Consider the following 144179-nt stretch of genomic DNA (forward strand, 5'->3'; position numbering starts at 1 on the left):
AACCATCATAGGCCGAAATACCTCCCACTGTACAGTAACCATCACGGCCTGACATACCTCCCACTGTACAGTAACCATCACACCCTTACATACCTCCCACTGTACAGTAACCATGACGGCCCGACATACCGTGCACTTTACAGTAACCATCACGGCCTGATATTCCTCGCACTGTACAGTAACCATCACGGCCCGACATACCCTCCACTGTACAGTAATCATCACGGCCCGACATACGTCCCACTGTACAGTAATCATCACGGCCCGACATACGTCCCACTGTACAGTAACCATCACACCCCGACATACCTCCCACTGTACGGTAACCATCATGGCCCAACATACCTCCCACTGTACAGTAACCATTATGGCCCGACATACCTCCCTCTGTGCAGTCACCATCACGGCCTGACCTACCCTCCACTGTACAGTAACCATCGTGGCCCGATATAACTGCCACTGTACAGTAACCATCACGGCCCGACATACCTCCCACTGTACAGTAACCATCACACCCTGACATACCTCCCACTGTACAGTAACCATCACACCCCGACATACCTCCCACTGTACAGTAACCATCACAGGCCGATATACATCCCACTGTACAGTAACCATCACGGCCTGACATACCTCCCACTGTACAGTAACCATCACGGCGGGGAATACCTCCCACTGTACAGTAACCATCACGGCCTGACATACTCCCACTGTACAGTAACCATCACACCCTGACATACCTCCCATTGTATAGTAACAATCGCACCTCGACATTCCACACACTGTACAGTCACCATCGCGGCCCGATATACCTCCCACTGTACAGTAACCATCACGGCCTGACATACCTCCCACTGTACAGTAACCATCACGGCCCGACATACCTACCACTGTACAGTAATCATCACACCCCGAAATACCTCCCACTGTACCTTAACCATCACGGCCCGACATACCTCGCACTGTACCATAACCATCACGGCTTGATATTCCTCCCACTGTCCAGAAACCATCATGGCCAGACATACCTCCCACTTTACATTAACCACCAAGGCCCGACATGCCTAGCACTGTACAGTAACCATCACGGCTTGACAAACCTCCCACTGTACAGTAACCATCACGGCCTGACATACCCCCCACTGTACAGTAACCATCACGGCTTGACATACCCCCCACTGTACAGTAACCATCACACCCCGACATACGTCCCACTGTACAGTAACAATCACGGCCCGACATATCACCCACTGTATAGTAACCATCATGGCCCCACATAGCTCCCACTGTACAGTAACCATCACGGCCCGACATACCTCCCATTGTACAGTAACCATCGCACCCCGACATTCCACACACTGTACAGTAACCATCGCGGCCCGATATACCTCCCACTGTACAGTAACCATCACGGCCTGACATACCTCCCACTGTACAGTAACCATCACGGCCCGAATAACCTACCACTGTACAGTAACCATCACACCCCGAAATACCTCCCACTGTACCGTAAGCATCACGGCCTGACATACCACTCATTGTACAACAACCATCACGCCCGACATACCTCCCACTGTACAGTATCAATCACACCCCGACATACCTCCCACTGTACAGCAACCATCACGGCCTGACATACCTCCCACTGAACAGTAACCATCACGGCCCGTCATACCTCTCACTGTACAGTAATCATCACAGTCTGACATATCTCCCACTGTACAATAAGCATCACAGACCCAAATATCTCTCACTGTACAAGAACCATCACGGCCTGATATACCCTCCACTGTACAGTAACCATCACAGCCTGACATACCTCCCACTGTGCAGTAACCATCACAGCCCGATATACCTCCCACTGTACAGTAACCATCACGGCCCGACATACCTCCCACTGTACAGTAACCGTCACGACCTGACATACCTCCCATTGTACAGTAACCATCATGGCCCGACATACCTCCCACTGTACAGTAACCACCAAGGCCCGACATACCTCGCATTGTTCAGTAACGATCACGGCTTGACATACCTCCCCCTGCACAGTAACTGCAAAGCCCGGCATACCTCCCACTATACTTTAACCATCACACCCCGACATACCTCCCATTGTACAGTAACCATCACACCCCGACATTCCTCACACTGTACAGTAAACATCACGGCCCGACATACCTCCCACGGTGCAGTAACCATCACGGCCTGACATACCCTCCACTGTACAGTAACTATCGCGGCCCGATATACCTCCCACTGTATAGTAACCATCACGGCCTGATATACCTCCCACTGTACAGTAACCATCACGACCCGAAATACCTACCACTGTACAGTAACCATCACGGCCCGACATACCTCCCACTATACTGTAACAATCACGGCCCGACATACCTCCAACTGTACAGTAACCATCACACCCCGACATACCTCCCACTGTACAGTAACCATCACGGTCTGACATAGATCCCACTATACAATAACCATCAAGGCCCGAAATTCCACACACTGTACAGTAACCATGACACCCTGACATTCCTCCCAGTGTACAGTAACCATCACACCCTGACATACCTCCTATTGTACAGTAACCATCATGGCCCGACATACCTCCCACTGTTCAGTAACCATCACGGCCTGACATACCCTCCACTGAATATTAACTATCGCGGCCCGTTATACCTCCCACTGTATAGTCACCATCACGGCCTGACGTACCTCCCACTGTACAGTAACCATCACGACCCGAAATACCTACCACTGTACAGTAACCATCACGGCCTGACATTCCTCCCATTGTACAAAAACCATCAGGGCCCGACATACCTACCACTGTACAGTATCAATCACACCCCGACATACCTCTCACTGTACAGAAACCACCACATTCTGACATACCTCCCACTGTACAATAACCATCACAGCCCCAAATATCTCTCACTGTACAATAACCATCATGGCCTGACATACCTCCCATTGTACAGTAACCATCACACTCTGACATACCTCCCACTGTAGAGTAACCATCACGTCCCGACATACCTCCCACATTACAGTAACCATCACGGTCTGACATAGATCCAACTATACAATAACCATCACGGCCCGAAATTCCTCACACTATACAGTAACCATCACAGTCCCAAATATCTCTCACTGTACAATGACCATCACACCCTGACATACCTCCCACTGTACCGTAACCGTCACGGCCTGACATACCTCCCACTGCACAGTAACCATCCCGGCCTGAATTAACTCCCATTGTACAGTAACCATCACGCCCGACATTCCTCACACTGTACAGTTACCATCACGGCCCGACATACCTCCCACTGTACAGTAACCATCACAGCCCGACATTCCTCCGATTGTACAGTAGCCATCACACCCCGACATACCTCCCACTGTACAGTAACCATCACGGCCTGACATACCTCCCACTGCACAGTAACCATGCCGGCCTGAATTACCTCACACTGTACAGTAACCATCACGGCCCGACATACCTCACACTGTACAGTTACCATCACGGACCGACATATCTCCCACTGTACAGTAACCATCACGGCCCGACATTTCTCACACTGTACAGTTACCATCACGGCCCGACATACCTCCCACTGTATATTAACCATCACGGCCGGACATACCTTATACTGTACAGTAACCATCACAGCCCCAAATATCTCACACTGTACAGTTACCATCACAGCCCCAAATATCTCTCACTGTACAATGACCAACACACCCTGACATACCTCCCACTGTACAGTAACCGTCACGGCCTGACATACCTCCCACTGCACAGTAACCATCCCGGCCTGAATTACCTCCCATTGTACAGTAACCATCACGCCCGACATTCCTTTCACTGTACAGTTACCATCACGGCCCGACATACCTCCCACTGTACAGTAACCATCACGGCCGGGCATACCTCCAAATGTACAGTAGCCATCACACCCCGACATACCTCCCACTGTACAGTAACCATCACGGCCTGACATACCTCCCACTGCACAGTAACCATCCCGGCCTGAATTACCTCACACTTTACAGTAACCATCACGGCCCGACATACCTCACACTGTACAGTTACCATCACGGACCGACATATCTCCCACTGTACAGTAACCATCACGGCCCGACATTTCTCACACTGTACAGTTACCATCACGGCCCGACATACCTCCCACTGTATATTAACCATCACGGCCGGACATACCTTATACTGTACAGTAACCATCACAGCCCCAAATATCTCTCACTGTACAATAACCATCACGGTCCGACATACCTCCCACTGTACAGTAACCATCACGGCCCGACAAACCTCCCACTGTACAGTAACCATCACGGCCCGACAAACCTCCCACTGTACAGTAACCATCACGGCCCGTTCTACCTCACACTGTGCAGTAACCATCACGGCCTGACCTACCCTCCACTGTACAGTAACCATCACGGCCCGATATACCTCCCACTGTCCAGTAACCATCACGGCCTGACATACCTCCTATTGTACAGTAACCATCATGGCCCGACATACCTACAACTGTACACTAACCATCACACCCCGACATACCTCCCATTGTACAGTAAACATCACGACCTTACATACCGCCCACTGTGCAGTAACCATCAGGGCCTGACATACCCTCCACTGTACAGTAACAATCACGGCCCGATATACCTCCCACTGTACAGTAACCATCACACCCCGACAAACCTCCCACTGTACAGTAACCATCACGGCCCGACATACCTCCCACTGTACAGTAACCATCACGGCCCGTACTACCTCCCATTGTACAGTAAACATCACGACCTTACATACCTCCCACTGTGCAGTAACCATCAGGGCCTGACATACCCTCCACTGTACAGTAACCATCACGGCCCGATATACCTCCCACTGTACAGTATCAATCACACCCCGACATACCTCCCACTGAACAGTAACCATCACGGCCCGACATACCTCTCACTCTACAGTAACCACCACATTCTGACATACCTCCCACTGTACAATAACCATCACAGCCCCAAATATCTCTCACTGTACAATTACCATCATGGCCTGACATACCCTCCTCTGTGCAGAAACAATCACGGCCCGACATAGCTCCCATTGTACAGTAACCATCACACTCTGACATACCTCCCACTGTAGAGTAACCATCACGTCCCGACATACCTCCCACATTACTGTAACCATCACGGTCTGACATAGATCCCACTATACAATAACCATCACGGCCCGAAATTCCTCACACTGTACAGTAACCATCACAGCCCCAAATATCTCTCACTGTACAATGACCATCACACCCTGACATACCTCCCACTGTACAGTAACCGTCACGACCTGACATACCTCCCACTGCACAGTAACCATCCCGGCCTGAATTACCTCCCACTGTACAGTAACCATCATGGCCCGATATACCTCCCACTGTACAGTAACCATCACGGCCTGACATACCTCCCACTGTACATTAACCATCACGGCTTGACAAACATCCCACTGCACAGTAACAATCAAATCCCGGCATACCTCCCACTGTACAGTAACCGTCATGGCTAGACTTACCTCCCACAGTACAGTAACCACAACACCCCGACATACCTCCCACTTTACAGTAACCATCACGGTTTGACATACCACCCACTGCACAGGAACCGTCAAAGCCCGGCATACCTCACACGGTACAGTAACCATCCCGGCCTGACATACCTCCCACTGTACAGTAACCATCACACCCCGACATATCTCCCACTGTACAGTAATCATCACGGCCCGACATACGTCCCACTGTACAGTAACCATCACACCCCGACATACCTCACACTGTACAGTAACCATCATGGCCCAACATACCTCCCACTGTACAGTAACCATTACGGCCCGACATACCCTCCACTGTACAGTAACCATCGCGGCCCGATATAACTCCCACAGTACAGTAACCATCACGGCCCGACATACCTCCCACTGTACAGTAACCATCACACCCTGACATACCTCCCACTGTACATTAACCATCACGGCTTGACAAACATCCCACTGCACAGTAACAGTCAAATCCTGGCATACCGCCCACTGTACAGTAACTGTCATGGCTAGACCTACCTCCCACAGTACAGTAACCACAACACCCCGACATACCTCCCACTTTACAGTAACCATCACGGTTTGACATACCACCCACTGCACAGTAACCGTCAAATCCCGGCATACCTCACATGGTACTGTAAACATCCCGGCCTGACATCCCTCGCACTGTACAGTCACCATCACGGCCTGATATTCCTCCCACTGTACAGTAACCATCACGGCCTGACATACCTCCCACTGTACAGTAACCACCAAGGCCAGACAGACCTCCCATTGTTCAGTAACGATCACGGCTTGACATACCTCCCCCTGCACAGTAACTGCAAAGCCCGGCATACCTCCCACTGTACAGTAACCATCACGGCCCGACATAACTCCTACTGTACAGAAACTGGCAAGGCCCGACATACCTCTCACTGCACAGTAATCATCACGGCCACACATACCAACCACTGTACAGTAACTATCACAACCCGTCATACCTCCAACTGTACCGTAACCATCACGGCCCGACATACCTCGCACTGTACCATAACCATCACGGCTTGATATTCCTCCCACTGTACAGAAACCATCATGGCCAGACATACCTCCCACTTTACATGAACCACCAAGGCCCGACATGCCTAGCACTGTACAGTAACCATCACGGCCTGACATACCTCCCACTGTACAGTAACCATCACGGCCCGACATACCTACCTATGTACAGTAATCATCACACCCCGAAATACCTCCCACTGTACCGTAACCATCACGGCCCGACATACCTCGCACTGTACCATAACCATCACGGCTTGATATTCCTCCCACTGTCCAGAAACCATCATGGCCAGACGTACCTCACACTTAACATTAACCACCAAGGCCCGACATGCCTAGCACTGTACAGTAACCATCACGGCTTGACAAACCTCACACTGTACAGTAACCATCACGGCCTGACATACCTCCCACTGTACAGTAACCATCACGGCTTGACATACCTCCCACTGTACAGTAACCATCACACCCCGACATACCTCCCACTGTACGTAACAATCACGGCCCGACATATGTCCCACTGTACAGTAACCATCACACCCCGACATACCTCCCACTGTACAGTAACCATCATGGCCCCTCATACCTCCCACTGTACAGTAACCATCACGGCCCGACATACCTCCAACTGTACAGTAACCATCACACCCCGACATTCCACACACTGTACAGTAACCATCGCGGCCCGATATACCTCCCACTGTACAGTAACCACCACGGCCTGACAAACCTCCCTCTGTACAGTAACCAACACACCCCGACATACCTCCCACTGTACCGTAAACTCATTGTACAACAACCATCACGCCCGACATACCTCCCACTGTACAGTATCAATCACACCCCGACATCCCTCCCACTGTACAGCAACCATCACGGCCTGACATACCTCCCACTGAACAGTAACCATCACGGCCCGTCATACCTCTCACTGTACAGTAATCATCACAGTCTGACATATCTCCCACTGTACAATAACCATCACAGACCCAAATATCTCTCACTGTCCAAGAACCATCATGGCCTGACATACCCTCCACTGTACAGTAACCATCACGGCCCGACATACCTCCCACTATACAGTAAACATCATGGCCCGACATACCTCCCATTGTACAGTAACAATCACGGCCCGACATACCTCCAACTGTACAGTAACCATCACACCCCGACATACCTCCCACTGTACAGTAACCATCACTGTCTGACATAAATCCCACTATACAATAACCATCAAGGCCCGAAATTCCTCACACTGTACAGTAACCATGACACCCTGACATTCCTACCAGTGTACAGTAACCATCACACCCTGACATACCTCCCATTGTACCATAACCATCATGGCCCAACATACCTCCCACTGTACAGTAACCACCAAGGCCCGACATACCTCGCATTGTTCAGTAACGATCACGGCTTGACATACCTCCCCCTGCACAGTAACTGCAAAGCCCGGCATACCTCCCACTGTACAGTAAACATCACACCCCGACATTCCTCACACTGTACAGGAACCATCACGGCCCGAAATACCTCCCACGGTGCAGTAACCATCACGGCCTGACATACCCTCCACTGTACAGTAACTATCGCGGCCCGATATACCTCCCACTGTATAGTAACCATCACGCCCTGACATACCTCCCACTGTACAGTAACCATCACTCCCGAAATACCTACCACTGTACAGTAACCATCACAGCCTGACATACCCTCCACTGTACAGTAACTATCGCGGCCCGATATACCTCCCACTGTATAGTAACCATCACGCCCTGACATACCTCCCACTGTACAGTAACCATCACGACCCGAAATACCTACCACTGTACAGTAACCATCACGGCCCGACATACCTCCCACTATACAGTAACCATCATGGCCCGACATACCTCCCACTGTACAGTAACAATCACGGCCCGACATACCTCCAACTGTACAGTAACCATCACACCCCGACATACCTCCCACTGTACAGTAACCATCACGATGTGACATAGATCCCACTATACAATAACCATCAAGGCCCGAAATTCCTCACACTGTACAGTAACCATGACACCCTGACATTCCTCCCAGTGTACAGTAACCATCACAAACTGACATACCTCCTATTGTACAGTAACCATCATGACCCGAAATACCTACCACTGTACAGTAACCATCACGGCCCGACATACCTCCCACTGTACAGTAACCATCACACCCCGACATACCTCCCACTGTACAGTAACCATCACGACCTGAAATACTTCCCACTGTACAGTAACTATCGCGGCCCTATATACCTCCCACTGTATAGTCACCATCACGACCCGAAATACCTACCACTGTACAGTAACCATCACACCCCGACATACCACCCACTGTACAGTAAACATCACGGCCTGACATTCCTCCCATTGTACAACAACCATCAGGGCCCGACATACCTACCACTGTACAGTATCAATCACACCCCGTCATACCTCCAACTGTACCGTAACCATCACGGCCCGACATACCTCGCATTGTACCATAACCATCACGGCTTTATATTCCTCCCACTGTACAGAAGCCATCATGGCCAGACATACCTCCCATTTTACATGAACCACCAAGGCCCGACATGCCTAGCACTGTACAGTAACCATCACGGCTTGACAAACCTCCCACTGTACATTAACCAACATGGCCTGACATAACTCCCACTGTACAGTAACCATCACGGCTTGACATACCTCCCACTGTACAGTAACCATTACAGCCCGAAATAACTCCCACTGTACAGTAACCATCACGGCCCGACATACCTCCCACTGTACAGTAACCATCACACCCCGACATACCTCCCACTGTACAGTAACCATCACACCCCGACATACCTCCCACTGTACAGTAACAATCACGGCCCGACATACGTCCCACTGTACAGTAACCATCACACCCCGACATACCTCCCACTGTACAGTAACCATCATGGCCCAACATACCTCCCATTGTACAGTAACCATCGCACCCCGACATTCCACACACTGTACAGTAACCATCACGGCCTGACATACCTCCCACTGTACAGTAACCATCACGGCCCGAATAACCTACCACTGTACAGTAACCATCACACCCCGAAATACCTCCCACTGTAACGTAAACATCACGGCCTGACATACCACTCATTGTACAACAACCATCACGCCCGACATACCTCCCACTCTACAGTATCAATCACACCCCGACATACCTCCCACTGTACAGCAACCATCACGGCCTGACATACCTCCCACTGAACAGTAACCATCACGGCCCGTCATACCTCTCACTGTACAGTAATCATCACAGTCTGACATATCTCCCACTGTACAATAACCATCACAGACCCAAATATCTATCACTGTACAAGAACCATCATGGCCTGACATACCCTCCACTGTAGAGTAACCATCACGGCCCGACATACCTCCCACTATACAGTAAACATCATGGCCCGACATACCTCCCACTGTACAGTAACAATCACGGCCCGACATACCTCCAACTGTACAGTAACCATCACACCCCGGCATACCTCCCACTGTACAGTAACCATCACTGTCTGACATAAATCCCACTATACAATAACCATCAAGGCCCGAAATTCCTCACACTGTACATTAACATCACACCCTGACATTCCTCCCAGTGTACAGTAACCATCACACCCTGACATACCTCCCATTGTACCGTAACCATCATGGCCCGACATACCTCCCACTGTACAGTAACCACCAAGGCCCGACATACCTCGCATTGTTCAGTAACGATTACGGCTTGACATACCTCCCCTGCACAGTAACTGCAAAGCCCGGCATACCTCCCACTGTACAGTAACCATCACACCCCGACATACCTCCCATTGTACAGTAACCATCACACCCCGACATTCCTCACACTGTACAGTAACCATCATGGCCCGACATACCTCCCATTGTACAGTAACCATCACACTCTGACATACCTCCCACTGTAGAGTAACCATCACGTCCCGACATACCTCCCACATTGCAGTAACCATCACGGTCTGACATAGATCCCACTATACAATAACCATCACGGCCCGAAATTCCTCACACTGTACAGTAACCATCACAGCGCCAAATATCTCTCACTGTACAATAACCATCACACCCTGACATACCTCCCACTGTACAGTAACCGTCACGGCCTGACATACCTCCCACTGCACAGTAACCATCCCGACCTGAATTACTTCCCATTGTACAGTAACCATCACGGCCCGACATGCCTCACACTGTACAGTTACCATCACGGCCGGACATACCTCCCACTGTACAGTAACCATCACGGCCGGGCATACCTCCCACTGTACAGTAACCATCACACCCCGACATTCCTCACACTGTACAGTTACCATCACGGCCCGACATACCTCCCACTGTACATTAACCATCACGGCCGGACATACCTCCCACTGTACAGTAACTATCACACCCCGACATACCTCCCACTTTACAGTAACCATCACGGTCCGACATACCTCCCACTGTACAGTAACCATCACGGCCCGACATACCTCCCACTGTACAGTAACCATCACGGCCCGACATACCTCCCACTGTACAGTAACCATCACGGCCCGTTCTACCTCCCAATGTGCAGTAACCATCACGGCCTGACCTACCCTCCACTGTACAGTAACCATCACGGCCCGACATACCTACCACTGTACATTAATCATCACACCCCGACATACCTCCCATTGTACAGTAAACATCACGACCTTACATACATCCCACTGTGCAGTAACCATCAGGGCCTGACATACCCTCCACTGTACAGTAACCATCACACCCCGACATACCTCCCACTGTACAGTAACCATCACTGCCCGACATACCTCCCAATGTACAGTAACCATCACGGCCCGACATACCTCCCAATGTACAGTAACCATCACGGCCGGACATACCTCGCACTGTACAGTCATCATCACGGCCTGATATTCCTCCCACTGTACAGTAACCATCACGGCCCGACATACCTCACACTGTACAGTAAACATCCTGGCCTGACATACCTCCCACTGTACAGTAACCACCAAGGCCAGACTGACCTCCCATTGTTCAGTAACGATCACCGCTTGACATACCTACCCCTGCACAGTAACTGCAAAGCCCGGCATACCTCCAACTGTACAGTAACCATCACGGCCCGACATAACACCTACTGTACAGAAACTGTCACGGTCTGACATACCTCCCACTGTACAGCATACATAACGGCCCGACATACCTCTCACTGTACAGTAATCATCACGGCCAGACATACCAACCACTGTACAGTAACTATCACAACCCGTCATACCTCCAACTGTACCGTAACCATCGCGGCCCGACATACCTCGCACTGTACCATAACCATCACGGCTTGATATTCCTCCCACTGTACAGAAACCATCATTGCCAGACATACCTCCCACTTTACATGAACCACCAAGGCCCGACATGCCTAGCACTGTACAGTAACCATCACGGCTTGACAAACCTCCCACTGTACAGTAACCAACACGGCCTGACATAACTCCCACTGTACAGTAACCATCACGGCTTGACATACATCCCACTGTACAGTAACCATCACACCCCGACATACCTCCCACTGTACAGTAATCATCACGGCCCGACATACGTCCCACTGTACAGTAACCATCACACCCCGACATACCTCCCACTGTACGGTAACCATCATGGCCCAACATACCTCCCACTGTACAGTAACCATTATGGCCCGACATACCTCCCTCTGTGCAGTCACCATCACGGCCTGACCTACCCTCCACTGTACAGTAACCATCGTGGCCCGATATAACTGCCACTGTACAGTAACCATCACGGCCCGACATACCTCCCACTGTACAGTAACCATCACACCCTGACATACCTCCCACTGTACAGTAACCATCACACCCCGACATACCTCCCACTGTACAGTAACCATCACAGGCCGATATACATCCCACTGTACAGTAACCATCACGGCCTGACATACCTCCCACTGTACAGTAACCATCACGGCGGGGAATACCTCCCACTGTACAGTAACCATCACGGCCTGACATACTCCCACTGTACAGTAACCATCACACCCTGACATACCTCCCATTGTATAGTAACAATCGCACCTCGACATTCCACACACTGTACAGTCACCATCGCGGCCCGATATACCTCCCACTGTACAGTAACCATCACGGCCTGACATACCTCCCACTGTACAGTAACCATCACGGCCCGACATACCTACCACTGTACAGTAATCATCACACCCCGAAATACCTCCCACTGTACCTTAACCATCACGGCCCGACATACCTCGCACTGTACCATAACCATCACGGCTTGATATTCCTCCCACTGTCCAGAAAACATCATGGCCAGACATACCTCCCACTTTACATTAACCAGCAAGGCCCGACATGCCTAGCACTGTACAGTAACCATCACGGCTTGACAAACCTCCCACTGTACAGTAACCATCACGGCCTGACATACCTCCCACTGTACAGTAACCATCACGGCTTGACATACCCCCCACTGTACAGTAACCATCACACCCCGACATACCTCCCACTGTACAGTAACAATCACGGCCCGACATACGTCCCACTGTACAGTAACCATCACACCCCGACATATCTCCCACTGTATAGTAACCATCACGCCCCGACATTCCTCACACTGTACAGTAACCATCACGGCCCGACATACCTCCCACGGTGCAGTACCCATCACGGCCTGACATACCCTCCACTGTACAGTAACTATCGCGGCCCGATATACCTCCCACTGTATAGTAACCATCACGGCCTGATATACCTCCCACTGTACAGTAACCATAACGACCCGAAATACCTACCACTGTACAGTAACCATCACGGCCCGACATACCTCCCACTATACTGTAACAATCACGGCCCGACATACCTCCAACTGTACAGTAACCATCACACCCCGACATACCACCCACTGTACAGTAACCATCACGGTCTGACATAGATCCCACTATACAATAACCATCAAGGCCCGAAATTCCACACACTGTACAGTAACCATGACACCCTGACATTCCTCCCAGTGTACAGTAACCATCACACCCTGACATACCTCCTATTGTACAGTAACCATCATGGCCCGACATACCTCCCACTGTTCAGTAACCATCACGGCCTGACATACCCTCCACTGAATAGTAACTATCGCGGCCCGATATACCTCCCACTGTATAGTCACCATCACGGCCTGACGTACCTCCCACTGTACAGTAACCATCACGAACCGAAATACCTACCACTGTACAGTAACCATCACGGCCTGACATTCCTCCCATTGTACAAAAACCATCAGGGCCCGACATACCTACCACTGTACAGTATCAATCACACCCCGACATACCTCTCACTGTACAGAAACCACCACATTCTGACATACCTCCCACTGTACAATAACCATCACAGCCCCAAATATCTCTCACTGTACAATAACCATCATGGCCTGACATACCTCCCATTGTACAGTAACCATCACACTCTGACATACCTCCCACTGTAGAGTAACCATCACGTCCCGACATACCTCCCACATTACAGTAACCATCACGGTCTGACATAGATCCAACTATACAATAACCATCACGGCCCGAAATTCCTCACACTGTACAGTAACCATCACAGTCCCAAATATCTCTCACTGTACAATGACCATCACACCCTGACATACCTCCCACTGTACAGTAACCGTCACGGCCTGACATACCTCCCACTGTACAGTAACCATCCCGGCCTGAATTAACTCCCATTGTACAGTAACCATCACGCCCGGCATTCCTCACACTGTACAGTTACCATCACGGCCCGACATACCTCCCACTGTACAGTAACCATCACAGCCCGACATTCCTCCGATTGTACAGTAGCCATCACACCCCGACATACCTCCCACTGTACAGTAACCATCACGGCCCGACATTTCTCACACTGTACAGTTACCATCACGGCCCGACATACCTCCCACTGTATATTAACCATCACGGCCGGACATACCTTATACTGTACAGTAACCATCACAGCCCCAAATATCTCTCACTGTACAATAACCATCACGGTCCGACATACCTCCCACTGTACAGTAACCATCACGGCCCGTTCTACCTCACACTGTGCAGTAACCATCACGGCCTGACCTACCCTCCACTGTACAGTAACCATCACGGCCCGATATACCTCCCACTGTCCAGTAACCATCACGGCCTGACATACCTCTTATTGTACAGTAACCATCATGGCCCGACATACCTACAACTGTACACTAACCATCACACCCCGACATACCTCCCATTGTACAGTAAACATCACGACCTTACATACCGCCCACTGTGCAGTAACCATCAGGGCCTGACATACCCTCCACTGTACAGTAACAATCACGGCCCGATATACCTCCCACTGTACAGTAACCATCACACCCCGACAATCCTCCCACTGTACAGTAACCATCACGGCCCGACATACCTCCCACTGTACAGTAACCATCACGGCCCGTACTACCTCCCATTGTACAGTAAACATCACGACCTTACATACCTCCCACTGTGCAGTAACCATCAGGGCCTGACATACCCTCCACTGTACAGTAACCATCACGGCCCGATATACCTCCCACTGTACAGTATCAATCACACCCCGACATACCTCCCACTGAACAGTAACCATCACGGCCCGACATACCTCTCACTCTACAGTAACCACCACATTCTGACATACCTCCCACTGTACAATAACCATCACAGCCCCAAATATCTCTCACTGTACAATTACCATCATGGCCTGACATACCCTCCACTGTGCAGTAACCATCACGGCCCGACATAGCTCCCATTGTACAGTAACCATCACACTCTGACATACCTCCCACTGTAGAGTAACCATCACGTCCCGACATACCTCCCACATTACTGTAACCATCACGGTCTGACATAGATCCCACTATACAATAACCATCACGGCCCGAAATTCCTCACACTGTACAGTAACCATCACAGCCCCAAATATCTCTCACTGTACAATGACCATCACACCCTGACATACCTCCCACTGTACAGTAACCGTCACGACCTGACATACCTCCCACTGCACAGTAACCATCCCGGCCTGAATTACCTCCCATTGTACAGTAACCATCACGCCCGACATTCCTCACACTGTACATTAACCATCACGGCCGGACATACCTCCCACTGTACAGTAACCATCACAGCCCGTCATTCCTCCGATTGTACAGTAGCCATCACACCCCGACATACCTCCCACTGAACAGTAGCCATCACACCCCGACATACCTCCCACTGAACAGTAACCATCATGCCCCGACATACCTCACACTGTACAGTAACCATCACACCCCGACATACCTCCCACTGTACAGTTACCATCACACCCCGACATACCTCCCACTGTACAGTAACCATCACACCCCGACATACCTCCCACTGTACAGTAACCATCACACCCCGACATACCTCCCACTGTACAGTAACCATCACGGACCGACATACCTCCCACTGTACAGTAACCATCATACCCCGACATATCTCCCACTGTACTGTAACCATCACGGCCCGACATTCCTCACACTGTACAGTTACCATCACGGCCCGACATACCTCCCACTGTACAATAACCATCACACCCCGACATACCTCCCACTATACATTAACCATCACGGCCGGGCATACCTCCCACTGTACAATAACCATCACACCCCGACATACCTCCCACTATACAGTAACCATCACGGTCCGACATACCTCCCACTGTACAGTAACCATCGCGGCCCGACATACCTCCCACTGTACAGTAACCATGACGGCCCGTACTACCTCCCACTGTGCAGTAACCATCACGGCCTGACCTACCCTCCACTGTACAGTAACCATCACGGCACGATATACCTCCCACTGTACAGTAACCATCATGGCCCGTTATACCTCCCACTGTACAGTAACCATCACGGCCTGACATACCTCCCACTGTACATTAACCATCACGGCTTGACAAACATCCCACTGCACAGTAACAATCAAATCCCGGCATACCTCCCACTGTACAGTAACCGTCATGGCTAGACTTACCTCCCACAGTACAGTAACCACAACACCCCGACATACCTCCCACTTTACAGTAACCATCACGGTTTGACATACCACCCACTGCACAGTAACCGTCAAAGCCCGGCATACCTCACACGGTACAGTAACCATCCCGGCCTGACATACCTCCCACTGTACAGTAACCATCACACCCCGACATATCTCCCACTGTACAGTAATCATCACGGCCCGACATACGTCCCACTGTACAGTAACCATCACACCCCGACATACCTCACACTGTACAGTAACCATCATGGCCCAACATACCTCCCACTGTACAGTAACCATTACGGCCCGACATACCCTCCACTGTACAGTAACCATCGCGGCCCGATATAACTCCCACAGTACAGTAACCATCACGGCCCGACATACCTCCCACTGTACAGTAACCATCACACCCTGACATACCTCCCACTGTACATTAACCATCACGGCTTGACAAACATCCCACTGCACAGTAACAGTCAAATCCCGGCATACCGCCCACTGTACAGTAACTGTCATGGCTAGACCTACCTCCCACAGTACAGTAACCACAACACTCCGACATACCTCCCACTTTACAGTAACCATCACGGTTTGACATACCACCCACTGCACAGTAACCGTCAAATCCCGGCATACCTCACATGGTACAGTAACCATCCCGGCCTGACATCCCTCGCACTGTACAGTCACCATCACGGCCTGATATTCCTCCCACTGTACAGTAACCATCACGGCCTGACATACCTCCCACTGTACAGTAACCACCAAGGCCAGACTGACCTCCCATTGTTCAGTAACGATCACGGCTTGACATACCTCCCCCTGCACAGTAACTGCAAAGCCCGGCATACCTCCCACTGTACAGTAACCATCACGGCCCGACATAACTCCTACTGTACAGAAACTGGCAAGGCCCGACATACCTCTCACTGCACAGTAATCATCACGGCCACACATACCAACCACTGTACAGTAACTATCACAACCCGTCATACCTCCAACTGTACCGTAACCATCACGGCCCGACATACCTCGCACTGTACCATAACCATCACGGCTTGATATTCCTCCCACTGTACAGAAACCATCATGGCCAGACATACCTCCCACTTTACATGAACCACCAAGGCCCGACATGCCTAGCACTGTACAGTAACCATCACGGCTTGACAAACCTCCCACTGTACAGTAACCATCACGGCTTGACAAAACTCCCACTGTACAGTAACCATCACGGCCTGACATACCTCCCACTGTACAGTAACCATCACGGCCTGACATACCTCCCACTGTACAGTAACCATCACGGCCCGACATACCTACCAATGTACAGTAATCATCACACCCCGAAATACCTCCCACTGTACCGTAACCATCACGGCCCGACATACCTCGCACTGTACCATAACCATCACGGCTTGATATTCCTCCCACTGTCCAGAAACCATCATGGCCAGACGTAACTCACACTTAACATTAACCACCAAGGCCCGACATGCCTAGCACTGTACAGTAACCATCACGGCTTGACAAACCTCCCACTGTACAGTAACCATCACGGCTTGACATACCTCCCACTGTACAGTAACAATGACGGCCCGACATATGTCCCACTGTACAGTAACCATCACACCCCGACATACCTCCCACTGTACAGTAACCATCATGGCCACTCATACCTCCCACTGTACAGTAACCATCACGGCCCGACCTACCTCCAACTGTACAGTAACCATCACACCCCGACATTCCACACACTGTACAGTAACCATCGCGGCCCGATATACCTCCCACTGTACAGTAACCATCACGGCCTGACAAACCTCCCTCTGTACAGTAACCATCACGGCACGAATAACCTACCACTGTACAGTAACCATCACATCCCGAAATACCTCCCACTGTACCGTAAACTCATTGTACAACAACCATCACGCCCGACATACCTCCCACTGTACAGTATCAATCACACCCCGACATCCCTCCCACTGTACAGCAACCATCACGGCCTGACATACCTCCCACTGAACAGTAACCATCACGGCCCATCATACCTCTCACTGTACAGTAATCATCACAGTCTGACATATCTCCCACTGTACAATAAGCATCACAGACCCAAATATCTCTCACTGTCCAAGAACCATCATGGCCTGACATACCCTCCACTGTAGAGTAACCATCACGGCCCGACATACCTCCCACTATACAGTAAACATCATGGCCCGACATACCTCCCACTGTACAGTAACAATCACGGCCCGACATACCTCCAACTGTACAGTAACCATCACACCCCGACATACCTCCCACTGTACAGTAACCATCACTGTCTGACATAAATCCCACTATACAATAACCATCAAGGCCCGAAATTCCTCACACTGTACAGTAACCATGACACCCTGACATTCCTCCCAGTGTACAGTAACCATCACACCCTGACATACCTCCCATTGTACCATAACCATCATGGCCCGACATACCTCCCACTGTACAGTAACCACCAAGGCCCGACATACCTCGCATTGTTCAGTAACGATCACGGCTTGACATACCTCCCCATGCACAGTAACTGCAAAGCCCGGCGTACCTCCCACTGTACAGTAAACATCACACCACGACATACCTCCCATTGTACAGTAACCATCACACCCCGACATTCCTCACACTGTACAGTAACCATCACGGCCCGAAATACCTCCCACGGTGCAGTAACCATCACGGCCTGACATACCCTCCACTGTACAGTAACTATCGCGGCCCGATATACCTCCCACTGTATAGTAACCATCACGCCCTGACATACCTCCCACTGTACAGTAACCATCACGACCCGAAATACCTCCCACTATACAGTAACCATCATGGCCCGACATACCTCCCACTGTACAGTAACAATCACGGCCCGACATACCTCCAACTGTACAGTAACCATCACACCCCGACATACCTCCCACTGTACAGTAACCATCACGGTGTGACATAGATCCCACTATACAATAACCATCAAGGCCCGAAATTCCTCACACTGTACAGTAACCATGACACCCTGACATTCCTCCCAGTGTACAGTAACCATCACACCATGACATACCTCGTATTGTACAGTAACCATCATGACCCGAAATACCTACCACTGTACAGTAACCATCACGGCCCGACATACCTCCCACTGTACAGTAACCATCACACCCCGACATACCTCCCACTGTACAGTAACCATCACGACCTGAAATACCTCCCACTGTACAGTAACTATCGCGGCCCTATATACCTCCCACTGTATAGTCACCATCACGGCCTGATATACCTCCCACTGTACAGTAACCATCACGACCCGAAATACCTACCACTGTACAGTAACCATCACACCCCGACATACCTCCCACTGTACAGTAAACATCACGGCCTGACATTCCTCCCATTGTACAACAACCATCAGGGCCCGACATACCTACCACTGTACAGTATCAATCACACACCGTCATACCTCCAACTGTACCGTAACCATCACGGCCCGACATACCTCGCATTGTACCATAACCATCACGGCTTGATATTCCTCCCACTGTACAGAAGCCATCATGGCCAGACATACCTCCCACTTTACATGAACCACCAAGGCCCGACATGCCTAGCACTGTACAGTAACCATCACGGCTTGACAAACCTCCCACTGTACATTAACCAACATGGCCTGACATAACTCCCACTGTACAGTAACCATCACGGCTTGACATACCTCCCACTGTACAGTAACCATCACGGCCCGACATACCTCCCACTGTACAGTAACCATCACACCCCGACATACCTCCCACTGTACAGTAACCATCACACCCCGACATACCTCCCACTGTACAGTAACAATCACGGCCCGACATACGTCCCACTGTACAGTAACCATCACACCCCGACATACCTCCCACTGTACAGTAACCATCATGGCCCAACATACCTCCCACTGTACAGTAACCATCACGGCCCGACATACCTCCCATTGTACAGTAACCATCGCACCCCGACATTCCACACACTGTACAGTAACCATCACGGCCTGACATACCTCCCACTGTACAGTAACCATCACGGCCCGAATAACCTACCACTGTACAGTAACCATCACACCCCGAAATACCTCCCACTGTAACGTAAACATCACGGCCTGACATACCACTCATTGTACAACAACCATCACGCCCGACATACCTCCCACTGTACAGTATCAATCACACCCCGACATACCTCCCACTGTACAGCAACCATCACGGCCTGACATACCTCCCACTGAACAGTAACCATCACGGCCCGTCATACCTCTCACTGTACAGTAATCATCACAGTCTGACATATCTCCCACTGTACAATAAGCATCACAGACCCAAATATCTCTCACTGTACAAGAACCATCACGGCCTGACATACCCTCCACTGTAGAGTAACCATCACGGCCCGACATACCTCCCACTATACAGTAAACATCATGGCCCGACATACCTCCCACTGTACAGTAACAATCACGGCCCGACATACCTCCAACTGTACAGTAACCATCACACCCCGGCATACCTCCCACTGTACAGTAACCATCACTGTCTGACATAAATCCCACTATACAATAACCATCAAGGCCCGAAATTCCTCACACTGTACATTAACATCACACCCTGACATTCCTCCCAGTGTACAGTAACCATCACACCCTGACATACCTCCCATTGTACCGTAACCATCATGGCCCGACATACCTCCCACTGTACAGTAACCACCAAGGCCCGACATACCTCGCATTGTTCAGTAACGATTACGGGTTGACATACCTCCCCTGCACAGTAACTGCAAAGCCCGGCATACCTCCCACTGTACAGTAACCATCACACCCCGACATACCTCCCATTGTACAGTAACCATCACACCCCGACATTCCTCACACTGTACAGTAACCATCATGGCCCGACATACCTCCCATTGTACAGTAACCATCACACTCTGACATACCTCCCACTGTAGAGTAACCATCACGTCCCGACATACCTCCCACATTGCAGTAACCATCACGGTCTGACATAGATCCCACTATACAATAACCATCACGGCCCGAAATTCCTCACACTGTACAGTAACCATCACAGCGCCAAATATCTCTCACTGTACAATAACCATCACACCCTGACATACCTCCCACTGTACAGTAACCGTCACGGCCTGACATACCTCCCACTGCACAGTAACCATCCCGACCTGAATTACTTCCCACTGTACAGTAACCATCACGGCCCGACATTCCTCACACTGTACAGTTACCATCACGGCCCGACATACCTCCCACTGTACATTAACCATCACGGCCGGACATACCTCCCACTGTACAGTAACTATCACACCCCGACATACCTCCCACTTTACAGTAACCATCACGGTCCGACATACCTCCCACTGTACAGTAACCATCACGGCCCGACATACCTCCCACTGTACAGTAGCCATCACGGCCCGACATACCTCCCACTGTACAGTAACCATCACGGCCCGTTCTACCTCCCAATGTGCAGTAACCATCACGGCCTGACCTACCCTCCACTGTACAGTAACCATCACGGCCCGACATACCTACCACTGTACACTAATCATCACACCCCGACATACCTCCCATTGTACAGTAAACATCACGACCTTACATACCTCCCACTGTGCAGTAACCATCAGGGCCTGACATACCCTCCACTGTACAGTAACCATCACACCCCGACATACCTCCCACTGTACCGTAACCATCACGGCCCGACATACCTCCCAATGTACAGTAACCATCACGGCCCGACATACCTCCCAATGTACAGTAACCATCACGGCCGGACATACCTCCCACTGTACAGTAACCATCACACCCCGACATACCTCCCACTGTACAGTAACCATCACGGTCCGACATACCTCCCACTGTACAGTAACCATCACGGCCCGACATACCCCCCACTGTATAGTAACCATGACGGCCCGTACTACCTCCCACTGTGCAGTAACCATCACGGCCTGACCTACCCTCCACTGTACAGTAACCATCACGGCACGATATACCTCCCACTGTACAGTAACCATCACGGCCCGATATACCTCCCACTGTACAGTAACCATCACGGCCTGACATACCTCGTATTGTACAGTAACCATCACGGCCCGACATACCTACCACTGTACACTAACCATCACACCCCGACATACCTCCCATTGTACAGTAAACATCACGACCTTACATACCTCCCACTGTGCAGTAACCATCAGGGCCTGACATTCCCTCCACTGTACAGTAACCATCACGGCCCGATACACCTCCCACTGTACAGTAACCATCACTGCTCAATATACCTCCCACTGTAAAGTAACCATCACGGCCTGACATACCTTCCACTGTACTGTAACCATCACGGACCGACATTCCTCCCACTGTAGAGTAACCATCATGGACCGACATACCTCCCACTCTACAGTTACCATCACGGCCTGACATAACTCCCACTGTACAGTAACCATCACGGACCGACATACCTCCCACTGTAGAGTAACCATCAAGGTCTGACATAGATCCCAGCATATAATAACCATCACGGCCAAAACTTCCTCACACTGTACAGTAACCATCACAGTCTGACATACCCTCCACTATACAGTAACCATCACGGCTTGAAATACCTCTCACTGTACAATATCCATCACGGTCAGACTTACCTCCCACTGTACAGTAACCACCAAGGCCCGACATATCTCCCACTGTACATTAACCATCACACCCCGACATACCTCCCACTGTACAGTAACCATCACGCCCGACATACCTCCCACTGTGCAGCAACCATCACGGCCCGACACACCTCTCACATTCCTGTAACCATCACAGCCCGACATCCCTCCCACTGTACTGTAACCATCCCAGCCAGACATACCTCACACTGTACAGTAACCATCACGGCCGGACATACCTCCCACTGTACAGTAACCATCACACCCCGACATACCTCCCACTGTACAGTAACCATCACGGTCAGACATACCTCCCACTGTACAGTAACCATCACGGCCCGACATACCTCCCACTGTACAGTAACCATCACGGCCCGACCTACCTCCCACTGTACAGTAACCATCACACCCCGACATACCTCCCACTGTACAGTAACCATCCCGGCCCGACATACCTCCCACTGTACAGTAACCATCACGGTCCGACATACCTCCCACTGTACAGTAACCATCACGGTCTGTCATACCTCCCACTGTACAGTAACCATCATGGCCCAGAATACCCCCCAAGGTACAGTCACCATCAAGAACTCAGTGCTTTGCACTGCTTTCTCACCTAAGCCCTAGATTCCATTCTGGCCTTGGGTGACTGTCTTTGTGGAGTTTTCACATTTACCCTGTGTCTGCGTGGATTTCATCCGGGTGCTCCTGTTTCCTCCAGACACAGTCCAAAGATGTGCAGGTCAGCTGAATTGGCCATTCTAAACTGCCCATTGTGTTTCATGCATTAGTCAGGGTTCAATATCGTGCAGGGGAATGGGTCTGGGTGGGTTCCTCTTCTGAGGGTTGAAGTAGACTGTTTGGGCTGAAGGGCCTATTTCCACACTGTAGGGAATCTAATCTAATCTCCAAGGTTCAAGTCAGGAATGTGATGGAATTAGCACTTGTCTGAATGAATGCAGCTTCAACAGTATTCTAGTATGGACTTACTTGCAACAGGCAACACAGTTTTGTGAGGAATATCCTGTCTTACAAACTTGATTATTTTGGGGAAGTGAGACAATTGATTGATGAGGGCATGGGGCTGGATGTTGGCCGTCTGGACCGTAGCAAGGCCTTTGATATGGTTCCTTATGGCAGGCTCATACAGAAGGTGAAGTGAAATGGGATCAGCGGTCAGTTAGTAAGATGGATAGAGAACCGCTTGGTCATAGAAGACAGAGTTGTGATGGAACAGTGTTTTTCTGACTGGAGATCTGTAAATAGATTGGTGGAGTTGCAGATTGTGAGGATGATTGCCAGAGAATACAGCAGGATATAGGTCAGCTGCAGACTTGGATAGAGAAAACACAGATATCATTTTATCTGGACAGTTGCAACGTGATGCGTTTTAGAAGGTCTAATGCAGGAGAGAAGTATAAAGTGGAACGAAAAACTAGTGATTGCATCAACATCCGAAAGGATCTAGGTGTACAGCTCCACAGTTCCCGGAAAGTGGTAACACGGGTGGAGAGGGTGATCAAGAAGACTGACGGTAAACTTGCAGACAGGCATCGGAGTATGCAGTATGAAAATTAGCAGGTCATATTGCAGCTGTAGAGAAACTTAGTTCATGCACATTTAGAATATTGTGTACAGTACTGGTTGGTACACCAGCAGAACGATGTGGAAGTGTTGGAGAGGGTATGGAAAAGGTTTACCAGGATATTGTCTGGTTTGGAGGGTATTAGCCAGAAGGAGAAATTGAACAAACATGGTTTGTGTGCAGCTGGACATCATTGGCTATGGGGCTACGTGATAGATATTTACACAATTATCAGAGACATAGAGAGAAGGACAGTTAAAGACTTTCCCAGAGTAGAAATATCAATTACTCAGGACCGTAGGTTTTAGGTAAAGGAGAAAGTTCAGGAGATATACTCGGCAAGTTTTTTTTTGCTTTTCCAGATCGAATGTGAAAGTGACTGGAATACACTGATAAGAGGGGAAGAAGCTAACATAGCAAAGTTTAAGAGGCATCTTGTCATAGAGAAGAGACAGCAACAAATAGAATTACATAGAATGTGTAGAAGCAAAAACCTACGTTTTAACTTTAGAAGGGCATCATGTGTCAGTGCGGGCTTGCTGGGCTGAAGGGCCTGTTCCTGTGCTGGACTGTTCGTTGAGTCAAGATTTGTATGCAGCAGTGGCGAGATGCTCAGTGAATGATTACTGATGATCAATAACCACACTATTGTTGATCTCTCGTCATCAATTTGCAGGTTCATGTCCTCCCTTCCACTGTCGGGAAACTCAATACGGAGAATTTGACGTGAAAGTCTGAGCTGGTAACTGGTAACTCCATCTCGCCCCTCGCTCCTACGGCCTTCTATCTTGGACACCAATGTCTCAGGGGACACTGCACTAACAGAAGCTGCACTTATGCCACATCCCCGTCGTTGGCATCTGTCACATGCCAGCCTCACCATGCCATCTCAGCACATCTCTGACCCACTGATAGTACACGTGTACTTCAATGCTGCAGTTCATGGTGCACTGACAACTCTCATTGCAATGCTGCTGCAAGGACACTGTGCTCATGGACACACACCCAGCTCATGGCCTGCCCCTCTGGGCCTGCTCACTCCGTGTTTGTACACAGTCATTGCTGCTGCAAGGACACTGTGCTCAGGGACACACCCCCAGCTCATGGGCTGCCCCTCTGGGCCTGCTCACTCCGTGTTTGTACACAGTCAATGCTGCTGCAATGACACTGTGCTCAGGGACACACCCCCAGCTCATGGGCTGCTCAGTTCTTGTTCGTACACATTCACTTTGAGCTGACTTGAATGCTCAAAGAATTATTGCCTTGCCTTACCCTGCCCTCAGCAGTGTTTCTCCTCAGCCAGAGCTACCAGGCTCAAACGCCTGCTGTATTGTCATGGTGTGTAGCACAGACACAAACCAGGAAGCTTGATATCATTGTCCACAGTCAGTAACGGTGCCCAGCACAGTGTGTCAGGGGAAGTCTCAGATCCCAGTGCGGGAGCTTGGACACGGTCAGTCAGCCTCTCGTGGTTGTTAGGGTCAGGATCCTTCCCCTGTGATGGGGTGAGGAGCTGAATGTTGGAGAGACCCTTAATCCTCTTGGCTCTTTCTCTCCTATTGTGGGATGGTTCCATCTGGAATGTGAAAATTAGCAAGAGGTATTAAGGGAGATGGAAAAGGTTGGTGCAGCTGTTAGTGCTGGGACAGCTGAGGGAAAGGTGGGGAGGTGTCCTGAGTGAGTGAGTGGGCAGCACAGACACGAGGCAGAGTTGGGGAGAGGGACTGAGAAGTGGTTAGAGAGAGACCGAGAGAAAGTACTGCATTTAGGGAGAGTGGAGAACATGCACCTTGGTGGGAGGTGGGTGCAGTAACAGAGAGAGAGAGTGAGGGAGAGGGCACGAAGTGCAGATGGTTGCACTTACCCTGGTGGAGGGGAGAAGGTCACTGACCTCCTTCCTACACTGCTGGGCATTCACCCAGAAGGCTGGCACCTCACTGACCCAGGGGTCAGCTTCGGACCAAGCAGGCAGGGTGTGGTGTCGTGGCCTCCCCTGCCAGTCCTGGAGGAAGATAATGTCCCTCTCCCGCACCATGCAACGCACCAGAACCTCAGGGGCTTGGCAACAAAGTGGTGCCCCAGGTTTACCATATCTGCCATGTCCAGGCCAGTTTTGGCTTGCCAATCTAAGATTGTACTGTCATTTTAATAATGGCCCCTGGAGCAGGAAGGCCGGTGCATTCTGGGATATCCAGGCAGTGCGCAGTTGTTATGATGAAGGGGAAAATCATCGTGTTCGTGTCAGTTGAGAAGATAACCACGTGTGCAGTGAGGGTAATTAATGAGGCAGATTGGGGATGGTATCATGAGAAAATGCACTTCACCTTGTGGAAAGAAACCCTCCATGAAACTGGACTAAAATGAGACTTGACCAAATCATAAGATGGTTCAGGCCTCTGTCTGTCTGAAACAAAATAGGGATGCAGTGTGAAATATTGGGAGCGACAAACTTGGAGCGGAGAATTTTACAGGAGATTCAAATCCTTAAAATGGGGTAACACCATGTTCCAGACTGTGAAAAGAAGCCGGAAAAATTTGCTTCCTTATAGTTACCCACATTATCCAATCCTCACTGGATGCAGGGATGGTGCCGGAGGACTGGAGAACGGCTAACATCTCAGCTTTGTTTAATGTGGAGCAAGGGACTGACTGAAAATATTGAGGCTGGAATTCTGAGACAGTGGGTAAATAGTCACTGAGGAAGTCCCAGGGACTCCAGGACAGTCGATCTGGATTTATTTAAGGAAGATCGTGTGTAATTAATCTGACTGTGTCGGTTTGAGGCACTAACCTGTAACTGCATGTGATTGACTTGGATTTAACGAGAGAGCCCATGGCAGGCTGCTTAAAAACAGAAAGTATGGGGTCCAGGTGAATGGAGCAAACAACCCAGAGAAGAGCAAGGCAAGGCATTTGGGGACATCAACAATAGAGAGGAATGTATAATAAAATTAGAATATGGTCAGTGTGGGCAGGTGAACGAAGGTAGCTGAAACATCAATAATATTGTTAATGTAGGAAATGACATTATTTTCTCTATCAGACAAAATAATGAACTTCAGAGCAGGAAGCTTATGCAGGAACTGTATAAGTAATGAGCTCAGTCACAGCTTGGGGACTGTGTGCAGTTCTAGTCACTCTATCACATGGAAGGATGGGATTGGACTGGAGAGGGTACAGAGGAGATTCTCCACCCTGTGACAGTGGAAGTGCAGTTATGAGGTAAGATTGGAACGGAGGATGCTGAGAGGAGATTTAATTGGGGTGCACATATTGTCAGGGACATGGGTAGAAAGGGAGACAACATCTTGTTGCTGTTAGAGAGCTCAATTACCAGCGATGAATCTTTAATGTAATTGGATGAAATATTAGAGAATTGGTGAGGAAAGTTGTTATTTCACCCAGAGCATGGTAGGGACCTGGGAGTCACACATGGAAGCGGAGTAGATGCAGAAATTCTCAAACCATTTTAAAAAGGTGCCGGGATCTGCACCTGAAGTCCTACACTGTCTGGGGAGACAGAACTAGGGCTTTAAAAAACATTACATCTTGTCCAATGCAGACAGTGGACAGAGTCATCTCCTCTATGCTGTGCTATTTTCTGAAGTTTTCAAAGATTACAAATATCTGATAGGATCAATACGCAGTGATGAGGGATGAGGACAGGGAGGAGCAGTGTGTGAATTGATTAGCATCACAATAATACTGATCCCATCCTTTATACATAATACTACTTCACTGTGTTGGCCTACTTATCCTTCCTGTAGAAATGGGGAAAACCTTTGATTATCCATTTCCCAGTCGTGGTCACACTGCAGCCACATCTCCACAATCCCAGCTCCATCTGATCTAGCCATTTAAAGCTACAATTTCACTGACCTTGTTGACAAGTTCCCAGCTTCATTCTTGCCTTATTGAAGGCTGCTCTCAGTCAACTAATGTTTCTCACTGTCAATTATTGCATACCATTCTCTACCATCATTCTGAAGTTTTCAAAAAAAAAATGATCGCTGCACCCCAAAACGTTCCCTACAGACACTGGATCAACTTGTCCCACCTCTTTTCCAAGGATCAGTTCCAACAGTACATGCTCTCTTGGGCTGGACACATACTCTTGAAGTGTGCTCTCCTCCATATAATCCAAGGATACTGGCCCCTCATGACCCTGCACCACCAATAACCCAGTCAATATCTGGATAAATTAAGTTTCTCAGTATAACTAATCGGTAGTATGATCATCACTCTCAAATGCCCCTGCATATTTATTCTCTCCACTCTTTCCAATGGTTGCTGGCTGATAGACTGTACCTCACAGTTTAATTGTACACTTTTTGTTCTGTAGCTCCAACCAAATTCATACTGTCCTTGGATGGATCCTCTTTCTTTTGGACTCCTTAACAAACACTAATCTCAACCAATTCTTCTACCTTCATCCTTTCTCTTCCCTTCTATCATTTTGGAATCCTTTATCCCCTGCAATATTTAACATCCAGTCCTGCTATTCCTTGAGCCAGCTCTCGGTGATCAGTACATCAGATTTCCACACACCAAACTGCATCTGGAACTCCCCACACTGAGTATTCATGTCCATGCAGAATACCTCAGATTAAGGCTTTCTTTCTCACTCCATCTTCCACTGATAAACTTGTTGTTGTAAATTAGTACCAACTGTATCTCCCATTATTTTGGGAATCCTGGTAATCTCCTCCACTATTCCTTTTTGGATCCCATACACACGCCAAGTTATTTTCAATTCCACCCACACATCCCAGAAGGAATTCAGTCCCAGCTCTGTCACGTTAGCCCATCCAGTTTGTAGAGTTGCTGCCTTCCCCCGAATCAGTCCCAATAACCCAGGAATCTGAAGCCTTTCCTGCTGCACCATCGTTCCAGTCACACTCTCATCTACCTAAAACTCCGAGTTCTGTTCTCACTTGGACACGGCCCTGGGACTATTCCAGGCATTGATACATTTGAGTTCCCATTTGCTAACCATCCACCTAGCTCCCTAAATTCTGATTCCCAGACCACTTCACTTTTCCTACCCATGCCATCCCTACTGACGTGGACATGATCTTTGACTGCTCATTGGCCACCAGACGATTGTCGTGCAGACACAGTAACATTCTTAACCCCACTATCCTGAAATTACAGACATACTTACACCTTCTTCACTTTCCTGACACCTCTGTGACTATTGCTCCTCCTTCCTTCTCCCTCCACTCCTATACAGTCAGGCTGCTTGTGGGGCCACAGACATGGCTCTGACTGCACCTTCATCAGCTTCTGAAAGGGGAAACTGAATTGGGAGGGAGACGTCAGGCTATACCTGGATTCCCTGGCTGTTTCTCTTCGATTGCCTAGACCTTATCCCTTACTTATACCAGGCTGTCATGTCTGCAGGGTGATCTGTTCTGTGTGTGTGCAATCCCCATAACTCTCAGCATGACAGAGTCTCTCGTCACTGTCTGAGCTCCACGACCCAGTGTTCATCGAGGACATGAGCAGGTGCTCTGACTTCCCAATGTAACAGAACACATTTTCCATTTGACAAACATGCCTTGCCATGTCTTAAAATGCAACATGTCTAGAGTAACTTACTTAATTACTTAGAATTAAGTTAACATCAGGGACATCATAATATGTTAAGTCCCTTATTACACTGTGGCTTACTGAGCGTAATTTATTATACTGGCTCAGAATTTCACATCCCCCTCATATATCTGAGATCAATCTTAACTTCAGAAGTTAAAAAATAAATTTGCTGACTTACAGCAATTAACTGACAGTCAGTAATAATGGTGTATTTATTAGCCAATGAACATACAGCCTTTTCTGTGATAGCTCTTGCACTTCATTCAAACTCGGTGCAGGCAGGTCCCAGCAGCAGAAGGTTTTCTCCATGACTCCCAGATACGTGCAATCCTCCAGCTCCCCCTCCAGTCTGCTCCCTCACAGGGTCACTGTTTCTGTGACTCCCAGGGATATGTAATCCTCCAGCTCCCACTACACTCTGCTCCCTCACAGGGTCACCATCTCTGTGACTCCCACGGATGTGTAAACCTCCAGCTCCCCCTCCAGTCTGCTCCCTCACAGGGTCACCATCTCTGTGACTGCCAGGGGCGTGCAATCCTCCAGCTCCCCCTCCACTCTGCTCCCTCACAGGGTCACCGTCTCTGTGACTCACAGGGACGTGTAATCCTCCAGCTCCCCCTCCAGTGTGCTCCCTCAAAGGGTCACCATCTCTGTGACTAACAGGGGCGTGCAATCCTCCAGCTCCCCCTCCAGTGTGCTCCCTCACAGGGTCACCGTCTCTGTGACTCACAGGGACGTGCAATCCTCCAGCTCCCCCTCCACTCTGCTCCCTCACAGGGTCACCGTCTCTGTGACTCACAGGGATGTGCAATCCTCCAGCTCCCCCTCCAGTGTGCTCCCTCACAGGGTCACCATCCCTGTGACTAACAGGGGCGTGCAATCCTCCAGCTCCCCCTCCAGTGTGCTCCCTCACAGGGTCACCGTCTCTGTGACTCACAGGGACGTGCAATCCTCCAGCTCCCCCTCCAGTCTGCTCCCTCACAGGGTCACCGTCTCTGTGACTAACTAGGGCGTGCAATCCTCCAGCTCCCCCTCCAGTCTGCTCCCTCACAGGGTCACCGTCTCTGTGACTCTCAGGGACGTGTAATCCTCCCGCTCCCACTACACTCTGCTCCCTCACAGGGTCACCGTCTCTGTGACCAACAGGGGCGTGCAATCCTCCAGCTCCAACTCTAGTCTGCTCCCTCACAGGGTCACCATCTCTGTGACTCCCAGGGATGTGTAATCCTTCCGCTCCCACGACACTCTGCTCCCTCACTGGGTCACCTTCTCTGTGAATCCCAGGCATGACTAGGCCTCGATCCTCAGTGCTGATTTATATCGTCCCATGTTGGTGCATTCACCTCCTAGACCTGAGTGAGCCTCAAGCTCCGGCTCCATGTTGTTCCCTCACATGGTCACTCCCTCTGTGACTCGGTGTTGATTTCAAGCCTCCTGCTCTGCTGTTTCTCCAACTCCAAGTCCCAGTCGGCCTTGATCCTCACTGCTGGTTAATATTCTACTGCTCGCTCTCAGGCTCTCTCCCCTTGTGACTCCGAGGTCATGGTAGGCCTCAAGCCTCAGCTGAGATTTATAACAGCCCGTTCCACACTGCTGTCTTACAGGATCGCTGTTGTGCCTGGAAGACAGTGGAAAAAAGGAGGATTAGACAGAGCAGAGGGTGTTACAGTGATTGAGCAAGCTGTATGGGATGGAACAGGTTATCGGGGAGCGAGGGAGACCTGCAGCAACTAAAGAGGTTTACTGGAATATAGTGTGAGAGTTGAAGACACAGAAGGCGGCAAAGGTAATAGAAAGATAGTGGCTTGTTCATGATGGAGCTTTGTAGAGTCTAAAGGGCTTTTTCTGAGCTGCTTACAGAGATGTGTAGACTTCAACAAATACAAATTGAGAGCCAGCAAGTGTTGTATGGTACTGGAGACTGTTGGATGTTACAGAGTTAGAAGACCCGCAGTAACCGGGCGGAATATAAACTTTCAAGCACTGGTGGTGTTCAAGGTCCCTCAGGACATGAGGAGGTGCAGAGAATGGAAGCATTCCAAATATGGGATTGTAGGGGCTGGAAGTCATGAGATGGATAAAGAGGACGAAAAGTGCCAATTTACCACACGCTACCATTGTAATTATAGAGATTTAGGAAGGGAATCTGTGCTGTCATTGATTACAGTTATATGGAGTGTTCCAGAAGCTGAAGGGGTGACACATTTTAAAAGGGAGAGATTTTAGGTGATCAGAATTTCCAACGACTGGTGAAGTGGCTCAGGAAGGCAGCTCACCACCTTCTCAGGAACAACACAAAATCAACAAGAACTGCTGACTCAGCCATCAAAGTTCATGTCCGTGAATGAATGGAGGAATAAAAGATCTACAAGTAGCACTGAGGTCACTCAGGAAGGCCCTTTCAACGGCACTTTACAAACCCGGAACCACTATACCCTGGAAAGACAGGAGCTCCAGGTGCACGGGAATAACAGCATTTCCAAGGTGCCCTCCAAGCCATGCTCCATCCTCCCAGCACTGTGTCTGTCCCTACACCCAAAGGACTGCAATGGGTCAGGAAGGCAGCTCCCCACCACCTTCTCCAGGGAATTACAGATGGGAAGGGAATGGTGAAACTCTGCTGTTTACAGCCAGACAGAAAAATAAATCCAGCAGTGGGTGTGAAATGAAATTTCCCTGTCACAACAACATGATTTGTCTGATTGGCACAAGGCAGAGAGTGTGAAGAAAGGGGCCTTTTTCACGATGGGAACTGGTGATGGGGGGAGCTCCGCAGGGGTCAGTGTTGGGACTACACTCTACACGTTATTCATTCAGAGTCTGAACAGAGGATGTGAAGGGGTACGAGAAATGGGTTTCCAAGAAAGATCTCAGGGATGAAATTCGTGTAATATGAGGAGCAGGTGAAGTCTCTGGGTCTGCACTTGATGAAGTTTCAGAGACAGAGGCAGAATATCATTCAAACTTATAGAATACTGAGGGGCCTGGATGGTGTGGGCAAGATGTTTCCACGAGCAGGAGAGACTAGTTGCCAAGGGCGCAGCTTCAGAGTGAAGGGAATACCCTTTAGAATAGCGATGTGGAGGAATTTATTCAGCCAGAGGGTGATGGATCCGTTGAACTCACTACCTCATGGTGCTGTGGGTGCTAAGTGATTGAACATATCTAACTCAGAGATAGCCAGGATCTTGATGAGTAAGGACATCAATGGTTACAGGGAGTAAGTGAGAGAATGGGGTTGTGAAACAATTCAGCCATAATCAAATAGTGGAATAGACCCGATGGACCGAATGGCCTAATTCTACTCCTATTAATGGACTTCGCTTTTTCCATAGGTTTTTAACTGTCCAGTTATCATTTCTGGCAGATCGTTTACCACACATTGCAACACTTTTCTGATTATTGCTGTCACCTCTTGGTTTCAGATCAACTGCAGAAAGCTACACCATGGAGTAACGTGGGAATCCTGGTGTATAAATCTCAGAAAGGTGGCAAACAGGGCCAGCAGGACATAGAGAAGGTAAATGGACTGCTGGCATTGATTCCAAAGGGAATGGAGAAATAAATTAGAAAGGCTTGTAAGAACTATAGAGGACTCCAATCAGCTCACACTGAGAATACTGTGAAGAGGTTTGGTCCCCTACCTGGAGGGAAAATGTCCTTCTGTCCAGAGAAAGTTCACCAGGCTGGTCTTCAAAATAGAGGGATATTGATGAGAAGAGGTGGAGAAGGTTGAACTTGCAGTTGTTAAATTTTAGAAAATGACGCAAATATATTTATACACCAAAGATTTTTGTATTCTTACAGATTAGGTACTGAGACATTTTCTCCTGAGCCTCTCTGTAACTGGAGATAAAGGGGAATACAGACACCAGAGAAGCTAACAGAGAAAAGCTGGGCTGTAGAGACTGGAGGATGTTACAGAGTTTGGGTGGTTTGACATCACTGTTGGTGGTTAAAGGTCAGGTAGGTTGTCATGCTGAAAGATGTCAGGGAGAGTTACAGGGTTATCAGTCCTGAAGGAGTTACAGAGATCAGGAGGAATATAGGGACTAGAGATTACACAGATGGGATGGTCATTGGAGCTACAGGAGATACAGAGAGGTGGGATTATCAGGTCTGGAGATTACAGAGATATTGGTGGTAGTTGGAGCTACAGGAGTTTATAGAGACTGGGAGGATTGGACAGACTGGAGATTACACAGATTTGAGTGGTCGTTGGAGCTGCAGGAGTTTATAGAGACCGGGAGGATTGTTGGTGCTGGGAATTACACTGACATGGACAATAGTTGGAGCTTCAGGAGTAAGATAGGGAGGGTTGAAGGAGTTGGTTCAGTTCACACGGCCAGGGAGAAGTGTAGGGATTGGAGGAGCCAGAGATGCTGAGGGTTCTCGGGCTGCAGTAGATAAGAGAGCTAGAGAGGACTGTCAAGGCAGGTTTTCAGCATTCCCATCAGTTACACAGAGATGTGGAGTGCTGCTGAAATCGACAGGGTTGCAGTTACTGGAAGATATTACAAAGACAGTGAGCTGTAGTATTTGAGGAGTTTACAGCAACAGGAAATATTGAGGAGTTGGAGGCTGTTACAGGTGTTAAACATGCTGCAAGGGATAAATAACCTTACATCGATCAGGGGGATTGGAAGCTCTGGATATACAGAATGAGAACTGCAGTAACTGAAGAATATCACAGAGATGGGGAGTAAAAGATGAGTTAGACGAGTTATAACATGAGATGAGCTGTATTCAATGGAGTCAGGAAAGATACAGGGAGATCTGAAGAGACTGCAGGTGATCACCGTGGGCGGCACGGTGGCACAGTGGTTAGCACTGCTGCCTCACAGCGCCTGAAACCCGGGTTCAATTCCCGCCTCAGGCGACTGACTGTGTGGAGTTTGCACGTTCTCCCCGTGTCTGCGTGGGTTTCCTCCGGGTGCTCCGGTTTCCTCCCACAGTCCAAAGATGTGCAGGTCAGGTGAATTGGCCATGCTAAATTGCCCATAGTGTTAGGTAAGGGGTAAATGTAGATGTAGGGGTATGGGTGGGTTACGCTTCGGCGGGGCGGTGTGGACTTGTTGGGCCGAAGGGCCTGTTTCCACACTGTAAGTAATCTAATCTAATCTAAAAGGACAGTGAGGCTTCACAGTGTAGGATTGGGGTAGTTTACACAGACAGGGAGTATTTTATGGAATGTTGCTATTTACAGAGATTATGAAGTTGTATGGAATTGAGGAACAAACAGATATGGAAGGCTGTAGTTAATTAAAACATTTGCTGATATCAGATGCTGAGGTTCTGGAAATTATATGTACCGAAAAGCTGGACAATCTGTCAGAGCTTACAGAGACAGGAACAGCAATACAGCCCGGAGACACTAACACAGATAGGGAGCATTGCAATCACTGCTTTAGGGATGGTAGTAAGGGAGTGTAACGTTTACACAGATAGGGGTGTACGAGCTGGAGAAGGTTATGGCGATGATTAGATTGATGGAGAGACTAGAGGAGCTTACGTTGACAGGGCTGGTGATAGCGACGGCAGAATGTTACATAGATAGTAAGTCTTGTAGAAACTGATCGGGAGAGTCACAAGCATTGGAGCTGGTTCCACAGATCGGGGTGTTGCAGGGACCTGAGAGGATTACGCAGTTAGGGAGGATTGTAGGATGCCCACCTTTTCAGAGTGTTTCAGGACTGGAAAAGGTTACACGGTTAAGGAGGGATGTTGGAGCTGTGGGAGTTCACAGAGACTTGGAGGTTTTAAGGGTTTGGGGCTGTTAATGGATAGAGGGATATATTTAGGGACAGTAAAATGGAACTCAGAGGGAGAGTTTAGATTAGATTCCTTACAGCATGGGAACAGGTACTTCGGCCCAACAAGGCCATACCAACCCTCCAAAGGGTAACACACCCAGACCCACTTCTCGCTGACAATGCACCTAACACTACGGGCAATTTAGAATAACCAATCCACCTGACCTGCACATCTTTGGACTGTGGGAAAAACCGGAGCACCCGGAGAAAACCCACGCAGACACGGGGAGAATGTGCAAACTCCACACAGTGAGTCACCCAATTCTGGAATCGAACCTGGGTTCCCTGGCGTGTAAGGCACCATTGCTCACCACTGTGCCACCGTGCTCCCCCAAATTGCAGAATTATATGAAGAGATATTGTTTGAGGTGCTGGGAGGGCTGTCGGGAGTGGAGGAGTGAACAGAGATGTGGAAAGTTGTTGCGGCTTGAAAAGGGTCTGGAGGTGTTAATACAGATAAGGAGGTCGGTAGGGATGGGAGAAGTTTACTGAGGTCGTGTGGTGCTATGGGCCAGGAGTGCTTTTGGGCCTGCAGAATGTTACAGTGATATCATGTTTTCTTGGGGATTAGGAAGGTACACAGGTGGGTATTTTGCTCCAGGCTGGAGGATTTTACAGTGACGGGGGCACTGTAAGTATTGTGCAAGATTACAGAAATTGGGATTATTATACAGAGATTAGTGAGATTGGGCATGTTATCGACACTGGAGCAATTTACACATAGGGAGAGTCGTCAGCATTGGAGTAGGTTTCAAATATACAGCGGGAATATGGGAGAGGCGGAGGTTACAGAAATAGGAAAATTTCTGGGAATAACAAGCATTCAAAACAACAAGTTAGACCAAAAGGCATTTTTCCATGCTGTATAACTGCATCACATGACAAGAGACAGTGTGAGAGAGGGAATATAGAACAGAAAGATCCCATGTTTCAATCCCATCTCATTGAGGGAAACCTGCTTTCCCCTGTTGAACTGATCCTCACTAAGACAGCACAGGCCTGGATTGATAACTTTCAACTTCCTATATTGTCAGAGGAAGGCTCAGTACAGCAGAGATGAAAATTAACAAGACGGTGGGGTTTGAGCCTGGGACCATCGTGCACTGTGTTCGTTCTTCAACGCTGTATCTATGTCATGTCTTCTAGACCAAAGTTGGATCCCTTAAATACACTCTGCTCTGTTCACTGTGAGTGATCTTACCTCACTGCAGGGTTTATTGAAGGCTTCAGATCTCTCTCTCAATCTCTCTGGCTGTCTGACTGTCTTCAATGTGGTGATGAAGGAAACACGAATGGGGAGTTCTGCTGAGTGAGGAGCATCCTGAGTACCTACAGGATACAGAGAAATGAACAGAATGGGAAATTAGACTGATGCAGTCAGGATTACACATGGAAAATGGCACTGAGTACCACAGAGATCTGGAATATTCTAGTCTCCATCCGTGGCTTGTGCTACCCGTCTCCCTGGAGTGGAGAATTCTGTTGCCTCAGGATCTGGAGTAGCTGCAAAAGGTACGGTCACCGGCAGCAATTAGACCCTCACGATGACAGATATCACATGGAGAGAGACTGCGTGATATCACCAGAACATCACCCTCTGCCCGCCTCCAACAGAGCACCCCGCCCACCCCCAAACCCTCCCTGTGAAACCATCTCCAATCCCCACACCCATCCCACTCTGGGCCATCTGTTTCAGATCAGGACATTGGTGTTTCTGTTACCTCTGGCACTTCGAGCAAATCTTCCTAATTGTGTCTATTCGTTCAGATCACATCCTCTTCAGCCTCCTGAAACTGCTTCCTGCCATTGTAACCCTCCCTGTTTAGAACACAGCACAGTTTCTCTTGTAAACACATCTTTCTGGTGACCAAATCTTATTTATCCCTGTGTCACAAGTTATTGCTGATACTTTGACAATTCCAAAAAAAACTGTAATGGACTTTTTCCCAGAAATTGCTGTCACAGCCTAATTCGCTAGTTTGCAGTTTTAGTTAAACTTTGACACTTTCCCGTTCCCTTCTGCTTGTATTCAGTCACATCCTTATGCTGTTCTGCTGCTTCACCTTTCTATTTGGATTTGGAAAGCTCCTTTCACCTGAACCCTGTCCCTGCATCCTCTCTGTCAGTTTAAAGCCCTGTCCATAAACCTACTGACATGTTTGGCCAGGACACTGCTCCCTGCAGTGTTGTTATTATTTCACTCGTGGGATGTTGCTATCTCTGGCTGGCCAGCATTTCATGTCTACCCCGAGCTTCCCTTGAGCTTAGTGGCTTGCAAATCATTCCAGTGGGCAGTTGAGTGTCAACCTCCTTGCTCTGGGTCTGGATTCATACGTAGCCCAGACCGGCAGCACATAACAGATTTCCTTACTTAAAAGGTATTAAGCAGTCAGATGGGTATCCCTGCTACAGGCATTAAATTCTGGATGAAGAGGCGAGTGAGAGTAACACTAGGCCATTGCCTAGCCCACTGATAGCTCCCTCATCCCTGAGTACTGCTCCCAGTGCACATTCTTCCTAACCGTGGTTTGATGTTGGATGAGTTTGGGGGTGGACAGGGTGCTCTGTTAGAAGCGGGCGGAGGGTGATGTTGGATGGGTTTTGGGGTGGGTGGGGTGGCAAGTGGAGGGTTGCGTTGGACGGTTTTGGAGGCGGGGCGGTGTGGGTCGGTGTTGGATGGATTTGGGGTTGGGGGTGAACTGTTGGAGTCGGGCGTAGGGTGAAATTGGATGGGTTTGGGGCGGGCGAGGTGCTCTGTTGGAGGTGGCAGAGGGTAGTGTTGGATGGGTTTGGGGTGGGGGGGTGCTCTGTTGGAGGTGGGCGGAGGGTGATGTCGGATGGGTTTGGGGTGGGGGGGTGCTCTGTTGGAGGTGGGCGGAGGGTGATGTTGGATGGGTTTGGGGTGGGGGGGTGCTCTGTTGGAGGTGGGCGGAGGGTGATGTTGGATGGGTTTGAGGTGGGCGGGGTGCTCTGTTGGAGGTGGCAGAGGGTAGTGTTGGATGGGTTTGGGGTGGGGGGTGCTCTGTTGGAGGCGGGCGGAGGGTGATGTTGGATGGGTTTGGGGTGGGGGGGTGCTCTGTTGGAGGTGGGCGGAGGGTGATGTCGGATGGGTTTGGGGTGGGGGGTTGCTCTGTTGGAGGTGGGCGGAGGGTGATGTTGGATGGGTTTGAGGTGGGCGGGGTGCTCTGTTGGAGGTGGGCGGAGGGTGATGTCGGATGGGTTTGGGAGCAGGCAGGGTGCTCTGTTGGAGGTGGGCGGAGGGTGATGTTGGATGGGTTTGAGGTTGGCGGGGTGCTCTGTTGGAGGTGGGCGGAGGGTGATGTTGGTTGGGTTTGAGGTGGGCGGGGTGCTCTGTTGGAGGTGGCAGAGGGTAGTGTTGGATGGGTTTGGGGCGGGGGGGTGCTCTGTTGGAGGCGGGCGGAGGGTGATGTCGGATGGGTTTGGGAGCAGGCAGGGTGCTCTGTTGGAGGTGGGCGGAGGGTGATGTTGGATGGGTTTGAGGTTGGCGGGGTGCTCTGTTGGAGGTGGGCGGAGGGTGATGTTGGATGGGTTTGAGGTGGGCGGGGTGCTCTGTTGGAGGTGGCAGAGGGTAGTGTTAGATGGATTTGGGGCGGGGGGGTGCTCTGTTGGAGGCGGGCGGAGGGTGATGTTGGATGGGTTTGGGGCGGGGGGGTGCTCTGTTGGAGGCGGGCAGACGGTGATGGTGGATGGGTTTAGGGGTGGGGTGACTGGCAAGTGGAGGGTGGCGTTGGATGGTTTTGGAGGCGGGGGGCGGCGTGGGTCGGTGTCGGATTGGTTTGGGTTAGGGGTGAACTGTTGGAGGCGGGCAGAGGGTGATGTTGGATGGGTTTGGGGTCGGGTTGGGTGGCAAGTGGAGGGTGGCGGTGGGCGGTTTTTGTGGCGGAGGGCTGGCGTGGGTTGGTGTTCGAAGGGTTTGAGAACGGGTGGGAGGCGATGTTGAGGTGTGGGTGGGGGCGGTGTTGGAAGGGTTTGGGGCTGAGCAGCGGGGTGTTTCCGGGGGTTGGCGGGGCATGAGGGCTCACACATGGTTTGTTGCTGCCTCGTCACCTCAACGGGGACTAAACATTACCAAAAATTCCGAGCCCCAGGGGAAAGGCATGGAATCAATTAATCGAATAACCAATTATCTGAATGTACTATTGCCCACCCATCTTGTTCAGATAATCAAGGTTCCTGTGTAAACAGCTGGATATTAACCTGGTGTGTGATTTTTACCTTCACCCAATCAACCCCTGCTCAATCCTTCTGAATGGCCCCAATGTTGGCTCTGTTCCAGTTTAAGACCTGAATCTATGGACCTGTCTGGTCTTTTTCCATAACTATGTTAAAAATAAGACAGTTGTGGTGACTGGATCCAAAGTGCTCTCTGACTGATACTTCAGTCACTTGCCTGACCTCGGGTTCTGAGGGGAGGTCCAGTGTTGCATCCACCTGAGTAGCATAGAGCCATCTACATCTTGATTTAGGAAACATTCTTACACATATTTGACAAATTCCACCCCGTACGGTCCTTTTATCCTCTGGGTGACCCAGTCAATCCTTGGGAAGCGAAAATCTCCATCCAATACTACTCTATTATTTTTATAGGTACCTGCAATCTGACTACACATTTTCTCCTTTTGTAACCGCTGGCTATTTGGGGGACTAGAACACCATCCCAGCAGACTGACCACCCCCTTTTTGTTTCTATATTTAAAAAATACGGCCTCATTTGATGACCACTTAACAATATTGTCTCTCAGCACTGTTTTTCTGTCCTCCCTAATCAAAGGGACAACTTCCCCTCCTCACTTACTTTTCCTTCAGTCACGCCTGTAGTTTCTGTATCCTGGAACACTGAGCTGTCAGTCCTGCCCTTCTCTCAGCCATGTTTCTGTTATGGCTATAATATCCCACTCCCCAGAGCTAATACATGGTCTGAACTTCTCTGCCTTACCAGTCAGACCTCGTGCACTGAAATTAATGCCTTTTAAACCAGAAGTCTTTTCCCTCCCTATACTGTGCCCCGGATATCCTGGATAGGAAATTTGCTCTCGATGGCTCATGTATTTTCCCCTGACTAGTTGATGGCCGCTGTCTTATTCAGAGTCTCAACTCCCTGCCAAGCTCGTTTAAATCCTGCTGGGTAACACTAGCAAATCTCTTCCCAGTGATACTGGTGCCTCTCTGCTTCCAGTGCAACCCATCCCCCTGGTACACGTCACCTCTACCCTAGAAGAGATCCCAATGACCTAAGAACTGAAAACCCTACCCCCATACCAGCGCCTCACCCACACATCCATCTGGCCGATCTTTCTAATTCTATCCTCACTGGCACGTGGCATGGGAGTAATCTGGAGATCATTAACCTCAATATCCTGTTTTTTAACTTCTTACCTAACTCCCTGTACTTATTTCACAGGGGCCTATCCCTTTGTCTACCTCTGTCACGTGGGCCGATGTACACAATGACCTCTGGATGTTCACCCTCTTCTTCAGAATGTTCAGTAACCACTCAGAGACATCCTTGACCCTGGTACCTGGGAGGCAGCACACCATCCTGGGGTCTCTTCTGCAGCCACACAGTCTCCTGTCTGTCCCCCTCACAACTGAGTCTCTGATCAGTATTGCGATCAGGAGAGAGGATCTGGCAAACAGAGACAGGAGGAACTCCCTGCAGTTGGGTTGATATTAGGAAGGTGGAGTATTTAAAAGTGATGCTGTGAACACTCGGGGCCAGTGTGCTCCTTGAAGAGTGAATAGTAAAGGCAGCAAGTCCAGGGAATACTGATCAAGCAATATCATGAGTTTGATAAAGAAAATCCAGTTCAATAAAATCGGGAGAAGCCATTCACAAGTATAGAGAGTGCAAGAGGATTGTAGAAAATGAGGGACAAACAATGGTCATGAAGTACATTTGGCAGATACAACTGAGGAAAAACCACAAGGTGTTTCATCACCATCGTTAGCATAAGAGGCTTCCCAGCGAAAGAGTGAGGTCTGTTAGAAACCAAAGGGACAATCTGTGCATGGGGCTAGAGGAAGTAGGTGAGGTCTTCAATGAATATGTCCCATCTGTATTCACACAGGAGAAAGGCATTGTAGCCGGGGATTTCAGTTGTGATGGTGAAGTGCTAGAACATGGTAAGATCAATAAGGAGGGGGTATTAAATGCTTTCACAAGCATAAATATGTGGAGAAATCCCCAGTGCCCACTGAAATGTAACCCACGCAGCTATGGGAGGTAAGGGAGGAGGTTGCTGGGGCCCTGGTGGATATATTTAATACTTTGCTGGCCACAGGTGAAGTGCTGCATGACTGGAGGATATCTAATGTGGGTCCTTTGTTCAAGAAGGGCAGCAGGGATAGGCCAGGTTATTACAGAGCAGATAGTCTGACAGCAGGGGGAGGGAAATTATTGGAAACAATTCTGAGGGACAGTTTGAATTCATAACTGGAAAGGCAGGGATTGATTAGGGTTAGTCAGCACGGATTTGATACAGGAAGATTTATCTGGTGAAATCAGTTCAGTTTTTTGAAATGGTGTCTGAAAATATTGATGAGGGCAGTGCAGATGAGGTGGGTTCCATGGAGTTCATTAAGGCCTTTGACAAGGTCCCACATGGAAGACTGGTCCAAAAGGGAAGAGCCCATGGGATCCATGGTAAGTTGGCAATTTGAATCCGCAATTGCTGGAGGGTTGGTTTTGTGATTGAAATCCTTTGCTCAGCGAGTGTACCACAGAGTCCTGTGCAGGAGCCTTTGCTGTTCCTTAGGGGCATTAATCACTCGGATATGAAACAGAACGTATCATTATTAGGTTTGCAGATGACATGAAAGGTGAGGGTGTTGTCCACAGTGAGGGCGATGGTCTCAGGCTACAGACTCAAGGTTGAGGCTGGGACAGAATTTCAACAGAGTCATTTCAATTGATAACCAGGCTAGAGCACAGCAGGCAATGAGGGAAAACTGATGAATTAAATTGCAATTACTTTGATGTAAAATGCCTGACAGGTCAGGCAGATGAACACACGGCATTGATGGGAACATGGGACTGGGAAATGACAGGAATTACAGAAACACAGCTGAGGGAGGGACAGGGCTCGCAGATCATTGTTCCAGAGGACAGATTCAACAGGGAGGATAGATGGGGAGGCAAGGGAGGAGGGGGAGTGGAGTTTTTGATCAGTGAAAACATCACTGCAGCACTGAGAGAGGATATTCCTGGGGATCGCCCAGTGAAGCTGTTATGGAACTGAGAAATAAGAATGAATAATCAGTTTGATATGACGGTACTACAGGCCCACAGTAGTCAGCGGGAGATTGAGCAGCAAATATGTCGGAGATCTCAGATATCTGTAAGAAGTATAGGGATGTTAATGGTCGGGGATTTAAACTTTCCAAACCTAGACTGGGACTGCCATAATGTTCACAGCTTGGATGGGAGGGATTTGTTCAGTGTGTTCAAGAAAACTGTCTCAATCAGTGTGTAACTGGCCCGACAGCAGAAAAGGATAAAACCTGACCTCCCATTGGGAAACAAGGTAGTGAAAGTGGCTGAATTGTTTGTGGGGGAGCACTTTTGCAAAGTCACCACAATTCTATTAGTTTGAAAATAGCGATGGAAAAGGACAGGCCTGGTCCACATGTTAAAGATCAAAACTGGCCTTGCCCCGTCCAGAAGGTATTAGGCAACACTGTCCAAAAGTTGATTCGTGGAGGCTATTTGCAAGTAAATGAATGTCGGGGAAGGGGGACTCTTTCAAAAGAGAGATAAATTAATATTTCAGGGCCAGCATATTCCTGTTAGTGTGAAGAACAATGCTGACACAATTGGGATACACTGGATGACCGGGAATATTGAGGTTCTGGTCAAGACCAAAGGGGTCACATGTCCTATATAGCCAGCTGGATTAAGTTAATCCCTTGAAGAACATTGTGGGTGTAGTAATACTCGTAAGAGGGAAACCATGAGGGTCTAAAGGGGAACTGACAGAGCTTTGGCATAGAAGGTTCAGGAAAATCCAGAGAGATTCTAAAAATATATTAACAACAGAAGATTAACTCGGGATACAATGTGAGCCCTTAAAGTCATCTATGTGTGAACCCACAGGAAATGGGTGAGATTCAAAACAAACACTTCACGTCAGAACTTACTGTGGAAAACACACTGGGGAAGCAGGGAAATAAACAGTGATATTTTCAAACGAGTCCACATTGGAGAACAGGAGGTGCTGACGGCTTTCAAACACATTAAAATTAGACAAGTCCCTGGGAACTAATCAAGTATATCGCAGGACATTGGGGTAAGTTAGGGAAGAAACTTACAATGATATTTCTATCACTGACAGCCACGGGTGGTGAGCTCGGAGCCTGGAGGTTGCCGAATGTTGTGCCAGTATTTAGGAATGGCTGTGACGGAAAGCTAGGGACATAAACACCAATTAGCTTGATGTCAGTGGTGCAAATGTTGTTGGAAGCAATTCCGCAGGACAGGACTTGCATGCATTTGGAAAGGCAACACTTGAATAGGGAGAGTCAGTACAGCTTTGTGCATACAAAGTCGTGTCTCTCAAACTTGATCGAGTTTGTTGAAGAGGTGACCAAGGAGATGGATGAAGGCAGAGCGGTCGACGTTGTCTATCCTGACTTCAGCAAGGCCTTAGACAGGGTTTAGCGTGGTGCACTGGTTAGTAAGGTTAGATCACATGGGATCAGGGAGAGCAAGACAAAAGGACACAAAAGTGGCTTGACAGTAGGAGACAGAGGATCGTGGGAGAGAGTTGTTGTGCAGACTGGTGGGCTCTGACCAGCGGTGTGCCGTAAGCATTGGTGCTGGAGTCACGCATGTGCATTATTGACATAAACAAGAATATATAAATTATTGTTAGTAAGTTTGTATATAGTAAAATAAGTGTTATATTGGGCAGTGAATACAGTTATCAAAGGTGCTCTTAACAAACTGAGCCAGTGGGTCAAGAAATTAAAGATGGAGCAGAATGCAGGTATTGGATTTTGTTAAGATAAACCAGGGACGACTAACACAATTAATGGCAGATCTCTAGACAGTGTTGTCTAACAGAGAGAGACCAAGGGCTGCATTTACATTGTTCCTTGGAAGTGGTGTCACAGGTGGACAGGATGGGGAAAACAACATTTGGCACACTGGCCCTCATGGGTCACAGCATTGAGTACATGAGTTGGTCCATCATGATACGGCTGTATCAGACATTGCTGGGTCTCCAGTTGGAGTACTGTGTAGAATTCTGATCCTCCTGCTTCAGGAAGCATATTCTGAAACTGTAAATGGAGCAAAGATTGACGAAGATGTTACTGATACTGGAGCGTTTGACAGAAACAGAGAGGCTGGATAAGCTGGAAAGCAACATGGGTGGAATGAGATAGATTTGGCAGATAAGGTTAAGGAGAATCCAAAGAGATTCTACAGCATACAAGTACAAAAAAGCTACTAGAGAGATAATGGGGCCCCTCAAAGATCAATAAGGCCATCCATGCCTGGAACCACAGGAAATGGGAGCGACCTGAAATCAATTTTACATGTCAGAACGTACGATGGACAAAGACTAGGAAACAAAAGGAAATAAATAGTGATGTCTTGAAAAGAGTCCCCATTACAGAAGAGGTGGTGCTGGAGGTCTTAGCACACAAAGGTAGAGAAAACCCTAGGTCCTGAACAAGTGTATCCCAGAACATTGTGGCAAAGTCGCAGTGGGGACCGTGGCAGAGATATTTGTATCAATATCCTTCGTATTTCCATTGGGTGTAGGTGGCTGAGGGCTGACTTTATAAAGGTTTATAAAAACATGAGAGGTATACATAGGTTTAACAGTGAAGTTCTCTACCCCAGGGTAGGGGAATCCATAACTAGAGGGCAAAAATATGAGGTGGGAGAGGAAATACTTAAAAGCAACCAGAGGAGAACATTTCCACACAGAGAATGGTGCACATATTGAATGAGCTGCCGCTGAAGTGGTAGAGAAAAGTACAATTCCATCATGGAAAAGACATTTGGGCAGGTAAATGGAGAGGAGAAGGTTTGATGAGACCGGGACTAAACGCAGGCAAAGGTGACTCGTTCAGGAACCATGGTCAGCATGGACTAGTTGGATCGAAGGAACCGTTTCTGTTCAGCATGGCTCTTTCTCCAGTTATTGGAGGAGGAGACTACTGAGATAAGGCACGTTTTCGGCATTGAAGCAAGTTACAGCGATGGATATGGTAGTCTGGAATGCAGTATATTTCAAATCGATGGAGGGACTATCAGGAAGTGAGGAGGTTACAGGGACAGGAACTGTTATAGGAGTTACAAATTATTGAAGACACTGGTCCACGAGACATTGTATATGTACTGTTGGGGAACACAGAGCAGAAAGATCCCAGGCAGCATTCCCACACACTGATGAGAAACCTGCTTTCCCTTCTGTCACACTGATGATCGCGAAGACATCACAGGTCTGGATTGATACTTGTGACACTCCCGATGCTATCTCAATGCAACAAAACTTACAGTAGGGCTGGTGATTGACCTGGGGTGTGTCTGTACTGTGCTCCCCCTCCAGAACTGTATCTAAGTGATGTCTTGTTAGCCGATGTTTGGAGCCCTCTCATTGCTCTCTGCTCTGTTCACTGTGAGTGATCTTACCTCACTGCAGGATTTACTGAAGATTCCAGATTTCCCTGCCCTTTGTCTGTCTGGCTGACCGACCACCTTCAGTGTGGTGATGGACGAGACATCCTGTAATTGGGAAGTCTATTGAGTCAGGAACCTCCTGATTCCCTGCAGGAGACAGAGAAATAAACAGGATGGGAAATTAGACTGATGTAGTGAGGATTTCACATGGAGAATGGCAGTAATTCCCACAGAGATCTGGAAAATTCCAGTCTCCATTCTTGGCCTGTGCTGGTGTTTCTCTGTGGAGTGGAGAATTCTGTTGGTTCAGGATCTGGAGCAGCTGTAAGAGCGGGAGACACTGATAGAGGCATGAATTGGACCACTACAATGAGGAATACCACATGGAGAGATACTGAGTGATATCACCAGAGTGCAGGAAGGTATCAGGATCAAACAATCATGAAATAGAAACAGGTTTGTCTCCAGGATGCACTGGTATCAGTGTTCAGGGATGTGATAGCCTAGTGGTGTTATTGTTAGAGCATGTATCCACAACCTCAGCTAATGTTCGTGGGAGGAAGGTTTGAACACCACCAACTGAAATGGTGGAATTTGAAATAGATTATTTTAAAAATAGTAATTGTCAATCCATCAATACCATTACTGATGTTCAATAAATCCAAAAACTTCGCCTTTCAAGAAAGACATCTGCCCTTCCTCATTATGGTCTGCACGACATCCCCACAGCAAAGTGTTTGCCTCGCAATAACCCTCTGAAATGGTCGAGCAAGTTACTCAGCTCAGGGGCAGCTAGGGCTGGGCAAGAAAGTTTGGTCAGCCAGTGACACCCATAACCCATACTTGATATTTTTTAAAAATCCATTCCGATGGTCCCACTGGAGCTGTGCTGGGGCCAGTGTCCTGGCCAATCATGTCGGTTAGTTTATGGACAGGGTTTTAAACTGACAGAGAAGATGCAGGGACAGGATTCAGGTGAAATGAGCTGTCCCAATCCAAAGAGAAAAGGTGACGCATCAGAACAGCATGGGAATGTGGCCGGAGAGAAGCAGAAAGGAACAGGATGGGACAGAGTTTAACTAAAACTATATATCAGCGAATCGATTTGTGCCAGGAAATTGTGGGAAAGAGTAAGTTATCTTTTTTTTTGAATGGACAAAGTCTCTTCAATAAGGTGGATGGATTTGTGACACAGAGGTGAAAGAGATTTCAACACCAGAGACATGTGGTTACAGTGCGAACTAAAGGTGGAAATAAATACTCAATATTTCACAAGCGTGCAGAAACTCAGGCAAAATGGGCAAAGCCAACAATAATGGATAACAAAGGCATTACAGAGAAAGCATTTGGTCTCAGATCATGAAGTAGAGTCAGTCTGAATGTAAATTCTGGCTATTACTTGCCAAGGACACAAGGAGCAGAAGAGATTTAGTCACCTAACAGCATTTCACTGCTCATCATTGCATTAAACAGGAACTCATTGGAACTTTTAATAAAGGTATTATGATAATTTAGTGAAACTTCAATATTCATATAAGCTTGACAATCATACTGACAAGAGTGATATTATAGAATTTTATTTCAGTGTTTCTTTGAATAACAAATTGTGCAACTGGCAAGGGACATAACTATCTCAGAGCGATCGTTGCGTGATGAAACTTAGTGAATGAGTAGTGTCACCTGGAGAGATCCTCAGGGAAATTGTGATAAAGTGCAGTTTAAAGAAATATAAAGTTTTAAAGTGAATCACAGAAAGGACAAGGTACAACTAGAAACAAAAACAGCCAATTACATGAGGTTGAGAGGAGAACTGACCAAGGTAAACAGGCGAAACATACTGAAACATGTGTCTGTCAATGAACAGAGGAAAACATTTGAAGGAACAGTGTAAAATATTCAACAAAAGGACATTCCATTGAAACAGACAAAACCTCAGCAAGAAATTCCCTCCCATCCCTCATTAAGGACAAAATGGATCATATTAGATTATGAGGCTTAGAAGATCACTACAAAGTACTTAAAATCCTGAAATGAGAGTTTAACCAGTAAGTATTAGAGGGATTGCGAAGGGTCTGCTCGCAGGAAGAAGGCAGTGGGAAGGGGAATCATTGTCAGCGATATGAACAGGGAGAGGTGACGGTGCTGGAGGTGGTGAGAGTGTTACAGAGAGTGGTCAGGGCCTGAAGGGTATTACAAAGCCAGTACGGATTGCTGCAGCTGGAGGGGTTTGCAGAGGTAGGGAGGGACATCTGCATTTTTATTTATTCATGCATGGGATGTGGGGGTCACTGATTGGACCAGTATTCTTTGCCCCCACTGCTAATTGCCCAGAGGGCAGATCAGAGTCAGTTATATTGCTGTGGGTCTGGTGTCACGTGGAGGCTAGACCAAGTTAGAATGTCAGATGTCCTTCACTAAAGGAGGTAAGTGAACCGGGTGAGTTCTTCCAACTGATCAACAATGCTTTTATGGTGGCCTCACCAATGTCTTGTTCAGACAACATGAACTGTGTACCTGAAGGGTGAGGGTGTTATCCACAGTGATGTGGATGTTCTCAGGCTACAGCCTGAAGGTTGAAGTTGGGACTGAATTTCAAAGAGTTATTTCAATCGATAAGGCAGACAAGAGCAGAGCAGGCAATGAGGGAAAACCGATCAATTAAACTGCACTTACTTTGATGTAAAAGGCCTGACAGATAAGGCAGATGAGTGCATGGCATAGGATGGGAACATGGGACTGAAATATCACAGGTATTACAGAACAACAGCTGAGGGAGGGACAGGACCGGCAGCTCAATGTTCCAGGGACAGATGCTGCAGGAAGGACAGAACAGGAAGCAAAAGTGGAGGGAGAGTGGAGTTCTTAATTAGTGAAAAAAAATCACTGCAGCACTTAGAGAGGATATGCCTGGGGATCGCCCAGTGAAATTCTCTTAGTGGAACTGAGAAAAAAGAATGAGTCATCACTTTGATATGACTGTATTACAGGCCCCCAATAGTCAACGGGAAATAGAGCAGTAAATATATCAGGAGATCTCAGATATCTAACAATAATAGAGATTTAATGGTTGGAGATTTTAACTTTCCATACCCAGACTGGGACTGCCATAATGTATACAGCTTGGATGGGAGGAATTCATTCAATATGTTCAAGAAAACTGTCTCAGTCAATATGGAAATGGCCTGACTGCAGAAAGGGATAAAACCCGACCTCCCCTTCGGAAACAAAAGTAGGGAAAGGGACTGAAGTGTTTGTAGGGGAGCACTTTGGCAAAATCACCATACTTCTATTCGTTTGAACATAAATGTCATGTCAGAACTTACTGTGGAGAAACTCCAGGGAAGTCAGGGAAATAAACAGTGATGTCTTCACAAGACACCCCATTGGCGAACAGGAGGTGCTGAAGGTTTTAAATCGCATAAAACGTAGACAACTCTCTCGGAAGTAATCAGGTGGATACCATGGCATTCTGGGGGGGGAGGGGGTGGGAGGGAAGAGTTAGGGAAGAAATTGCGGGGTACCTTAGAGAGATATTTCTATCAAATACAGCTACAGGTAATGAGCTGGGAGTGTGGAGAGTGACTAATGCTGTGCCAGTATTTAAGAAAGGCTGCGAGGGAAAGCCAGGGACCTAAAGACCAATTAGCTTGGTGTAAGTTGTGCGAATGTTGTTGGAAGCGATTCTGCGGGACAGCAGTTACATGCATTTGGAAAGGCAATGATTGATTAAGGATCGTCAGCACAGCTTTGTGCATACAAGATAGTGTCTCACAAAGTTGAGTGAGTTTGTCGAAGAGGTGATTAAGAAGATAGACGAAGACAGAGCAGTAGACATTGTCTATCCTGACTTCAGCAAGGCCTTTGACAGGGTTTATCGTGGTGCACTGGTTAGTAAGGGTAGATCACATGGGATCAGGGAGAGCGAGACAAACGGACACAAAATGGGTTTGACAGTAGGAGAGGTTTGTTGTGTGGACTGGAGGCTCTGACCAGCGGTGTGCCATAAGGATTGGTGCTGGGGCCACATGTGCATTATTGACATAAACGAGAATATAGGAATCATTGTTATTAAGCTAAATAAGTGTTACAGTGGGGAGTGAAGACAGTTATCGAAGAGGCTCTTGATCAACTGGACAAGTGGGTCAAGGAATGAAAGATGGATTTTAATTAATGGATTTTGTTAAGACAAAACAGCGATGACTAACACTGTTAATGGTAGGGCCCTGTTCAATGCTGTCGAACAGACAGTGAGACCAAGGGGTGCAGTGACATTGTTCCTTGTAAGCGGTGTCACGGGTGGACAGGGTAGTGAAAGTGGATGAGGCACACTTGCCATCATGGGTCAGAGCATTGAATACCTGAGTTGGTCCATCATGATACGGCTGGACAAGACATTGCTGGGTCCCCAGTTGGAGTATTGTGTCGAATTCTGATCATCCCGATTTAGGAAGCATTTTCTGAAATTGTACACGGAGCAAAGATTGACGAAGATATTATTGATACTGAAGGGTTTGACTTCCAAGGACAGGGTGGATAAGCTGGAAAGCACAACAGTGGGAATGAGATAGCTTTGGCAGATAAAGTTAAGGAGAATGCAAGGAAATTCTACAGCATACAAGTACAAAAAAGCAACTAGAGAGACAATAAGGCCCCTCAGGTATGGAACCACAGGAGATGGGCAAGACCCTAATAAATATATCATGTCAGAACATACTGTGGTCAAAGACTAGGAAACAAAGGGAGAGAAACAGTGATGTCTTGTAAAGAGTCCCCATTACAGGAGAGGTGGTGTTGGATGTCTAAGAACTCAAATGTAGAAAAAGCCCTAAGGTCCTGAACAACTGTATCCCAGAACATTGTAGCAAAGTAGTGGCAGGGACACGAGCAGAAATATTTATATCATTGTCCTGCGTATTTCCATTTGGCATAGGTGGCTAGGGGGTGACCTTATAAAGCTTTATAAACCATGAGGGGTACAGGTACCGTGAATCGTGAAGGTCTCTATCCCAGGGTAGGGGAGTCCATAACTAGAGGGCAGAAATATGAGGTGGGAGAGGGAAGACTTAAAAGGGATCAGAGAAGGACATTTTTCACAGAGAGCATGGTGCACATATTGAATAAGTTGCCAGGGGAAGTGATGGAGAGAAGCACAATGACAACATGGAAAAGACATTTTAGGTAGATACATGGAGAGGAGAAGGCTTGAAGGGATATGAGCCAATTGCAGGGAAACGTGACCCGTTCAGGAACCATCTTCAGCATCGACTAGTTGGATCAAAGTAAAGGTTCTGTTTCTGTTCTGCATGACTCTGTCATTGGAGGGGGAGACTACAGAGATAAGGCACACTGTAGACACTGAAGCAAATTACAGTAATAGGGATGATAGTCTGGAATGCAATACATTTCAAATCTGTGGAGGGACTATAGGGAAGAGAGGAGGTTACAGAGACAGGAACTGTTACAGGAGTTAAAAATTATTGGAGACATCGGTCTTCACCATGCCATAGATACAGTGTTGGAGAGGGAAATACAGAACAGAAAGATCCCAGGTAGCATTCCCACTCTCTCTTGGGAAGCCTGCTTTCCCCTCTGTTGTACTGATGCTCACTGAGACAGCATAGGCCTGGATTGATAACTGTGATACCCCGATGCTGTCTCTGTACAACAAAACTTACAGCAGGGGTGGTGATTGAGACTGAGGTGTGTCTGTACTCTGCTCCCCCTCCAGCACTGTATCTATGTCATGTCTTGTTAGCCGATATATGGAGCCCTCTCATTGCTCTCTGCTCTGTGCACTGTGAGTGATCTTACCTCACTGCAGGATTTATTGAAGGCTCCAGATCTCCCTGCCCTTTGTCTCTCTGGCAGACCAACCATCTTCAATGTGATGATGGACGAGACACCCAGCAGCTGTGAAGTCTATTGAGTCAGGACCTTCCTGAGCACCTACAGGAGACAGACAAATAGACAGAATGGGAATTTATACTGATGCAGTGAGAGTTACACATGGAGAATGGTCCTGAGTAAAACAGAGATCTGTAAAATCCCAGATTCCGTCCCTGGCCTGTGCTGCTGCGTCTCTCTGGGGTGGAGAATTCTGCTGATTCAGGATCTGGAGTGGCTGTAAGAGCGAGGGGCATTGACATTTGCAGCAATTAGCCCCACACAGTGAGGGATACCATATGGGGAGATACTCAGTGATATCACCAGAGTGCTGGAAGGTATCAGGCTCAAACAATCATGTCAGAAGGTTTTAGAATCAAACAATTGTGTAGGGAGAAGGGGTTCTGCTTCATGATGGAAAAACTGGTCAGGAATGAGCAACCAGTGAGCAGGTGAAGTGATGGACTAGTGGCATTATTGCTAGAGCATGTATCCAAAACCTCAGCTAATGTTCACGGGAGACAAGTTTGAATCACACCATCAGAAATGGGGGAATTTGAAATCAATAAATTTAAAGATAATAATTAATAATCCATAAATAACTATGAGACAATTGCCAATGAACAAAAAATCCAAACACTTGTCATTTCGAGAAGGACATCTGCTATTCTCACGTGGTCTGCACGACATACCCACAGCAAAGCGATTGCCTCTTAATTCCCTCTAAAATGGCCAAGCAAGTTACTCAGCTCAAGGGCAACTAGGACTGGCAAGAGAGGCTGGTCAGCCAGAGACACTAAAATCCCACGAGTTAATAAAAGCAATCCCGTTACACTGGGCCCCACTGGATCCATGATGGGACCAGTGTCCTGGCCAATCATGTCAGTAGGTTTATGGACAGGGCTGTAAACTGACAGAGAGGATGCAGGGAAAGGGTTCAGGTGAAATGAACTTTCCAAATCCAAATAGAAAAGGTGAAGCATCCGAACAGCGTGGGAATGTGACTGAAGACAAGCAGAAAGGAACAGGAAAGTTTAGTTAAAACTGTACATCAGTGAATCGGGTTGTGACAGGAAATTGTGAGAAAGAGTAAATTATGATTTGTTTGGAATGGACAAAGTCTCTGCAATAAGGTAGATGGATTTGTGACACAGAGATAAAAGAGATTTAGACAGCAATGAGACTTGGTTACAGGGCGAACAAAAGGTGGATCATAAATATTCGATGGTTCACAACCTTGCGGAAACCCAGGCAAAATGGGTAACACTAACGATAATGGATACCAAAGGCATTACGGAGAAAGCTTTTGGCATCAGATCATGAAGTGGAGTAAGTTTGAATGTAAATTCTGGCTACAACTTGCAAAGGACACAAGCAGCAGAACAGTTTTAGCCACCGAACAGCATTTCATTGTTCATCACTGCAATAAACAGGAATCAATTAGAATTTTTAATAAAAGCATTGTGATAACTTTGGGAAACATCAATATTCCCAAAATCTAGGACATCCACACAGACAAGAGTGATATTGGAAGAGGAGTTCAGAGAATTTTCTTTCAGTGTTTCTTTGAATAACACATTGTGCAACTGACTAGGGACGTAACTATTTCAGAGCGACTGTTGTGTGATGTAACTTAGTGAATGAGGAATGTCACCTGGAGAGATCCTCTGGGAAATTGTGAGAAAGTGCAGTTTAAAGAAATATAAAGTTTTAAAGTGAATCACAGAAAGGACCAGCTACAACTAGAAACAAAAATAGTCAATTATATGAGTTTGAGAGGAGAACTGACCAAGGTGAACACGCTAAACAGATTGAAACATGTGTCTGTAAATGGACAGTGGAAAACATTTAAAGGAACAGTATAAAACACTCAACAAAAGGACATTCCATTGAAACAGTAAAAACCTCAGCAAGAAATCCCCACTGGTCCCTCACTCAGGACAAAAGGGATCATACTTGATTATGAGGCTGAGAAGATCACCACAAAATACTTAAATCCTGAAGTGAGAGAGAGTTTTAGGAGTAAATGTTAAATGGATTGCAAAGGGTCTGCTCGCAGGAGGAGGGCTGTGGGAAGGGGAATCATTGTCAGGGTTTAATGACACAATGGGAACAGGGAGAGGTGAAGGTGCTGGAGGTGGTGAGAGTGTTACAGAGAGGGGTCAGGGCCTGAACGGTGTTACAAAGCCAGTACGGATTGCTGCATCTGCAGGGGTTTGCAGAGATAGGGAGGGACATATGTATTTTTATTTATTCATTCATGGGATGTGGGTGTCACTGCCTGAACAATATTTTTTGACCCCACTGCTAATTATCCAGAGGGCAGCTCAGATTCAGCCATATTGCTGTGGATCCGGAGTCACATGTCGACCAGACCAGGTTAGAATGTCAGATGTCCTTTACTAAATGAGGCAAGTGAACCACGTGTGTTCTTCATAATGAACAACAATGTTTTTTTGATAGCCCCACCAATGTCTTTCCTACTCTCAATGCTCTCCTAATGAAGATAACCGTCCCAAACTCCTGCTTCATCAGCCTGTCTCCCTGGGGTCTCTGACTGACAACACTAACCAGGGCCCGAACATTAACTGTACAAGTCCCACCCTGGTTTGTTTCACCAAAATGAAACACTTCACATTTATCTAATTAAAATTCATCTGCTATTCTTTAGCTCACTATCCCAGCAGTACTGTTAATCTTGTTGTATCATATAATCTTCTCCACTAACCACTTTATTACCAGTGTCAGTGTCACCCAAGAAGCTTAGTTACCAGGAAACCAATATTCCCATCCAAACCATTTATCCAAATGACAAACAAGAGTGGACCCACTTCACCGCTGGTCACATGTCTCTGGTCAGAAGAAAAATGTCTCCCATCACCCTCTGTCTCCTACCATCAAGTAGTCTTTGTATCCAGTTGACTAGCTCCTCCTGAATGCCATATCCTTTTACACTGATCTGAGCTTATTACCCAGTTTACCACACAGAACGTAGAACACAGAACAGTGCAGCACAAGACCCTTCGGCCATGATGCTATGACAACTTTTTATCCGACTGTAAGATCAAACTAACCTACATACCCTTCATTTTACTACTAGCCATGTGTCTGTCCAAGAGTCTATTAAATGTCCCGAATGTATCTAATTTTACTACCACCATTGGAAGTCCATCCAACCACCTACCATTCTCTATCCTCTTATCCATCCTCCAATCACCTTAAAATTATGCCGCCTTGTAATAGCCATTTATTCCATAGGAGGAAAGGTCTCTGACTATTCACTCTCTCTGTGTGATTCTCATCATCGTGTTCATCTCTATCAAGTCACCCACCCCTTCTTCACTCCAATGAGAAAAGCCTTAGCTCCCTGAAACATTCTCCATAAGAAATGCCCTCCTTTCCAGGCAGCATCCTGGTAAATCTCCTATGTACGCTCTCTAAAACTTGCACATCCTTGCTGTAAAAATGGGACCAGAACTGAACACAATATTCCAAGTGTGGTCTCAACAGGTCACTATAAGTAACAGTAAAACCTCACGGCTCTTAAAATCAATCCCCTTGTTAAGAAAAGCCAACACAACATATGCCTTTTTAACAACCCTACCAACGTGCGTGGCAACTTGAGGGATCTATGGGCATGGACCCCATGATCTCTCTGTTCCTCCGCACTGCCAAGTATTCTGCCTTTCACCCTGTATTCTGTATTCAAGTTCGGCATTCCAGAATGAATCACTTCACACTTTTCCAGATTGAACTCCATCTGCCACTTCCAGCCCAGCTCTGCGTCCTGTCAATGTTCCATTGCAACCCCAACAGGCCTCCACATTCCCCATCACTCAAGCAACCTTCGCATGAATGGCAAACTTACTAACCCACTCTCCAACATCCACATCTAAGTCATTTACAAAAATCACAAAGAGCAGGGTCCCGGAGCTGATTGATACAGAACCCCACTGGTCATTGAGCTCCAGGCTCAATACTCTCCGACTGCTGCCATACTCTGTCTTCTCTGGGCCATCCGATCCTCTATCCAGACAGACAGATTTCCATGTATCCCAATCATCCTTCTTTTCTGAATGAACCATCAAAGTATTCTGTCATATCCTCAAAGAATTCAATAAGGTTTGTGAGGCATGACGTACCCCTCATAGTCATGCTGACTGTCTCTAATTTAACTATGGTTTTCCAAGTAGTCATAAATCCTGTCTTTAGAGTCCTCGCCAATAATCTGCACTTCACAGACATAAGACTAAATCTGTAATTCCCAGAATTCTACCTCCGTAATATGGTCCAGACGCTACAAATCTTCCCTCCTCTGCCATGTTCCCCGGAAGGGTACTGGAGGGTGGTGGGGGTTACAGAGATAGGGAGGGATATCAGAGCACGAGGATTGTGCAGACATTAGGAGGTTTCAGTAATTGTGAGGTTTCATGGTGATGAAGGCATTTGAGGAGGGAGGGAGGGAGGGAGGATTGTAGGGAAATGAGAGGTTTCACAGTTTAGGTGCTTTGTTAGGACTGCAAGTGGTTACAGATTTGGGGAGGGTGTAAGCACTGGTGGATATTACATAAACATGTGGTTTTGGTTGCAATGCAGGAAGAGGATTCAGGAAGCTGGAGAGTATGGGGTCTGAACGAGGTTACACAAATGGGAAGAGTTGTCAGGAGTGGAGGTGTTTCCAGAGACAGCAATGGTCTGATCTGGAGCAGAGGACCCTGATTGGGAGGGGTGTGGGGACTGGAGGTGGTTTCACAGGGAGGGTGGACCATAGACCCACAGGAGGTTACAGAAATGTGGAGAGCTGTAGGGCTGACGGGGGTTCATGGAGATGGGAATGTTGGGAGGGATAGAGAAGTTTACAGGGATAAGGATGTTTGTAGGACAGGGCTGGATCACAGACAGGGACTGTTTTAAGGAACTGAGCAGATTACAGAGATAAAGGTGTTTGTATCGACTGGAAAAACAAACAGAGATATGCAGGGTGATCGTGACTGAAGATGTTTATAGACATAGGAAGGCTTAGGTTCTGGGGGTTATGGAGGCTGTGGAATCTGGATTTCTTTTCAGAGACTGCGATAATAATTTTGGTCAGAAACAGTTTCACAGATAAGGGAGCATAGCACAAACAGGAGGAATTTGTAGAGGAGGGTGACGTTTAAACAGATAGTGGTGTAAGAGCTGGACAAGATTATGGAGATGGGTAGATAGTGGAGACACAGGAGGAGCTTACATTGACATGGGGGTGATAGTGACAGGAGGGTGTTAAATAGATAGTGGGTTTTGTAGGGACTGGATTGGGAGAGGCACAGGCATAGAGTGAGTTCGACAGATCATGATTCCTGCAGAGACCTGAGAGTATTACACTGATAGGGATGGTGGTCGGGTCTCCACAGACTGTTGGTGTTTAGGGACTGGAAGAGATTTGGTAGATAGGGAGGGATGTAAGAGCTGCAGGAGCTTATGTAGAGTGGAAGAGTTGGAGCAGTTTGCAGAGGTATGTTTCTCTGATCGGAGTAGGTTATAGATAGTGAGGGTTGTGTGGTCTGAGTAAGTCAATAAGAGGAGAGTTTTCACTTCTGGAAGGGGTTACACTGACAGGGACAGTTGAAGAGACTGAAGCAAAAATGCATGGAGAAGGTTACACAGATAGGGAGGTGAGTAGGGACTGAAAGTGAATACACAGACATGGAGGGTTGTATTGTTAGATGGAGCTGAGAGGGATAGGGACTGGTGTAGGGATTTACAAAGATAGGGAAGGTTGTGTTTCTGGAGAAGGTTATAATGATACAGACAGTGTTAGGGAGTGTTTAGTCCACTACAGAGGAGCTCAGAGAGAATGTATTATGGGGAGTGGAGGAGATTACAGACACAGAGATGGCTGTCAGTTTGAAAAGACCTTCTACAGATCCTCAGTGCTGTGAGGCTGAAGGGAGATTATAACAGTGAGTGTTGCCAAGACTTAATTACTTCACTGATATAGAGCAGGTCTCAGCATGTAACTGTCAAAGGGAAGTTGAGACAGTCCAGATGAGTTTTCAGAGATACAAATGTTTATGGGAGTTTCAAGAGGGAACAATGTTTGGGAGTGCTGTACCAAATGGTAATAGTTATAGGGAGGGTTCTAAAAGCAGGAAGAGGTGACAGACATATCGATCTTTGTAAGGACTGGAGAAGGTTACATCACCAAGGAGTGTTTTAGAATCTGTAGGAGATTACAGTGTTAAGGAGAATATTGGGGATGAGGCAAGGTGTAAGAGATGGGGATGGTTGACAGGGCTGGACAATAACCTGAATAGAATCGCCATCGTGTGCAACCAGGCCATTCGGCCCAACCAGTCCATTCCAAAACTCTGAAGCGCATCCTACCCAGACCCACCCCTCAACCTGTAAATTAAACCCTGCATTTCTCGTGGTGAACTTACTTAAACCACACATTCCTGAATACCACAGTCAATTTATGATGGCCAATTCACTGATGGTGCAAATTTTGGACACACACACACACACACACACACACACACACACACACACACAGAGCAAGGGAGCGACAAGCAAACACACAGAGTGAGGGAGATACCCGCAGACACACAGTCAGGGAAGGACATGCACACACACACACACACGCACACACACACAGTGAGGGGGATACACGCAAACACATAGCGAGGGAAGGACATGCAAACACACACAGTGAGAGGATACACGCAAATACACAGCGAGGAAGGGACACACATGCAAATCGAGTGAGGGACACACGCACACAGCGAGGGAGGGACACACACTCACACACACACAGCAAGGAAGGGACACACACACACACACACACAGCGAGGGAGGGACACGTGCACACACTGAGGGAGGGACACACACACACACAGCGAGGGAGGGACACGCACAGACATGCAGCTAAGGGACACACACACACACACGCACTCACATACACAGTGAGGGAGGGACACGCTGAGACACGCACTGAGGGAGGGGACATGCACATACACACCGTGGGAGGGACACGCACACACACAGTGAGGGAGCGACACGCAAATACACAGCGAGGGAGGAACACGCACACACAGCGAGGGAGGGACACGCACACACACACCGTGAGGGGGAAGGCATGTGCACACAAATTGAGAGGGGGCACACACATGCAAAGTGAGGGAGGGACACGCAAACAGACACACAGTGAGGGGAATACAGACAGACATACTGTGAGGGACGGGAACACACAAACACAGTGAGGGAGGGATGCGCACATACACACAGCAAGGGAGGGACACACACACAGTGTGGGAGTGACACGCATACACACACGCGCAGCGAGGGAAGGACAGTCACATACACTGTAAAAGGGTCACACATACTCACAGCAAGAGGGGACACGTACACACAGCGAGAGAGGGGCACGCACACACATAGCTAGGGAGGGACATGGACACACACACACACACACACATGCACACACAGCGAGGAAGGGAAACACACACACATGCACAGCAAGAGGGATACACACACACATCCTCAGCAAGAGGGACACACACACACACACACACACACACACACACACACACACACACACACAGTGAGGGAAGGACACTCACATACACTGCAAGAGGGACACACATACTCACAGCAAGAGGGGAACACGTACACACAGCAAGGGAAGAACACGCACATGCCCAAGCACACAAACACAGACACACAGCGAGCGAGGGGCATGCACACACACAGCCAGTAAGGGACATGGACAGACAGACAGACAGACACACACACACACACACACACACACACACACACACACATGCACACACAGCGAGGGAGGGACACACACACACACACACATGCACAGCAAGAGGGATACACACACACATCCTCAGCAAGAGGGACACACACACACACACACACAACACACAGAGCAAGGGGGTAACTCACACATACACAACGAGGGAAGAACACGCACATACATACAGCAAGGGAGGGACACGCACACACACAGACAGCGAGGATGAGAACACACACACAGCGAGGGAGACACACACACACACACACACACACACACACACACACAGAGCAAGAGAGGGACACGCGCACCCACAGCGAGGGAGAGACACACACAGCAAGAGGGACACACACACACACACAGAGCAAAGGGGGGAAACTCACACATACACAGTGAGGGAGGGCCACGCACAGCAAGAGGGGCACACACACACACACAGAGCGAGGGAGGGACACACACACACACACACACGCACACACACAGAGCCAGGGAGGGACATGCATACATGCATACACAGCGAGGGAGGGACACACACACACACACACACGCACACACACAGAGCCAGGGAGGGACATGCATACATGCATACACAGCGAGGGAGGGACACACACACACACACACACACACACACACACACACAGAGCAAGAGAGGGACACGCACACACACAGCGAGGGGGAGACACATGCTCACACAACGAGGGAGGGCCAAGCACACACACGCACAGCAAGTGGGACACACACACACATACACACACACACTGAGGAGGGACACACAGACACACACACACACAGACACACACACACACAGAGCAAGGGAGGGACACGCACACACACAGCGAGGGAGGAACACACACATACACACAGTGTGAGGAAGGGACACACACAAACAGAGCAAGGGAGGGATACGCTGAGACACGCAGCGAGGGAGGGAGCATGGACACACACAGCGTGGGAGGGACACACACACAGCGAGGAAGCGACACGCAAACACATAGCAAGAGAGGGACACACAGTGAAGGAGGGACACGTGCACACATAGCCAGGGAGGGACATGGACACACACACACACACACACACACACACACACACACACGGCAGGAAACTGACACGTAAACAGTGAGGGAGGGACACACATGCACGCGTGTATACACACACACACAGACACACACACAGACAGAGCGAGGGAAGGACACTCACATACACTGCAAGAGGGACACACATACGCACAGCAAGAGGGGAACACGTACACACAGCGAGGGAAGAACACGCACATGCCCAAGCACACAAACACAAACACACAGCGAGAGAGGAACATCGACACACACACACACAGAGCAAGAGAGGGACACACACACACATGCACACACACAGAGCAAGGGGGTAACTCACACATACACAGCGAGGGAAGAACACGCACACACACAGACAACGAGGATGAGAACACACACACACACACACCCCGAGGGAGAGACACATACACACACAGAGCAAGAGAGGGACACGTGCACACACAGCGAGGGAGAGCCACGCACAACAAGAGGGGCACACACACACACACACACACACACACACACACACAGCCACGGAGGGACATGCATACACAGCGAGGGAGGGGACACACACACACACACACACACACACACAGAGCAAGAGAGGGACACGCGCACACACAGCAAGGGGGAAGACACATGCTCACACAACAAGGGAGGGCCAAGCACACACACGCACAGCAAGAGGGACACGCACACACACAGCGAGGGAGGAACACAGACACAGCGAGGGAGGGACACGCACACACAGTGAGGAAAGGACATGCACGCGCACATACACAGACAGCGAGGGACACACACACAGTGAGGGAGGGACACACACACACAGAGCAAGGGAGGGACACGCTGAGACATGCAGCGAGGGAGGGAGCATGGACACACACAGCGAGGAAGCGACATGCAAACACACAGCGAGAGAGGGACACACAGTGAAGGAGGGACAAGCACACACACCGCGAGGGGTAGGGCATGTGCACACAAATTGAGAAGGTGTACACACACGCAAAGCGAGGGAGGGACACGCACAAATACACACAGTGAGAGGGATACACGCAGACACACGGCGATGAGGGACACACACACTGCAAGGGACGGGGACACACACACACACAAAGCGAAGGAGGGACACGCACACACCGCGAGGGATGGACAAACACACACATGTCGAGGGGGAGGGCATGTGCACAGAAATTGAGAGGGGGCACACACAGACACAGCGAGAGAGGACACACATAGACATGGCAAGGGTGGGACACGCGCACACAGCAAGCTGGTCACACACACACACATACAAACAAGGGACAGTGACAAACACGCAAAACGAGGGAATGACACACACACATATACACACACACACAAACACAGAGCAAAGGAGGGACATGCACACATGCACACATGCACACAAGGGACGGACACATACACGCAAAGCGAGGGAGTGACATGCACACACACACACACACACACAAAGCAAGGGATGGACGCGTGCACACACAGTGAGGGACCGACAAAAAAACACACACGGTGAGGGGTTTACCCGCAGACACACAGCGAGGGATGGATAAACACACAAACACACACACAGAGCAAGGGAGGGACACACACACACATACAGTGAATGAAGGGACATGCACGTCAAGGGGGAGGGCATGTGCACAGAAATTGAGAGGGGGCACACACACACACACAGCGAGAGGGGATACGCACAGACACGGGGGGGGGACACACAGACACACAAGGGACGGACACACAAAGCGAGGGAGCGACACACGCACACACACGTACACATACACTCGGGATGGAAACACACACGCAAATCGAGGGGGGGACACGTGCACACACAGCGAGTGTGGGATACACACAGCGATGGAACGACACGCAAACACACACAGTGAGGGGGGTTACCCACAGACACACAGCGAGGAGGGACATACACGCAGCGAAGGAGGGGACGCGCACGCGCGCACACACACACACACACACACACACACAGGGAAGAACACGCACACACAGCGAGGAAGGGTTACACACACATGCAGCGAGCGAGAGACACACACAGCAAGGGAGGGACACGCGCACTCACACACCGAGGGAGGGATGTGCTTGCGCACGGACACACACACACACACACACACACACACACACACACACACACATACAAACACTCAGAGCGAGGGAGGGATACGCAAACACAGTGAGGGAAGGACATGCACACACAGCAAGGGAGGAACATACACAAACACACAGAGCGAGGGAGGGACACACACACACGCACGCACAGCGAGGGAGGGACACACACAAAAACACACACAGAGCAAGAGAGGGACACACGCACACACAGCGAGGGGGAGACACATGCACACACAGCGAGGGAGGGTCACACACACATACGCACAGCAAGAGGGACACACACACACGCACAGTGAGGGAGGGACAGACACACACATACAGTGAGGGGGTCACGCACACACACACAGCGAGGGGGACCTGCACACACAGCGTGGGAGGGAGACACACTTACACACACACATACAGAGGGAGGGACACTCACACACACAGCGAGAGAGAGACACATGCACACAAACACCTAGTGAGGGACACGCAGTGAAGGGGGGGACACACAAACACATACTGTGAGGATGTGACACAAATACACGAACAGCGAGGAAGAGACACACACACACACACACACAGAGCGAGGGACTTGCTGACACACGCAGCGAGGGAGGGACGTGCGCACACACAGCGAAGGAGGGACACGCACACATACAGCAAGGGAGGGATAAGCAGACACACGGTGAGGGGGAGGGCATGTGCACAGAAATTGAGAGGGACACACGCACACACAGCGAGAGAGGACATGCACAGGCACAGCGAGGAAGGGACACACGCACACACAGCAAGGGGGGACACGCACACTCACAGCAAGGGAGGGAGACGCACACACAAAGCGAGAGAGAGACACATACACACAACGCGAGGGAGTGACACACACACAACCAGCGAGTGAGGGACACGCAGCGAAGGGACACACACAAACACACACTGTCAGGGTGTGACACACACACACACACACACACAGCAAGCGAGACACACACACACATACACACACAGCGAGCGAGGGACACACAGCGAGCGAGGGAATTGCTGAGACACACAGAGAGTGAGGAACATGCACACGCACAGCGAGGGAGGGACACACGCACACACAGCGAGGGAGGGACACGCACACACACAGCGAGGGAGGGACACACGCACACACAGCGAGGGAGGGACACACGCACACACAGCGAGGGAGGGTCATACACAAACACACACAGTGAGGGAGGGTCATACACAAACACACACGGCGAGGGAGGGGGCGCGCACACACACACACACACACACACACACATACACAGGGAAGGAGGGACAAGCACACACATGGCGAGGGGGAGGGCATGTGCACAGAAATTGAGAGGGGGCACACACGCACAACGAAAGGGGACATGCACAGACACGGCGAGGGAGGGACACACACAGCAAGGGAGGGACACACACACCCAAGGGACGGACACACACACACAGCGAGGGAGTGACGCGGACACACAGCAAATGGGTCTCACACACACACACACACAAAGCAAGGGAGGGACATGCACACATATCACAGTTAAGGGGATGCACGCAGACACGCAGCGAGGCAGGGACATACACACACACACAAACACACACAAACACACAGACCCACAGTGAGGGAGGGACACTCACATACACTGCCAGAGGGACACACATACTCACAGCAAGAGGGGGACATGCACACACAGCGAGGGAGGGACATGTGCATGTGCGAGCACACAAACACAGGCACACAGCGAGAGAGGGACACACACATACACGGCAAGGGAGGGACATGCGCACACATAGACAGCGAGGGTGGGACCACACACATATAGAGAGCGAGGGAGAGACACACACACATACACAGAGCGAGGGGGTGACACATGCACACACAGCGAGGGAGGGCCACGCACACACACACACGCAGCAAGAGGGACACGCACACATACACACAGTTAAGGGGATACACGCAGACACACAGCGAGGGAGGGACACTCACATACACATCAAGAGGGACACTTACTCACAACAAGAGGGGGACACGCTCACACACACAGAGCAAGGGAGAGAAGGACATGAACACACAGTGTGGGAGGGACACGCACACACAGCAAGGTGAGACATGCACTCACTCACGCACAGCAAGAGGGACACACACACACACACAAACACACACACACACACGGGGTGGGGGGGGAACTGACACATACACAGCGAGGGACATGAACACACACACAGCGAGGGTGAGACATGCACACACACAGCAAGAGAGAGAGACACATACACACAATGCGATGGAGTGACACACACACACACACAAACAGCGAGTGAGGGACAGGCAGTGAAGGGGGGACACACAAATACATAATGTGACGGTGTGACACGTACACACACAACGAGGAAGGGACATGCGCACACACACAGCGAGCGAGGGACACACACAGCGAGCGAGAGGCTTGCTGAGACACGCAGCGAGGTAGGGACACGCACACACACAGCAAGGGAGGGAAACACACACACACAGCGAGGGGGCAAACACACACACACAGCGAGGGAGGGACACACGCACACACAGCGAGGGAGGGACACGCACACACAGCGAGGGAGGGACACGCACACACACACACACACACACAGAACGAGGGAGGGACACGCACACAAACAGCGAGGGAGGGACACACACACACAGCGAGGGAGGGACACGCACACACAGCGAGGGAGGGACACGCACACACAGAGGGAGGGAGGGACACGCACACACAGCGAGGGAGGGACACGCACACACAGCGAGGGAGGGACACGCACACACAGCGAGGGAGGGACACGCACACACACACAGCGAGGGAGGGACACGCAGTGAATGGGGACACACAAACACATACTGTGACGGTGTGACTCGTATATATATATATATATATACACACACACACACACACAGCGAGGGACATGCACACACACACAGCGAGGGAGAGACATGCACACACACACAGCAAGAGAGAGACACATACACACAATGCGATGCAGTGACACACACACACACACACACACAGCGACGGAGGGACACACACACACAGCGAGGGAGGGACACACACACACACACACAGCGAGGGAGGGACACGCACACACACACAGCGATGAAGGGACACGCACACACACAGCGAGGGAGGGACACGCACACACACAGCGAGGGAGGGACACGCGCACACACAGCGAGGGAGGGACACAAGTACAGAGCGAGGGAGGGACACAAATACAGAGCGAGGGAGGGACACAAATACAGAGCGAGGGAGGGACACACACACACACAGTGAGGGAGGGACACACGCACGCATAGCGAGGGAGGGACACGCACACACACAGCGAGGGAGGGACACGCACACACACACAGCGAGGGAGGGACACGCAGTGAAGGGGGACACACAAACACATACTGTGATGGTGTGACTCGTACATATATACACACACACACACACACACACACACACACACACACACACACACACACACACACACACACACAGAGCGAGCGAGAGGCTTGCTGGGACAATTCTGGTCTCAATGTCATCGGAAGGATGTCGTGGAACATGAAAGGGTTCAGAAGAAATGACCAAAGATGTTGCCAGGGTTGGAGGGTTTGTGCTTCAGGGAAAAGCCTGAATAGGCTGGGACTGTTTTCAGTTGAGCATGGGAGGCTGAGGAGTTAACCGATAAAAGGTGTTTAAATCATGATGGGCATCGACATTGTCAATAGACAAGGTCATTTCCCCAGGCGAGGGAAACTTTTCAAAGGAACCTCAAGAATAACTGGCCCCCGCAGAGTGGATGGAATAACCTGCCAAAGCAAATAGTGTAGGCTGATAGAAATACATTTTAAAGGCATGTGGATGGGTGTCTGAATAGGATGGGTTTAGAGGGATATTGGGAAAATTTTGGTAAATGCGACAAGAAACGTCATGCAGGAGTTGGTCCGAAGGGCCTGTTTCCGTGCAACAAGGGAGGGACACGCACACACAGCGAGGGAGGGACATGCACACACAGTGAGGGGGACACGCACACACTGCAAGAGTGAGAGACATGCAAACACAGCGAGGGAGGGACATGCGCACTCACAGCGAGGGAGGGACACACACACACTCACAGCGAGGGAGGGACACACACACACACTCACAGCGAGGGAGGGACACACACACACAGCGAGGGAAGGACACACACACACAGCGAGGGAAGGACACACACACACACACACAGAGCGATGGAGGGACATACACACACACACAGAGCGAGGGAGGGAGATACACACACACACACACACACACACACCGAGGGAGGGACACACACACACACACACACACACACACACAGCGAGGGAGGGACACACACACACACACCGAGGGAGGGACACACACACACACACACACAGCGAGGGAGGGAGGGAGGGAGGGACACACACACACATACACACACACACATCGTGGGAGGGACACACACACACACACACACAGCGAGGGAGGGACACACACACTCACAGCGAGGGAGGGACACACACACTCACACACACAGCGAGGGACATGCACACACACACACAGCGAGGGAGAGACATGCACACACACACAGCAAGAGAGAGACACATACACACAATGCGATGGAGTGACACACACACACACACACAGCGACGGAGGGACACACACACACACAGCGAGGGAGGGACACACACACACACACACACACACACACACACACACACACAGCGAGGGAGGGACACGCACACACACAGCGATGAAGGGACACGCACACACACAGCGAGGGAGGGACACACGCACACACAGCGAGGGAGGGACACACGCACACACAGCGAGGGAGGGACACACGCACACACAGCGAGGGAGGGACACACGCACACACAGCGAGGGAGGGACACACGCACACACAGCGAGGGAGGGACACACGCACACACAGCGAGGGAGGGACACACGCACACACAGCGAGGGTGGGACACACGCACACACAGCGAGGGAGGGACACACGCACACACAGCGAGGGAGGGACACACGCACACACAGCGAGGGAGGTACACACGCACACACAGCGAGGGAGGGACACACGCACACACAGCGAGGGAGGGACACACGCACACACACAGCGAGGGAGGGACACGCACACACACAGCGAGGGAGGGACACAAATACAGAGCGAGGGAGGGACACAAATACAGAGCGAGGGAGGGACACAAATACAGAGCGAGGGAGGGACACACGCACGCATAGCGAGGGAGGGACACACGCACGCATAGCGAGGGAGGGACACGCACACACACAGCGAGGGAGGGACACGCACACACACAGCGAGGGAGGGACACGCACACACACAGCGAGGGAGGGACACGCACACACACAGCGAGGGAGGGACACGCACACACACAGCGAGGGAGGGACACGCACACACACACAGCGAGGGAGGGACACGCAGTGAAGGGGGACACACAAACACATACTGTGACGGTGTGACTCGTACATACACACACACACACACACACACACACACACACACACACACACACACACACAGAGCGAGCGAGAGGCTTGCTGGGACAATTCTGGTCTCAATGTCATCGGAAGGATGTCGTGGAACATGAAAGGGTTCAGAAGAAATGACCAAAGATGTTGCCAGGGTTGGAGGGTTTGCGCTTCAGGGAAAAGCCTGAATCGGCTGTGGCTGTTTTCACTTGAACATGGGAGGCTGAGGAGTTAACCGATAAAAGGTGTTTAAATCATGATGGGCATCGACAGGGTCAATAGACAAGGTCATTTCCCCAGGCGAGGGAAACTTTTCAAAGGAACCTCAAGAATAACTGGCCCCCGCAGAGTGGATGGAATAACCTGCCAAAGCAAATAGTGTAGGCTGATAGAAATACATTTTAAAGGCATGTGGATGGGTGTCTGAATAGGATGGGTTTAGAGGGATATTGGGAAAATTTTGGTAAATGCGACAAGAAACGTCATGCAGGAGTTGGTCCGAAGGGCTTGTTTCCGTGCAACAAGGGAGGGACACGCACACACAGCGAGGGAGGGACATGCACACACAGTGAGGGGGACACGCACACACTGCAAGAGTGAGAGACATGCAAACACAGCGAGGGAGGGACATGCGCACTCACAGCGAGGGAGGGACACACACACACTCACAGCGAGGGAGGGACACACACACACACTCACAGCGAGGGAGGGACACACACACACAGCGTGGGAAGGACACACACACACACACACACAGAGCGATGGAGGGACATACACACACACACAGAGCGAGGGAGGGACATACACACACACACACACACACACACACCGAGGGAGGGACACACACACACACACACACACACACCGAGGGAGGGACACACACACACACACACACACACACACACACACCGAGGGAGGGACACACACACACACACACACACACACACCGAGGGAGGGAGGGAGGGACACACACACACACACACACACACACACACACACACACAGCGAGGGAGGGACACACACACACACACACACACACACACACACACAGGGAGGGACACGCAGTGAAGGGGACACACAAACACATACTGTGATGGTGTGACTCGCATACACACACACACACACACACACACACACACACACACACAGAGCGAGCGAGAGGCTTGCTGGGACATGCAGCGAGGGAGGGACACACACACATCGAGGGAGGGACACACACACACACACACACAGCGAGGGAGGGACACACACACTCACAGCGAGGGAGGGACACACACACACACACGCACAGCGAGGGACATGCACACACACACAGCGACGGAGAGACATGCACACACACACAGCAAGAGAGAGACACATACACACAATGCGATGGAGTGAAACACACACACACACACAGCGACGGAGGGACACGCTCACACACAGCGAGGGAGGGACACACACACACACACACAGCGAGGGAGGGACACGCGCACACACAGCGAGGGAGGGACACGCGCACACACAGCGAGGGAGGGACACGCGCACACACAGCGAGGGAGGGACACGCACACACAGCGAGGGAGGGACACACGCACACACAGCGAGGGAGGGACACACGCACACACAGCGAGGGAGGGACACACGCACACACAGCGAGGGAGGGACACACGCACACACAGCGAGGGAGGGACACACGCACACACAGCGAGGGAGGGACACACGCACACACAGCGAGGGAGGGACACGCGCACACACAGCGAGGGAGGGACACACGCACACACAGCGAGGGAGGGACATGCGCACACACAGCGAGGGAGGGACACGCGCACACACAGCGAGGGAGGGACATGCGCACACTCAGCGAGGGAGGAACACGCGCACACTCAGCGAGGGAGGGACACAAATACAGAGCGAGGGAGGGACACAAATACAGAGCGAGGGAGGGACACAAATACAGAGCGAGGGAGGGACACACACACACACACACACACACACACACACACACACACAGGGAGGGACACACAGTGAAGGGGACACACAAACACATACTGTGATGGTGTGACTCGCATACACACACACACACACACACACACACACACACACACACAGAGCGAGCGAGAGGCTTGCTGGGACATGCAGCGAGGGAGGGACACACACACACACACACATCGAGGGAGACACACACACACACACACACACACACACACACACACACACACACACACACAGTGACCGAGGTACAGGCTCACACATAGCAAGGGAGGGACACACACACACACACACACACACACACAGCGAGGGAGGGACAGGCACACACGCAGCAAGGGAGGGACACATACGCACACACAGCGAGGGTGGGACACACACACACACACACACAGCGAGGGAGGGACACACACACAGGGAGGGACACACACACACAGCGAGGGAGGGACACACACACACACAGCAAGAGCAAAGCGCACACAGTGAGAGAGGGACATGCGCCCGCGCGCACACACACACACACACAGCGAGGGTGGGACACGCACACACACAGCGAGGATGAGACACGCAGACACAGCGAGGGTGGGACATATGCTCAGAAAGCGAGAGGGGACACACAAAGTGAGGGATGGTGACACACAGACATACGCACTCACAAATAAACACAGTGAGGGAGGGATACGTACACACACATAGTGAGGGAGGGACATGCTCACACACAGCGAGGGAGGGACAAACACACACAGTGAGGAGAGTTAAACACACACAGTGAGGGAAGGGGAAATACACGCATAGAAACACACACACAAACACAGAACAAGGGAGGGACATGTGCACACACAGTGATGTGTCTCCTCTAACGTGTAATCGTCCAGCTCTCACTCCAGTCTGCTCCCTCACAGGGTCACCGTCTCTGTGACTCCCACGTACAACTAGGCCTCGATCCTCAGTGCGGATTTATATTCTCCCAGGTGTGAGTCAGCCTCAAGCTCCTGCTCCAAGTTGCTCCCTCACACGGTCCCTCCCTCTGTGACTTGGTGCTGATTTCAAGCCTCCTGCTCTGCTTTTTATCCACATCCAAGTCCCAGTCAACCTTGACCCTCGCTCCTGATTTATATTCTCCCACTTTGTGCTGCACTCGCTCAGGTTCTCTCCCCTTGTGACTCCCAGGTAATGGTAGGCCTCAAGCCTCAGCTGAGATTTATAACATCTCATTCCGCACTGCTCTCTTACAGGATCGCCGTTGAGCCTGGAAGACAGTGGGAAAGGAGAGGATTAGACAGAGCAGAGGGTGGTACAGTGATTGAGGGAGCTGTAGGGGATGAAACAGGTTATCTGGGGAGCGAGGCAGACCTGCAGGAACTAAAGAACGTTTCTGGAAGATACAGCGAGAGTTGCAGACACTGAAGAGGGCAAAGGAAATAGAGAGATGGTGGCTTGTTCATGACAGAGCTTTGTAGAGTCTAAAGGGCTTCAAAGTTTGTGAGAAGATTTGTTGCACGGGTGCGCATTATTGTGGTTCTGTTTGCAGAGCTGGGAATTTGTGTTGCAGACGTTTCGTCCCCTGTCTAGGTGATATCCTCAGTGCTTGGGAGCCTCCTGTGATGCGCTTCTGTTATGTTTCCTCTGGCATTTATAGAGGTTTGTATCTCCCGCTTCCAGTTGTCAGTTCCAACTATCCGCTGCAGTGGTCGGTATATTGGGTCCAGGTCGATGTGCTTATTGATTGAAACTGTGGATGAGTGCCATGCCTCTAGGAATTCTCTGGCTGTTCTCTGTTTGGCTTGTCCTATAATAGTAGAGTTGTCCCAGTCAAACTCACGTTGCTTGTCATCTGCGTGTGTGGCTACTAAGGATAGCTTGTCGTGTCATTTCATGGCTATGTGGTGTTCATGGATGTGGATCATTAGCTGTCTTCCTCTTTGTCCTATGTAGTGTTTTGTGCAGTCCTTGCATGGTGTTTTGTACAATACATTGGTATTGCTCATGTTGGGTATCGGGTCCATTGTCCTGGTGAGTTGTCTGAGTGTGGCTGTTGGTTTGTGTGCTGTTATGAGTCCTAGTGATCGCAGTAGTCTGGCTGTCAGTTCCGAAATGTTCTTGATGTATGGTAGTGTGGCTAGTCCTTTGGGTTGTGGCATGTCTTCATTCTGTTGTCTTTCCCTGAGGCATCTGTGGATGAAATTGGGTGGAGTTTGACCCCACCCCGCAGCTCACCAACAGGAAAAACAACACACTGAGAAATCTACAAAAAAAAACGGACAAATAACCAGGTTAGACCTCCAGAGAATGAAAACTGAAAGCAACAACATCCCCAAATTCTATGGACTACCTAAAGTGCACAAACCAGACATCCCACTCAGACCCATCGTATCACTACCAGGGACACCATCACACAAACTGGCCAAAGAACTACAGCAGAAACTGAAACACCTGATCAGTGGATCCAGACACTCTGTACAGTCAACACAGGAATTCTTGGACAACATCAGAAATATACACATAGACAAGGAAGAAACTATGGTCTCACTCGATGTAACGGCACTGTTCACCTCTATCGACAAAACCCTAGCCAGAGAAACAATAGCCAACCTGCTGGACATACAGAACAGACAACAAGACGGGGAACCTATCAACAAAGACGACATACACAAACTACTGGACCTGTGCCTCACAACACACTTCACATTCAACAACCAAATATATGAACAAATCAACGGCACACCCATGGGCTCACCCATCTCTAGACTCATAGCAGAAGTGCTAATGCAAAGATTAGAACAAACAGTCTGACAGCAAATTCAACCCAAACTGGGGGTCAGATATGTGGATGACACCTTTGTAATCATTAAAAACACAGAAATAGAGAACACACACCGGATCATCAACGCCACACTCACAGGAATCCGATTCACTAGAAGAGGAAGAAAAGGACAACCAACTCCCATTCCTAGACGCGATGGTGCAGAGAACACCGAACGGAGAATTCACCACAAAGGTATACAGGAAAGAGACACAGACAGACCAAGTCCTGAAAAATGAAAGCAACCACCCCAACACACACAAAAGAAGTTGCATCAACACACTGTTCAAAAGGGCCACAACACACTGCAGTACACCAGAACTGCAAAAAGAGGAAGAACACCTATACAATGTATCCGCCAAAAACGGATACCCCCACAATTTCATTAGGGATCGTCTGTATGGATTTGCTAGATGACTGTCCTCTGATATTGATGAGGGCAGTGCAGATGATGTGGTTTATGTGGAGTTCATTAAGGTCTTTGACAAGGTCCCACACAGAAGGCTGCTCCAAAAGGGAAGATCCCATGGGATCCAAGGTAAGTTGGTGAATTGGGTCCACAATTGGTGGAGGGTTGGTTTTGTGATTGAAAGCCTTTGCCCAGCGGGTGTACCACAGGGATCTGTGCAGGAGCCATTGCTGTTCATTATGGATATTAATCACTCGGATGTGAAATCAGAAGGTAACATTAGTAGGTTTGCAGATAACATGAAAGGTGAGGGCGTTGTCCACAGTGAGGGGGGTGGACTCAGGCTGCAGTCTGATATCGATCAGATGATAAACTGAGCAGAGTAATGTCAGACAGAGTTTACTTCTGGTCACTGTGAGGTAATGCACTGTGGGAAGTCTAATAAATGAATGATATACATCATGAATGGTAGGTCCTCCTGGAGTACTGAGGATCACAGGGACCTTGGTGGGCAAGTCCCTGGATGTCTGAAGGTGTCAGCACAGGTAGACAGGGTGGGGAATACACCTGAACTGGGAGAACGAGGGGGACCCACATCCTGGTGGGGAACGTTGCTGGAGCTGCTCGAGAGGATTTAAACTCGTCTGGCAGGGCTGTGTGACCCCAAAGATTCGTAAGGCCAGAAAGAAAGTTGAGGCTTGTACAAATGTTCAAGAGAGCAATATAAGTGGACAAGGCAGGCAAGAACATAGCAGACAATTAGGGAAAACTGGTGGATTAAACTGCAGTTATTTCAATGCAAAGTGCCAGACAGATAAGTTAGATGAACCCAGAGCATGGATGGGAACATGGGATTGGGATCCCATAGATATTACAGAAACACAGCTGAGGGAGCAACAGGACCAGCAGCTCAATGTTCCGGAGACAGATGCTACAGGAAGGATAGAACAGGAGGGAAAACAGGGGGAGAGCTGGTGGGTTTGATTGGAGGAAACATCCCAGCAGTACCTCGAGGGAGTATTCATGTAGGATCGCCCAGTTAAACGATATTAGTGGAACTGAGAAATAAAAATTGGTCATTAGTTTTCTACGGTCGGACTACAGCGATAGGCAATGGGAGATGGAGGAGCAAATATGTCAGGAGATTTCAGATATCTCTTAGAATAATAGGGTTGGAATGATAGAGGATCTTAACCATTCCAAACCTGGACTGGGATTGCTACTAAGTTAAACATTTGGATGGAAGGAATTTGTTAAGTGTGTTCCGAAAACTCCCAGTCATTATGTAAGTGGCCTAACTGGAGAATGGGGCTAAACCTGACCTCCACTTGGGAAACAAGGTCGGGAACGGGACTGAGGTATTAATAGGGGAGCACTTTGGAAAGTTACCACAATTGTATTAGTTTGAAAATAGCGATGGAAAAGGACAGGCCTGGTCCACAATTTAAAGTTATTCAATGGAGCAAGATAGTATTAGACGTGAATTTTTAAAGTAGATCTGGGGAGGCTATTTGCAGATAAAGGGAAGTCTGGCAAGTAGGAATGTTTTAAAACTGAGATAAAAGGAGCATTCAGCGCCAGCGTGTTCCTGTTAGTGTGCAGCTCAATGCTGACTGAATTAGGAAACACTGGCTGTGGTCAAGAAAAAAAGGCGTCACATGTCAGATATAACTGGCTGACTCAAGGGAATCCCTTCAGGATCATCGGGACTGTAGAAATACACTTAGGGTGGAAATCAGGAATGTAAAAAGGGGACACGAGACAGTTTTGGCAGAGAAAGTTAAGGAGAATCCAAAGAGACTCTACAAGTGTATTAAGAGCAAAAGAAGAGCTCGGGACAAACCCGGTCTCCTTAATGATCAATGAAGGCAACGATGTGTGAAACTACAAGATCCAAAACAAATATTTCACTTTGGAACTTACTGTGGATAAAGACTGGGGCGCTCAGGAAACTAAACAGTGTTTGGCCTGACCACTATTGGAATCCTGTGTGCAATTCTGGTCTCAATGCCATCGGAAGGATGTCGTGGAACATGAAAGGGTTCAGAAGAAATGACCAAAGATGTTGCCAGGGTTGGAGGGTTTGTGCTTCAGGGAAAAGCCTGAATAGGCTGGGGCTGTTTTCACTTGAACATGGGAGGCTGAGGAGTTAACCGATAAAAGGTGTTTAAAATCATGATGGTCATCGACAGGGTCAATAGACAAGGTCATTTCCCCAGGCAAGGGAAACTTTTCAAAGGAACCTCAAGAATAACTGGCCCCCGCAGAGTGGATGGAATAACCTGCCAGAGCAAATAGTGGAGGCTGATAGAAATACATTTAAAAGGCATGTGGATGTGTGTCTGAATAGGATGGGTTTAGAGGGATATTGGGAAAATTGTGGTAAATGCGATTATAAACGTCATGCAGGAGTTGGTCCGAAGGGCCTGTTTCCGTGCTGTACATCTCTATGACTCAACGTCTTGAAATGAGTCCACATTATAGAAAAGGAGGTGCTGAAGGTTTTAAAACAGAAAGGTAGATAAATCCCCAGGACCTGATCAAAGGGATCTCAGGACATTGTGGGAAGCTGGTGAATAAATTGTAGGGCCCCTAGCAGAGATATTTGTACCATTGAGTGCTATGTGTGATAGGCTGGTAGACTGGAGGGTGGCATTGTGGACAGTGAGGAAGGTTTTCTGAGATTACAAAGGGATCCTGATGAAATGTGTGAATGGCTGAAAAACTGCCGATGGAGTTCAATCTGAATAAATGCGAGGTAATGCATTTGGTACAACAAACACAGGCAGGGCTTATTCAATTCATAGCAAGACCTTCGGTAGTGTTGTAGAACAGAGGGACCTCAGGGTTCAGCTATATAATTCTTTGAAGTTTGCAACATGGAGAGACAGGATAGTTTAAAAAAAGGTGCTTGCCTCACTTGCTTTCATTGCTCAGTCCTTTGGATATAGGAGTTGGGAAGTCACATTGAGATTATACAGGCCATTGGTGAGTCCTCTTCTGGAATACTGTGTCCAGTTCTGGTCGCCCAGTTATAGGAAGGATATTATGAAGCTGGAAAGGGTTGGGAGGAGATTTACTGGGATGTGGCTGGGTACGAAAGGCTTCAGTATAAAGAAAGGCTGAATAGGTTGGTATTTTTCACTGAAACCTGAATGTTGACAGATGACATCATAGCAGTTTACAAAATCATGAGGAGGATAGATAGAGTTAATGGGAGTTGTCTTTTCCCATGGACAGGGAAGTGTAAAGACAAGGCACTACATTTTTAAGTTTAGAGGAGAGACATTTAGAGAAAAATACTTGAGAGGCACATTGTTACACAGAGGGTGGGTTGTGTGTGAAACTTCCCAAGATCATGGGGACAATTACAATGTTTAATAGACATTTGGATTAGTACAGGAATAGGAAAGGTTTGATGGGATATGATCCAGGAACAGGCAGGTGGGATGAGATCTGTTTTAGAGTATGGTTAGCGTTAACCGAACAGTGCAGTATGACTCTCTGACTATGATTATAATGTTGTGTCATTAAGAAAGGCTGCAAGAGAAAGCCAGGAAACTACAGACTGATGAGCGAGACATCAGGGTGGGTCAGTGTTGGAGGTCTATCTGAGAGGTAGGACTTACATGCATTTGGAAAGATAAGGCCTGATTACGGAGAGTCAGCATGGCTTTGTGCATGGGAAAACATGTCCCACAAACTTGACTGGAGTTTGCTCAAGATGTGACCAAAATGATAGACGAAGGGGCCAAGGAATGAAAGATGGAGTTTAATTCAGTTGTTGGATTTAGTTCAGACAAACCAAGGAGGACTAACACGGGTAATGGTTGGGCCCTGAACAGTGTTGTAGCAAAGAGAGATACCAAGGAGTGCAGTTACACACCCTGGCATCACATGGTGACAGGGTGTTGAAAGCGGCAATTGGCACACTTGTTTTCATTGGTGAGAGCATTGAGTACATGAGTTGGAGATATTGGTAACACTGTCGTCAATATTTTTCCTGGGCAGAGGAGGCCACGGGGTGACCTTATGAAGGTTTATGAAACCATGTATGGTCTAAGTAAGGTGAATTGCCAAGGGTAGGTGAGTTCAAAGCTAGAGGCATAAATGTGAGGTAAGAGAACAAGAATTTAAAGAGGGAGCTGAGGGGCAAGATTATCTACAGAGGATGGTGCATAGACGGAATGGACTGCCAGAGGAAATGGTAAAAACAAGTACAATTACAACATGGAAAAGACACTCGGGCAGGTACATGGAGAGGAGAAGGTTTGAAGGGATATGAGCCAAACAGAGGCAATTCTGCCTCATTCCATTCAGGAAACCTCGGCCGAAGAGTCATGCCGCACAGAAACCGACCCGATGTCTCCAGTTATTGGAGGAGGAGACTATCGAGACAAGGCATGTTGTAGAGACTGAAGCAAGTTACAGCGATACGGATGGTCATCGGGACTGGAGGTTACAAATATGTGAAATAATTGGTGAGGGGGAGGAGATGACAGAGATAAGAACTGTTATAGGAGTTAGAATGACTGAAGACACTGGTCCTCAATACAAGCCATAGATACAGTGTTGGAGAGGGAATAGGGAACAGAAAGATCCCAGGCAGCATTACCACCCTCTCGTGGGAGGCCTGCTTTCCCCTCAGTTGTTCTGATGCTCCCTAAGAAAGCACAGGCCTGGACTGATAACTGGGAACTCCCGATGCTGTCTCATTACAACAAAACTTGCAGCAGGCGTGGTGATTGAGCCTGGGGTGTGTCTGTACTGTGCTCCCCCTCCAGCACTTTCTCTATGTCATGTCTTGTTAGCTGATGTTTGGATTCCCCTTATTACTTTCTGCTCTGTGCACTGGAATGATCTTACCTGGCAGCAGGATTTATTGAAGACTCCCGACCTCCCTGACCTTGTCTTTCTGGCTGTCCAACCATTATCCCAACCAGCAGTTGACAAGTCTATTGAGTCTGGAACTCCATGAGTACCTGTAGAAGACACAGAAATAGGCAGAATGGGCAATTAGACGAATGCTTTGAGGGTTACACATGTCGAATGGCACTGAGCCCACAGAGATCTGGAAATTCCCAGTCTCCATTCCTGACCTGTGCTGCCTCATCTCTCTGGAGTGGAGAATTCTGTTGGCTCATGATCTGGAGTAGCTTCAAGAGTGAGAGACACTGACAGAGGCAGCAATTAGACCCACACAGTGAGGGATACCACATGGAGAGGTACCGAGTCACATCATCAGAGTGCCGGGTCAAACAATTGTGCTGGAAGAAAGAGTTTTGATTCATGTTGCACTGGGATATACAAACTGTAAGCAGGCGAAGTCTTGGCCTAGAGGCATTATTGTGTGACAATTTATCCAGAAACTCAGCAAGTGTTCTCTGGACACAGGTTCAAATCCCACCATTGCAAATGATTGAATGTGAAGTAAATGCTTCAAACACAATGTAATTAAAAACCTGTAAGTGAGTATTAAACAATTGCTGATGTTAAGAAAAATCCATTGGGTGCATTCCTGTCTTTAGTGAAGTAATCGAAGGTGGGACTGGGATATCCCAGGTATTACAGAAACAACAGCTGAGGGAGGGACAGGACAGGCAGCTCAATGTTCCAGGGGACAGATGCTGCAGGAAGGACAGAAGGGGAGCTGAGAGAGGAAGAGAGCTGCTGGTTCTGATTGGGTGAAACATCCCAGCAGGACTGAGAGAGGATATTCCTGCAGGATCGCCCAGTGAAGCTGTGTTCGTGGAATTAATCAATAACAATGGGGTTTCCCTTTCCTCGGATTGTTCTACAGACCCCGATAACCCCGCCCTCCTGCCCCTTGACCTTCTCAAGATGGCGGCCCTCAGGCCCGCGCTCCCTCTTCCCTCAAACAAATGGCGGCTGTAACCCTGGGCCGTTTCCCTGATCTGAGACCGCCACCTCCTTACCCGGGCCTGGAGGGTCTTTTTCGAGTTTTTATTAACCTTTATTCGGGAATTGTGAATTCTCTCCGCTCCTTTCTCCCAGCGAGGCTCCCTCACACCGACTCTGTGCGCCGCTCTCTGAAGACGATCGCAGCCGCTGCCGGAGAAAGCAGCTCCATGTCTCTCTCTGTGTCCTGATCAATGTGACACTGCGCATGCTCCACGTAGAAACCAAACCGCGCGTGCGTCTGAGATTATCGGTGAGTTTATAGACAATATTCATATCTACACAGGATCATGGGTAAAATATGAGTCATTAACAATTGCTCTGTCGAGTTATAGTCATCGAGATCATTAGTATGCAAATAGATTGTTCGGTCCAACTTAACCATACTAGCCAGGTATGTAAATTACCAATCGTTCTGGGAGTTTGAAAATAAGTTTCTTACTCGCATTGTGTAAACCGACCTGTGAATTATTCACGCCGACCTGTGAATTATTCTCAGCTCGTCCCCCTAAACTTTTGCAAAATCACCCATGTGTTTATCCAAGGATTGTTTAAGTCTCCCTAATGTACGTTATCAGATTTACATCTCAACTATTTTGTAAAAATCTCACATTGATTCATGAGAGAGGTTTAATGCTCCACTATGTAGTGAGAATGATCAATCCCGCAAAATAGTTTGCTTTCTGACCAATCCTGAAGCGTTCACTCCCGAGAATGCTTTGGCCCCGCTCCTCACTCACTCTGGTGAGACGACCGGTAGCTGCTCGGTCCTCCTGTTCCGCCCCTTCCTCCCAATTGCGGAGTTGATTCAGGCGCGACTCAGTAGCCTAAGGGACAGGGAAGGTTAGAGTCGATGCCTTGTGATGTGGTGAAAATATCCTGAATCTTGGATCGAGAGGGCTGAGTTCATTTCACAGCTTGTGCAGGTGTGTGTAACAACAACTTGATTAAGAAAAAACAAGGGAAGGCAGGAACAGAATAAAAACAATCGAACATGCAAACGATGTGGTTAGGCTCTCAATGCTCTGGTGATTTTAGTCTTTACCATGTGTTTCAGGGCCCCAGTGCATCTCAGTACAGATTGTGCCACTCCTCCTTCTGTACAACCAGATACCACGATTGTGGGGCAAAGTGATGTGGTGGGGTACAGATTCTGGTTTAGAGGTGCTGGAAGAGCACCGCAGTTCAGGCAGCATCCGAGGAGCAGTAAAATCGACGTTTCGGGCAAAAGCCCTTCATCAGGTATAAAGGCAGAGAGCCTGAAGCATGGAGAGATAAGCTAGAGGAATATTGAACACAATATTCCAAATGTGACTGCACCAGTGTTTTGTAGAGTTGCAGTATGGTATTTCAACTTCGGAACTCAATCCCTCCACGAATGAAACCTAACACACCATTTGCCTTCTTCACAGCACTATCAACCTGGGTGGCAACTTTCAGGGATCTATGTACATGGACTCAAAGATCCCTCTGCACACCACACTACCAAGAATTTTTCCATTGACCCAGTATTCAGCCTTCCTGTTATTCTTCTTAAAGTGCATCACCTCACATTTAGTTGCATTGAACTCTATTTGCCACCTCTCAGCCCAATTCTGCAGTTTATCCAAGTCCCCTTGCAACCTGTAACATTCTTCCACACTGTCCACTACTACACTGACTTTAGTGTCGTCTGAAAATTTCCTAATCCATTCACCTAAACCTGCAGTGGTTCCAAAACAGATCCTGGTGGCACGTGACTAGTAACTGGAATCCAGGCTGAATATTTTACATCAACCACCACTCGCTGCCTTCTTTCAGAAAGCAAGTTTCTAATCAAAACTGCTAAATCACCCTCAATTCTATGCCTCTGCATTTTTTCCAACAGCCTACCATGTGGAACCTTGTCAAAGGCTTTATTTTTGTCCATGTATACCATGTCAAATGGCCTACCCTCATCTACATGCTTGGTGACCTTCTCAAAAAACTCAATGAGGTTTGTGAGACATGACCTGCCCTTGACAATGCCAAGTTGACTATCTGAAATCAAATTGATGTTTGCCAGATGATTATAAATCTTATCTCTTATAATCCTTTCCTAAACATTTCCTACAACAGAAGTAAGGCTCTCTACTGCCCTTCTTGAACAAGGGCACAACATTTGCAATCTTCCAGTGCTCTGGTACCAAATCTGCAGACAATGGCATCTAAAATATCCAAGCCAAAGTCTATTCTACCTTCTACCTAGCTACCCAGAGAATCCTCGGATAAATCCCATCCAGCCCAGGGGACTTGTGTATTTTCACTCCTTCCAGCATTGATAACACGTGTTCGTAACTAACCTTGATAATTTCTAGTCTAATATCTCATACTTCATTCTCCTCCTCCACAATATTCTCCTTTTCCTGAGTGAAAACTGATGAGAAATGTTCATTTAGCATCTCTCCGATCTCCACAGGGTCAACACTCATCTTCCCTTTCTGTCTGGGATTGGCCCTATTCCTACCCTAATCATCTTTTTATTCCTCACATACCTATAGAAAGCTTTAGGGTTCTCTTTTATTCTATTTGTTAAAGACTGCTCGTGTCCTCTCTTTGCTCTTTTTAACTCTCTCTTTAAATCCTTCTTAGCTGATCTTAATTCTCCATCTCCTCATCTGAACCATCTTGCCTCATCAACACCTAAACCTCCTTCTTCTTCATAACAAGAGATGCAGTTTCCACAATAAACCAAGGTTCCTTTACCTTATCACTTCCTCCCTGCCTGACAGGGACATACCTATCAAGGACACGCAATATCTGTTCCTTAAACCAGCTCCACATTTCCATTGTCTGCATACCCTGCATTTTGCTTCCCCATTCTGTGCATCTAATTCTTACCTAATAGCATTATAATTGCCCTTGCCCATCAATAACTCTTGACCTGTGGCATGTACTTATTCCTTTCCCTTGCTAAACTAAACTTAACTGAATTATGGTCACACTCCAAAGTGCTCACCTACAACTAAATCAAACACCTAGTCTGGTTCATTACCAAGGACCAGATCCAATGTGGTCTCCCCTCTTGTCGGCCCTTCAACATACTGTGTCAGGAAACCATCCTGTACACATTGGATAAAACTGATCCATCCAACGTATTAGTTATAGCATTTCCAGTCAATTTTGGGGAAGTTAAAGTCCCCCATAATGACCACCCTGTTACTTTCACTCCTATCCAGAATAATTTTGCTAATCCTCTCTTCCACCTCCCTGGAACTCTGTGGAGGCCTATAAAAAAAACTCCAAGGAGTGTGACCTCTCCTCTTCTGTTTCTAACCTCAGCCCACACTACCTCAGGAGACTCGTCCTCATCAAAAGTTCTCTCAGCCACCGTTATACTCTCCTCGACTAATGTGACATGCATGGACCCATTGCAGAGCTTCAAACTCCATGAGGCAGCCATACTCTGTGACAGACAGACTCAGTCTGGAACCTCCTCTGTCCTTAAGACTTTATGCACTGCCTGTGCTCCTCCATTTCCCCTTTGCACGTTCCCTTTCCAACCCACCCCACCTGCATCACTCCACGAATGGTGCTGTCAAGGGCAGAAGTCTGTGGAATACCCTCTCTAAACTTCTCTATCCTCCTTTAAGATGTATTTTAAAATCATTCTCTTTAATCAACGTTTTGATCATCCATGAAGCACCTCAGGAGATTTGCCATTGTAAAAGATTCCATACAATGCAAGTAGTTGTTGTTATTGCTGTACAGTAGGAGAAACAGGAATGATGCATTCCAAATTCCGACAAGAAAGTCACTGACAGGTGTAGTGTGCAGGCCACCAAATAATAACATCACATTGGGATGGGCAATAAACAAAGAAATAACTATTGCCTGTAAAAATGGTATGGTTATTATCATGGGTGATTGTAATCCACATGTAGTTTGGTCGAACCAGCTCAGTCAGGGTAGCCTTGAGTTTATTAAGTGTATCCATGATAGTTTTCTTGAACAGTATGAAATGGAACTGACAAGGGAGCAATCTATCCAGCATCTGGCCCTGTGCAATGAGACAGGAATAATTAATGACCTCAGAGTTAGGGATCCTCTTGAAAGAAGTGATCACTGTACGGTTGAATTTAGAATACATATGGAGAGTGTGAAGATAAAATCTAATACCTGGGTCCTGTGCTTCAAAACAGGGAACTACAATAGAATAAGGGAGAACCTGGATACAGGAGACTGGAAACAAAGATTTTATGGTGGGACAGTTGATGAGCAGTGGAAGATTTTCAGAGGCACTTTACAAAGTGCTCAGCAATGATATATTTCAGTGAAAAGGAAGGACTGTAAGAAAAGGCATACTCTGCGATGGGTATCTACGGAAAGCAATCAAATTGAAAGAGAAGGCATGCAAAGTGGCCAAAAACAGCCTGAAACTAGAACTGGGAAAACTATAAAGGTCAACAGAAAGCCATAGAAGAGCTATAAAGAAAAGTAAGATGGAACATGAGAAAAATAAACTAGTACAGACTACAAAGACAGAAAACAAAATTTTATATTGAATGAGAAAAGAGTGGCTAAAGTAAATGTTGGTCCTTTGGAAAATGAGAAGGAACATTTAATTATGGGATATCACAGTGGAGGAAACTAATACCTTGCCAATAATTAGCAAAGAGACAAAGATAGGTGAGGATTTGGAAACTGTCATTATTACGGAACAGCTCGTGTTGGACTGTTGGAGTTAATTGAGCTAATGACAGAAAAGTCTTCTGACCCTGATGGAATGCATCCCAGGGTACTAAAGGATATGCCAGGAGAAATAGCAAATGCACTGGCAGTAATTTTCCAAAATTCACTGGACTCTGTGGCAGTCCCAGCAGATTGGAAAGCAGCAAAAGTGATGCCATGTTTTTAAAAAGGAGGTGGACAAAAGGTGGGGAATTATACACAAGTTAGCTTATTCTCTGTAGTGGGAAAGATGCTTGGGTCTATCGTCAAGGAAGAAATAGCAGGGAATCTTAATAGAAATTGTCCCATTGGACAGACAGAGCATGGGTTCATGTAGGGCAGGTCAGGATTCACAAATCTTTTGGAATTCTATGAAGACATTTCGAACGAGGTGGACAACGGGGACCCTGTGGATGCGGTGTACCCGGATTTCCAAAAGGCCTTCAACAAGGTGCTGTGCAAGAGGCTGTTGCATAATATAAAGGTGCATGGTGTTAGGAGGAGAGTATTAGCATGGATAGAAGACCGGTTGACTAACAGGAAGCAAAGTGTGGGGATAAATGAGTACTATTCCGGCTGGCAATCAGTGACTGACAGTGTGCCTCATGGATCAGTTTTGGGTCTGCGATTATTTAGAATTGATACAGATGATTTGGAGTTGGGGACCACATGTCGGGTGTCAAAGTTTGCATATGACACTAAGATGAGTAACAGAACAAAGTGTGTGGAGGACTGTGAAACTTTGCAGAGGAACCTAAATACATTGGGTGAGTGGGCAATGGTCTGGCATTTGGAATAGAATGTTCATAAATGTAAAGTCCTACTGTTTGGTTGGAGTAACATTAAAAAAGAGATTATTACTTGATGTTTAAAAAGTTGCAACATTTGCTATGCAGGGGCACCTCAGTAACCTTCTGCATGAAGGTTGGTCACCAGGTACAACAATCAATTCAGAAAGCAAATGGAATTTTGACCTTCATTGCTGAAGGGATTGTGTTTAAAAGCAGAGGTTGTGTTCCAGCTGTATTGGGTGCTGGTGAGGCCACACCTGGAGTATTGCATGCAGTTTCTGTCTCCTTACTTGCTCAAGGATGTACCAGCACTAGAGGGGGTGCAGAGGAGGTTAACTAGGTTGATTCCGGAATTGAGGGGGTTGTCTTAACAGAGACTGAGTAGATTGGGATTATATTCTTTGGAAATCAGAAGAATGGGAAACATATAAAATAATGAATGGAATGGATAAAATAGAAGTAGAGAGAATGTTACCACTGGCAGACGAAGCCAGGACAAGAGAGCATCACCTCAAGATTAGAGGCAGCAAATTTCGGACTGAATTGAGAAGGGGCTTCTTGACCTCGATGGAATTCATTGCCCAGGGAAGTCGTTGATGCTAGTTCAGTAAACATTTTTAAAGCTAAGGTAACTTATTTTAAAAGAAATAACTAATTAATTAATGGACACGGTGAGAACGTTGGTAAATGTTTCTGCGTCCACGAAATGATCAGCCATGATCTTAATGAATGGCAGAGCAAGCTCAAAGGGCAGGACGGCCTTCTCCTGTTCCTAGTTCTTTTGTTGTTACATTTTGCATTCCTCCCACACTCTTGACTATCAGGTGCTGGTGTTAGATTAGGATGGACAAAATTAAAATTCACAGAACACCAGCTTATAGTCCAACAGGTTTATTTGGAAGGACTAGCTTTGCAGCTTCTTCATCAAGTGGTAGTGTGATTTTTAACTTTGTGTCTCACTCTTGTAACTGATAAACAGCAACAAAAGCCATGAAGCAGTGCGCATGCTCCAGGCAACAATGGGCCCCTGGTAGTTGATGTCAGCAGAAGACTAATGGAAAGGCAGGGGCAGAGCTGGAGGACCTGGCGGGGCATTTGGTCCTCCGACCAATCAGAGTAAATGAGGGACAGGACTAGACTATACCACGTGATCACCCTCACTGTTGGCGCGGATATGCGGGATGTGTGGATGGAGAGCTGTTGGTAAGAAAAGAAACAAACAGCAGGACGTTGGACGGAAATGGTGTTGGTATGGGCTGAGAGGTTTTACAAACATTTGGTGTACATCGGAAAGTACAAATTTGAAACTTACAGTCCCGTTTTTGCAGTAAACTGGAAAATAACCTCATCGTATGATCGCCGCCATCTTTATTCGGGGCAAAGATTCACTGGACACGTGCGCAGCCGCCAGCAGTATTGGGTGCTGGTGAGGCCACACCTGGAGTACTGCATGCAGTTTTTGTCTCCTTACTTGCTCAAGGATGTACTGGCACTAGAGGGGGTGCAGAGGAGGTTAACTAGGTTGATTCCGGAGTTGAGGGGGTTAGCTTAACAGAGACTGAGTAGATTGGGATTATTTTGATTGGAATTCAGAAGAATGGGAAACATATAAAATAATGAATGGAATGGATAAAACAGAAGTAGAGAGAATGTTTCCACTGGCAGGTGAAGCTAGGACAAGAGGGCATCACCATAAGACTAGAGGCAGCAAATTTAGGACTGAATTGAGAAGAACTTCTTGACCTCTGTGGAATTCATTGCCAAGGAAATTGTTGATGCTAGTTCAGTAAACGTTTTTAAAGCTAAGGTAGCTTTTTTTTAAAAAAAGAATTAATTAATTAATTAATTAAGGGATATGGTGAGAACGTTGGTAAATGGTTCTGCGTCCACAAAATGATCAGCCATGATCTTAATGAATGGCAGAGCAAGCTCAAAGGGCCGGACGGCCTTCTCCTGTTCCTAGTTCTTTTGTTGTTATATTTTGCATTCCTCCCTCACTCTTGACTTTCAGGTGCTAGTGATGGATTAAGATGGACAAAATTAAAATTCACAGAACACCAGGTTATAGTCCAACAGGTTTATTTGGAAGCACTCGCTTTGCAGCTTCTTCATCAGATGGTTGTGTGATTTTTAACTTTGTGTCTCACTCTTGTAACTAATAAACAGCAACAAAAGCCACGAAGCAGTGCGCATGCTCCAGGCAACAATGGGCCCCTGGTGGTTGATGTCAGCGGAAGACCAATGGAAAGGCAGGGGCACCGCTGGAGGACCTGGCGGGGCCAATCAGAGTAAATGAGGGACGGGACTAGACTATACCACGTGATCATCCTTGCGGTGGGCGCGGATGTGCGGGATGTGTGGATGGAGAGCTGTTGGTAAGGAAAGAAATAAACAGCAGGATGTTGGACGGAAATGGTGTTGGTATGGGCTGAGAGGTTTTACAAATATTTGGTGCACATCAGAAAATACAAATTTGAAACTTACAGTCCCGTTTTGCAGTAAACTGGAAAATAACCTCATCGTGTGATTGCCGCCATCTTTATTCGGGGCAAAGATTCACTGGACACGTGCGCGGCCGCCAGCTTTGTTGGGGGCAAGGTTCAGAGTTATGTATGTGCAGCCCTCCCTGGTCGAGATTCAGAGGGCAGGATTTACACAGACCACATTCAAACCCAGAGAAATGGATGTTTTGTTTTCTTGGATTTGTTTCTTCATCCATTTAAATGATTTGGATGTGAATAGAGCCGGTACTGTTCGTAAGTTTGCAGATGACACCAAAATTGGAGGTATTGTGGACAGTGATAAAGGTTGTCTCAGAATACAATGGGATATTGATCAGATGGGCCAATGGGCTGCGGAGTTGCAGATAGGGTTTAATTTAGGTAAATGTGAGGTGCTGCATTTTAGTAAAGCAAATCAGAGCAGGACTCCCACTGAATTGTCAGGTCTTGGAGAGTCTTGCTGAACAAAGAGACCTTGGAGTGCATGTTCGTAGTTCCTTTAAAGTAGAGTCACAGGTAGATAGGATAGTGAAGAAATTATCTGGGATTCTTCCCTTCGTTGGTCAGAGCATTGAGTAAAGGAGCTGTACAGGACATTGGTTCGGCCACTTTTGGAATATTGTGTGCAATTCTGGTCTCCCTCTTATCAGAATGAGGCACTGAAACATGGAAAGTTTGCGAATTGATTTTTTTTTTAAGGATGTTGCCAGGGTTGGAGGATTTGAGTTGCAGGGAGAGGCATAATAGGCTGGGGCCATTTTCCCTGGAGTGTCACAGGCTGAGGTGTGATGTTGAAGAGGTTTATAAAATCAGGAGGGGCATGGATCGCATAAATAGACAAGGTGTTTACCCTGGGGAGGTGGAGCCCAGAACTAGAGGATATAGGTTTAGGGTGAGATGGGAAAATTCAAAAGGAGCCAAAAGGGCAACCAAAATTGTAACATTTAAAAGGCATTTGAATAGGAAGGGTTCAGAGGGATGTCGGTCAAGTGCTGGCAAATGGGAATAGTTTAGGTTAGAATATCTGGTTTGCATAAATGGGTTGGACTGAAGAGTCTGTTTCGGTGCTAGACATCTCTGACTGTGGGATCATAAAAGTGAACACTGCCCTGATTCACCTCTTGGCTCCTTGATGTCCACTTGTTTGTTATCTAGCTTCCTCAGTCTCACATGAGTGTATTTTTGCCTTGTTTAGTATTTTACTACTACGTTCACAGACCTTTTTGTAAATGGATTGTCCACTGCTGCCCGACTCCTGACAGTATCCTGTTCCATTATCAGGTTATTTTTTTCCACAATATTTTTGACAGTCAAGAATTCTTTTTTCCAATAGTGAGTGGATTTTTCTTCCATTTCTGACAGTCAAATTCTGCACCATTTTCATTCCCTGTAATTCATATTGCACTCCCTGAAACATCATGTGTATTTCTCCTTCCACAGATACCAGTGATCATTGCCAGAGCTCTGTTGCCTGTGGAGAGCGTGATGTTTGACTTCCTTGTACAGCTGCAGTTTGAATGGTGAAGGTGCTCCCACAACGTGGTTGGGTAAGAGACATTACAGATTATTCACTCAGCGATAGTGAGAAGTCTGTAAAAATCAACATGTTTTTAATTTCACAAAAATATTGGGAACTTTTGACATAAGGCCACAGCTGGAGAATATTATGTCCGGTGACCAAACCCATTGCCAAATAAGCAATTTTTCAGGAATGCCTTAAAGGAAGAAAGCAGATCTTAGAGGGTGGGAATTCCTGACCATGTTGCCTTGGAATCTATAGAAACAGTCACACAGCTGAACTCAAAGATAAACACATCATTGGGAGTCCAAACTAAAATGAGTTATTGAGATATGAAAGGGTCTGTGGTGCAGAAAGATAGGAATGATTACAGACAGGAATTAAGTCAAGGGTGTGAAAGTAAATTGTTGTTGCTTGTAAATGGGAGCCTTTTGATGGATCAGCAAGTTCTGGTACAAGTGAGCACTTGGGCGGTAGAGTTTTCAATATTCTGAAAATTATAGGGAGGGTGATTGCAGGATGCTGGCCAGGAGTGGGTTTAAATATTGAAATCTAGAGTTAACAAAAGATAGGAATGAGAGTTTCAGTAAATGAGCCTAGACTGTGGTGAGGTCAGGTGATATCACTGAAGTCGAAATAGTGGTCTTGGAGTGGGACTGCGCTGTCACCCTCCCTTCACCTCTGGAATACAGCTGTTTGTCAGTTTGTGAATCAAGTCTGTAACAAGATCAGGAACTGAGTGGTCCTGGCAGAACCCAAACTGGGTGTCACAGAAGGTTATTGCTGAGCAGCTGCTTGACAGCACTGTTGATGACACCTTCCATCACTTCACTGCTGAGCGAGTGTCGACTGATGGAGGGAAATTGGCTGGGTTGGTTCTGTCCTGCGTTTTTGTGTTGAACATCCCTGGGAAATGTTCCACAATGTCAGTCGGTGCCAGTGCTGGACTTGTCTTGGTGGGCAGCAATTTCTGGAGCACAGCCATCAGTCTTATTGCCACAATGATGGTAGGGCCGACAGCCTTTACACTACTTCTCCATTTCTTGATCTGATTTGAAATAAGTTTTCAACCAAGTTGATTCATGTCTGTGATGTCAGGGACCAATGGAGAAGGCTCATCCACTTGGCACTGCTGGCTGAAGATTGCTGCAAATGCTGTTGTCTTGTCTGTTGCATGGGTGTGTGAGACCCCTCCATCAGTAAGGGTGGGGATATCTGTGATGCTTCCTGCAGTGAGTTGTTTAATTGTCCATCACCATTCCTGACTAGGTGTGGCAGAACTGCAGAGCTCAGATCTTATCCATTGGTTGTTGGATCACATAGTTCTATTTGGTGTTGTTTGTGCTGTTTGGCATGCAGGTTGGGTAGCTTCACCAGGTTGGCACTACATTTTTAGGTATGCCTGGTATTGCTCCTGGCATACCCTGTGCAACTCTCCATTGAACTAGGGTTGATCCCCTGGCTTGATGTTAATGGTTGAATGGGGAATATACCAGGCCATGAGATTTTTACGATTGGGCTGGAGTACAGTTCTGCTGCTGTTTTGGCCCACAGTGAGACAGAAGTTGCAGGATGAAGAGGGCTGATTGTGTTGTGTTTTCCAATGCATTGGTAGATGTAATGTGGTCCATCCAGTTTCATTCCTTTGTTGAGACTGTGCAGTGATTAATACAATGAGTGATTTGATGGGCCACTGTCAGGAATGCAACTTTTAAAAAAAGGTTTTGTGATTGACACATGAAAGAAGTGAAACTATCATGGTATTCGAACAGATGAAAGACTCAACAGACAATCAAGATATTTTTCAATGGATAATTTCAGTTACATCACGCTAAATTTTTGCTATAAATTCCGTGCCTTAGAATCACCTGATGAAGGAGCGGTGCTCCGAAATCTAGTGTGCTTCTAATTAAACCTGTTGGACTATAACCTGGTATCGTGTGATTATTAACTGAGAATATTACAGCACTTCTAACAGGGCTGCATGTAACCAGGCTCAGTCCGGTTAATCAATACATTCAGAAGGATTTCCTCCAAGTTTGTTGATGCAATATTAGTCGAAACCGTCAACTTCAACCTGCAATCTTTCTCTTAACAAAAACTTCAGGCTGACACAAAGCTCCCCACCCCACTGCAATGTGGCAACTGGGCCCGGCCCAGGAATTGGAACTGGGACATTTGTGGACTGTGATCTCAAAGGAAGGGAGCAAACACAATTCTGACAGATTAGTCCTCAAAGATGAGTAGCAAGTTTGAGACAAGGCAGGTGATATGTCATCTTGCACTTAGCTTAATTGCATTTCTTATTTACAGTAGTATTTTGCAAAGTATAAAACTCCATTCCATGGTTGGGGAGTTTTACCCTAGTTGATCACAGTTGCTGCCTCTTGCTCCCAAAGTCAAATCATCAGATCTGTAACAAAACAATAAACTGCAGATACTGGAGACATAAACCCCAGAATCAAAGTGCTGGAGAAACCTAGCAGTTCTGAGGGCATCGGTGAAGAGAAAAAAATGTTACATTTCAAGTTCACTGACTCTTCATCTGAACGGACAAAAGGTCATGAGACTTTGAACTTAGAATGTTTTTTTCCCCCTCAGAGATGCTGCTGGACCTGCGGTTCTCCAGCTCTGTGCTTTCTATATTGAACTTTATTTACAAAACAGGTCGGAAAATACTAATCTGCAAAAGTGAAAGGTTCATTGCAAACATGAGCATAGTTTCCACACTTGAGTTACACAAGCACGCCTCAGTTTAAAAACAAGATTTAACTCAGTAACATTCCATCTCAAAATTAGCCAAGTTACACCAGTAATAAAGCTCCTCCACCCAATGAGGCACTTCAGTACAACATCCTGCAGTGTTACACACAGCCATCTTTACCAAAGAATGATCACATGTCACAAAATTAAAGGCCAAGAGCATGTCTCTTTAAAGGAGCTGAAGTCAAACTCTCAATTTTTTTGCAAGGATTTTTATTAAAACTGATTGAAAATTTAAATCTCAGAGCATAATCTTTGCGTTTTTAAACAAAGTTTGTGAGAAAGATCCCACATCTTGCTAAAGGTTCAGTTCAGTCTGATAGAAAGAGCTAAAGGTCAAGCAAACATCACACTTTCCATTCACTTCTACAAAGGGCTGACGTCACATTTCTTCAGGATTTAAAGAATTTTATAAATTGTTTGTAAAATCATTTGTCATTTTAAAGAACTGGACAATAAATGTCATTGTATGCAATAAGAGTGAAGCCTGTGACAGAAGATTTAGCTTTGGGGGGCAGTGTATGTGCTTTCTAAATTCTGGGAGCATTTTGGGAGACTGCTCCCAGATGGTGATAGTGAGCATATCTGGAATGCACTGTTTAGATTTGGGAATCCATGGCAGACAATCTGTGATTTCAATCGTACTTGGCTTGTGTTGTTGGTGTACAGTAAGCAAATCATAAATTTACTTATGTATTGTTGTTGACTACCTGAATGCCAGGTTGCCTTCAATAGTGTGAATGCATCTATTGTAAATATTTGGAATATTCCAGAACTGCCCAGTGCTTGGCAAATTCATGGGGGACAAAAAAATCACATTGAGTAATTTGAAATTCAGAATCCAAGAGGACTTAACCACTGAAGTATTCAATTCAAATAGTTAAATAGAGTGCTCACATTTAAAATACCTCTTATCCATAGGAATGGATGGACTGACAGAATTGGGACCAAATTCCTGGCTGGGGAGTGTGAAGTGTGCTTGGATAAAGTCACCTGCATTTACCAATAATAATTTGGCAAGCTCGGAAATTTAAATAAAACAATACGAGCTTCACTGCTGCTCCAGTCGGGACATAAGCTCTGTGTGAAAAAATAACAATGTTCAGGTTTATTGCATACACTCTGAAACACGTGTTTCTTCTACAGATCCTGCAAGTTTCCCCAATGAACATAGTCCATCCAAATGGTGTTGGTAACTTTGGCCAGCTCATTTATTTCCTAGCTTCTATTTCCTGAAGAGTGACCAGAAGCAATTACTCTACATATGTGGGAACATTACCAACAAGGAGTTTTTCCTTCAGAATTGACTTCCATATATTCAGTGTCCAGAAAAGATAAAAAGCTTGTTACCTTTTATAGAGCAATGATTCAGTGGGAGTAAAATGCTAACCTTTTAATAATCAAGCAGCCTAAATTTTAAAAATGAACACTTCTTAATAGTTCACTAGATCCTAACGAAATATTTTGAGCAAAACAAATCACATGATACATAGTTATTCAGAGAACAAAACAAGTGTGTTCATTGAAGAACCTAGAGGAAAAGGTACTGAAATAATGTGAGTTTGATATACCTCAATCATCATTTCAAGTGCATTCTCTGCATAAATTCTCCTTTTACTCCTCGAAGTTTTAAACTTCTTGAATAATTGAGAGAATGAAGTCACAGTTGTACAACACAAAATCAGACCCTTCAGTCCAACTTGCCCATGCTGACCAGATATCCAAAATTAATCTACACCCATTTGCCAGCATTTGTTCCATATCCATCTTAAACCCTTTTCTACTGATTTATCAGTTCATTTTACTTTATCAGCACTTGAAATACTGACTCTTTTTTTCTCCCAACATTGGTTAAAGAAATCATAACTTCATTCATCCAAGTTAATTTTGTAATCTTTCACCAAGAAACAAGTGAGAGCAACATATAGCTGAGTGCAAAACAAAATACTGCAGCTGTGCGATATCTGGGAACTTTCTAAAGGTGAGGCACTGATACTTTGGTGTAACCTGCAGTCTGGCCAAATTGCAGCAAAAAGCTGTTCAATTTTATCTGCAAACTATTGAATGCAAAATCTTCCTTGCGCAATAATGAGGCAGCATTTGGGATGTCATTTTTAAAATATATTATTTTCAAAGTTACTCACAATTAAGAGTGATCACTTGTTGCTGTCTGCATAACACAGTACGAAAAGGAATTAACAGAAAATAAAACAGTTTTTTCTGAGTCACGAATTCATTGATATTGCATGGGTCCAGCATTTATAAGTAATATATTTTTTAAAATAAATGCAGATACATTTACTAACTATGTTGGAGTACAGTCAAGTTTCTTACTGAACAGTGACAGGATTGGACAGAGTCCACATGGATTTAAGAGAGGGGAATCATACTTAGCAAATCTACTGAAAGAATCTAGAGAGTCGAATATTAAAGTAAGAAATTGCAGGATATTTAGAAAAGCTTATCATTAAACATGGTCGACTGGGTTTTGTGAAAGAGAAACTATATTTGACAAATTTGCGACGGTTCATTGAGGAGATAACAAGCAGGGCTGATAAAGGGCAATCCAATGATGTTCTGTATTTGGATTTTAAAAATGCAAATGATAAGGTGCTACATAAAAGTTAATTGCACAATTTAGGAGCTGATGGGATCGGGGTAATGTATTAGAATGGACTGAGGATTGGTTAACCACACTGGCTGTTGCTGAGTCCTCACTTGGAGTACTGTATACAATGTTAGCTCCCATATTTGATAAAGGAGACCATTCAAAAAAGATTCACTTAGCTGCTTCGAGGACGAAAGGATTGACCAATCAAGAATAGATAAGTGGGATGATCTTATGTAAACAAGATTCTGACGAGCTTGACAGAGTAGATGTTGACTAGATCTTCTAGCACTAGTGAAGTCTCAAACCAGGGGACACTACAGAAGGGAACATTCATTTTGGAAAAAGTAAAGAATTTTTTTCTCTGTGAATGGCTAGAATTTTCTCGCCCAAACTTTTGTGAAAGTTAAATGGGGGAGTGGAATGGTTGGGTTACTCTTCAGAGGGTTGTTCCGGCTTGTTGGGCCGAATGGCCTGTTTCCACATAGTAGGGAATCTATGATTCTATCTCAAATTATTTTAAAAGAGGGTAGTAGATTTTTTAAATATTGAGCAGTTTTGGGCTATGCGAATCAAGCATAAAAGAGGTGTTGAGGTCTGGGTTGACCCAGCCATGATCTGATAGAATGGGGGAACAAGCTGAAAGGGATGAATTGTCTCCGCCTGCTCCGATTCCTTGAGGCTCCGTTTCATGTTTTTTTGACTCCAAAGAAGAGTGTGATACAATGTGCTAAAGATCTCAGATGTTGTGAAAATGGGGTGTTTATGTACTGGTTCAGATGGGATTGATTCATCAATCACAGCGATACAGTCATGAGTGGGAAGGGAATTCTCTCCATGAATAAAGGAAATCTACTGCAGAGCTCACACAAAGGGATCCTTCCCTTCAGTAAACTCTCCCATCACATTACCGCACGGTGGCACAGTGGTTAGCACTGCTGCCTCACAGACCTGGGTTCAATTCCCGCCTCACGCGACTAACTGTGTGGAGTTTGCACATTCTCCCCGTGTCTGCGTGGGTTTCCTCCGGGTGCTCCAAAGATGTGCAGGTCAGGTGAATTGGCTATGCTAAGTTGCCCGTAGTGTTAGGTAAGGGGTAAATGTAGGGGTATGGGTGGGTTACGCTTCGGCGGGGTGGTGTGGACTTGTTTCTACACTGTAAGTAATCTAATCTAATTGGTTGGTCCTCCAACCAATCAAAGTGAATGAAGGGCGGGGCTAAGGTAAACCATGTGATCACCCTTGCGCGCGGCGCAGAGTCGCTGTAATGAACACTCGGAAGTAATGGAGAGAAAGGATACGGTAAGGAAAGAAATAAACAGGGAAACGGGAGAAAAACTGTATTGCTATGAGCGGAGAGGTTTTACAAACAAATTGTGCACGTCGGAAAACACAAATTTGAATGCCCCAGTCCCGTGTTTGCAGTAAACGAGGAATTGTCTCAGCGGCTGCAGGCCTGAGTGAGCGCCGCCATCTTTATTCGGGGCAACGATTCACTGGACACGTGCGGAGCCACCATCTTTGTAGGGGGCAAGGTGCAGCCAGGCGCATGTGCAGCCTTTCTCGAGTTCAGAGTCATTGGGGTCAGAGCAGCCAATACTGCTCTGATTCACCTCTGGGCTCACTCATAACCACTTTGTCACTATCTATCTTCCTCAGTCTCGAATTTTTGGTCTGTTTACTATTGTATTATTACTTTTATAGACAAAGGGTATTTCACTGACCATGTGCTGCATTATTATCAGATTACTTTTTTCTTGAATATTTTTGACAGTCAAGAATTCTTTTTTCCAACAAGTGTATTTTCCTTCCATTTCTGACTATCAAATTCTGCACCATTTTCATTCCCTGTAATCTGTTTTGCACTGCCTGAAACATCAACTGTGTTCCTCCTTCCACAGATACCAGTGATTAATGCCAAAGCCCTGTTGCCTGTGGAGAGGGTGATGTTTGACTTTCTTGTACAGCTGCAGTTTGTGTGGTGGAGGTGCTCCTACAATGTGATTGGGTAAGTGGCATTATAGATTATTCATTCAGCAACAGTGATGATTTGAAAATAATGTCCAAATCAACAACAGTTTGTATTTTTATTATCATGCTTATAGTTTCACAAAAATACTATTGAGAACTTTAGACATAAGGCCAGAGATGGAGATATTAGGTCAGGTGACCAAAAGCATTGCCATAAAGCAGGTTTTGATGGATATCTTAAAGGTGGGAAGCAGACTTGTGAGATTTTGGCTGCGAATTTCAGACCATGCTGCTTCAGCAACTGTAGAAACAGCCACACAGGTGAAGTAATGAATTAACAAATGGTTGGGAGTCTCGAAGAAAATGGGTTGTCGAGGTCTCAAACTGTGTATGGTGCAAGGAGCTAGGGATTATCACAGCCAGGAATTAAATCAAATATGTGAATTTTAAATTGAGGGATATTGGCCAGGTGCTGGCAGGTGAGACTAGATTGGGTTGGGGTATCTGGTCGGCATGGACGGGTTGGACTGAAGGGTCTGTTTCCATGCTGTACATCTCTATGGCTGGATGCTGTTGATTATAATTAGGAGCCTTTTGATGAATCAACAAGCAGAGATTTAGACTTTCTTGAGATTACAGGGAGGTTGAATGTGGGAAGCTGGCCCTGAGTGTGTTTGGAAAATGAAGTCTGGAGATAACACACGATGGATGAGAGTTTTAGTAAATGAGCTGAGATGAGGGTGGAATCAGCTAGAATTAGTGATCTTGGAGTGGGACTGGGCTGTCACCCTCACCTCACCTCTGGGATTCAGCTGGTTGTCAGGTTGTGAATCAGGGCCGTAACACAATCGGGAGCTGAGTGACCCTGGTGGGGCCTAAAATGAGTGTCACTCAGCTGGCTGTTGCTGAGCAGCTGCTGCTTGGTAGCCCAGTTGATGACATCTTCCATCACTTTACTGCTGATCAAGTGTGGACTGATAGATGGAACTTGCCTGGGTTGGATTGCCCTGTGTTTTTGTATTGAACATCCCTGGGCAATGTTCCACATTGTCGGTAGATGCCAGTGCTGGAGCGGGACTTGGCTTGGTGGGTGGCAAGTTCTGGAGCACAAGATATCAGTATTATTGCCAGAATATTGGCAGGGCACGTAGCCTTTGCACTACTTAACCATTTCTTGATGTTATTCAAACTGAATCAAACTGGCTTAAAACTCACATCTGTGATGTTGGAAACCACTGGAGAAGGCTGAGATGGATCATACCACTTTGCACGTCTGACTGCAGATTGCTGCAAATGCTGTCATCTTATCTGGTGCATGGGTGTGTGAGGCCCCTCCATCAGTAAGGGTGGGGATATCTGTGATGCTTCCTCCAGTGAGTTGTTTAATTGTCCATCACCGTTCACTACTGGGTGTGGCAGAACTGCAGAGCTCCAATCTGTTCCATTGGATGTATGATCACTTAGCTCTGTTGCTTGCTGCTGATGCTGTTTGATATGCAGGTAGTTCTGTTTGGTAGCTTCACCAGGTTGGCACTTCATTTTTAAGTCTGCCTGGTGCTGCTCATGGCATGCCCTCCTTTCCTGTCCATTGTGATGGGTGAGAGCGGGATTTACAAACCCATGAGATTACAGATTGTGCTGGAGTACAGTTCTGCTGCTGTTGATGTCCCACAGTGCCTCAGAGATACCCAGTTTGAGATCCTACATCTCTTAGAAGTCTATCCCAATTAGAATGGTGATAGTGTCACTCAACATGATGGAGCTTTTTCTCAACTTTAAGGCAAGACTTTGTCTCCAAAAAAAATGTGATGGTCGCTCGTACTGATACTGTCATGGACAGATGTATCTGCCGCTGGTCAATTCATAACAATGAGATCAAGTACGTTTTTGCCTCTTGTTGGTTCCCTCACCACCTGCTGCAGATTCAGTTGAGCAGCTATATCCTTCAGGACCTGACCAGCTCAGTCAGTAATTCTGTTGCAGAGTTAGTCTCGATAGTGAACATTGAAATCCTGTACCCAGAGTATGTTTGACACCATTTTACTTCCTCAGTGCTTCCTTCAGATGTTGTTCAACATGAAGGAGAACTGATCCATCAGCCAAGGGAGGACGGTACGTGGTAATCAGAAGGAGCCATGAGACCTACTGGTCTCCGGAGTCAATGCTGTGTACTCCCAGGGCAAATCCTCCCTGTCTGTACACCACTGTGCCACCACCTCTGCCTGGTCTGTCCTGCCGGTGGGACAGGACATATCAGAGATTTCAGGAGAAAGTGAAGACTGCAGATGCTGGAGATCAGAGTCAAGGGTCTGGTGCTGGAAAAGCACTGCAGGTCAGGCTGATGATGGGCTTAGTCTTGAAACATCGATTCTCCTGCTCCTCGGATGCTGCCTGACCTGTTGTGCTTTTCCAGCACCACACTCTCGATATCTCGGGATGGTGATGGTGGTGTCTGGTCATTGTTTGTAAGGGATGATTCCATGAGTATGACTATGTCAGGCTGTTCCTTGACTAGTCTGTGAGACAGCTCTGCACATTTTGGCCCCAAAAACCATATGTTAGTGAGGAGGACGTTGCACCATCAAGAGAGCTGATTCTGTGGTTGTAATTTCTGGTGCCTTGTTAGTTGCCAACTGGTCCATCCAGTTTCATTCCTGTGTTGAGACTTTGCAGTGATTAATACAGTGAGTAGCTGGCTGGGCCGCTGTCAGGTTGGGAGGATTTTTTTCACCATTGACAATGGTTTCATGTAGATCAGGAGATTCCTAATACGTTGTTTTTTTTTTCTTGAATTCAGATTCCACCATCTGCCAAGATGGGATTCGAACCTGGACTTCAGTCGTTTGTTTTAATATTCTGGATAAAAGCTAAATACATCAGGTTTGTTCACTCATTTTAAATATCACTAACCCTGGTTTTGTTTCTTTGTAAAACACTGTCCATCGTCCTGTCTCCTCCATCCTCCCCTCCAACAACGAGTGAGGAGCACATGGAGTTTCTCTGTCACTAAGACTGAGATAATCCGATCTGCTCCTTCTCTCCCTCCCACTAGCCCACTGAGCCAAACTGCCTCACGTGGTGTTCCTGGTTTTTGTCCTAAACCTACATCTTTCTCCAGTCTCTTGTCAAGCCTTATCAGAGCTCACCTTGACCCTTTACCCTAATCTCGCTCAACTCACTTTCCAACTCTCTTTCCTCCGCTGCCGCCTCATCACTCCCCCTCGCCAATTCATAGATATTGTTCCTTGTTCTGTCTGTTGGTCTTTTTCTGGTTATGTCCTTCTCTCCCATTCTGTGAAAAACTAATATTTGACCTCACCGTTGTTGGAAAATCCTGCTCCATCTCCACTCTCCCTTTCCTTTCTGAATTCCTTGCATTTGGTGTCCCTCAACGATCTATCCTTGGTCTCTCCTGTATCTCACGTACATAGTGCCAGGAGGTGATATCATCTAAAAACACTGTGTTAGGTTTGACATGTACACTGCCGATGCCCAGCTCTCCCTCCCCATCATCCCTCTCCATTACTCCACTGTTACTCAGTCATCAAATTGTTTATCACATTCCCACTAGTCGATTAGCTGCAGTTTCCTCCAACGAAACATTGTCAGGGTTAAACCCATTGCCTTACCTTTACCTTTCTGCTGAGCCCCTCCCTCTCACTGGGAACTCTGAGGCAGAACGACACTCTTCACAATATTGCTGTTGTATCTGACCCCAAGGTGACGTTCTGATCAGACATCCACACAATCACAAACACCAGGAATTCCAATTTCTTAAACGTTGCTTTTCTCCACCTCACCCCAGCTCCATTGCTACTGACACCCCTTACCCGCGTCTGTGTCACCTTAAACTTGAATCCAAAACAGAACCCTTGATTCCGTGACTCATAATCTGGTTTCAGACTCCCCTCTCAGTATTTACCCTCAGACACATCCCCTCTGTATTTATCCTGTCAAACCCCTAAAGAATCCCATCTGTCTCAATGAGATCACCTCTCTTTCTCCAAAATCCAGTGAGTAGAGTCCCAACCTTTTCAGCCTTTATTTAAAAGATAATCCCTCCAAACCAGGGATCATCTCATTGAATCTTCCCTGAAATGCCTCCAATAAAGTGACACATTTCCTTATCTAAAGGGACCAAAACTGCTCTCATTCCTGCAGATATGGTGGTCTCACCAGCACTTCCACACGTTACTCTCTGGTATATACTCCAAACTCTAATACTGAAAAACTTTGAAACAAAACATTCCATTCCCCTTCCTGATTCCCTGTTGTAACTGTGTGGTAGCTTTCTGTGTTTCCTGAACAATTATCCTTGGTCCCTTTGTGGAAGGGGCAGATGGAGGAGACAGGATGATGGGCAGTGTTTTACAAAGAAACAAAACCAGGGTTAGTGATACTTAAAATGAATGAACAAACCTGATGTATTTAGCTTTTACCCAGAATATTAAAACAAACGGCTGAAGTCCTGATTCGAATCCCATCTTGGCAGATGGTGGAATCTGAATTCTACAGTTTCCACCATTTAAATAATACTTTGTTCTTTTATTATCTCCTCCAAAATGAGCAACTTCCCATTTTTCCCAAGTTACACCCCATAAGACCATAAGACCATAAGACATAGGAGTGGAAGTAAGGCCATTCGGCCCATCGAGTACACTCCGCCATTCAATCATGGCTGATGCGCATTTCAGCTCCACTTGCCAGCGTTCTCCCCGTAGCCCTTAATTCCTCTAGACAACAAGAACCTATCAATCTCGGCCTTGAAGACATTTAGCGTCCCGGCTTCCACTGCACTCCGTGGCAATGAATTCCACAGGCCCACCACTCTCTGGCTGAAGAAATGTCTCCGCATTTCCGTTCTGAAATGACCCCCTCTAATTCTAAGGCTGTGTCCACGGGTCCTAGTCTCCTCGCCTAACAGAAACAATTTTCTAGCATCCACCTTTTCAAAGCCATGTATTATTTTGTACGTCTCTATTAGATCTCCCCTTAATCTTCTAAACTCCAACGAATACAATCCCAGTATCCTCAGCCGTTCCTCATATGCTAGACCTGTCATTCCAGGGATCATCCGTGTGAATCTCCGCTGGACACGTTCCAGTGCCAGTATGTCCTTCCTGAGGTGTGGGGACCAAAACTGGACACAGTACTCCAAATGGGGCCTAACCAGAGCTTTATAAAGTCTTAGTAGTACATCTCTGCTTTTATATTCCAACCCTCTAGAGATAAGAGACAACATTGCATTCGCTTTCTTAATCACAGACTCAACCTGCATGTTTACCTTTAGAGAATCCTCGACTAGCACTCCCAGATCCCTTTGTGCTTTGGCTTTATTAAGTTTCTCACCATTTAGAAAGTAGTCCATTCCTATATTCTTTTTGCCAAAGTGCAAGACCTCGCACTTGCTCACGTTAAATTCCATCAGCCATTTCCTGGACCACTCTCCCAACCTGTCTAGATCCTTCTGTAGCCTCCCCACTTCCTCAGTACTACCTGCCTGTCTACCTAACTTTGTATCATCGGCAAACTTCGCTAGAATGCCCCCGGTTCCCTCATCCAAATCATTAATATATAATGCGAACAGCTGTGGCCCCAGCACCGAACCCTGCGGGACACCGCTCGTCACCGGCAGCCATTCTGAAAAAGAACCTTTTATCCCAACTCTCTGCCTTCTGTTAGATAGCCAATCCTCAATCCATCCCAGCAGCTCACCTCGAACACCATGGGCCCTCACCTTGCTCAGCAGTCTCCCGTGTGGCACCTTATCAAAGGCCTTTTGAAAGTCCAGATAGACCACATCCACTGGGTTCCCCTGGTCTAACCTACTTGTTACCTCTTCAAAAAATTCCAACAGGTTTGTCAGGCATGACCTCCCTTTACTAAATCCATGTTGACTTGTTCTAATCAGACTCTGTTCTTCCAAGAATTTAGAAACCTCATCCTTAATGATGGATTCTAGAATTTTACCAACAACCGAGGTTAAGCTGATTGGCCTATAATTTTCCATCTTTTGCCTTGATCCTTTCTTGAACAAGGGGGTTACTACAGCGATCTTCCAATCGTCCGGGACCTTTCCTGACTCCAGTGACTCTTGAAAGATCTCAACCAATGCCTCTGCTATTTCCTCAGCAACCTCTCTCAGAACTCTAGGGTGTATCCCATCGGGGCCAGGAGATTTATCAATTTTAAGACTTTTTAACTTTTCTAGCACTATCTCTTTCGTAATGCCAACCATACTCAACTCAGCCCCGTGACACCCTTTAATTTTTGGGATATTACTCCTGTCTTCCACTGTGAAAACTGACGCAAAGTACTTGTTAAGTTCTCCTGCTATTTCCTTATCTCCCATCACTAGGCTCCCTGCATCAGTTTGAAGTGGCCCAATGTCTACTTTTGCCTGTCGTTTGTTTCTTATGTACTGAAAGAAACTTTTACTATTATTTCTAATATTACTGGCTAGCCTACCTTCATATTTGATCCTCTCATTTCTTATTACACTCTTTGTTATCCTCTGTTTGCTTTTGTATCCTTCCCAATCTTCTGATTTCCCACTGTTCTTAGCCACTTTATAGGATCTCTCTTTTTCTTTAATACATTTCCTGACTTCCTTTGTCAGCCAAGGTTGTCTAATCCCTCCCCGGTTAATCTTTCTTTTCTTGGGAATGAACCTCTGTACAGTATCCTCAATTATACCTACAAACTCCTGCCATTTTTGCTCTAGTGTCTTCCCGGTTAGCCTCTGCTTCCAGTCTATTTTAGTCAGTTCCTCTCTCATGCCCTCATAATTACCTTTATTCAACTGTAACACCATTACATCAGATTTCGCCTTCTCCCTTTCAAACTCCAGACTGAACTCTACCATATTATGGTCGCTACTTCCTAAGGGTTCCCTTACTTTAAGATCTTTTATAGAGTCTGGTTCATTGCAAAGCACTAGGTCCAGAATAGCCTGCTCTCTTGTGGGCTCCATGACTAGCTGTTCCAAAAAGCCATCCTGTAAGCATTCCATGAATTCCCTTTCTTTAGATCCACTAGCAACATTATTTACCCAGTCCACCTGCATATTGAAGTCACCCATGATCAATGTAACCTTACCTTTCTGACATGCCTTCTCTATTTCCCGGTACATGTTGCGTCCCTGGTCCTGACCACTGTTAGGAGGTCTGTACACAACTCCAATTATGGTTTTTTTGCCTTTGTGGTTCCTCAATTCCACCCACACAGACTCCACATCATCCGACGCTATGTCATTCAATACCATAGATTTAATTTTGTTCTTAACTAACAAGGCAACCCCACCCCCTCTGCCCACCTCTCTGTCTTTTCGATAAGTCGAAAAACCATGGAGGTTTAACTGCCAGTCCTGACCCCCCTGTAACCAAGTCTCTGTGATGCCTACTACATCATAATCATTCACTATTATCTGTGCCATTAATTCATCGGCTTTGTTATGAATGCTACGAGCATTCAGGTAAAGTGCCTTAATGCTAACTTCCTTATTAGAGATGTTGTAAGTCATATGTCCTAAGTTATCCTTGCTTTTTTCTGCATTCTCAGTCTGCCTCAATTTTAAATCCGCCTGGAAACATGCTATCCTGCTGCTTATCTTTCTGCTTATCTTAGCCGCCTTCCGGACTTATATACTCACTTTTCCGTCCCGGCTGCCCCTCTGCTCGCCGTCACTTCCTCTGCAGCTCCCGCTCTTTCTGTGGAGAGAGGGGGAAAAAAAAACACCGCTGCCCGCTACAGGTAAGCAATTTTAAAACAAACTGTATTACCTTTGCTGTAGTCTTGTTACCCCCTTCTCCTGTGCATCTCTCTCTTTTCATAATCCTCTTCGACCTTTACAGTTATGCCTTTTCTAGGAGATATCCCCCCTTCCCATTCTTCCAAGCATTTACTAGGAGCACTGGGCAGTGGGAAGCAGGCAGAGCTGCTATCATTTTAGGGATACGCTTTGGAGTGATTGAGAGGATCTTCCTACCCATTGGTCAGGATGGAGACAACGTGCCCATCGTTAGGCATTAGCCGTTCACACCCGTGTCTTATTGATGAGGCAGAGCGGCAGCACGGAATGAAAGAAAAGAAAGTCATTCTTGTTCCCCATATCTCACTGACGCTTGGATCATTTTCTCCAATGTGTCAAAGAACAGCTGTGTTCAGTCACATGAGATCTCAAGTTGGAATCTCCTAGAAACCCACAGATTTCCCTCTGAGTTGACTGCTAATGTCGTCATGGGTAATATGTACAGTAATCCTGGGCCACGAGGAGGGGATGGTGTGAGTTTCTAACTTGAACTGATAGTGACAGATTTTATAAACTTGTATTAGTAATCTCAGTAAATATTCTGCTAAACTCTGATTGAATTACTCAGTATATCAGGATCTGGATATTCGCATTGTGTGTGTGAGTATTGTGTTCCAGATCAATCCCATTTGCTGCTTAAAAACTCTCCTCTGAATCATCGCATTCTCTCAAAAGGTCTCCCCAAACCTTCAATGTGTCATGTAATCCTTTTATGATGACCTGATGAGTGTAAGGTTTATTACTCGAATGTGTAATTTTTGTATAAGGATGTCTCCGAGAGGGAGCAGAATATTCTTAAAGGGGAGAATAACCATTTTGAGGGGAGGCTGTTGTTTATTGGTATCAATGACATAGGAATAAAAGAGTTCACATTATTGGATCATTGGAATCTCTTGTGGGGTAGAATTGACCTCCATCCGAAGGTTGGATTGTCCTGGCACTGGAAGGGAACAGTTGCTAGTGCTATTCAGGAGGCATTAAACCAGTGAAGGAATGTGGGTAAACCCAGAGAGAGAGTGAGGGAAGAGCTCAGTCTGACGCTGGTACAGTTCAGACGTCAAACAGTCAAGGCAGACAAGGGCAAGGCACAGAATGAGCAGTTTCACTGCATTTATTTCAATGCAGGAGGCCCGATAGGTCGGGCAGAGGAGCTCAGGGTATGGTTTTGAACATCGCACTGGGATATTATAGCAATTACAGAAGCATGATTTGATGATGGATAGGACCAGCAGCTTAATGTTCCACTGTATAGATGCTATAGCAAAGATAGAAAGGGGGCAACAGAGCAGGGGGAGAGGTATTTTTGATAAGGGATAACATTACAGCTGGGCTTCAAGAGGGTATTCCTGGGAGTACATCCAGGCAGGTTATACAGGTGGAACTGAGAAATAAGAAAGGGATGATCTCCTTATTGGGACGGGACTATGGACCCCCCCCCCCCCCCACCCTTCCCCAATAGTCAGCAGGGAGTTGAGAAGCAAATTTACTAAGAGATCACTTATCTGTAAGAACAGTATGGTTGGGTACAAGACTTGACTTTCTTTGTTATTCATTCACAGGATGAGGGTGTCACTGGCTGGGCCCAAAGGGCAGTAAAGAGTCAACCACATTGCTGTAGGTCTGGAGTCACATGTAGGCCAGACCAGGTAGGGATGGCAGATTCCTTCCCTGAAGGATATTAGCGAATCTGATGAGGTTTTTTTTTCGCAATAATCAACAATGGATTCATGGTCTTTAATAGATTCTTAATTCCAAATTTTTATTGAATTCACAGTCCACTGTCTGCCGTGACGGGATCCAAACCCTGGACCCCAGAATGTTATCTGGGTGTCTGGGTTATCCATCTAGTGATAATCTCGCTAGGCCATTTGGCAGGGTGAGTGACTGAGGTATCCATGGGGCAGCACATCAGCACCAAAGATCCCATGGTCTCTGTGGAAGATAGAAAGGGTTGGGGAAGGAGCTATATCCCTGGTGGTGGGGTCTGACTGTAGGTAGCGGACATAGCAGAGGTTAATGGAGATTAGTGGGTGGCAGGTGAGGACCGGGGGATTATATTCTTATTGTGGTTGGAGGGGTGGGGGGAAGTCGGAGGTACAGGAAGTGGAGGATATGTGTTGGAGTGCATTGTTGATCAAGTAAGAGGGAAATCCGGTCCTTGAAAGAGGAAACCTTTCTGGGATGTCCTGGAGTGGAATTGCTTCTCCTGGGAGCAGATATGGCAGAGGCGGAGGAATTGGGAGTACAGGATCACGTTTTTACAGGAATATACTCGAGGGTAATCAGGAGTGCAAAAAGGGGACTTGAAATATCTCTAGGAAATAGTTTAAGGAGAATCCAAAGAGATTCTACAAATACATTAAGGATAAAATAATAACCAGACAGAGAATAGGACCCCTTAACGATCAACAAGGCCATCTGTGGAACAACAGGAGGTGGGAGAAATACTATGCTATTCTATTCTAGAGAGTTTGGGGAAATAAATAGTGATAACTTGAAAAGTGTCTATATTACAGAGGAGGAAGTACTGGATGTCTTAAACAGTAGCAAGGTGGATAAATCCCTGGGACCTGATCAGGTGTATCCCAGAAATTTGTGGAAAGCTAGGAAGGTGTTGGCAGTGCCCCTCCCTAAGGTATTCATATCATTGTTTGTGACAGGTGAGGTGCTGGAAGATGGGTGCCATTATTTTAAAAAGGTGGTAAGGAAAGGCCAGGGAACAAGAGAACAGTCAACCTAACGTCAGTGGTAGGTAAGTTGTTGGAAGGGATTCTGAGGGACAGGATTTACATGTATTTGGAAAGATGAGGATTGATTAGGGATAGTTAACGTGGCTTTGTGTGTGGGAAATTCTCTCTAACTTGATTGAGTTTTTTTGAAGATGTGACAAAGATGATTGATGAAGACAGACTGTGGACGTTGTCTGTATGGACATTGAATGATGTTCCACAAAGCAGACTGGTTAGCAAGGTTAGATAACATGAACTGTTGGGAGAACTCGCCATTTGGATACAAAACTGGCTTGAAGGTAGGAGGCAGAGGGTGGTGATGGAGGCTTGCTTTGCCGACTGGAGGCCTGTGAGCAGCATTGTCCTGCTGGAATGGATATTGGGTCCTTAAATAAATGAGTTGGATGTGAATATATGAGATATGGTCAGTGGGTTTACAGAAGACACCAAAATTGGAGGTGTAGTGAACAATGAAGAAGGTTAGTTCAGAATGCAACAGTATCTTGACCAGATGGGCCTTTGGAGTGAGGAATGGCAGACTGGGCTCAATTTAGACAAATGTAAGCTGTTGGATTTTGGAAAGGCAAATCAGAGCAGGTCTTGTACACTTCATGGTAAAGTACTTGGGAATGTTGCTGAACATAGAGACCATGGAGTGCAGGTTCATTGTTCCTTGAAAGTAGAGTCGCAGGCAGGCAGACTCGTGAAGGTGGTGTTTGGTATGCTTATATTTATTGGTCAATACATTGAGTACAGAAGCTGGGACATCAAATTGTGGCTGGACAGGACATTGATTAAGCCATTTCAGGAATTATGTTTTAAGTTCGAAATTCCCTGTTCTGGAAAGGATGTTGTGAATCTTGAAAGAGTTCAGACAAGATTTACAAAGACTTTGCTAGGATTGGAGGATGTGGGCTACAGGGAGAGGGTGAATAGGCCAGGGTTAATTTCCCTGGAGAGTCAAAGACTGAGAGGTGACTTCATGGAGATTTATAAAATCATAAGGGGCATGGATAAGGTGAACAGCCAGGGTCTTTTCCCCCCAGTTATGTGGGTTCAAAACAAGATCACATGGGCTAAAGTTGAGAGGGCAAGGATTTAAAATGGATCTAAGGGGCAAAGTTTTCAAGCTGTGTGAGGTGTATGTGTGGAATGAGCTGCCAGATGAAGTAGTGGAGGCTGATACAATTACAACATTTGAAAGGCATCCGATTGGGTACGTGAATAGGAGGAGTTTCCAATGATATGGACCAATAGCTGGCAAATGGGGCTCCATTTGTTGAGGATTCCTGGTTGGCATCGACCAATTGGACCAAAGGTCTGTTTCTGTGCTGTACATCTCTATGACACTAATAAATGAAAATAAGATGTGTTCCTCTTTTGTGGAGAGCTAGCAGAAGCACAGATAATTGTCCTTGGAGCTGAGAAGGTTAAGCAGTGATTTTGACCAGGTGCAAATTTGTTTCTAGGATCTCTAAGCTGCAGAGAGAGGGGAATTGTTAACAATGTCACAATTTTAGTAACTATTTTCAGGTAATTGGCAAATAATATGTGAACATTATTTTATTCAGTAAGTTCTGAGTATCTGGAACAGTCTGAATGGCAGCTGGACACAGACTCAGCAGTTATTCATAAACAGATTTGGAATTTTACTTTTTAAGGGAAGATTTGGGGGGCTATGGGCAAATGGGAAGGGAATTGGGACAGATTTGCAGCATCTCCAGAGGGAGAGGGTACATCCCAAATGGGCTGAATAGCCCCAGCCTCTGTGCTCTGTGATACTGCCCCCATTGACTGTGAATGTTAAAGCTCATCCCAGGGCAGAGAGAGGGAGGATCCCACCACTCACCTCACAATGGGCCCCGAATGATTGATATCAGCGCAGGTCAATAGGGGGCAGAGGGCAGTACTGGAGGACCAGGTCGTACCAGTTTGTCCTCCAACCAATCGGAGTGAATGAGGACATCCTCAAGGCTGGAACTAAAGAAAGGCACATATCGCAGAGATCTGAGAAACTGGAGGACATGAGATAGGGAGCGTTCTGTGGCTGGTGAGGAATTATATAAATAAGGAAGAATTGTGAGGCTGGATGAGGTGACAGTGATCTGGAGAGTTGAGGATGGAGGAATTTAGAGTTAGTGAGGATTAGAGCCATAATGTTATACAGCAAGGAAACAGGCCCTGTGGTCCAACCAGTCCATGGCGACCATAATTCCAAACTGAACTAATTGTACCTGCCTCCGCTTGGTCCACATCCATCCAAATATTTCCTAGTTATGTACTTATCTGAATGTCTTTTAAATATTGTAATTGTATTCACAGCTACCACTTCCTCTGGAAGTTCATTTCACACGTATAAATTTTTTTTAAAACCCTAATGTTTTTTCTCAAATCTTTCTAATTTCTTCTCAAAACGAATGCACCCGAGATTTGAATCCCCCTCTCCCCCAGCTATTCACCTTATCTACACTCTTTCTGATTTTGTAAACCTCTAATAAGGTCACCCCTCAACTCGTGCACGCCAGTGAAAAAAATTTCCAGCCTATCCAGCCTCTCCTTAGAACACAATCCCTCCATTCATGGCAACATCCTGGTAAATCTCTTCTGAACCTGCTCCAATTTAATATCCTTCCTATAACAGCACAACCTGAACTGGACAGAGTATTCCAGAAGAGGCCTCCCCAACGTCCTGTACATCCTCAACATAACGTCCCAACTCCTGGACTCAAAGGTCTGAACAATGAAGGTAGGTGTGCTAAGCAAAGCACCTTCTTCACCACCCTGTCTACATGTAACACAAACTTCAAAGACGTGAAGCTCTCAGTCTCTTTGTTCCCATATCACTACTCAAGGCCCTATTTTTATTGAGTGTAAGTCCTACCCTCGTTTGTTTTGTCAGGATGTTATATTTTGCATTTATTCCAATCCAAAAAAATTTTGAATATAATTAAGAGGGAAATCAGGAGGGAAAAAAGGGCCGTGAGATAGCTTTGGCGCATAGGGTTAAGGATAATCCAAAGGGCTTTTGTAAATACATGAGGAACAAAAGGCTAACTAGGGAGAAAATAGAGACCCTCAAAGATCAGCAAGGCAGCCATTGTGTGGAGCTGCAGGCGATGGGCGAGATAGGAAACAAGTATTTTGCATTAGTGTGTACTGTGAAGAAGTACTTGGGAGATATAGAATGTGGGGAAATAAATGGTGACATCTTGAAAAATGTCCATATTACAGAGGAGGAGGAGGTGCTCAATGAGTGGCTAAGGAGCTGGTGCAGGGGAAAAGGATTCACGTTTTTTGGATCGTTGTGATCTCCTGGAGTAGAGTTGACCTGCATAAGAAGGATGGATTGTACCTGAATTGGAAGGTGTCTAATATCGAGGCAGGGAGACTTGCTGGTGATACTCGGGAGGCATTAAACCAGTGAGGGAGTGGGTGTACACCCAAGAAGGTAGTGAGGAAAGAGATATGTCTGTGGCTGGTATAGTTCAGAAGTCAAATAGTCAAGGCAGGCAAGGGCAAGGCACAGAATGAAGTCGGACTGAGCAGTTGCACTGCATTTACTTCAATAGAAGAGGCCTGACAGGGAAGGCAAATGAGCTCAGGGTATGGTTTTGAACATGGCACTGGGATATTATAGCAATTACAGAGGCATCACTCAGGGATGGATAGGACTGGCAGCTTAATGTTCCAGGGTATAGATGCTATAGGAAGAATAGAAAGGGGGAGAAGGAAGGAGGGGGGTGGCATTTTTGATTCGGGACAGCATTATGTTTTTGCTTAGGGAGGATATTCCTGGGAGTACGCCCAGTGAAGGTATTTAGGTGGAACTGGGAAATAAGAAAGGGATGATCACCTTATTGGAGTTTTCTGCATGGATCTCGTCTGGGTCCTCTGGTTTCCTCCCACAGTCCAAAGATGTGTAGGGTAGGTTGGATTATCCAGGCTGAATTGCCCACAGTGTTGTGGGATGTGCCCATTGGGGGGATTTTGCAGGCTGAATTACCCATAATGTTCAGAGATGTGTAGGTTGGGTGGCCCTGGGAAATGCAATGTTCTAGGGGGAAGTTTGGAGGCTCTCAGGGTCAGTAGTAATATATGGGCTGAATGACCTGAAAACACAGTTTGGAATTCTGATATTTCTACTAGTTTTAAAATAGTTACAGAAAATAATACACCAGATCTAAACGTTAAGGTTCTGAATTGGACAAAGGCCAATTTTGATGGCACAAGGCAAGAACTTTCATCTGGCCCCTCAAGCCTGCTCTGCCATTCAATAAGATCAGAGCTGATCTTTTCATGGCCTCAGCTCCACATTCCTGCTCTCTCACCATAACCCTTAATTCTTTTCCTGTTCACAAATCTACATTTTGCCTTAAAGGCATTCAAGTTGATAACGTCAAATGCTGCACTCGGCAGGGAATTCCACTGATTCACAACCCTTTAGCTGAAGAAGCTCCTCCTGAACTCAGTCCTAAACCTGCTCCCCCTTATTTTGAGGTTATGCTCTAGTTTGACCCGCCCCCAGAGGAAATAGCCTCCCTGCTCCAAGCTTATCCACTCCCTTCATAATTTTATTTTTTTCCTCTCCAACCTCCTATTCTTCTAAATTACAATGACTATCAAACCAGTTTTCTCAATCTCTCCACATATACCAACCCTCTCAACTCCCAACTCAAACTAGTGAACCTCCTCTGTGCCAGTACATCCTTGCTAATGTAACGGGACCAAACCTGTACACAGTACTCCAGGTGTGGCCTCCCCAGCACCCTGTACAGCTACAGCATAACCATCCCTCTAGCAATGAAGGACAATATTCCCTTCACTGCCTTAACTACCTGCTGCACCTGCAAACCAACTTCCTGTGATTCATGCACAAGGACACCCAGCTCCCTCTGCACAGCAGCCTGCTGCATGTTTTCACTATTTCATCAGTTAGCTGTTAGTCCGACCAAAATGGATGACCTCACATATCCCACCATTGTCATCCATCTGCCAGACCCTTACCTACTCACTTAACCTATCTGTATCCCTGTGCAGACTGACAGTGGCCTCTGCAGACATTGCTCTACCTCATCTTTGTATCAAATATGAACTCTGACACTGTACACTTGGTCCTCAACTCCAAAACATTTGTGTAAATTGCAAACAGTTGTAGTGCCAACACTAATCCAAACACCCATTTATCCCCATTCTTTATTTTTTGTTGGTTAACCAATCCTGTATCAATGATAATACATTACCCATAATGCTGTGCATCTTTACCTTATACAGCAGCCTTTTGTGTGGCAACTTATCGAATACCTTCTGGAAATCCAGATACACCACATCCACCAAGTCCACTTTGTCCAATGCGCTCATTGTATCCTCAAATAATACCAGTAAATTCTTAAACGTGACCTGCCTTTCATGAATCCATGCTGTTTTTGCAAAATGAGACAATTTCTACCCAGATAACTCACCACTACTTCCTTGAGAGATTCAAGCATTTTCTCCCCTCAAAAGTTAAGCTAACGGGTCCTTTTTGAAAAATAGTGGCACCACATTTGCAGCTTCCAGTCTTTCAAAACCATCCCAGAATCCAACAAATTTTAAGTGAATTATCACAAGTCTATTTGTTATTCACCACCCCCTCCAACCACTACCCCCGCCATCTACTTTAGTCCCTGAGATGCAATCCATCAGAGCCAGGAGACCCATCTACCTTTAGGCTGTTAACTTTCCCAACATTACCTCTTTACTGGGAATGATTGCATCTCTGTCCTCATCTGCCATTGCTTCCATAGGCCTGCGACAACAAGAGTACAAAGACAGTATGTTCCTGTTAAGGCCAAGGCTGGAAGGTGTAGGGAATGCTGTGTATCGGAAGAAATTGAGGGCCTGGTCAAGAAAATGAAGGAGGCATATGGCAGGTACAGAGAGCTGTTTTTGTGTGAATCCCTAGAGGAGTATAGGGGCAGTAGGAGTAGACTCGAGGTAAACCAGGAGGGCAAAAAGGGGACATGAGATAGCTTCAGGAAATAGGTTTAAGGAGAATCCAAAGTGATTGTACAAAAACATTAAGGACAAATGAGTAAGCAGGCAGAGAATAGGTACCCACAAAAATTATCAAGGTTGTCTGTGGAACCACAGGAGGTGAGAGCGATTCTGTATGAGCGGAGAGGTTTTACAAACAAACTGTGCACGTCGGAAAACACAAATTTGAACGTCCCAGTCTCTTGTTTTCAGTAAACGGTGAATTGCCTCAGTGTAGCTGCAGGCATGGGTGCGTGCCGCCATCTTTATTCGGGGCAAAAATTCACTGGACACGTGTGGAGCCGCCAGCTTTGTAGGGGGCAAGGTGCAGCCAGGCGCATGTGCAGCCTTTCTCTGGTACAGAGTCATTGGGCAGGATTTACACAGAGCACATTCAAACTCCGAGAAATGGATGTTTATTTCTGGATTTGTTTCGTCATTCATTTAAATGATTTGGTATCATAAATGAGTTTGCAGGTCATACAAAATGGGAGGTATTGTGGATAATGAAGAAGGTTACCTCAGATTACAATGAGATATTGATCAGATGGGGTTTCATTTAGAGAAATGTGAGGTGCTGCATTTTGGAAAAGCAAATCAGGGCAGGACTTATACACTGAATGGCAAGGCCCTGAAGACGTTTGCGCAACAAAGAGACCTTGGACTGTAGGATCATAGTCCTTGCAAGTCAAGTTGCAGGTAGATAGGATGATGAAGAAGGTGTTCAGTGTATTTTCTTTCTTTCGTTCGAGCATTGAGTATAGGATGTGGGAGGTCATGTTGCTGTACAGGACATTCGTTAGGCCACTTTTGGAATATTGTGTGCAGTTCTGGCCTGCCTCCAATCAGAAGGGTGCTGTGAAACTTGAAAGGTTTCAAAAAGGACTTACAAGGATGTTGTTAGGGTTGGAGGATTTGAGCTACAGGGTGAGGTGTAAAAGGCTGGGGCTGTTTTCTGCTGAGTGGTGATGTTATGGAGGTTTATACAATCATGATGGGAATGGATAGAGTAAATGAACAAGGTGTTTTCCCTGGAGTGGTGGTGTCCAGAAGTAGAGGGCATTGCTTTAGGGTGAACAGATAAAATTTCAAAGGGCCCTAAAGGACAACTCTTTCATGCAGTGGGTGGAATGAGTTGCAGAGGAAGTGGTAGAGGCTAGTACAATTAAAACATGTTAAAGGCACCTAAATAGACACATGATATGATTAGGAAGCATTTACATGGATATAGGCCAAGTGCTGGCAAATGGGAATAGACTAGGTTCGGATACCTGTTTGGCAAGGATGAGTTAGACTGAAGGGTCTGTGTCGGTGCTATACATCTCTATGACTGTGGGATCATAACAGCTTATACTGCTCTGCTTCATCTCTGGGTTCCCTCATGACCACTTTGTCAATATCTAGCTTCCTCAATCTCGAACAATGGGTGTATTTTTGGTCTGTTTGGTATTTTACTATTATTTTTACAAACATTTCTGTAAGTTAATTTTTCACTGCCGCCCAGCCCCTGACCATGTGCTGCTTATCAATATTTTCTGGAAAATCTTTAACAGTCAAGAATTCCTTTTTCTAATAAGCAAGTGTATCTTCCTTCCATTTCTGACTATCTCATTCTGCACCATTTTCATTCCCTGTGATCCGTTGTGCACTCCCTGAAACATCAACTGTGTTTCTCCTTCCACAGATCCCAGTGATTAATGCCAAAGCCCTGTTGCCTGTGGAGAGGGTGATGTTTGACTTTCTTGTACAGCTGCAGTTTGTGTGGTGAAGGTGCTCCCACAATGTGGTTGGTTAAGAGACATTACAGAGTATTCATTACAGCAACAGTAAAGATCTGAAGATAATGTCCAAATCAACAACAGTTCATATTTTTATTGTCATGCTTATAATTCCACAAAAATATTATTGAGAATTTTAAACATAAGGCCAGAGATGGATGATATTAGGTCAGGTGACCAAAAGCATTGTCAAATAAGCAGGTTTTGAGGAATGTCTTAAAGGAGGAAAGCAGACCTGAGAGGTTTTAGCTGCAAATTTCAGACCTTGTTGCTTTGGCAACTGTAAAAGCAGCCACGCAGGTGAAGTAATGAATTAACAGATCATTGGGAGTCTCGAACAGAATGGGTTGTCGAGGTCTCAAAGGTTGTCTGATACAGCGAGCTAGGGATGATCACAACCAGGAATTAAAACAAGAGTAAGAATTTTAAATTGAGGGATGTGGGCTGGATGCTGGCAGGTGAGACTAGATTGAGTTGGAGTATCTGGTCGGCATGGACGGGTTGGATTGAAGGGTCTGTTTCCATGCTGTACATCTCTGTGGCTTTATGTTGTTGATTATGAATAGGAGCCTTTTGATGGATCAACAAGTTCTGGTACAAGGGAGTACTTGGGCAGCAGAGATTTAGTTTTTCTTGAGATTACAGGGAGGTTGAATGTGGGAAGCTGGCCAGGAATATGTTTGGATAATGAAGTCTGGAGATAACACAGAGATGGATGAAAGTGTATAAGCTGAGACAAGGGTGGAATCAGCTAGAATTAGTGATCTTGTAGTGGGACTGGGCTGTCACACTCACCTCACCTCTGGGATTCAGTTAGTTGTCAGGTTGTGAATCAGGGCGGTTACACAATCGGGAGCTGAGTGGCCCTGGTGGAGCCTAAAATGAGTGTCACTGAGCTGGCTGTTGCTGAGCAGCTGCTGCTTGGTAGCCCTGTTGATAACATCTTCCATCACGTTACTGCTGATCGAGTGTGGACTGACAGAGGGAAATTGGCTGGGTTGGATTGCCCTGTGTGTTTGTGTTGAACATCCCTGGGCAATGTTCCACATTGTCGGTAGATGCCAGTGCTGGAGCGGTACGTGACTTGGTGGGTGGTAAGTTCTGGAGCACAAGCTATCAGTATTATTGCAGAATATTGGCAGGGCCCGTAGCCTTTGCGCTACTTAACCATTTCCTGATGTTATTCAAACTCAACCGAACTGGCTTAAAACTCACATCTGTGATGTTAGAAACCACTGGAGAAGGCTAAGATGGATCATCCCATTTTGCACTTCTGGCTGCAGATTGCTGCAAATGCTGTTCTCTTATCTGGTGCATGGGTGTGTGAGGCCCCTCCATCAGTAAGGGTGGGGATATCTGTGATACTTCCTCCAGTGAGTTGTTTAATTGTCCATCACCGTTCACAACTGGTTGTGGCAGAACTGCAGAGAGCCGATCTGTTCCACTGGATGGAGGATCACTTAACTCTGTTGCTTGCTGCTGATGCTGTTTGAAATGCAGATGGTCCTGTTTGGTAGCTTCACCAGGTTGGCACTTCGTTTTTAAATCTGCCTGGTGCTGCTCTTGGCATGCCCTCCTTTCCTGTCCATTGTGATGGGTGAGAGCAGGATTTACAAACCCATGAGATTACAGATCGTGCTGGAGTACAGTTCTGCTGCTGTTGATGTCCCACAGTGCCTCATAGATACCCAGTTTGAGATCCTACATCTCTTCGAAGTCTGTCCCATTTCGAACGGTGATAGTGCCACTCAACACAATGGAGGTTTTTCTCAACTTTGGAGACTTGTGTCTCCGAAACGAATGTGTGATGGTCGCTCTTACTGATACTGTCATGGACAGATGTATCTGAAGCTGGTCAATTCATAACAATGAGATCAAGTATGTTTTTCCCTCTTGGATCCCTCACGACCCCCTGCAGACTCAGTTGAGCAGCTATGTCCTTCAGGACATGGCCAGCTCAGTCAGTAATTCTGTTGCAGAGTTAGTCTCGATTGTGAACATTGAAATCCTGTACCCAGAGGACCTTTGACACCTTTTTACTTCCTCAGTGCTTCCTTCAGATGTTGTTCAACATGAAGGAGAACTGATCCATCAGCCAAGGGAGGACGGTACGTGGTAATCAGCAGGAGCCGTGAGACTTCCTGGACTCCGGAGTCAATGCTGAGTACTCCCAGGGCAAATCCTCCCTGTCTGTGCCACGACCTCTGCCTGGTCTGTCCTGCCGGTGGGGCAGGACATATCCAGAGATTTCAGGAGAAAGTGAAGACTGCAGATGCTGGAGATCAGAGTCAAGAGTCTGGTGCTGGAAAAGCACAGCAGGTCAGGGTGATGAAGGGCTTAGGCTCGAAACATCGATTCTCCTTCTCCTCAGATGCTGCCTGACCTGTTGTGCTTTTCCATCACTACAATCTCAATCTCTTGGGATGGTGATGGTGGTGTCTGGTCATTGTCTGTCAGGGTTGATTTCATGAGTATGAGTATGTCGGGCTGTTCCTTGATTGGTCTGTGAGACAGCTCGGCACATTTTGGCCCCAAAATCCGGATGTTAGTGAGGAGGACGTTGCACCATCGAGAGGGCTGATTCTGTGGTTGTATTTTCTGGTGCCTTCTTAGATGACGAGTGGTCCAACCAGTTTCATTCCTTTGTTGAGACTTTGCAGTGATTAATACAGAGAGTAGCTGGCTGGGCCACTGTCAGGTTGACAGGGTTTTTTCTGCCATTGACAATGATTCCATGGAGATCAGGAGTTTCCTAATTCCAGTTATTTTTTCTTAAATTCAGATTCCACTGTCTGCCAAGATGGGATTCGAACCAGGACTTCAGTCATTTGTTTAATATTTTGGTTAAAATTTAAAGACATTAGGTTTGTTCACTCACTTTAAATATCACTTACCCAGGTTTTGTTTCTTTGTGAAACACTGTTCATCATCGTGTCTCCTCCATCCTTCTCTCCAACAACAAGAGTTTGGAGCACATGGAGTTTCTCTGTCACTAAGACTGAGATAATCTGATCTGCTGCTTCCCTCCCTCCCACTAGCCCACGGAGCCAAACTGCCTCACGTGGTGTTCCCGGTTTTTGTCCAAACCTACATCTTTCTCCAATCTCATCTCATGTCCAGCCTTATCAGAACTCACCTTGACCCTTTACCCTAATCTCACTAAACCATAGACTTTCCAACTCTCTTTCCTCCTCCACCTCATCAGTCCCCCTCACCGATTCACAGACATTGTTCCTTGTTCTATCTTTTCTGGTTATGTCCTTCTCTCCCATTCTGTGAAAAACTGATATTTGACCTCACCGTTGTTGGAAAATCCTGCTCCATCTCCACTCTCCCTTTTGTTTCTGAATTCCTTGTATTTGGTGTCCCTCATGGATCTATCCTTGGCCCCTCCTGTGTCTCACCTACACACTGCCAGGAGGTGACATTGTCCAAAAGCACCATGTTAGGTTTCACATGTACACTGACGATGCCCAACTCTCCCTCCCCATCATCCCTCTCCATTACTCCACTGTTACTCAGTTAACGAATTGCTTACCAAATTCCCACTACTCGATTAGGTGCAGTTTCCTCCAATGAAACATTGCAATGTTTAAACCCGTTGCCTTCCAAATTCCTTTCCCTTCCTGCTGAACCTCTCCCTCTCACTGGGAACTATGCAGCAGAACTAGACTCTTCACAATACTGCTGTTATATCTGACGCGAAGCTGACCTTCTGATTAGACATTGACACAATCCCAAACACCAGGAATTCCAATCTCTAAACCGTTGCTTATCTCCTCTTCACCCTAGCTCCATTGCTACTGAAACCCCTTACCCATGTCTGTGTTGCCTTAAACTTGATGAATCCAAAGCAGAACCCTTGATTCTGTGACTGGCTCAGAATCTGGTTTCAGACTCCCCTCTCAGTATTTACCCTCAGAGACATCAGTATTTATTCTGTCAAACCCCTTAAGAATCTGGTGGTGTGGTCTGATTGTAGGTGGTGGAAATGGCAGAGGATGATGTGTTGTATCTGGGTGGAAGGTAAGGACTGGGGGGGGAGGGGGGAGGTGTTCTATCCTTGTTGCAGTTGGAGATGTGGGTTTCAAAGGCAGAGGTGCGGGAAGTGGAGGGGATATAGTGGATGGTGTTGACCACATGGGAGGGGAAATTGCAGTCCTTGAAATACGGGGCAATTTGGAATATTCTGGCTTCACTGGAACACAGCAGTAAGCATGAGACAGAGATGTTGGCCAGGGAACAGGTTCGTGTGTTAAAGTGGCATGTAGCTGGAAGATCAGGGTCTGTTTTTGCAGCAGAATGTAGATCATCTGTCGCCATTTTTGGCACCTCCACTGAGATGCTGCCAGACACAGCTTCCTGTCCCCTCCATTAACAGCTATGCACCCTCCCAGCCAGATCGTAATCCACTCCTTTGTCTTTCCAAATGTTCTGGTCTCTCTTTGGGTTCTGTCCCTGCCTATTATTGACTCTTTAACCCCTATCTCCTGCAGTACAAAGATCTGCAGGTTAGTTGAATTGGCCAAGCTAAATTTCCCATAATGCTCAGGGATGTGTAGGTTAGTTGCATTAGTCAGGAGAAATATACAGTAATAGGGTAGGTGAATGGGTCTGGGTGGGATACCCTTCGGAGGAACGCTGTGGACCTTTTGGGCCGAATGGCCTGTTTCCACACTGTCAGGATTCTAATTTTCCCAGCTCCCATCGGTTCTGAGGAAGGGCCACTGGACAGATTTCTGTTCCCAGATGCTGCCAGACCTGCTGAGCTTTCCCAACACCTTCTGCTTGTTGTTCCTGATTGACACCATCCATACACCTTCTGGGTTTAATTCAGACAGGGGGAGGATCCCACCACTGACCTCACAATGGGGTCCAGCTGGAAGGGGAAGAGTGGCCTTGGAGACGGAGATAATGAGTCACTTTAGACTGGGAAGTTTTAATTACACTCTGTGCGGGTCGTTAGTCTGAATTAGAAACTCTTAATCCCGCGTTTGCAGCAGATGGGAAAACGGCTGCGGACATCAGGCATTGACAGTTCCTGGGATATGGCTGCCATCGTTATTGGGAGCAAGGTACAGTGAGGCACATGTGCATGTCCCCTTCCTAGGATTGTGGGGGGAGAAGGTTTGAAGAGAGGCATTTACACATCAAGCACATACCAAGAGAAAAGTATGTCTTTATATTCTTCCTGCACTGACTGTGAGTTTTGTTTTGTGAGTTCATTTCATAGGATATTAAATCAGAATAATTGAGGTGGGGATCTCAAAAGCAAGTTATTAGAGTCAATGGAGTCATTAGGATCTGAATGTCATTGGCATTTTACTGTGGAAGGAGAAAGGTTTGTCTATTCTGTTTGTGGGAAGATATCTCCAATATTTTTGTTAAGCAGAAAGATGTACAAATTCGTGATTGGATTACCCTTTGGGTCTGTGCTCTGTTCTGGGCCCTACAGCTGAGGAAGGAGATATTGGCCTGAGAGGGAGCACAGATTTATCCAAATTACACCTTCTCTCTTTCTAAGAACTCTCAGATTTAGACCCAATCACCCACTTCATGATGTTAACCTGTAAACTTCACATTTTCAATTACCTGCAAACTTCGCTTTAAAAATCCTTTTGGACTCAAATTCCAGTACCTTTCATTTGGAATGTTCCAGCTTCTGACAACTGTCTGTTCATTCAGAAACTGCTGAGGTCCATGTTGACTCTGGGGTTACAAAGGGCTGAATTGAAAGATGAGGTGCTGTCCCTGAGCTCCCATTGAGATGCATTGGAACAGTACAGGAGGCTGAGGGCAGTGTAGGTGTGAGCAGACAATGAAAATGACAGGGCTGCACTGTGAGGGCTGCTTGGCTCAATGAGAGTGTTCTGGAGTTGGGTGTAAACAGAGTGGGGGGAGACGGGGAGAAGGTGAAGCTGAAAATCAGTTTGAGTTCAGGCCGCTCAGAAATTCACAGTCCCAATGTGAACAGCCAGTTTTTAAGTGATACCTGCGGAGTATTTGTTAAGAGTTTTTAAAGTATTTTTCCTGACGGCAGTTGAGAGTTAACCACATTGCTGTGGGTCTGGAGTCACATGTCGGCCCGACCAGGTGAGGATAACCGTTTCCTTCCCTACAGGACATTAGTGAACCAGATGGGTTTTCTAACAATCAACAATAGTTTCATGGTCATCATTCGCCTTTTCATTCTAGATTGTATTGAATTCCGATGCTGCCATCAGCCATGTTGGGATTCTAACCCTAATCCTCGGATTTTCGAGCAGTAAGACTGTGCCTTTGTTTTGGTCTGTAGATGAAGGCGGAGAGATGGCCTGTTGCAGAGTGGCGTGCTGTTCCTGTCGGGTGTGGTAGATTAGGGAGAGTTTCAATGTCCCTGATGATGATGTCTGCAGGAAGTGTGATTGCAAATCCTATTGGATTGCATGGATTGGTGGAGGAGTGATTTAAGGCAATGAGGAATTGAGAGGAGCCGGGGGTGTGTGATAGGTGGCAGTCTCAGGAATGCAGGATACTGCAGATACAGTCAGGTAGATGGGTCACTGCCAGGAAAGGTAGGAGGGGTAGGTCGGTACTGCAGGAGTCTCCTGTGGCTATCTCCATCTCAGACAAGTATACTGTTTTGGAAAATGTAGGTGGTAATAGACTTTCAGGGGAATGTAACACTGACAGCCAAGTTACTGGTACTGAGACTGGCTTCTAACATAATGTGAGGTATATCCAGTTCCACACGATCAATGGTGATAGGGGACTCTCTAGTCAGGGGCACAGTCTGCTGTTTCTGCAGCTGACAGTGAGACATCAGAATGGGGTGATGCTGCCCTTGTGCCAGTGTCAAGGATGTCTCACAGAGGGAGCAGAATATTCTCAAAAGGGAAAATAGCCAGTGGGAGGATATTGTACATTGGTACCAATGGCATAGGTAGGGGAAAGCATGGGGTCCTGAAGAGCAGGGAGATTTGCTAGTGCTACTGGGGAGGCATTAAATCAGTGAGGGAGTCAGGGTAATCCTAAAGAGATAGTGAGAAAAGAGGTGAGTCTGAGGCTGGTACTGTTCACCAGTCAGACTGTCAAGGCAGGCAAGAGCAAGTCACAGAATGAGGTGGGACGGACCAGTTGCACTGCATTTATTTCAGTGCAAGAGACCTGACAGTTCAGGCAGGTGGGCTCAGGGTATGGTTTTGAACATGGCACTGGGATATTACAGCAATTACAGGGACATCACTCAGGGATGGATAGGACTAGCAGCTTAATGTTCCAGGATATAGATGCTATAGCAAGGATAGAAGGGGGCCAACAGAGCAGGGAGAGAGGTGTTTTTGATTAGTGATAACATTATGGCTGGGCTTCGGGAGGATATTCCTGGGAGTACATCCAGGCAAGTTATTTGTGTGGTACTGAGAAATAAGAAAAGGATGACCATCTTACTGGGATTGTATTATAGACTCTCTCCCAATAGTCAGCAGGGAATTGAGACACAATTTTACCAGGAGACCTCCGTTATCTGTAAGAATAATATGGATGCAATGATAAGGGGTTTTAACTTTACCAACATGGCCTATGAGTGCTGTAGTGTTAAGGGCTTGGATGGAAAGGTATTTGTTCAGTGTGTACGAGAACATTTCAGATTCAGTTTGTAGGATGTACCTACTAGAGAAGGAACAAAACCTGACCTGTTTTCTTTATTCATTCACAGGATGAGGCTGTCACTGGCTCGACCAGCATTTATTGCTGCGTTTACCCAGAGGGCAGGTAAGAGTCAACCACGTTTCTATAGGTCTGGAGTCCCATGCAGACCAGACCAGGTAAGGATGGCATTTTCCTTCCCTAAATGTCGTGAGTGAACCACATTGGTTTTTCCAACAATTGACAATGGATTCCTTGTCGTCACTAGATTATTTTTTCCCAGATATTTATTGAATTCACATTCCAAAATCTGCTGTGATGCGATTCAAACCAGAGCCCCCAGAACGTTATCTGGGTCTCTGGATTAACTGTCTAGCAATAATTTCACTCCGTCATCACTGCTTCTTAGAAAATGAGGTATCAGTGGGGCAGCACATCAGCACCAAAGATCCCACAGTATTGTGGCACAGTGGTTAGCGCTGCTTCCTCAGCACCAGGGACCTGGGTTTGATTCCAGCCTCAGGTGACTGCCTGTGTTCACGTTGGCACATTCTCCCCAGTGTTTGTGAGGGTTTCCTTCGGGTGTTCCAGTTTCCTCCCACAGTCCAAAGATGTGTAGGTTAGTTGGATGAGCCATGTTTAAATTTCTCATAGTGTCCAGATGCAGTTGATGAGGTTTTGGGATGTGCAGGCAAATCTCTGCCTGATGTGAAAAGATCCTTTTGTGGTCTTGGACAGTGGTCAGAGGGAGGTGTGGCCGCACGTTTTACATATCCTGTGGCGGCAAGGGAGGGTCAAGGGTGTGGAGGGTGGGTTGGTGGGTGGGTGTGGACCGAACATGGGAGGTGCAGCGGGAATGGTCTCTGCGGAACACAAATAGGGTTGGGGAGGGAAATATGTCTCTGGTGGTGGGGTCTGACATGAGGTAGCAGAAATAACAGAGGTTAATGTGCTGTATCTGGAGATTAGTGGGGTGGAAGGTGAAGACCGCAGGGTTATATTCTTTATTGTGGCTGGAGGGGTGGGGTAAAAGCAGAGGTGCGGGAAGTGGAGGGTATGTGTTGGAGGGCATTGTTGATCAAGTCAGAGGAAAATTACGGTCCGTGAAGTCGGCCTTCCTGGGATGTCCTGGAATAGGATCCAAAGAGATTAAACAAATATATCACAGACAAAAGATTAACTGGACCAGAGAATAGGACCCCTTAAAGGTCAACAAGGCTGTCTATGGAACCACAGGGGGTGCGAAAGATATGCAAATATTTCACGTCATTTTTACTGGAGAAGTATATGGAAGCTCGAGAGTTTGGAGAAATAAACAGTGATAACTTGAAAAGTGTCCATGTTACAGAGGAGGTGGGACTGAATGTCTTAAATCGCATCAAGGTGGATAAAGCCCTGGAACCTGATCAGGTGTATCCTGGAACTTTCTGGAAATCTAGGGAAGTGATTGTTGGGCCTCTCCTGAGGTACTTGTATCGTTGATAGCGACAGGTGAGGTGCCATTATTTTTAAAAGGTGGTAAGGAGAGGCCATGGAACAAGAGAACAGTGAGCCTGAAGTCAGTGGCAGGCAAGTTGTTGGAAGGGATTCTGAGGGACAGGATATCCATGTGTTTGGAAAGGTAAGGAATGATCAGGGAGAGTCAATGTGGCTTTGTACATGCACAATTGGGTCTCACTAACTTGAGTGAGTGTTTTGAAGTGACAAAGAAAATTGATGAAGCCAGGCGGTGAATGTTGTTTATATGAACATTCAACAAGGTTCCACAAAGCAGACTGGTTCGCAGGGTTAGATAACATGGAATGCAGGGAGAGCAAGCCATTACAAAACTGCCTGGAAGGTAGGAGACAGAGGATGATGATGGAGGGTTGCTTTGCGGACTGGAGGCCTGTGAGCAGCAATGTGCTGCAAGGATTGATATTGGGCCCTTAAATAAATGACTTGGATGTGAATATGTGAGTTATGGTCAGTAGGTTTACAGAAGACACCAAAATTGGAGGTGTAGAATAAAGAAGGTTAGTTCAGAATACAACAGGATCTTGATCAGATGGGCCAGTGGAGCAAGGAATGGCAGACAGAGTTCAATTTAGATAAATGTGAGCTGTTGTATTTTGGAAAGGCAAATCAGGGCAGGACTTATACACTTAATGGTCATGTCCTGGGGAACATTGCTGAACAGAGACCTTGGAATGGCAGGTTCATAGTTCCTTGAAAGTAGAGTCACAGGAAGGTAAGGGAGTGAATGCAGCATTTGGTATGCTCCCCGTTATTGGTCAATGCATTGAATGCAGCTGTTGTGATGTCATATTGTGGGTGGACAGGGCACTGATTACAGCTCTTCTGGAATTCTGTTTTCAGTTCCAATCTCCCTGTTCTTGGAATAATGTTGAGAAATTGAAAGGGTTCAGAAAATATTTGCAAGGATTTTGCCAGGGTTGGATGGTTTGAGCTATTGGGAAAGGCTGACTAGGCTGGGACTATTTTCCCTGGAGAGTTGGAGGCTGAGAGGTGATCTCATAAAATCATGAAGGGCATGGATAAGGTGAGCAGTCCGGGACTTTTTCCCAAGTTCGGTGGGTCCAGAACTAGAGGGTAAAGGCTTAAGGTGAGAGGGAAAAGATTTAAAAGGGATCTAAGGGGCATCTTGTTCATGTTGAAGGCATTGCAAGTATGGAATGAACTGCAGAGGAAGGGGTGGAGTCTAGTACCATTGCAGCATTTAAAAGGCATTTGATTGGGTACTTGAAGAGAAATGTTTTTAGAGTGATAAGGGTGAACCGCTGGCAAATGGGACTCCATTAATGCTCTCCGTTATTGGTCAATGCATTGAATACAGAAGCTGGGATGTCATATTGTGGCTGGACAGGACATTGATTAAGCCACTTCTGGAATTCTGTTTTCAGTTTGAATTACTCTGTTCTGGGATGGATGTTGTGGAACTTGAAAAGGTTTGGACAAGATTTACAAAAACGTTGCCAGGATTGGAGGATTTGGGCTACAGGGAGAGCCTGAATAGGCTGGGGCTATTTTCTCTGGTGAGGCAAAGACTGAGAGGTGACTTCATGGAGATTTATAAAATCACGAGGGGTGTGAATAAGGTGAGCAGCCGGGGTCCTATTTCCTCAGGTTAGGTGGGTCCAAAACTAGAGCACCTGGGTTTAAGTTGAGAGGGAAACAATTTAAAAGGGATCTATATGGCAACGTTTTCAAGCTGAGTGTGGTGTGTGTATGGGAGGGGCTACCAGATGAAGTAGTGGAGGCTGATAAAATCACAACATCTAAAAGGCTTCCAATTGGGTACATGGTTTTGATGGATACAGGCCAATAGCTGGTAAATGGGAATCCATTAGTTTAGGATTCCTCGTTGGCACAGACGAATTGGACTGAAGGTCTGTTTCTTTGATCTTAATAAATTAAGATGCATTCCTCTCTTTTGTGGAGAGCTAGCTGCAGCACAGATAATTATCCTTGGAGCTGAGAAGGTGAAGCAGTGATTTCGACCTGGTGCAGATTTGGTTCCAAGGTCTTGAATTTGCAGAGAGAGAGAGGAATTGTTCACACTGTCACAATTTTTAGTAACTTTCAAGTAATTGGCAAATAATACAAGGTGAAAATGTGAACACTATTTTATTCAGTAAGTTCTGAGCATCTGGAACAGTCTGAACGACACAGATTCAGCAGGTCTTCTGAAACAGACTTGGAATTTTACTTTTTAAGGAAAGATTTGGGGGGCTATGGGCACATGGGAGGGGACTTGGGACAGATTTGCAGCATCTCCAGAGGGAGAGAGTACAGCCCCAATGGGCTGAATAGCCCTCAGGTCCTGTGCTCTGTGATACTGCCCCATTCACTGTGAATGATGAAGCTCATCCCTGGGCAGAGAGAAGGATTAGCCCTCCGCTCTCATCACAATGGGGCCTGGCTGATTGACGGCAGCTCCAGACCAATGGGAGGAGAGTCTGTGTGGTCCTGCAGCCAATGGGATTGAATGAGGGGTGTGGCCAGCAAGACGACACCTGTCCATGAGCTGTGCAGGTGCAGTGTCACTGGGTGGGGTTGGGAGAGACAGCAGAGACTGGGACAGAGGCTGTGGGACCTGAATTACAAACTCACCATAAATTAAAACCAAAAGAACTGCGGAAGATGTAAATCAGAAACAACAACCAGGAGGTTCTGGAAAAGCTCGGCAGGTCTGGCAGTATCTGTGATGAAAAATCAGAGTTAAAGTTTCAGACCCAGTGTCCCTTCCACAGAAGAGATATTACTGAGAAAAAAAGGTCAGTTTATGTGCAGAAGTTACTGTGGGGGGAAGATAAAAGGAGTAAAGGATAGGTGGGGATAGAGTGAGAAGAACGGTTGGATAAAGGAGTGGATAACGATCTGGCTGGGGGAGGGTCTTTAGCTGTTAATGGAGACTGTTATTGGCTAACCATAGGGAGTGTGTAATGGCAGGCTGTGAGAACAAGGACTGGTGTGTGGGGTAGGGGGGCTACGACATGAGGTTGTTAACTTATGGTTAGCCAATAACTGTCTCCATTGTAAGCTGTTGCCCACCTTTCTCACTCCACGATTGGAGCTGCCGAGGACACAAACCTTTGGAATATCTTCCCTAACTCCCTCTGTCCGCCTTAAAGATGTATCTAAAAATCGTTCTCTTTAATCAACGTTTCCATCATGCGTGAAGCATTTTAGGAGATTTGTCAATGTGAAAGGCTCCATACAATGCAGGTAGTTGTTGTTATTGTCTGACATCAGGAGAAACAGGGATGAGCCCTCTCTCTCTCTGACCTGATGAACAACAGCAAAATCAGGAAGCACTGAGCATGCTCCAGCCCACAGTGGGCCTCGGATTATTGATGTCAGCGCAGGACCAGTAAGAGTGGGGGAACGGGGCTGGAGGTGCTAGTTGGTCCTTCAACCAATCGGAGTGAATGAGGGGCGGGACAATACTCAACCATGTCATAAACTTCACTGGCAGCACAGTGCTGTTGTGACCAAGGCATTGGAAATGTGTGAAGGTGAAGGGCAGGGGAAAGGAAAGACATATTGACCAGGAAGAGGAGGAAATTTTCACGGTATGGAATGAGAGGTTTTACAGAACTTAGTGCACTTTGTAAAACACAAATTTGAAAATCCCAAATTCTGCACCATTTTCCCTCCCTATAATCCATTTTGTGCTCCCTGAAATATCAACTGTGTGTTTCTCTCTCCACAGATACCAGTGATTAATGCCAAAGCCCCATTGCCTGTGGAGAAGGTGATGTTTGACTTCCTTGTACAGCTGCAATTCCTGTGGTGAAGGTGCTCCCACAATGTGTTTGGGTAAGAGCTGTTATAGATTATTCACTCAGTAACATTGAAGAGTCGACATTGTGTGTGCAAATCAACAACAGTTTTTTTTTATCATGTTTATAATTCCACAGAAATACTATTGAAAACTTCTGACATAAGGCCACAGATGGGGATATTAGGTCAGGTGATCAAAAGAATTGCCAAATAAGCAGGTTTTCAGGAATACCTTAAAGGAGGAAAGCAGGTCTGAGGGGGTAAGGATGGGAATTCCAGACCGTGTTGCCTTGGCAACAGTAGAAACAGCCAGACAGGTGAAGCAATGAATAAACACATCGTTGGGAGTCTGAAAGAAAATAAGATGTTGAGGTGTCACAGGTTGTGTGGTGCAGGGAGACAGGGATGTTCACAGCCAGGAATTACATTAAGGGTGAGAAGTTTAAATTGTTACTTGTTAATAGGAGCCTTTTGATGGATCAACAAGTTTTGGTACAAGTGAGCACTTGGGCAGTAGGGTTTTAGATACTCTTGAGATTACATGTAAGTTGAATGTGGGAGGCTGGCCCGGAGTGTGTTTGGATCATGAAGTCTGGAGATACCACAGGGATGGAGGAGTATTTCAGTAAATGAGCTGAGACTAGGGTGGAGTTGGGTGATGTCACTGATGGAGGAATAGTACTTTTGGAGTTGGGCTGCTCCTCCTCCTCATCACCCCCCCTCCCCAAATCACAGATATTGTTCCTTGTTCTGTCTGTCTGTCTTTTCGGGTTATGTCCTTCTCTCCCATTCTGCTACAAACTAATATTTGAACCCACCGTTGTAGGAAAAACCTACTCCATCCCGACTCTCCCTTTCCTTTCTGAATTCCCTGTATTTGGTGTCCCTTAAGGATCTCTCCTTGGTCTCTCCTGTTTCTCACCTACATACTGCCAGGAGGTGACATTGTCCAAAAGCACCGTGTTAGGTTTCACATGTACACTGACGATGCCCAGCTCTCCCTCCCCATCATCCCTCCCCATTACTCAGTTATCAAACTGCTCATCACACTCCCACTACGGGATTGGCTGCAATTTCCTGCAATGGAACATTGCAATGGTTAAACCCATTGCCTTCAGTTGCTATTACAAATTACTTTCCCTCACTGCTGAGCCCCTCCCTCTCCCTGGGAACTGTCTGAGACAGGAACCACACTCTTGACAATATTGCTCTCATATCTGACCCCAAGGTGACCTTCTGATCAGACATCTACACAATCACAAACACCAGGAATTCCAATCTCTTAAAATCTTTCTTGTCTCCACCTCCCCCCAGCTCCATTGCAACTGAAACCCCTGACCTGTGTCGGTGTTGCCTCAAACTTGACGAATCCAAAACAGAATCCGTGATTCCGTGACTGACCCAGAATCTGGTTCCAGACTCCCTCATGATGGGCAACATCCTCTCCGTATTTACCCTGTCAAACTCTTTAAGAATCCTACATGTTACAATGAGATCACCTCTCATTCTTCCCAAATCCAGTGAGTAGAGTCCCAACTTCTTCAGCCTTTTCTTAAAAGATAATCCCTGTAAACCAGGGATCATCCCAGTCAATCTTCTGTGAAATGCCTCTGATGGGATGATGTATTTCCTTAAATAAAGGGACCAAACCTTCTGTCATTACTCCAGATGTGGTCTGACTCGCACTTTATAAAGTTCCTCTCGGGTATATACTCCAAACAACTCCCTTTAAACTTGCACAGATGTTGTTGGAAATGCTCAGCTGGTCATGCAGCATCTGTGAAGAAAAATCAGTTAAAGTTTTGGGTCTGGTCCCCCTTCCTCAGATACCTTAAGTCTAATTTCTTTTCACAGATGCTGCTAGACCTGCTGAGCTTTTCCAGAAACTTCTGTTTCTCTGCCTGATTTCCACCATCTTCAGTTGGTTTCGGCTTTCACATCCTTTAAACTTGCCATCTCTCCTCTAGAATTTGTCATTTCCACCTTGGAAAAAAGATTCGCATTTGTTTGGTCTCCCCTACTCTGGGGGAAAAAAAAGAAACCATTGCTATCATTGCTCCTCATAATTTTATAAAGTTCAATAAAGCCACCTAAAGTGTCCAGTGCTGCAGGGAAATAGCCTCAGCCTATTCAGCCTCTCCCTGTGGTTCAAATGTTCCAATACTGGCAACACCCTGGAAAAACTTTTCAGAACTCTTGCAAGTTTCCCAACGTCTTTCCTATAGCAGGGAGACTGGAATTGAAAGCAGTCTGGGGATTCCAAATTTGGCTGAGCCAATAAACTGTACAACCGAAACATGATCTCCCAACTCCTATACTTAATGCACTGCCCAATAACAGCTAGCATACCAAACACCACTTTGACCGACCTGTCTACCTTCAACCACACTTTCAAGGAACTATCAACCCACACTGCATGGTCTGTTTGTCTGTCAACACTTCCCAGGAACTTGTCATTAAGACGTTGAGTCCTATTCTGGTAACATCTTTCTGAAATCAGGGAGACCACAATTGAATACAGTATTCTAAAACTGGCCTCAGCAATGCCCTACTCAGTCACAACGTGCCCGCCTAATCCCTATACTCAGTGACAGAATCCCTACAGTGTGGAAACAGGCCTTTCGGCCCATGAAACCATACCAACCATCGGAACAGCATTCCACCCTAACTCTGTAACCTGCCATTACCCATAGCTAATCCGGCTAACCTGCATGTCTTTGGATTTGTGGGAGGAAATTAAGAGCACCCAGAGGAAGCCCACGCAGACACACAGGGAGAATGTGCAAACACCACACAGACAGTGGAATCGAACCAGAGTACATTTATTGATCAGCACATTCCATTCAATGGTAGTGTCCCAAATGCCACGTTGAGCACCTGATCTCCCTGAAACTCTACTTTCCAAGAACTACGCAGTTGTTCTGAGACTTTCAGAGGGAATTAAGGTGAGGAGGAGAAAACAGGAACAGGGTTGAGTTTTAGATCTATAAAATAACTCTCCATCTTCTCCGCATCTTCCCCTGCTCTGTCTGCTGTCCCACCCACCCCCCCCCATCGGCCTGTCTCTCCCCCCTCAACTCGTCGGCCTGTTCCCTCTGCCCCCCCACTTCCCTCCTTTGTTGGTTGTCTCTCCGCCCCCCCACTTCCCTCCTTTGTTGGTTGTCTCTCCACCCCCCCCCCCCCCCCGTCGGCCTGTCCACATTCCCCTCAACCCGTCGGCCTGTTTTTCCCCCTCTGTCGGCCTGTTCCTCCTGCCATCTCCCCCCACCCCCGGGTCTGTTTCCCCTTTCTGTCATTCGCCCCCCCCCCTTTGTTCCCCCTGTCTGTTCCCCTCCCTTCTAATCCCACTTTCTGTCCTCATCTGTCTCTATGTCACCCCTCTCTGTCCCCCCTCTCTTTCCCCACCCATTTCAGTCCCACCCCTCTCCACCCACCCACCCCCTGTCTACCTGCCTATCCTCCCTCCCAGTCCCCTAGTTCTGTACTCCCCCACTGCAGGGCAAATATCTTGTCTATTTACCCTATCCATGCCCAGCCTGATTTTAAAAATCTCTTTCAGGTCACCATTCAGCCTCTGCCGCTCCAGGGAAAACAGCCTATCCAACCCTGGCAACATGCTATACTTCTTTTCTGACCTCTTTAAAGTTTAAGAACATCCACCTGATAGGAAGGAGAACAGAATTCTATGGTATATTGATTCGGCACCTTTTGCAATGTCCGGTACAGCCGCAATATGACCTCCCAACCCCTATACTCAATGCTCTGACCAATAAAGACAAGCAGACCAACTGCCGCCTTCACTATCCTATCTACTTGCTACTCTACTGTCAAGGAACTATGAACCTGCACTCCAAGGACTCTTTGTTTAGCAGCACTCCCCTGGAACTTACTATTAACTGTATAAGTCCTGCTAAAGTTTGCTTTTCCAAAATGCAGCAGCTTACATTTTTCTAAACTGATCTCCTCAGCCCATTCACCCATCTGATCCAGATCCTCTTGTACTCTGAGGTAATCTTTTTCACTGTCTACTACACCTCCCATTTTGGTGTCATCTGCAAACCTACTAACAATACCTCTTATGTTCACATCCAAATCATGGATATAAATGATGAAAAGTAGTGGATCCAGCACCAATCCTTGTGAGACTCCACTGGTCACAGGCCTCCAGCCTGAAAAGCCCCCTCTGCCTTCTACCTTCGGGCCAGTTCTGTACTCCATGCGATCTAACCTTGCTGACCAGTCTCCCATGAGGAACCTTGTCAAACACGTTACTGAAGTCCATGTAGATCATGTCCATGCTCTGACCTCAGCAATCCTCTTTGGTACTTCTTCAAAAAAACTGAGTCAAATTCATGAGATATGATTTCCCATGCACAAAGCTGTTATTAGTATCCAGGATTTAACTCTGTACATTGGGGTCTGCGTTGCCCAGTTATAGGTGTTAATATTCTGGATGAAGTTCAAGTACACCAGCATTTTGTCAGTGACTCTGTATTGAGTCTTGTTAATGTCACCAACACAGGTGAGTTCCTTTTGAAAGGCAGTCTCTGTATCCCTTGCCCACCAGGAAATAGTAGTGGTGTCCTTACCTCTGGACCAGGAGGATCAGGCTCAGAGTTGAGTAACAGCATCTTTGAAGAGGCTGATTAGTAAACCTGCCCAAGCCACCAGTCCATACTGTCTCCCAGCTGTCTCTGCCTGAGCCTCCAAACAGAACCATCCTGTAGTTTCTCTCCTGTCAGACTCTCCCATTGCACAGTTTGTCCAGGATCCCCTCCTGCTGCTGCACTGATCCTGTCCCTCACTGACCTGTCCATCGCCCAGTGTCCTCCACTTTCATTCACTGTTCACAATCCCATTGACCCAGTCCTCCCGCCCCGCCCCCTCCACTCTATAGAGACTGCTCAGTGGTTAGCACTGCTGCCTCACAGCACCAGGTAACCGGGTTCGATTCCGGCCACGGACGACTGTCTGTGTGGAGTTTGCGCATTCTCCCTGTGTCTGAGCGGGTTTCCTCCCACAATCCAAAGATGTGCAGGGTAGGTGAATTGGCCAGTCTAAATTGCCATAGTATTAGTTACATTAGTTAGGGGGCATGGGTTTGTGTAAGTTAATGTTTGGAGGGTCAGTAAGGACTTGTTTGGCCGAAGGGCCTGTTTCCATACTGTAGGGATCCTGATATATTGGGTAGCAGCTGCTGCCAATCACCCAGACTCCTGTATGATCGGGTTCACGTGCTGTAGGAGGGGAGACAAGTGCACGGGTGCAGTGCTGGCCAATTGTGGGAGTATGAGCAGTATAGGTCAGTGCCTGGGAAGGAGGCTGTGGGTGTGAGGGATTAATCTCTCATTAGCAGCTTCATCCCTCTGGGAGCAGGACCCAGGGGAATGGCCCTTCTCTTGCTACCCTGACATGTGATCAGACTATCAGTGGGGCAGCGTTTTGCAGAAAGTTATCAGAACTCTTTTGTGAAGATTCACGGTTGTTATGGAAAGGGACAAGGATGGGGCTGCAGTTTGAATTCTAATTTGGCTCATTTTAGTTAGATGGGTCTTGGCCAGAGTGTGCAGGAAGCAGTGTATGCAGGATGGTTCTCATCAGGAGCTAGGAAACTGAATTCGAAGAGAGAGTGTGTGTGAGAACTGGGTGTGGAGGAAAGGAGTGGGGGGATTGGTTTGGATTTCAGTTCACAGAAGAGAGAAATTGTGAGACTGAGGTTTAAAGCTTTGGGAGAAACAAGAAAACTACAGTTTAATACTACAGTTGTCTTATGAATTTCCATCCTGTATTAACAGTGGTAACTTGTGTGCTCTGTTGTATGGTACTGAAAGGGTGGATTTGCGGATGAGAAATTCAAATTGAACTTCATGTTCAGATCTGATAGTTACTTGATCCGTGCCGATCTGAATATCATTGGCCTTTTCATCTGGAAGGAAAGGTGTGCATTCTGTCCGTGGGTGAATATTTCAAATCTCAGTGTGACTGGAAAAGTACTGAGACACAGCCAAGTCCATGTCAGCGTGGTGAGTGTGGAGAGAGATTTCATTTGTTTTTGAAATTCTGAAAAATCATGGCACATTTCCCAGGAACAATTAAGCCACAACTTTGCTTGGTAGAAGGACAAATCTTTAATTAACCATGCAACCAGAAAGACACAAGGATACCTGCACCATAGTACAAACGATGACAATGGGATTGTTGTAAAGGAGTTCATTCTCGATCATGGATTGTAATCCATTGGCATTGTCCCGTCGGTTCCAGTGCCGTGGGGAAATACTGGAAATGTGATTAATGTAATGTAGGTTTCAGTTATTAAACTGTAAAAAGTGCAGAACAATTTACAAGGATGTTGCCAGGGCTCAGGGGTCTGAGTTATAGGGAGAGGTTGGACAAGTGAGGATTTTATGTTTAGAGCAGAGGAAACTGAGGGGGTTCTTTTCTAGAAGTGTATAAGACCATGAGAGGCATGGATAAGGTGAATACACTCAGTCTTTTTCCCAGGAACTCAAGGATTGGACGGATTGATTGGATCAGTTTAAGGTTAGAGGAGAAAGAATAAAAGGGAAGCTGAGGGGCAACTGTTTTACACAGAGGGTGGTATGTATATGGAATGAGCTGCCAGTGGAAGTGGTTCAGGCAGGAACACTCACAACAGGTAAAAGACATTTGGACAAATACATGGATAGGAAAGGGTCAGAAGGGCCAAGTGCCGGGAAATGGGGTTAGCGTGGATGGACATTCTGGTCAGCATGAGCCAGTTTGGGCCAAAGGGCCTGACTGCTGCAGGATGCTGTAACTCTAAGTGCATTTGCTATTTCTCCCACTAACTCTGTTGGTATCCTGGGATGTATTCCATCAGGGCAAGGAGACTTGTTTACCTTTAGCTCCATTAACTTGCCCAGCTCTAACTGTTTCACGATAATGGTCATTTCAAAATCCTCACCTTCCTCAGTCTCCTTATCAATTACTGGCATGTTCTTCGTATCCTCCACTGTGAATACTGACTACTGTGTGCTCATATTCCTGAACCCTGCTGGATAGGAATAACTGGGCACAGAACTCTGAGAGGTCTTCTTTGAGTCTTTATTGATGAGACACGGCAGTTACCTGGATAGTGTACATGCAAAACACCTCCAGGCAGCATCAGGTAACCCCCCGCCTGTCCGATGTGCCACTCCCATTCTTAAACCTTTGTGGTTTGGGACCTTGAATCGAGACTGTCTCTCAGTATCATCTCCATGGCAACAGCAATTAGAAAGTCAAGTTCAGTTCAGCACTTTGTGGTTAAAACACACACCACTCCCCCCACACCCCTGTGGCTCCCTCAAGTATCTGACAGGCGCTTCAGTTTCAGTGGGGTATCTCTCAGGATTCTGATGTGGGGGAGCCGGTGTTGGGGTGGACAAACTTATAAATCACACAACACCAGGTTATAGTCCAACAGGTTTATTTGGAAGTACAAGCTTTTGGAGTGTGCTGTGATTTTTAACTCGATCAGGATTGTCCCGATGGTAACAGTTAAGTGCTTCAACAATTCCAGAGGCCATATGCTCCCTACACAATAGGTTCCCCTCTAGCAGGGTAAACTGCTATTCTGTCCCTGGGGATAGCTACTTATCACTTTTTATCCCCAATCCCATGCTTTCTGTTGATCTTTGAAGTTTTTCTAATCTCCTCGTTTCTCCTTGGTCTTTGCCAATTTGTATGCTTTCTATTTCAGTTTGATAGACTCCCTTATTTCCTTAGACACCCAGGGCAGATTACTCCATTTCCTACAGTCCTTCCTTTTCACTGATATATACTTTTGCTGAGCACTTCGAAAAATTTCTTTGATATTCCTGCACTGTCCGTCAACTTTCCCACCATAAAGTCTTTGCTTCCAGTCTACATTAGCCAACTCCTGCCTCATCCTATTGTAGTCTCCTTTGTTTAAGCACTGGATCTTGGGATTGGATCTAATTTTCCAGCATTCCAGCTGTGTTCTAAATTCAACGAGATTTATCAGAAGTCTTTTATCAGATTACGAGGTGAGACAATGTTAGCTGGGTGTTTTGCGTTTCATTCTCAAAGACCTTGGCTTTGTAGTAAAGTATAGGATAGATATTCACACAGAGTACTCTGGACGGTGTGAATGTACTGCACAGTCTAAAACCATAAATCACTGTCCCCCTCAGTTTAAAATAGCAAAATCATTATCTCCTATATGCTTCCTCACTACCTAAGTTTGGAACGCTAAACCACCTGACTATCCTGCATTTTCCAAAATCTCCTTTGGTGAAGATGGTGAGTTTTGGATTCATCTTTCCAGTTATTACCGTAAGAAGATAAGCACTGGGCACAGGGGAGGCAATGCAACCCTTTGAACCAGCTCCACCATTTAATACGGTGATGATTGAGCTCACCTTGGTCTCAGCTGGATTTTCCCGCCTGCTCTCTCTCTCTCACCCTTCAACTCATTGCAAATTCAACATCTGTATCTCTTCATTAAATTGGCTCATTGTCCTGGCATCCACCGCATTTTGAATAGGGAATTCCACAGATTCACAACACATTGAGACAAGTACATTCTTCTTCATGAGAATATAATAGAGTCCCTATAGTGCAGAAACAGGGTATTCATCCATCGAGTCCACACCAACCTATCCCTGTAACCCTGCATTCCCCATGGCTGATGGCCTTACCGGCACAAACATGGACACTGTGGACAGTTTAGCATCGGCAATCCACCTAACCTACACATCTTTGGACTGTAGGAGGAAGCTCGAGCACCCTGGAAACCCACCCAGACATGCTGAGAACGTATAAACTCCACACAGTCGCCTCTGGCTGAAATAACAGCCGGGTCCCTGACGCTGTGAGGCAGCAGTGCTAACCACTGAGCTACATCTGCTTAAAATCTGCTACCCCTTATTAACCTCCCCAGTCTGCAATTGGCTAAATCCTTACGTCAGAAATCAGGTTGTGGAAGCAGATGTCTCTGTAAAATCCAGTAACAGCCTGTGTTTGAATGGGGATCCTATACCCAAGACCCTCCAGCCCTCACTTTTCATTCACTATCCATAAACATGTCTCCAGTGGCTTCATGGGGGCTACAACTCCCACAATCCCTGAGGGACCACACATGTGCGGGGAAGCCCAGCACTGCACATGTACAGAATATGGGCGGATTTTGGAGCATGTTCTTTGGGGTAATTAGCGGAAAGCATTTGACATTGTGATTGGCTGGAGGTGGAACGTATCAGCTTGTAGTACTGATGGGTTGGGGGGGAGGGGGGGGGGGTCAAAGTGTCACCACACCCACATGGGCCCAAGTTCCATCCCCAACTTGTCATAATGCTGGGAATCGACCAATGGGAAACAAAGAAGGGTCTTACCCATTCTCCCAGACTGAAGGTTCCTCTTCTGTGCAGGATCTGCTACCACCCTTTCTGTTTCCTTTTGATTTATTCTCCTGTAACATTATTGACTTGCAGTAACTGAAGGGAAATGGAGTAAACCCAGAAAGGGTGCAGAGTCTAACCAGGACAGGAAGTGGTGGCATGGATCTGTTTACCAGTCACTCCATGAGAATGGGGGCAGGTACATTAGGGACAGCAGAGGCAGAATGGTGGGAGAGTTTAAGTGAGCTGGAGGGTTACAGCTTTGGGGGAAGAAAGGGGAAAAAGATATTCCAGAGAAACTAGAATTGTCTGTTCTGATTCTCTAATATGTACATATTCCTTTTATACCAGGGTGCTAGATGGTGAAGATTTGCAGACTGAAATCTCAAAATCATGTGCAGATCATGATAAAGTTAACCAGCATTTGAAGAACCAAAGATGGAGAATCACTCGGCCAAAATCCTGCAACACTCTCCCTCCCAGCATTGTCGGTCTCTCTGCGCCAAATGGACTGTGACTGGTACAAGACAGCAGCTCACTACCATCTTCTCAAGGGTAACGAGAGATGGGGAATAAATGCTGGCTGAGCCAGTGATGCCCATATCCTGGAAATGGTTTCTATCTCTAGTTGCTGAAACCTGGTTGATGTTACTGCAGGATGAAGAGGGACGCTGAGTGTATCCTCCAGGAGGCAGCACCATCACATTACCCCTGCCTACACCCCCACAGTAACACAGCAACATCACTGGAACAAAAGGCAGTGAAACCAAAGGAGGACTGAGATATAGTTCTTCGAGATAAAGTCATAAAAGGGGATTGAAATTCAGCAGGAACAGGAGACTGAGCTGGATGGTCAGCTGTTTCCCATTGACTGGTGGTGCAGGATTGAAAGGCCGAATGCCCTCCTGCTGCTATCTCCCAGGTATGTATATAGTCATGGAGCCTGGGTAGGAAGAAGTGGGCAGGGATTCTCCAGGAGATTGCACTTCCACAACAGTTTTCAGAGAGGGATGGTTTGATGGATTTTATTTAACATTTGTCTTTAACACAAGGTTTGTGAATTTGATTTTAAAATATTGTAGCTATTTATTCCACAATAAATAAAACTAAAAGAAAAGAAATGAAACTATCTGAATATAAAAGTTTTTAAAATTTTAAACACCCTGTAAAACAAATCCTGTCTACTCCCAGACACCATCACTTTCCAGCTACTCAAACTCCAGGGAAATATTCCCTCCCTCTCTGAACCTTTGTTTGATTTAACTGCTTTTCAGTTCTCATTCTGTGAGCTGTGAAGCGTTCTTTATTCCCCATTTCTCCAACCCAGAAGTGTTATCACACATAGCTGAGCAACCTTCCCACATTAACATCATCATTACACCATTTTGGTTCACATATAATCACCAGCAGTAAACCACCCATGTAACCAATTGAATATTTATAAACAATGCCCCTTGCAGGCAAAGCAAACCATGACAAATGACAAAGTGGGAAGGGACCAAATCAAAGTAGAGTTGGGGGTGAGGAGGCAGCGATGGAGATAAAGCACTGTATCCACTGCGGTGCCTATCTCTATCTAAATGCGTCAGGAGAATTGATACACACTATATGCTCCTTTGCCAAGGGCACCCTGTTGTGTCGCCTTTATCCTCAATCATAGAATAGAATCCCGACAGTTTGGAAGGACAGCATTGGCCCATCAAACCCCACCAACTATCCAAAGAGCACTCCACCCCTGTAACACTGCATTTCCCATGGCTGATCTACTGAGTCTGCACAATCCTGGACACTGGACAATTTAGCATGACTGATCCACCTCACCCACAAATCTTTGAACTGTGGGAGGAAACCAGAGCACCTGGAGTGGAACCACACAATCATAGGGGAATGTGCAAACTCCACACAGGCTGTTGACCAAGGCTGGACTCCAATCTTATACCTGGTGCTGTGAAGCAGCAGTGCTATAGAGCAATTTAAATCAAAATAGATGATCCCTGCTCATTGCTGTTTGTGGAGACTTATTGCCCAGAGAGACATCCTGAGATTCAGAAAGAGACAATATGAATTCAGTCAACTCCTGCTGAGTTAATGTGATTACCAACAACATCAATACTCCAACAGTGTCATCAGACCTCGTACCTACTCTATCATTTACGATTTTTAACCCATGGGAAGTTTGTTACCACCTTCGATGACAGCCATAATGCTCTGGCCACTTTGACGGAGCCAGTGCAAGTCAGTTCTAATAGTTATCAACAGATTGAATCTAAACAGGATGCCCCACAACAGGAAGTGCTCTGACACTCAATGCCTGGAAGTCAAGGTGATTTTCCTAAAACCACTCACGTCTGGCAATACCATTGAAGATATTTTATGCAGTAACCTTTCAGTCTCGATTTCCAGTTCCAGTCCATGAAGCAGCCAGTAACATGCACTAGTGAATTGAATTCTAACAGCAGCATTTCCCTGGCAGGAGAGATTGAGGAGCTTGAAGCTGTCTTCTCTGGAGTATCTAAACATGAAACACTTCAAAGGAACAAAAATCTTCAAGAGCTCGAGAGGATAGATACAGGAAGGATGTGCTCCTAGGCTGGTGTGTCTGGAATGAAATAAACGCTAACTACAGTATCTTTACCCAGCATCCCCTTTAGCTGCGTAACTGTTTAAGATTTATTTGCTGCTCTAATTACACTCCCAGTTTTAACTACTGTCATGTTGATGACTATGCAAATGTATAAAATATAATTTAATCTATCCCAAAACCTCTCTGTATCTGTGTCTCACTTGTGCTCACCGAGACACTCATTCAATCTGATCTCTTTACAAACTCTGCCCTGATTTTTCTTTCGAGGGCTCAGAATGAAATATTCACAGAATTGTTCCTGTGCAAAAGGAGGCTGATTGGCTCATCAGCTCTCCAAAGGATCACCTCACTGAATGCCATTCTTCTCCCTTTACCCCATAAACCTTCCCATTCATCTTCTTCCAAAAACACCAGCGAGTTCACAACTAACCACAGCGATCAGATTTGTTTTGTTTGTTCGTGGCATCATGGCATCACTTGCTGGGGCAGCATTTGTCATCCATTCTAACTGCCCAAGAGATGGTTCAGAGTCAACCCCATTATTCAGTGTCTGGATTCACATGGAGGCTGGACCAGGTCAGAACTAACAGTTTCTCAGACCCAATGACATGAAGAGTTGATTTCTGGCCTATTATCTTTTTTCTGAAATGATAATGAATAATTTTTGCAGTTGAATTAAAAGTGAAAGACCAAAATGTGTTTTATTCTGATTGTGCACATCCTCCTATTTTCTCAGTTGTTATTGACAGTCTCATTCCCCTCGCACCAGAACCTGTTCCAGAGAGTGTTACAGAAAAGGCAGAATGGTCAGCTGCAGGTTGTCACCTGACCGGTCACTGGACCCAAAGGTTCACTCTCCATAGATGCTGCCAGATCTGCTGATTATTTTTTCCAGCAATTTCTGTTTTTGTTCCTGATTTTCCAGCATTTGCAGATGTTTCGTTTTTGAATATTGATCTTGTCTGTAGCAGAGGAGTTTATTGATGAGTTTGGAGAGTTTTGAACATTGCAACTTAGGCCACAAATCAGCCATGATCTGTTGAATGGCAGAGCAGGGTTGAAGGGCTGAATGGCTTCCTCCTGTTCCACTGAAAGTTATCCATCTGCAGCTTGTGGTAACATTTCCCCTCACTGCTCCCTTCCCCTCCATGTCGAACACACTGTTACTGACTGAACAAACCTCCTGCTCATGTTCAGTGACTCCCTCTACTGCCACCCGGATTTAACACTCATCATGGAATGCTGTCTCGTGTTACTGCGGGAATGCCCACAGGGTTAATCCTGGAGTCTGTATCCCCTGGGATCCAAAAGTCCTGTTTATTTCCTTCTTCCTATTACATTCTGGCGTTGAACTCTCCATTTCAATCCATTCTCCTGTCATGCTCTTCAATATGTCCATGTAGGTGGACTAGAGGCAGCTGGCACCTGAGATTGTATCTGCCTCCCCCACAATCAGGGATTTGGGAAAACACTCAGACAATGACCTATCCATCTGATTGTTGACTCAGACAGATAGGCAGAAAGAAAGATGCACATTTAGATAGCACCTTTGATGACCTGGGGCAATGAAGCATGCTTCAACCCAATAATTTCAACCTCAAATCTCTGAAAACACAGACACAAAGCTTCCTACTTTTACCAGGTTGTCTCTCAGCCTCCTCTTTTCTTTAGAAAAGAGTTTTAAGCTGTTAAGCCTTTCCTGGTGATTATAACTACTGTGTTTCTGTCAGATTTGTGACTGAACCTTTATTTTTCTGTTGTGAGTGATGCTAGTAGCAGAAACAGTTCCTGACCTGTGAGGGTTTCGGTTGGAGTATTTATATTTACACTTTCATTCTCACCCTCACATACAGTGTGAAATTGATGTAAAACAGAAGGAAAGGATTGAGTGAGCACCCACAGAAACACAAAAGGCAGCATGTGTACCTGAGTTGAATGAACCTGGACTTAGGAAAATATGACAACAATCACAACTAGTTAGAATTACAGAATCCCTTAGGCGCACAGAGACTATTCAGTCCATCGAGTCTGCAATGACTTGCTGTCCCACCCTACCTCCATAACCCCACATTTAGCATGGCTAACCCAACCCACCTAAACTACACACTACAGGCCATGTTAGCACGGCCAATCCATCAAACCTGCACATCTGTGGGAGGGTCACATATTATGTCTAAGTGCTCAGGATTGTAGATGAAGGCTTGTGTTACAAATACTTGACTGACCCAAATCCTCTTTTTTTTTTCAAAATAAAATCTGGGGGAAACTGCAGCCAGGAAGATTTCCAATTATCTCATGAGGAAGAGATTTCAAAACTCGTGCCACTGACCCAGGGGGCGCTGTGAAGTCACAGAGATCTGGGAGCCAACAGAAATGTAATGAGTTGTGAGCAAGGTGGGGGTGAGACAAGGACAAAAACAGTCTGTCACACGGGGGAAGGCAGCAGAGATTAAATTGCAGAAATGGTAGTCCCTCAAGGCCACAGCGAATGGAGTTAGGGCTTGGAAAGAAACAAGGAAACAAGGTGAGCAGCTGTCAAAGAAATACATTGACAAAACAGAGTACGCAGTCTGAAATTGTTGCTCTCATTGGTGAGTACAGAACGCTGTAAAGCCTGGATCACTCTATTACAGCCAACCCATGCAGGATAGGCCAAGTGGCCTCGATCTGTGCTGTAACGTTGTGATAAATTTATTCTGACATTTGGAATTCAGGTTGGATGATGTTCATAAATTCTCAAATTGGACTTGAGTTTAATATTCTGGAGAAATGTTAAATCAATCACAATGATCCCATTCTGCAGACTTTAGTCCGCAGCCCTGCATGTTCCAGCATCTCAGTTACATCCATGTCCTTTTATTCTAATGTGATGCTGGTTCCTGCCTCTGCCACCCCATCAATGAGTTCCTGCTCCCCACCATCTCCGAGTGAAATGAATTCTCCCCTCCCATTCTTTCTGGGAATTAGTTTCAATCTAAATCCTCCAGTTTCTGACTTCTCAGTTAATGAATAGCTCCTTCCTATCCACTCGATCTGGATTCCTCAGCATTTTATCACTTCAATTAAATCTCAGCTCATCCTCCTCGGAAATCATTCCCAATCTATCCAACCTTTTCTCAGAGCAGAAACTTTCCAATTGTAAAAATATTCTGATCAATCTCCTGTGTACCCTCTATGGTGTGATCACATTAACCCTGGAATAAGGGGATCAGAAGTGTGTGCAGTACTTTAACTGTGGTCAAACAAATGTTCCTGACATTTCCCATGTCACCTCCGTGTTCTTGTGGTTGTCGCTCTCACAAGAAGTGTCCTGATTTTCCCACACGGAACTGGATGTGCACTCCATGGGACTGGGTTTCCCTACCATATGTTTATTTGTTAACTAATCCTAAATTAACTTCAGATTAAAACAACATTATCAGCTACCCACCAATCAACTTCTTCCATTATACTCAAGTCACCTTACTTTTTAAAATCTCTTTA

At 47.0% G+C, this 144179-nt stretch overlaps 1 protein-coding gene and 2 long non-coding RNA genes across 8 annotated transcripts; 2 read left to right on the top strand and 1 right to left on the bottom strand.

The window, feature by feature from the left end:
- Positions 1-30978: 30978 nt before the first annotated feature.
- On the bottom strand, positions 30979-80746 carry LOC140471545 (uncharacterized). 4 transcript variants are annotated; one of them, XM_072567428.1, is made up of 7 exons: positions 80667-80746; positions 79597-79712; positions 72872-73763; positions 53040-53174; positions 47241-47375; positions 37779-37906; positions 30979-32382 (listed from the first exon to the last, which is right to left on the bottom strand). In XM_072567428.1, the coding sequence occupies exon 7, from the start codon at positions 32050-32052 to the stop codon at positions 31024-31026; it is 1029 nt and encodes a 342-aa protein (XP_072423529.1). In that variant the 5' UTR covers positions 32053-32382; positions 37779-37906; positions 47241-47375; positions 53040-53174; positions 72872-73763; positions 79597-79712; positions 80667-80746; the 3' UTR covers positions 30979-31023. The 4 variants fall into 4 exon arrangements, with proteins under 4 accessions (XP_072423529.1, XP_072423530.1, XP_072423532.1 ...); XM_072567429.1 differs by lacking the exon at positions 72872-73763; XM_072567431.1 differs by lacking the exon at positions 47241-47375.
- A 16040-nt stretch (positions 80747-96786) lies between these two features.
- Positions 96787-115843, top strand: LOC140471543 (uncharacterized). 3 transcript variants are annotated; one of them, XR_011957082.1, is made up of 5 exons: positions 96787-96822; positions 97422-97528; positions 106861-106947; positions 110672-110776; positions 115727-115843. It is a non-coding gene; the product is annotated as an uncharacterized lncRNA (long non-coding RNA). The 3 variants fall into 3 exon arrangements; XR_011957081.1 differs by lacking the exons at positions 96787-96822; positions 97422-97528 and adding an exon at positions 100315-100371; XR_011957083.1 differs by lacking the exons at positions 96787-96822; positions 97422-97528; positions 115727-115843 and adding exons at positions 100315-100371; positions 113814-113877.
- Positions 115844-123571: 7728 nt separating this feature from the next.
- On the top strand, positions 123572-141380 carry LOC140471544 (uncharacterized). Its single transcript, XR_011957084.1, has 3 exons — positions 123572-123625; positions 128662-128768; positions 138464-141380. It is a non-coding gene; the product is annotated as an uncharacterized lncRNA (long non-coding RNA).
- The last annotated feature ends 2799 nt before the right edge of the window (positions 141381-144179 follow it).

The sequence above is a fragment of the Chiloscyllium punctatum genome, unplaced genomic scaffold (assembly GCF_047496795.1).
Source record: "Chiloscyllium punctatum isolate Juve2018m unplaced genomic scaffold, sChiPun1.3 scaffold_105, whole genome shotgun sequence".
In the NCBI taxonomy this organism is placed as follows: domain Eukaryota; kingdom Metazoa; phylum Chordata; class Chondrichthyes; order Orectolobiformes; family Hemiscylliidae; genus Chiloscyllium; species Chiloscyllium punctatum.

What these genes read in the sequence shown, in the direction of transcription:
- LOC140471545 (XM_072567429.1), bottom strand. Translation starts at nt 32,052, where the DNA reads ATGCCTGGGATTCACAGAGAAGGTGACCCAGTGAGGGAGCAGAGTGTC.